General features: G+C 45.4%; 3 protein-coding genes across 5 annotated transcripts; all 3 read left to right on the forward strand.

Annotated features, from left to right (window-relative positions):
- Window positions 1-11,056: 11,056 nt before the first annotated feature.
- Window positions 11,057-47,442, forward strand: mvp (major vault protein). 2 transcript variants are annotated; one of them, XM_056287442.1, is made up of 17 exons: window positions 11,057-11,199; window positions 14,306-14,472; window positions 17,106-17,301; window positions 17,709-17,832; window positions 19,114-19,245; window positions 19,338-19,432; window positions 22,976-23,212; window positions 24,845-24,970; window positions 26,255-26,476; window positions 31,800-32,035; window positions 33,439-33,636; window positions 33,856-34,000; window positions 34,368-34,579; window positions 39,702-39,818; window positions 41,475-41,601; window positions 44,489-44,677; window positions 44,840-47,442. In XM_056287442.1, the coding sequence occupies exons 2-17, from the start codon at window positions 14,306-14,308 to the stop codon at window positions 44,957-44,959; spliced, it is 2,643 nt and encodes an 880-aa protein (XP_056143417.1). In that variant the 5' UTR covers window positions 11,057-11,199; the 3' UTR covers window positions 44,960-47,442. The 2 variants fall into 2 exon arrangements, with proteins under 2 accessions (XP_056143417.1, XP_056143418.1); XM_056287443.1 differs by having other exon boundaries at window positions 26,258-26,476.
- Window positions 47,443-62,236: 14,794 nt separating this feature from the next.
- Window positions 62,237-84,577, forward strand: LOC130119749 (trafficking regulator of GLUT4 1). Its single transcript, XM_056288353.1, has 4 exons — window positions 62,237-62,468; window positions 65,758-66,050; window positions 69,568-69,700; window positions 84,444-84,577. The coding sequence occupies exons 1-4, from the start codon at window positions 62,237-62,239 to the stop codon at window positions 84,575-84,577; spliced, it is 792 nt and encodes a 263-aa protein (XP_056144328.1).
- An 8,378-nt stretch (window positions 84,578-92,955) lies between these two features.
- Window positions 92,956-120,649, forward strand: LOC130119594 (zinc finger protein 263-like). 2 transcript variants are annotated; one of them, XM_056288141.1, is made up of 3 exons: window positions 92,956-93,185; window positions 116,090-117,226; window positions 117,337-120,649. In XM_056288141.1, exons 1-2 carry the CDS (start codon window positions 92,999-93,001, stop codon window positions 117,187-117,189), a joined length of 1,287 nt encoding a protein of 428 aa, XP_056144116.1. In that variant the 5' UTR covers window positions 92,956-92,998; the 3' UTR covers window positions 117,190-117,226; window positions 117,337-120,649. The 2 variants fall into 2 exon arrangements, with proteins under 2 accessions (XP_056144116.1, XP_056144115.1); XM_056288140.1 differs by having other exon boundaries at window positions 116,090-120,649.
- The last annotated feature ends 1,247 nt before the right edge of the window (window positions 120,650-121,896 follow it).

Genomic DNA, 121,896 nt, shown 5'->3' on the forward strand with positions numbered 1-121,896 from the left:
GGAGTTAGAAAACAACGAGACACGAGACGTGAGAGTAGACGTAGTCGAGGTAGTTTACTAGCTCCAACTTTGCATGTCATACGTTCGACAACGACACTGAACTGTGAACCGGAAGCGGAAGTGCATTATCTGACCCCTCGCCTCTTCCCTTAAAGGTACACCGTCCTCTTAGGTGAATGTCTCTCGATATATAGATGTGGGTCACCACACAGGCCCCCCCAGAATTCACCTACACAAAACAATGCAAAACAGCAAAAGTGCAAGTCATGAACATAAAAATAGACTCTACAACAGAACAGTCAATGACATAGTGCAAAGTCACGGGGAAAACAGGTGACAAGTCGGGGGGCGGACCCTGCGGCCATAACGGCTGCGCTTCACAGGAGGGGAAACAGATGGGGCCGAAACCCGGGCCATAGGCGGGGCCGAAGCAGGAACAGAGGCAGGTGCCGGGGCCGAACTAGGAGGGCGCCCCCGCCGCGGGGGTAGGGCAAATTGCATTGGCTCCCCAATGTCCAAGTGAGCGGGCTTGAGACGGTCTATAGCGACCCGCTCCGGCCTGCCCCCGATGTCCACCACAAAGTTCTTATCCCCCGCCTCCAGGACGCGGAAGGGCCCGTCGTATGGGGGCTGCAGCGGGGACCGATGGCTGTCGTGCCTAATGAAGACGTACCTCGCCGATGGCAGATCCCTGGGGACGTAGGACCGGGGGAGGCAGTGTTGAGACATCGGAACGGGAGCGAAGGCACCGGCAGCGCTCCGGGACACACTGAGGTGAGAGGCGGCCGACCAGGGAGCCGTAGCATCCGGAAGAAACTCCCCCAGAACCCGCAGGGGCTGGCCATACACCAGCTCAGCGGAGGAGGTCTGGAGGTCTTCCTTCGGGGCCGAACGCAGGCCGAGCATGACCCATGGGAGCCGGTCCATCCAGTCGCAGCCAGTGAGGCTTGCCCGCAGAGCGGCTTTCATGTCCCGATGGAACCGCTCACAAAGTCCGTTGCTCTGCGGGTTGTATGCCGCAGTGCGGTGGATCTTCACCCCCAGGTGCTCAGCGACCGCCGTCCAGAGCTCCGAGGTAAACTGGGAGCCCCGGTCGCTCGTGATGTCACCAGGCGTGCTGAAACGGGCCACCCAGCAGCCGATGAACGCCCGTGCTACCTCTGCTGCCGTCGTGGAGGACAAGGGAATACCCTCTGGCCACCTGGTGGCCCTGTCCACAATAGTGAGGAGGAACGTATAACCACGGGAGGGGGGCAGGGGACCCACCAGGTCAACATTGACGTGGTCAAACCGCCTCTCTGGAACCACAAACGGCGCCAAAGGGGCCTTGGTATGGCGGTACACCTTGGCGCGTTGGCACGCCACACACGAGCCGGCCCAGGCTCTAACATCCTTACGGAGCCCAGGCCAAACGAACTTGACGCTCACCAGCTTGGTCGAGGCCTTCACTCCCGGGTGGGAAAGGCCGTGGACGGTGTCGAAAACTCGGCGCCGCCAGGAAGTAGGCACCAGGGGGCGCGGTTGACCGGTGGAGATGTCACAGAGGAGGGTGGTGTTGGCCGCGTCGAACGTCACGTCCTCCAGCCGTAGCGCCGTAGGGGTCGACCGGTAGTCTTGAACGGTCGCGTCCTTGGCTTGGTCCGCTGCCATAGCGGCGTAGTCGAGTCCCAAGTGAACGGCGTTAACAACCGCCCGTGAAAGGCAGTCGGCGACGAAGTTATCCTTGCCCGACACGTGTTGTATGTCCGTGGTAAACTCGGAAACCGCCGCGAGATGGCGCTGCTGACGCCCAGACCACGGTTCTGAGGTTTTGGGCATACAGAACGTCAGCGGTTTGTGGTCCACGAAAGCGGTGAACTGTCGGCCCTCCAATAGGAACCTAAAGTGTCTGGTTGCGAGGAAGAGACCCAGTAGTTCCCTATCAAAGGTGCTGTATTTGCGCTCGCTCTCACGGAGTTGTTTACTGAAGAACGCCAACGGCTGCCAGCCCCCCCCCCCCCACCCACTGCTCACACGACGTAGTCGGAGGCATCCGTTGTAAGGGCTATGGGGGCGGCAGGCGACGGGTGAGCTAGCAGCGCAGCGTTGGCCAGCGCGGTCTTGGCGGCCACAAAAGCCTCGTCCATCCCCGAAGACCAGTCCAGCTCGTCCTTAGACTTCTTACCCCGCAGGGCCTCATACAGGGGACGCATGATGTGGGCGGCACGGGGCAGGAAACGGTTATAAAAGTTCACCATGCCCAGGAATTCCTGCAGCGACTGTACAGTGCGGGGGCGGGGGAACATGGTGACAGCCTCAACCCTGGCAGGGAGGGGAACGGCCCCCTGTGGAGTGATGTGGTGCCCGAGGAAGGTGATGGACGACTCCCCGAACTGACACTTAGCTGGGTTGATGATGAGGCCGTGTTCGCTGAGCCTGTCGAACAGCTGTCTGAGGTGCGCCATGTGTTCCTCCGCCGACGCGCTGGCCACGAGGATGTCGTCTAAGTACACAAACAAAAATGGCATGTCGCGGAGCACAGAATCCATAAGGCACTGAAATGTCTGCGCCGCCCCTTTAAGGCCGAAAGGCATACGTAAAAACTCAAAGAGCCCAAAGGGTGTGATGACAGCCGTTTTTGGGACATCCAGTGGGTGGACCGGCACTTGGTGATACCCCCGCACTAAGTCGATTTTGGAATAGATGGCAGCGCCCGCCAGGTGGGTAGAGAAATCTTGTATGTGCGGTATGGGGTACCGGTCGGGGGTCGTGGCATTGTTTAGGCGACGGTAGTCCCCGCACGGGCGCCAACCCCTGTCGGCCTTAGTAACCATGTGAAGAGGGGAAGCCCATGGGCTGTCAGAACGGCGGACAATGCCGAGGCGCTCCATAGTCGAAAACTCCTCCCTGGCTATTGCGAGCTTGGCCGAGTCGAGGCGTCGGGCCCGGGCGTAAACTGGGGGGCCCACTGTGGTGATATGATGTTCCACGCCGTGCTTGGCCACCGCCGAGGAGAAGGTGGGTGTGGTGAGCTCGGGGAAATTTGCGAGCAGGCGTTGGTATGGATCCCCGGTGGAGAGTGTGTTAGCGAGGCACAGCGCTCCAGCCCCCCCAAGCGTGCAGGGGTATGACGCAAAAGAGACGGCATCAATCACACGACAGTTTTTAACATCCACCAGCAGGTTGAAAGCACAGAGGAAATCCGCACCTAGGAGCGGGGTGGATACAGCAGCCATCACAAAGTACCAGCCGAAACGTCGGCCGCCAAAACACACGTCCACATGTCTGATACCGTATGTCCGAATGGACGTGCCGTTGGCGGCGTCCATCTGGGGGCCGTGACTGTCGGTCATCGTGTCCACAGCTTGTGCTGGTAGTGTGCTGCGTTGAGCGCCAGAGTCAACCAGCAGCCGTCGGCCCGACAAGGAGTCTCTGATGAACAACAGCTTGCAGTCACGGCCGGCGCCCATAGCCGTTAACGAGCGCCGGCCTTGGCGTTTCCCTGAACCCTGTAACTGCAGGGTTTGCGACACTGTTTTGCTTTTGCCCCAAACCTGGCATGGTAATAACAGAGCCCGTCGTCAGGTTGGCGGCGGGCTGTCACCGCAGCCGCGGTGTCCATATAGTCGTACACAGGTGGTGGTGTGGCGGTCATGTGGGGATAGCAGGGCATGCACAAACTGTTGCCGGTTGGCCAGGAAAACCCTGTCTGCTTCAGCAGCCAGAGAACGGTAGTCCTTGGAGGCGGCGAGAGGAGAACTGGCCAGTGCTGTGCGTACAGGTGCGGGGAGCTGCCTCAGAAAAATGTGTGTGAAAAGAAAGGCCGGATCAGCCGATCCCAGCACAGACAGCATTTTTTCCATTAACTCAGACGGTTTGCCGTGGCCATTCAGGGACAGTAAACGGTCTGCCTTCTCCAGCTCCACAGTTCAAATAGCTTCAGGAGGAATGTCTTTATAGCATCGTACTTGCCAGCAGCTGGCGGAGCTTCCAACAGTGTCATTGCTCGCGCCGTTGTCGATGCGTCTAACGCCGCCACTACGTGGAAGTACTGCGTTGCATCCCTCGTTATCCCTCTCAGCTGGAACTGGGCTTCCACATGTTGAAACCACGGCCTAGGATTATGCAGCCAAAAGTCGGGTAGCTTCACAGTAGCGGCGTAAATGCTAGCGTTAGCAATAGCCATGTTGTTAGCACCGGCGTCGTCGTTGTCAGACATACTCGTATTAGTAGTTCGATCACGTCGGGGTCACCAATGTGGAGTTAGAAAACAACGAGACACGAGACGTGAGAGTAGACGTAGTCGAGGTAGTTTACTAGTTCCAACTTTGCATGTCATACGTTCGACAACGACACTGAACTGTGAACCGGAAGCGGAAGTGCATTATCTGACCCCTCGCCTCTTCCCTTAAAGGTACACCGTCCTCTTAGGTGAATGTCTCTCGATATATAGATGTGGGTCACCACTTCAAATATTAAGACATTATGAATGTGTTATAATGTACAGTAATTAGAGCTGATTTTGCCTTTAGTTTCCTCAAAAACTACAGTAAAAGTACATGAAACTTGTCATGGACACAGCCAGGGTCGTCCTGTATATGAATCCACTGAAAATTATTTGTCAACTATTAAGGAATTTGTTTTATTACAGTTCAGATATGTGGAAATTATCAATGTATTATAATATAAGTCAAGCTTATTTTAGCTTTAATTTTCCCAAAACCATACAGTGAAATTACATGAAACGTATCATTAACACAGCCAGGGTCATCCTGTACATGAATCCGTTGAAAATTCTGTGTCAATTATTAAGGAATATGTTTTATTACAGTTCAAATGTGACAAGATTATTAATGTATTATAATGTAATTTGAGCTTAATTTAGCTAGAATATTCTCAAAAACTGTACAGTAAAATTATATGAAACCTGTCATGGACATAGCCCGGGTCATCCACTACATGAATCCATTGAAAGTTCTGTGTCAACTATTAAGATTTTTTTAATCACAATTCAAATATGTGGATATTATGTAAATCCAGCTTTGTCTTTTCTTTTTTTAGGTTTTTCTCAAAAACTGTACAGTAAAATTACTATTAATTAATATTACTATTAATTACTATTAAGGAATTTGTTTTATTACAGTTCAAATATGTGGACATTATTAATGTATTATAGTGTAAATCAAGCTTAATTTAGCTTTAATATTCTGAAAAACTGTCCTAAAAAATTACAAGAAACTTGTCATGGACATAGCCAGGGTCTTCTACTACATGAATCCATTGAAAATTCTGTGTCAACTTTTAAGGTTTTTTTTTCAATGACAGTTCATATATTAGGACATTATGATGTTATAACATACAGTAATTAGAGCTGATTTTGCCTTTAATTAGCTCAAAAACTGTACAGTAAAAGTACACGAAACCTGTCATGGATACAGCCAGGGTCGTCCACTAGATAAATCCATTGAAAGTTCTGGGTCAACTATTAAGGTATTTGTTTAATTACAGTTCAAATATGTAGACATTATTAATGCATTATAATGTAAATCAAGCTTATTTTGCCTTTAATTTTCTCAAAAACTGTATAGTACAATTACATTATGTAATAAATCACAGAATGTTCAGTCAAACGGAGCAGGTTAAGTGCCTACTTTATTCAGCTAACAGGTCAGCTCACATGTATGCAACACAACTTTCGCGCATATAGTCTACTGTCGTAAAAACCCCTTTCACGTACAGCCACGTCTCACAGTTTCCGTCACTGTCGTGCACATTGCCGTATTAACTGTAATACTATGACATCTCCCCCTTTTTGTTTTTCTTTCACCTCTTAAAGTAAACAAATATAACATTATGTTAAACATTATGTAAACAGTGCTTTTCTTCTGTAGCATCAATAAAACTCTTACCCCACGGAGAGCAACAATAAGGCTTCAACATTCAGTTCAACATTTCACAACCTATTAAACTCTGGAACTCTTTTGACATTTCCAAATAACTCCTTAGTTATACAGTTTACCATCTGGAACTCTTTTTTTGTCTTTGTTCACCCTTTTCTTCCCCCCTATTTTCATAAATGTATGTCCCCCCAAAGGCCATGAGATGTGAGAACACAGTCACTCACAAGTCCAGTCAAACAACTGGTTTAATGACCCATCCAGACCTGGTCTGTGACAGTTTCTCTATACCAGCATGTATGCTGACACTGGGGGTGTGTGGACCAGTCCCGTGTCCAACTGTGTCGTAGGGCTCTTGACTGGCATTCTTGCGAACAGGTGAGACAGGCACTATGCTCCCAGCTGGCTCTGGAGCAGGCATGGCCTGGAGATGGTGACTGTTACGCCGGAATGTTCCACCCTGATGTGTCTCGATGAGGTAAGAGCATAGTGTGACACTCTCGCTGGTCACCACTGCAGGAGTTGTCCAGGATTTCTGGTGGTCCAGCTTGGTGAGAACATGACCACCTGGCTGCAGTGGATGTAGGGGATCTCAGCCCGTGACGTTGGTTATAGTAGAAGGCTTGCTTCTTCTTTTTGGCCTTGTCCTTCTGCTTGAGCCATTGCAAATTCGGCCATCTAGGTTGCAGGTTTCTCTCGAGGGTAGGAAGCATCGTCTTGAAACTTGGCGCTCGAGAACTGTGGCCCATTGTTGTCACTCACGACCACATCCGGTATGCCGTACTGGGCACATGTTGCTTTTAGCTTCAGAGTGACTTGAGCACCGGTTGTTGTTGTCATGTGTAGAATCTCTATGTATCTAGAGTAGTAGTCTGAGATAACTAAATCGTTCTGTTTGTTGTACTCACACAGGTCTAGAGCTATACGCTTCCATGGCCGGCCAGGGAGCAGAGTAGAGATCAATGGCTCCTTTTGCTGTGCTTTTCTTGACTCACAGCAAAACTGACACGACAATACCTTGTGTTTTATCTGTGAGGAAATTCCCAGCCACCAGACAGAGGCATTTGCCCTCTCCTGACATTTTGTGAGGCCCTGATGTCCATCATGAATCCTATCAAGAATGTCTGTCCTCAATGTCTCAGGTATCACTATTCGGCATCCCCTAGTAACTATTCCTTTATACTCTGGAAGTTCACTTTTCATTGGAAAATACACTCTTACGTTACCTGGGACTTTACTCACATGTTCGGGCCACCCTGACCTGATGTGTCTGATCACCGTCTGTAGCGTCTCATCTGCTGCTGTGGCTGCTCTGATGCTGGCCAGCTTCTGTGGAGTAGCAGGCATGTTCTCAATGACAGCTGTGATGTAGCACTCCACATCTGAGTGTGTGTCCCTCTCGTCCTCCGTGTGGCGCACAGGGCTCCTTTACAGTGTGTCTGCCACAACGAGTGTCTTTCCAGGTGCATACTCCACTACGGGTTTAAACCTCATGAGCCGCATAAGAAGTCTCTGGCACCATAGTGGAACATTGTCTAAGTCCTTGCTGTTCATTAGTGGGACCAAGGGCTTGTGGTCTGTCACTAATTTGAAACTCTCGAGGCCATAGAGGTATTTTTCAAACCGCTCGCAGGCCCAGACACATGTCAAACACTCTTTCTCGATCTGCTCGTATGTGGTTTCCGCATCAGTCAATCTCCTGGAGAAGTATGCTACTGGCTTCCAGTCTTCCCCATGGAGCTGCAGTAGCACGCCACCGATCCCATAGCTACTTGCATCAGCTGAGACTGTGGTGGGTTTGTTGATGTCGTAGAATGTCAACACAGGTAATGTCATCAGGAGCTCTTTAAGCCTCTCAAATGCTGTCTGTTGTGCTGGCCCCCAGGTCCATGCTGTCTTGGACCTTAGCAGCTCATACAGTGGCTGGCTGACTGTGGATAGGTTTGGCATGTATTTACCAAGATAGTTCACCATGCCAAGGACTCGTTTCAGGTCATGCACATTCTCTGGTGTGGTAAGCTCTCAGATAGCCTCCACTTTGGCTGGATCTGGTCACATGCCAGCGGCATCAATCACATGCCCCAGGAAGTGATGCTGTTTCTGCCTCAGCACACACTTTTCCTTGTTGAGCTTAAGTCCAGCGGACTCGACTCTCTCCAGGACTTTCTGAAGCCGAAGGTCGTGTTCTTCCATGTGCCTTCCATACACGACTATGTTGTCCATGTACACAGCTGCCCCATGTAGGCCATGTAGTGTCTCTGTCATTTTTTTTTGAAATATCTCTGGTGCGCTCGTTATTCCAAATGGTAAGCATCGGAAACAGTACCCAGCGAATGGAGTGATGAACGTCGTTAGCCTGGCACTGTCGCTGTGCAAAGGGATCTGGAAAAATCCTGAGGCTGCATTGAGGCTTGAGAACACCATTGCTCCGCTCAGCTTGGCTATGATCTCCTCCGGTGTTTGTAAGATGAATCTCTCTCTTGACCTGTTCATTCAGTTTCTTTAGATCAACGCATATTCACACTTTTCCAGACCTTTTCAGGACGGGCACCATAGGGGCACACCAAGCTGTCAGCTCTGTTACCTCCTCTATAATGCCGTTCTCCTCCATCCGGCGCAGCTCCTCTCTAACCTTGTGCATTAGCGGTATTGGGACCCTGTGCGCTGTGTGCACTGCATATGGTGTGGCATTGTCCTTTTACTGTATTTTTACAGGCTCTGTCTTGAGAGTGCCATGCTCTCCAAATGCATTATGGACCTCCTTGACTCGTTTCACAAGGCCCATCTCTACTGCAGTGGAACAGCTGAGTAAGTTATTGACACTCTGCCCTCTGATAACATACACTGGGAATGAGTATGACTTGCCCTTGTACATGGTGCATGCTTGAAATTGTCCTTGACAATTCAATTGACCCCCTGGACTGCATAGTGAAATGCTGGTCTGCTTTAGTTCTCTCTCTGGAATTAGCATATTGAAAGTCTCTTCACACATAACACTAGCGTCTGCTCCAGTATCAATCTTAAACTCCACTGGTGTTGCACCAATGAGAAGCTGCACTGTCCATTTTTCATCACTCAAGTTTGCATTCACTGATCCCAAAAAGTATATATTCTGCTCATCAGTCTTTCTAACTTCACTCACCGATTTGCTCTTACACGTTCTCTCCCAATGTCCATTTTTGTTGCACTTGTTGCATGCTGATTTGAACGCTGGGCATCTTTCCTGGTTTTTCTGTTGTATTTTCCACATCTGCTGCACTTTCCTCCGCACTCCGTGTTTCTGGAGTCTTTGCCTCCTTTCTGTTTAGCGTTACGTTGCCATTTTGGGGTTTTCTTCCATTACATTTAATGACTACATCCTATAGGATAAAGTCTACCATTGTCTTCGTTTGTGTGGGTACAACCCATTTCACATAACACAGAGTTAAAACGCCGTGAAATACAGTTGTATTTTTTTGTCAGGGTCACGTGGTGTGTAAAAATATATGTATATAATCCAGTGATTCAAGTAATTCTTTAATGGACAGGTTGGGAAAGTACTCAACAAATAAGGAGCAAAATAATCTTAAAGTAATTCTTTAATGGACTGTCCATTAAAGAATTACTTGAATCACTGGATTATTTAGGTCCTTGTTAGTTGAGCACTTTCCCTACCATTGAGTATGTCATCTAAAGAAGTTATATGGTCTACTGACATCAATAAGGCAACACATGTTGAGCATGCAGACTACCCGATGACTCGCATTTGAATTTGGCCAACCTATACGATCCTTTCAGTTTGCTTGTTGACATTTTATTTTACCCAGGCGGCGTCACACGGCGGGTAGGACTGCTAAATAGTTGGTGGGCTCTCTGTATTCTTCTGTTGATGATCTCAAAGTTTTCACTGGCCAGAGCTTGATGGGGGAAAAAATTCTATAAATTCTTTGAAATAACCCAAACATCTGTGATACAAGGTAGACTTCGATGTCCTGTAAAGCATTTTCAACCACAGTTTGGGTTGACAACTCTGGGTGTAGTGACAAAGTCTGTTAGTGAGCCTAGCCAATAGTAAATTAGTCCAAAAAAGTAAGATTATATTCCAAACTTTTAACATGCTTCTCTCATCTGTGGTTTCCATGACGGTTTTTTCATCTGGGATTTTACATGCCATGCAAATAGCTCCCATATCATATCTCACCAGTATGACCTGTCTACCTGTAGTGCAGACAGTATTGCCAGACTGGGTTGACAATTTCTTGACCAGTCATGGCTAACACCAGCCCAAATCCCGTTGTTACAACATAAACAGAATAAACATATACATTTATTCATTGTAACTCACACAAATCCACAACAAAGACAAACTACTCCATGTCCCCGAGGCTTTTGGTCCAACTCGCAGCCACAATAAAGTAGCAAATTGTCCCAAAAAGCAGAACCATTGCTCATAGCTGGCTGACTGTGAATTCTCTCTCGCTTTCACACACACACACACACACACACACACACACACACACACACACACACACACACACACACACACACACACACACTGATACACTTCAACATTTCTCTTCAAGCCACCTTTAATATTAACAAAGACATAGCCTTTAAAACCAGTGACAGCAAGCTGCTTATTGACACAGATGATCGAGTTCTTAATTTAAAGTTAATAGCAGCAACTTCTCACAGCGGCTCTGGTTTAGGACTCCATTGACATGGTTTAAGACTCCATGTCAAATCTTTTTGTAATACACGTGTGAATAAGTTAATCGTTGTAAATCACATTTCGGTGGCCTTATTCATACGAAATAGGTAGCGATTGTACAGAAAACGGCTTGTAACAGGTGTCTGAAATTCAGATTTGACCAGAAATGTAAAGTGGCTGTTGCATCTAGAAAAGCGCTATATAAGATGCCTTGAGGTCCCACCACTGGGCCTGTTCTTGGAAGGCCCGTTTAGTAACCCATCTGTGGGTCAAATATGTCTCACGAGCATACATCATCATTTCATTATTGGTTTAATTTGATCAGCATCCGCCAAGTTATTACACGACCAGCCCCCTTTTTTAAATTGTCGCGATTTTTCTACCTCAACAGCCCAACAGGGCGGACTATCTGCCCAATCTGGCAACCCCAGAAAAAAACAAAAAACCCCTGATAGATCACGTTACTATCCTGTTTCCGGGATCCCGACACCTACGCACGCCCAGTCATCGACTCCTGCGGACCGACGGAAGAAGTCTTATGTCAAATAAAAACCAGTCCGAATCAAAACGCGTCTGACCGCGGACGAGTCTACGACTCCACCGAGCTGCGTACTATCCCCAATAAAAGACAAGGTAGGAGAAATGAACGGTGTCTGGGCACAGTGCAAATACCAAGACATTTTTTTTAATTATTTTTTTTCATGAGCTGTACGCCAGTCTGCTTATAAAACCAGAAATTAAGTTTTTCAGGAAGTGCCGTGTTGTGGAAAAAACATCTGCCTATTCTTTTTTGACCAAGTAAACATACGTGGTGTGTCACAAGGCTGGGCAGAGATGACTCACTTTGCCCTCCCTGACTTTGTTTTATTTTTTTTGGAGCAGTCTTTATTTATAGTTTAAGTAATCTTTTACATCATCAATACTTTAGTTTATACAATCGAAACAGTAGGGTTACAGCTTATGATATAATTACATATATAGAGAGGCATTAATAAGGTATAGAAATTATATTCACATTTAACAGTTTCTTCATTGTCAGTCACTCGTGGCATCACCTGTTGATAGACAGGTCGACATGTTAACATACATCATATATGGAGCTTATCTATCTATTTCAGCAGAGGCAAGGGTGGTGGTCATACTCATGTACAGCACATATTTTCCACACAGTCTTGGGAGTTTGGATATGACAGGGGCCTATTTAACGTAAAATGTATCTGTTTTTAGTTGTAATTTTGCAGTTATGCTTCCCATAAAATATAATTATTTTACTTTCACCTGACTATGGTTTAAACAGACACATATCATTCTCTCAACACTATATACTGTATATATTACACGCCCTGCTGACTTTTAACGCTTTAAAAAAATTTTTTTTTATCGTGCTTCTACCTGGAGTCATCTCTTCTACTTTTGTTTATCAGCTCTTTAGTTTGCTGTTGATAAACTATGGGTTCTGTCTTTCCTGGTTGAGTCAGCCTCATTTGGATGATGCCATTCTGTTATATATATATATTTTCAGTTTTTTAGTTATTTATTCGGCCTCTTTTCTTTATGTTATCATTCCCTCTCCCTTTTTATCGTAGCATTTCCACTGAATGTAAAATGCATTGCATTGCATTTTAATGTATGAAATATGCTGTATGTAGTTTGATTGATTAATTGATACAGGTAGTCATTGCGAAATTTTTAGAGGTCTGTTTAGAGAAAGTAGTTGCACCTAAACACACAACAAGACTCCTAATGGTGCTTGGTTTACCACACCCGCTCTGCAGCCTCTTAAGTGTGATTTCAAAAGGTCCCTTATCATTTTGGATTAGGATTCCCATCTTGAACTGACTTCTGAACCATTAAATCATTAACTGATGCCATCTATGCTGCTTTATTTGGCTCATCTGAAGTTGTGAAGTCCATCACTTTTGCAAACCTTTGGCATATCATAAAGAATAAACATCTTTCATTTGCATTGAAATGTCATGACATATATAAAGGGCAGCCATTTCATGTGCTAAATCTGTATTTTAAGGCGTGAACAAAGATAATGACTCAAGCCCCTGCCCTTCATTTTTCAAGCCTCCACCTTATCAGGAACAGTTGAGCAATTGTGCCAGAGGTTTTATTGCGCTGCATGTAGGGATTAAAAGTCCAATATGTTTTACAAATGAACTCCAATACTTTACCAATTCATGGGTTTTAGCAACTTTATTTTATTAAAGGTCCCAACCCAGCCGTGAATAACAAAAACATATTTAAGTTCGCCCATTAGTCTTAACACCTTTATATAAAGTACCATGATCACTAGGAATGTAAAAAATATAGATACACTTGAGTATCGTGCTACTATTTTTCACAATGTTGTATCAATTTTCAAAACCATTGTATTGATTCCTAAGATTGTACAGGAAGAATCGTCACAGCAGTGCTACGTCATTGTATTGTTCACATCTCTGACCACGAGATGGCAGGTGTACCATTGTAACAGGGCTGGACAGAACCAAAACAGCAGGCGATGCCAGTGCCACTCTAGCTATGGCTCCGATTCCTCTGATTTTAGTGTTTGACCATTGTAGTTTCCATTAAAATGAGCCTAGTTGACTGTCAGAGGATTTTTGGGTGTGGTAGAAGGTAAGAGAAGCCTGACAGATTGAGACTGATAGACCAGAAAATTTATCATGTAGACATTGTACTGTGTCTGTATAATCCTCAGTTTTGTGTTGGTGTGTTTGTTTTTGTGCATGCCTGATGGGAGTGTCTAAGTTTTCCCTCAGTAAAGGAATGTTGTAAACTAAACAAAGACTTTTTTTGTGGCCAGCACCCTTTATTTGGGTGAAAACTCTACTTTAATCCTTCTGCCTTTGAAACTACAGATCATAGCATTCAAAACTGATGGAGTGAATTCCTTGGTTAGCAAAGTGACATCCTAACCAGCGATGGGGATCTTTCACAACTGTCGTTATCTGTGGGGTTCCTCAAGGTCTGACTTTAGGGCCAGTTTGTTTTTTTCTTTAATTCTTTTCTAACAAACTTCATTTCCCGTTTACTCATTTAGCAGATGCTTTTATCCAAGGCAACTTTCAGAGAGTCTTTTTTTTTCTACTCACGTTCTTCTTTTTGGGTGGCATGATGGATCTTTTGCCTGACAATAGTAGTTGTGCCAATGCCTGCTGCAATAGCCCCCAGATTTTGAATAAGTCAGAATCATCTTTATTGGCCATGTAGGTTTGCACATACATGGAATTTGACTCTGGTTTCGTGGCTCTCTCAATGTATTTAACATAGAGTAACAACAATACAACACAACAATCTTCAGATATACAGTGCATCCGCAAGTATTCACACCCCTTCACTTTCCCCACATTTTGTTATGTTACAGCCTTATTCCAAAATGGATTAAATTCCTTTTTTTTGCATCAATCTACATACAATACCCCATAATGACAACGTGAAAAAGGTTTTGTAGAAATTTTTGCAAATTTATTAAAAATAAAAAACTGAAATATTGCATGTACATAAGTATTCACACCCTTTACTCAAATATGTTTTCCAGACATGATTTTTGACAATTTGTTTTCACCAATTCATTTTCATCTAGGCAAATGTTCTACCACCACAAAATCGATACATATGTGCAATTTTGAGCCTTTATATGATTATCATATGTTCATATTTTTCAAGGTTTGGTAATATCATTTTTATCATTGGTAGATTAAGCTTCTCCTCTATGTGCTCTTACTTCTAGATGATGTCCATGAAGGGAGGAAACAAGGGGCAGGAGATTGAGGTGCCAATGGACACATCAATCATCCGTATCCCGCCTCACCATTACATCCATGTTCTGGACCTAAACATCAACATTGCCCGTGTGGAGATTGGACCACTCACTTACATACGCCAGGACAATGAAAGGTCAGAAGTCAGATGAAGGAAATTATGGCTCAAAAATCTTAAGTTGTAGAGTACATTAACATTCATTGCAAAGTAAAGTTCAAATGGTGTTAAGTGGCCATTTGCTGACATATTCAAATTAATATGTTTTGGGGCGTCCGGGTAGTGTAGCGGTCTATTCTGTTGCCTACCAACACAGGGATTGCAAGTTCGAATCCCTGTGTTACCCCCTGCTTGGTCGGGCGCCCCTACAGACACAATTGGCCATGTCTGTGAGTGGGAGGCTGGATGTGGGTATGTGTCCTGGTCGCAGCACTAGCGCCTCCTCTGGTCGGTTGGGGCGCCTGTTCAGGAGGGAGGGGGAACTGGGGGGAGTAGCGTGATCCTCCCACATGCTACGTCCCCCTGGCGAAACTCCTCACTGTCAGGTGAAAAGAAGTGGCTGGCGACTCCACATGTATCGGAGGAGGCATGTGGTAGTCTGCAGCCCTCCCCTAATCAGCAGAGGGGGTGGAGCAACGACCGGGACAGCTCGGAAGAGTGAGGTAATTGGCTGGGTACAATTGGGGAGAAAAAGGAGGGGGAAAAATGGTAATATGTTTTTTTACTGCAGTATGACCTGTTATAAGTGATGGGCAAAAGAAAAGGGTTGACGCCATAAGGCTAAGGTATCCTTTTATAATCTAGCTAAAGCTGCAATAAGTTTCACCTCATCAGGTTAGTCAGATTTGGTCATATTTCCTTTGTCTCAGCATGATTCTTAACAGTTATAAAGGCAGAAAGGCCCTTTATGTACTAGAAGTGTTAAGTAGTACCTCAAAGTGGCTTTAGTTGGATGTTTTTTATTTCTGTGGACATTATCGGAGACAATATGGCTGGTTTTGTGGCGTCTAGAATCCACACTATGCAAAAACAGTTCTTTTTTTTCGGATTTCCCCCCCCTTTTTTTCTCCCCAATTGTATTTGGCCAACCACCCCACTCCTCCGAGCCATCCCATTCGCTGCTCCACCCCCTCTGCCGATCTGTCAAGGGCTGCAGACTACCATATGCCTCCTCTGATACGTGTGGAGTTGCCAGTCACTTCTTTTCACCTGACAGGGGGGAGTTTCGCCAGAGGGACGTAGCAAATGGGAGGATCATGCTATTCTCCCCAGTTCCCCGTCCGCCTTGAACGGGCGCCCCGACTGACTAGAGGAGGGACTAGCGCAGTGACCAGGACATATACCCACATCCGCTTCCCACCCGCAGACACAGCCAATTGTGTCTGTAGGGACGCCCAACCAAGCCGGAGGTAACACGGGGATTCACACTGCCGATCCCTGTGTTGGTACGCAATGGAATAGACCCACTGGCGTAACATATTTATTATGGGCCCTGGTGCAAGCAACCCTTGTAGACCCAACCCCCCCCCCCCCCGTCTCTCTCTCACTCACTCACACACACACACCACCACCACTATAGGTGGGTTTAGTAAGTAATTTTAGTAATTTATTTGTATAGCACCTTTCACAGATATACAATCACAAAGTGCTTCACAGCATAAAATATAACAAATAAAATAGAAATATCAAAGTCACAGACAAATTTTACACAGATTAGTTATTGTAAAGGTCAGTACATCAAAGATTGGCTACACTTCAGAACCACGGAGAGCGGACGCACCACGAACAGAGTTCGGAAACCTAAACAGACGGTCTCTTAATCAAATCAGTCGACAAGGCAATGAAACAAGTCAGCAAAGCCACTAGGCTGTAATATAGCTAATAGCCTTGTCATTCGACAGTAACAGTGGAGCACACATCAGACTCAAAACCTGGTAGATTGCATGGTTTGGCACGCATGCAGCACACATTGCAGCTTTCCTTTTTTTCCTTGCTCTCCTTCCTCTTTTTACATCCACTTTTATGTGTGTAACACATGCTTGCTTGCTTGATTTTATTTTTCTAATGTTACTTAGGTAGGCTAGATAGGTAAATGATATTGCGTGCACTAAACAAGCTATCATCACATGCTCAAAACAGACACGTAACATTGGACTAGGACAATGCATGCAGAAATATTGAGGGCCCCCCCTAGCGACGGGCCCTGGTGCCACTGCACCGGCTGCACCACCTATATTTACGCCAGTGAATAGACCGCTACACTACCCGGATGCCCCTGGTAAAGCTAATTGTTTCCAAACTCAGCATGTCACTGGCAATTAGAATACAGACAAAAACAGATAAAAGCAGGTCAACTTGTTTTTACACCGAGATTGTGCAATAACGGCATAATGAAGACTCATCTTTTCGCCGGCGTTGTTTTTTTTAACACTGAACCAAACAAAGGTGGCATAATCGTGCCCCGGTGTGTGATTTCACATAACTTGCCAGTATTCTGGAAACAGAGGCACCATGACGTGTAACACAACAGCGTCGGTTGTCCCGTGTCCCTTGTACACAGACGTCGATTCGGCTTTGTGACTACCTCCACTGCCAGCTCAATGCCTGAACAACACTGACAACAATGAAATATATTATGGGATTGTAAAACATGATTTTCATTGGACTGAATCTTTGGATAGAGTTAGATAAAGCTAAATTAGACAAACATGGTCACCACCTGATTTCTCTCGGGTGTTTTAATTTGAATCTTCGCTACTTTTAATTCCCAGAGTGCTTTTCCGTCCTGCACGTATGACCATGGTGCCGCCACGCCACTTCTGTGTGATCATCAACCCTGTTGCCCGTGATGACAACGGTCAGGTGCTCTTCGACCAGTCCGGTCAGGCCAAACTTCGCCATGCTGACCTGGAGATTCGGCTGACCCAGGATCCCTTCCCCCTTTACCCCGGAGAGGAGATCCAACAGGTCTGTGGCACAGCTGTTGGCTGCGGTCATCTCAGGTTGTGTGACAGAAAGTTAAAGGATGATTCCGTTTTTTTACAATCTGACCTTATTTTCGTAGTTTTTAAATGTTGATTAAACTTGAGCCAAAATTACAGTAAAACCGGAAGGATCCTTTAGTGTTATGGAAGGTCCTTGCCTACAATTTGGGCAAAGAAAGTTAAGAAGTGCTCACTATACCTGCTTAAGTACAACTTAAAATGTGCTCTTGAGCAAATCTTGATGACAGGATATTTTTCTGATTCTCCTCCTTTTTGTCTCTTTCTCTCTCTCTTTCTCTCTCTCTCTCCTTCTGTGTGTGTGTGTGTGTGTGTGCGCGTGTGCATTGCTTTCTGTAATGTGATCCATCGATGCCTGTCTCTGTCTCGCAGGATGTGACGCCTCTGCAGATAGTGTCTGCAGACACTGCACTGCGTCTTCAAGCTTTGCTGGACTTTGAGGAGGAAAACGGGGAGAAGAGGGTGGCCGGAGATGAGTGGCTCTTCGAAGGGCCCGGTGTGTGGCCGCTCTTTGAGGCGATTTTAATCTAGCTGCACTGAAATATTTTGTTTCAGCTGTCCTGCAAAACAAACATGGATTCAGATACACAAAACACAAAATACAATCACACAAACAAACACGCATTAGTAAGTTCACTGGTAAATGGTTTAATTTCATGTAATTCATAAACATTGATGAGAAGGTTTCTCTAAAATGTCCCCAGCCTTTTGCCACTTGGACACAATTTTTTTTTCTTTTGTTCTTTTTTCTGATTTGAAGCGTTTTGTTTGAGTTTAGTTCCTTCCTTGGTTTCGGTCACTGATTGTGAGTTCAACTTTCATGGCAACTATTTGTGAGATCATCATTCATGAATTAATCTCTTCATGGTGATGGGGGGGGGAGGCTCTGGTTATCTCCCCCCTAGATTATTAAAAAGCCTTTATTTACCATGTGGAGGCCCCACTTAGCAGTCCTCAGGGTACAGGGGACAATGCAGGTAGCTGCATACGTAGTTGCATAGAGATAAGGTTGTTAGGGGTGTCCGGGTGGCGTGGCACGGAGATCAACGGTTCGAATCCCCGTGTTACCTCCAGCTTGGTCAGTGGTCCCTACAGACACAATTGGCCGTGTCTGCAGGTGGGAAACCAGATGTGGGTATGTGTCCTGGTCACTGCACTAGCGCCTCCTCTGGTCGGTCAGGAGCCTGTTCGGGGAAGAGGGGGAACCGGAGGGAATAGTGTGAGCCTCCCATGCACTACGTCCCCCTGGCGAAACGCCTCACTATCAGGTGAAAAGAAGCGGCTGGTGACTCCACATATATCGGAGGAGGCATGTGGTAGGCTGCACCCCTCCCCAGATCGACAGGGGGGGTGGAGCAGCGACCGCGACAGCTTGGAAGAGTGGGGTAATTGGCCAAGTACAATTGGGGAGAAAAGGGGAAAAAATCCAAAAAAAGAAAAGAGACATGGTTGTGTTTGATTAATGGCTGCCATCTTGTCTAACCTTCTTGTCTGAATGGACATATAGAATATCACATATGAAAATAATGCATAGAAAAAGACTAGAACAATATAATACAAATATACAAAACTTTGACGATATGAAATTTTAACCCCCTTCCGACCCCCCCCCCCCACACACACACAAAATAAATCACAAATTATTAAGCTAAAGACCCAACACATTAATGAGAGAGGACTTTTGTCTAAATCTTCATTTAGTCACCAGGAATAAAACCAAAAAGGCTCCTTTTGTGATAGACTCTTCATGGTGACCTTTGAACTCTGACCCTGACAGGGACCTACATCCCTAGGAAGGAGGTGGTGGTGGTGGAGACCATTAAAGCCACAGTGATCAGAGAGAACCAAGCCATCCTCCTTAGGGCCCGCAAGGAGGGCATGGACAGAGGAGGGGTCCGCAGAGTCACAGGTGAGATGGAAAAGAGTAGAATTTTACTGTCTAAACTGAGCTTAAAGAATTATTTCTTAATTATTTATCTGTCCACCTATGTGTTGTCTCAGGCGAAGTGTGGCAAGTGAGCAAGGTGGGGCCGTATCTGCCTGGAGCCCATGAAGAAGTTCTTGACATCGTCAACGCATTCATTCTAACTGACAAGGTGACTGCAACCTTTACACCTCCCTCTCTCTCTCTCTCTTTCTCTCTCTCTCATAGTCATTGTTCTTTATTGGCATGACAAACTTGACCTTTGTATTGCTACATACACAATTAACTTATTTCCTTCAGTGGTAAAACAGAATGCTAGAGGATTTGACAGCATTTTTTAAAAGATTAATTTACTTGTTTAAAGTCAATTCAAATAGCATGTCACAATTTGATCCCATCAACCATAAAAACTTGGGAGACATTATACAACATCTGAAATCCTCCTCCTTCTGCCTTGATATTTTGCCAACAGGCTTTTTCAAAAATGTTTCTAATTGCATGTCCTCAGATCTTCTACAAATTGTCAACACGTCTCTTCCCTCAGGTCTTTTCCCACAGGCCCTGAAAACTGTAGTCATCAAGCCACTCTTAAAAAAGAATAATCTAGAAACTTCACTAATGAACAGTTATAGGCTGATTTCGAACCTCACATTTTTAAGCAAAATCACTGAAAAGGCTGTTTTCCTGTAGCTCAACAACTTTTTGGCACTAAACAATTGTTTCTATGTCTTCTGGTCTGGATTTCCACCACACTACAGCACAGAGACTGCTCTTGTTAAGGTCTTTAATGACATCTGCTTAAATGCAGACAGTGGCAGAATCTCAGTCCTGGTATTATTGGATCTCAGTGCTGCATTTGACACAGTTGATTACAACATATTACTAGACCAAATTGGAAAACTGGGTGGAACTTTCTGGCACAGCACTAAACTGGTTTGAATCCTACTTAAAGGACAGGGACTACTTTGTGTCTATAGGTAATTACAAATCTGAGTGTACAAAAATGACATGTGGAGTTCCCCAAGGCTCCATTCTGGGACCACTTCTGTTTCACTTCTATATGCTCCCACTCATCCAGATTATGGAAAACAACAAAATCTTACCATAATTATGCAGATGACACGCAGATTTACATAACCATATCACCAGGGGACTATAATCCCATACAAGCACTGAGTAAGTGATTTGAACAAATTAATGATTGGATGTCTCAGAATGTTCTTCAATTAAACAAAGATAAAACTGAAGTATTTGTCTTTGGAGCAAGGGAAGAACGATTAAGAGTCAGCATTCATCTACAATCGGTAATTTTAAAAACCACGAACTAAGCCAGAAATCTTGGTATGGTCATGGAGTCAGACCTGCATTTAGATAACCACATGAAGACATTTATAAAGTCAGCCTACTATCACCTGAAGAATATATCAAGAACTAAAGGATTTATGTCTCAGCAGGATTTGGAAAAATTTGTCCATGCATTTATCTTCAGTCGACTCTACTACTGTAATGGTGTCTTTGCAGGTCTTTCTAAAAAAGCGATGAAACAGCTGCAGTTGCTTCAGAATGCTGCTGTTCGAGTCCTTACTACAGTGGTGCCCAACCCTGCTCCTGGAGAGCTACCATCCTGCCGTTTTTCACTCCAACTCTAATTTAACACACCCGATTCTACTAATTACCTACTGACCAAGATCTTGTTTAATTGAATCAGATGTGTTAAAATCAGGGTTAAACCGGCAGGGGGTTAGCTCTCCAGGAGCAGAGTTGGGCACCACTGCCTTACTACAACCAAAAGAGTGGCTCACATCAATCCAGTCATGAGGTCGCTACACTGGCTTCCTGTCTATCAAAGAACTGATTTTCAAACTCTGCTGTTGGTTTATAAAGCACTGAGTTGTTTAGGGCCAAAATACATTTCTGATCTACAGCTACACTATGAACCTTCCAGACCGCTCAGATCGTCTAGGGACAGGTCTGTTTCTGTCCCCAGAGTCAAACCTAAACATGGAGAGGTAGCTTTCAGTTTTTATGCACCATGTACACTACCGTTCAAAAGTTTGGGATCACCCAAACAATTTTGTGTTTTCCATGAAAAGTCACACTTATTCACCACCATATGTTGTGAAATGAATAGAAAATAGAGTCAAGACATTGACAAGGTTAGAAATAATGATTTGTATTTGAAATAAGATTTTTTTTACATCAAACTTTGCTTTCGTCAAAGAATCCTCCATTTGCAGCAATTACAGCATTGCAGACCTTTGGCATTCTAGCTGTTAATTTGTTGAGGTAATCTGGAGAAATTGCACCCCACGCTTCCAGAAGCAGCTCCCACAAGTTGGATTGGTTGGATGGGCACTTCTTTGAGCAGATTGAGTTTCTGGAGCATCACATTTGTGGGGTCAATTAAACGCTCAAAATGGCCAGAAAAAGAGAACTTTCATCTGAAACTCGACAGTCTATTCTTGTTCTTAGAAATGAAGGCTATTCCATGCGAGAAATTGCTAAGAAATTGAAGATTTCCTACACCGGTGTGTACTACTCCCTTCAGAGGACAGCACAAACAGGCTCTAACCAGAGTAGAAAAAGAAGTGGGAGGCCGCGTTGCACAACTGAGCAAGAAGATAAGTACATTAGAGTCTCTAGTTTGAGAAACAGACGCCTCACAGGTCCCCAACTGGCATCTTCATTAAATAGTACCTGTTAGAGCCTGTTTGTGCTGTCCTCTGAAGGGAGTAGTACACACCGGTGTAGGAAATCTTCAATTTCTTAGCAATTTCTCGCATGGAATAGCCTTCATTTCTAAGAACAAGAATAGACTGTCGAGTTTCAGATGAAAGTTCTCTTTTTCTGGCCATTTTGAGCGTTTAATTGACCCCACAAATGTGATGCTCCAGAAACTCAATCTGCTCAAAGAAGTGCCCATCCAACCAATCCAACTTGTGGGAGCTGCTTCTGGAAGCGTGGGGTGCAATTTCTCCAGATTACCTCAACAAATTAACAGCTAGAATGCCAAAGGTCTGCAATGCTGTAATTGCTGCAAATGGAGGATTCTTTGACGAAAGCAAAGTTTGATGTAAAAAAAATCTTATTTCAAATACAAATCATTATTTCTAACCTTGTCAATGTCTTGACTCTATTTTCTATTCATTTCACAACATATGGTGGTGAATAAGTGTGACTTTTCATGGAAAACACGAAATTGTTTGGGTGAACCCAAACTTTTGAACGGTAGTGTATCTGGAACAAACTCCCAGAAAACTGCAAGTCTGCTGTAACTCAGTTTTTTAAAAATCAAGACTGAAGACTTTTCTCTTTACCGCTTCCTTTTATTAAATAAAAGTTGAAGCTTTTGATTCTCATCTTACACTTCACTGTAACTTTTACTCTTTTTATTTGTTTTAAATATCTTTTTACTGCCTTATGTTGCTTCTCTTAATGCCTTTTATGTTTTATGTAAAGCACTTTGAATTGCCTTGATGCTGAAATGTGCTATATAAATAAATTTGCCTTGCCTTGTTTATATCAAATGCTCAATTATAGGCTCAATTATTTATACAACACACACACACTCACACACATTTGTGAATTCTCTCTCTTTGTCCATCTCTCTCTTGTCTGACTGATGTGTTCACACATTGTAATAAAGATTGTACAATAGAATATATCACCATGCAACCTTTCACTGAAAATAACTCTCTGTCTCTCTCTCTCTCAGAAAGCTCTACACGTGCGTGCTCTGCTACCCTTCAGGGATGCGGGTGGGCGTGATCGGCGTACAGGGGAGGAGTGGCTCGTCACTATAGCTGACAGGGAGGCGCACATCCCCTCGGTGGCAGAGGAGGTGGTGGGCGTGGTGAATGTAACCACGCTAAGCAGCCGGCAATACTGCGTGATCCTGGACCCCGTGGGGCCTGACGGGAAACCCCAGCTGGGTCAGAAGAGGGTGGTTAAGGTATGGGCTAACTCTCACTCTGGTTTTTCACAGACATTCACTGAACTATTTTTTTCTCTCACTTCCTTTGTGGTGAAAAGTGCAGTCTCAACCTGTTCTTCTTGTTAAAGAAAAAGTAGGTCATTCATGTCCTTAAAACCAAAGCTGCAGTGGCTGCTACCATCAGTAAGCAGCACTCAGGGCTGTATTTTAACAATGTAAGCACACAGTCTAAAGCGCATGGTGCAAGTACATTTAGAGCATATCCAAATCCACTTTTGCTAGTTTAATGGCGGATAATCTGAGCGCAAAGTAAGGCGCATGGTTCAAAGGGGTTGTATTTAGTCTCCAAAGTTTAATCATAGGTGTGTTATTGTGTGTGACAATAGATGTTGGGAGGAAGGAATTACAAATAACCATCATACTTTGCTACTGCCTGGGCTAAAAAAAATTACACACCATGGGTGTGTAAGAACAAATTTGCCCATAGTAATGATTGATACATGAGGCCCCAGGTTTTTGTTGGTCCATTGTGCAATCACTTTCCGCTGCCTAGAGATAGCAATGCCCCAACAATGCACCTGACCACACCTCATTGTAAGATCAACATGCCCTTGAGGGCTCAGATGGGCGCAAGTACATTTGCTATTTAAACAACATGGTTGCTGGACAGGAAAATGACAGCTGCGTCAGTCTGAAACTAGCAAAGACGCTTGTGTTGCGTTTGGTGCCGCTTTGCACCAGGTGTAAGATAGAGCCCTCAGCTACAGCTCTCATATGCTTAAGAGAAACTCACACCACACAGCTGTTGCACATTGACAGTTTGTTTGGTAATGGCTGCCATCAAATTTTATTCCATTTCTACTTCTGCATGTAAATGTTGTGATACATGGTACAAAGCCACACCTTGTGGTCAGTGTGTGTGATACTCTAAAATGTTGAACTGAAACCTTTGGGAAGGTGAACTTAGCTAGACACTGTTTTTACCAAAGCATTTGTTTACATTTTGCATTTTCCATATAGACAATCCAATATGTACCTTTTAATTAAAGAGCGTGCTGACCACTTCTATTTTTCAAAAAGCTGAATATTGTGAACATATTCTAACTGGGGTTGTTCACAGGAAATGCTCATGTATTGCTAACCAGATTATGTAACAAAGTACACTCACAATAAATACGTTGATTTATATCAGGCTGTGTAACACATAGTATATAAGTTGATATGCTAACCTTTCCAAATTTAGTGCTAAGGAATTTTCCTAATTGCAAAAAAATATATTAAGCATGTTCAAAAAGGACTCTTCAAATATAGTAACTACATTTCTACAACAACCCTCTCTTAGCTTTATTTTAATGCATTAATCAGTTTCGCATAAAATTGGACATCTCCATTCCCATACAATAAAACCCTAAAAAAGAACCGCTTTTAAGACAACTTTAAATGAAAAGGGACTTTTTGTTAGCTTATTAGCATATTTCCCCTTTCATATGATGCACCCATTTAACAGCTTATGCCAAAAAAAAATCACATTAACTCAGTTTTTACTTAATTTACATCAATGATACATAACGTGTAAACATGCTGTTTTTCAGATCTAGTTAATTGACTTTGTATTGAACTTTTTTATTTCTCTCTCTCTCTCTCTATCAGGGTGAGCGCTCATTCTTCCTGCAGCCGGGGGAGTCATTGGAGCAGGGCATCCAGGATGTGTACGTGCTGTCAGAGGAGGAGGGCTTGGTGCTGAGGGCTGTGGAGGCCTTCAACGACACAGAGCTGGTGAGAAGAAATGAACTTGCCATTTTATGCCAGAACACTACACCCACGTCAGTGTATTGTATTAATTTAATCTACATGTTTGTTGAACTCTGGGTGTCATAGCATGTGTATGCATCATTCTGTGATGTATGAGGAGAGGGGTGTGTCGGGATAAGAAATGGTTGTTGGGGCAAGTGAAAATGGCCCTTAGAAAATAATGTGTACTTTGCACTGGTTTGGACAGATAGTCTGGTGTAACCGGTTGGTGACAGGAGAAGAATTCTCCTGAAGAATTCATATTATACACACACACACACACACACACACACACACACACACACACACACACAAGCACTACATCCAGTCTTGAGGACCTTCCACTGTGGTTCTGACCCTGAAATATATCTATCCTCATCATTTCTAACCTTAACCTATCACAATCTCAACCTAACTCACATTATAATTAAGAAAAAAAAAACATAAACAAAATGTCCTCATCTCTTCTCGTCACATGTCCACCTCTGTCTGATCCCAGTCTCGGGGACAACAGCCAATATTTCGGGGCTTCTGGTGTAGCTGCTGGCTGCCCACTTCTGTTTCCTATGAGGACTTCCTCTTCCGTGTGCCCATCATTGTTTACAGTCGGATTAGCATTTGGATTCCCCCCCCACCCCCCTTTTTCTCCCCAGTTGTACTTGGCCAATTACCCTGTTTTCCGAGCCATCCTGGTCACTGCTCCACCCCCTCTGCCAATCCGGGGAGGGCCCTAGACTACCACATGCCTCCTCCGATACGTGTGGAGTCACCAGCTGCTTCTTTTCACCTGACAGTGAGGAGTTTCGCCAAGGGGACATAGTGCATGGGAGTATCACGCTATTCCCCCCAGTTCCCCCTTCTCCTCGAACAGGCGCCCCGACTGACCAGAGGGGGCGCTAGTGCAGCAAACAGGACACATACCCACATCCGGCTTCCCACCCACAGACACGGCCAATTTTGTCTGTAGGAACACCTGGCCAAGCCGAAGATAACACGGGGATTCGAACCAGCGATCCCTGTGTCTCTCCTTTGGTCTACTCATTCCTCCATGGTCCAATTTCTCTTAAAATCCCCCATCCCTCCATCCATCTCCCCATTCTTCCATTTCTCCTTCATTCTCCCCATTGTATTTCTCTCCTCCTCAGCTCCTCACTCAAGCCCCCTTGCCCCCGTACTCTTGACCCCCATCATCCCTCCTCGCTCCAGTGCATCGCCACACTAACCCTTATCTCCTTCCTCCTCATCTCTCTCTCCCGCTCTGTCTGCCAGCAGCAAACCATAGACGAGGAATCAGATGAGGAAGAGCTGGGCCAGGAGAGGGCCAAGCGTTCGCGGAGGAGCGGGATCCTCCGTCGGCCGGGAGACCGCTGGATGCTGCGCGGCCCCATAGAGTATGTGCCCCCCACCGCTGTGGAGGTTCTGGTGAAACGCCATGCTATTCCGTTGGATGAGAATGAAGGGATCTATGTCAGGGACATCAAGACGGGGAAGGTGAGCGTCTGGGCCTGGGTTGCTGTTTGTTTGTTTCTTTCTTTCTTTCTTTCTTTCTTTATTCATTCACTCATTTGTGAGTATCTTATTTTCAGGTTTTTGATTTCACTAGACAGTACACACATGTGCGTGCATCTGCGCACACACACACACACACACACACACACACTCATTCACTCCCTCATATGTACAATGATGAGCCAAAACATTATGACTGCTTGCAGGTAAACCAAATAACGTTAATCATCTCCAAACAAGAGCACATGTCAAGGTCTGGGTTGATTAGATGGTAAGCAAACAATCAGTTCTTGTAGTCAATGTGCTGGATGCAGGAGAAATGGGGAGGAATAAAGACCTGAGCGACTTTGATGAGGGCCAAATTGTTATGGCCAGATGACTGGGTCAGAGCTTGTTTGAAACAACAAGGCTTGTGGGGTGCTCCCAGTCAGCAGTGGTGAGTACCTACCAGTAGTGGTCCGAGGAGGGACAAACCACACACAGGTGACAGGGTGTTTGGTGCCCAAGGCTCATCGATGTCCAAGGGTAATGACGGCTATCCCATCTGGTCCGAACCAACAGAAGGTCTACTGTGGCACAGAAAATTTAAGTGATGGTTACGGTTGGAGTGTGTCATAACACACAGTGCATCACAGCCTGCTGCATATGGGGCTGCGTAGCTGCAGACTGGTCAGAGGGTCCATGATGACCTCTGTCCACCGTCGAAAGTGCCTACAATGTGCAAACAAGCATCAGAACTGGACCTTGGAGCAGTGAAAGAAGGTCACCTGGTTTGATGAGTCCCGTTTTCTTTTAGATCATGTGGATGGCTGTGTACATGTGCGCCATTTACCTGGGGATGTGATTGCACCAGGATGTACTGTGGGAAGACGACAAGCTAGTGGCGGGAGTGTGATGCTCTGGACAATGTTCTGCTGGGAAACCCTGGGAAACCATGTGGACATCAATTTGACATGTGCCACCTACCCAAACAATGTTGCAGAACAGGTATACCCCTTCATTGCCATGGTATTCCCTGATGGCAGTGGCCTCTTTCAGCAGGATAATGCACCCTGCCACACTACACACATTGTTCGGGAATGGTTTGAGGAACATGACGAAGTGTTCAAGGTGTTGTCCCGGCCTCCAAATTCTCCAGATCTCCATCCGAGCATCTGTGGGATGTGCTGTACCTATAAGTGCGATCCATAGCGGCTCCACCTTGCAACTTACAGGAATTGAAGGATCTGCTGTTAATGTTTTGGTGCCAGATACCACAGGACACCTTCAGGGATCTTATAGAGTCCATGCCTCAGCGGGTCAGCGCTGTTTTGGTGGCACATGGATGACCAACAGCGTACCAGGCAGGTGGTCATAATGTTTTGGCTCATTAGTGTGCATACTTATCTTCCGCTTCTGGTGTGGGACGGTGGCGGCGTGAACTTACATTTGCGGCAGCCTCACCCACTACTGTCCATGCAGTGTCTTTGTCCATGTCTAAGTTTGTGTCTTTGTTGGATGGCTGGGAGGGCTTGGTCTGCTGCATCCTGTGAGCGCAGGGACCACGGTTCTGCTTGGATCTGTGGTCTGACATGACATGAAAGCAGGGCAGGCTAAACTAACTGCTAGCCCATGCAGACCGGCGGTTCCAATAATACCGAGGGCGGTCTGGCGGCAGCCTTGCCTAGTGTTGACTGTGTTTTTGGTGAAATCGTGTGGAGTGTGGGGAGGTGTGTGGAAGGTGTCTGGCTGGGAGAGCTGGCGCTGGATCGGCTGGGGGAGCCTGGTCTGCTGTGTCCGGTGGGCGCAGGGACCATGGCCCTGCCTGGAGCTGTGCCCCAGGAGGAAACACCGAGGAAGGTCTGACAGGATGTGGAAGCAGAGCAGGCTAAGCTAACCGCTAGCCCATGCAAACTGCCAGTTCCGACAGTCATTCTGGCATTCACTCTCTTGGACAGTGAATTTTTTTTTTTGATATGTTGGATATGTGTTTTTGTAGTTTTTTTGTAGTTTGGATCTATGTCTCCTTGTAGTCTGAATATGTGTTGAATATGTGTAGCTGCCAAACAATTACTATTGCTTGTCAGGGTATTTAATAGCTAAGCACGTTGTTCAGAGCTGTAACGAATCAGTATATTTATTCATCTTTTATCCATCTTGGGGAGCATTTGGGGCAAAAAGCCGAAGGGAGGATTGGTGAGTCACACTACTGTGTAGTCATGAGCTCTGACCTCTCTGAAAACCACGTGTCATGGAAATTGTTTTTTGTTATAAAGAGAAATGAGGGAAGTATTTCTTTCTTTCTTTCTTTCTTTCTTTCTTTATCACTTTCTTTCTCTCTTTTTTTCTCACTTTCTTTTGTTCTTTCTTTGTCTTTTTCTTTCTTTCCATCTTTCTTCATTCTTTCTTATCACTTCTTTCTTTCTTTCTTTCTTTCTTTCTTTCTTCCTTTTCTTTTCTTTCCTTTCTTCTTTTGCATTCTTTCTTGCTTTCCGTCTTTCTTTCTTTTTATCGCTTTCTTTCTCTTTCTGTCTTTCTTTGGGACATGACACCAGTAACCCCTGGCTCCATCCAGGGGGTCAGTGTGGACACTGTGGAATACTACAAGTACCTGGGGGTGTATATAGACAATAAACTGGACTGAACTAAGAACACTGGTGCCCTCTACAAGAAGGGCCAGAGCCGTTTATACTTTTTGAGGAGGCTGAGGTCCTTCAAAATCTGTCAGACAATGCTCAGGATGTGGTATGAGTCTGTGGTGGCCAGTGCTCTCCTGTTTGCTGTTGTGTGTTAGGGCAATAGATTTAGGGTAGCGGATGCAAACAGGCTCAATAAACTGATCCGCAAGGCCGGTGATGTTGTGGAAGTGGATTCTCTAAGAGGAGGATGTTGTTGAAATTATGTGCCATCATAGACAGTGTCTCCCACCCACTTCATGGCATGCTGGTTGGGCACAGGAGTACTTTTAGTAATAGACTCATTCTGCCGAAATGCACTACAGAGCACCACAGGAGGTCATTCCTGCCTGTGGCCATCAAACTTTACAACTCCTCCCTCAGAGTCAGACACTTGGCGTTAATGGTCATTGGACTGGCCCTTTGACTTGTTTTACCCCGTTGGGTTTTGTTTGTGCTGTTTGATTTGTGCTGCGGTAGTGCAGTATAGATAGGGTGTTACAGAGGTGCCAACATTGAAAAGTTGAAAACCAGAACAGCAAGGGTGAAAAACCAGAATTTGCCCATAACAACCAGAACATGGTCATCGGTGGTGAAGTGAACTCGAAAAAAGTACCCCAGACCATTCTAAATGAATTGTTGTTTTTTTATTGTTATCGTTATTCATTTCACATGTGTATCTGAAAGGGTCAAACAACAGTCGGTGAATTAGCCTAAAGCTACTACATCAAGTACTGTACGTTAAATTACTGTATATTTGCGCCACTATAAGACTTTGAAAAGCACAAGACTGTTCCTTTAAATTGGATGCCATTAGACAATTTTTCAAGGTAAGAGAAAAGCTAACTTTTTTTTCTTTTTTTTTTTTGGGTGGGTTAACCATTACTTTAACATAGGGAATTCCCCATAGACTATTAGACCAGTATTTACACAGATCAGCTACAACATTAAAAACCACCTGCTTAAACCATTTTTTTCATGATTAAAAATGCTTTAAACTGTATAAACGTGTCTATAAACACTTAATATTTTGTTATATGATATGTGTACTTATACAAGCAGATAATCATAAGTGAATTGCATTGTAAAGTTAATTTTTTAGATGAAAATGGAAATCTTGTAAGCTCATTGGGAAGTGGTGGGGGGTGCATTGTTTTGTTATTTAAATATCTTGGTACGTACTGGTGTTCATGATAATGTCTATCTTAACAGGTGCCCCAGGACCTGTAGAATTTTTCATATTTAAAAAAAAAATAAAGGCCACTTGCCGTATTTAAAAATGCATGGCATCTAATCCTACATCAGTTTCACCCTTCTTCCCTCCATTGGAATTACATGGTACTGCATGTGGTGAAACGTATGTAGGAATAGACCCCATGCATTTTGAAATATCCCCATTATGTTGTGAAAAAGACATGACAGGCGAAGCTCTACTCGGCGCGTACTCCATTTAATCAACAACACAACTAACTACCTTCACTCACGTGACTCAGGTAAAAATGTTTAACGGGATTGTTGACTGGATCTCTTCACATGCAGGTAATGCAAGAAGTTGAGTCACAACCCTACCTGCTTCTTCATTAAAATAGCGTACAACAACTGGATATAGTTGTGTGTCTTTATCATTGCTGCCGTCAGTCGCAAGTGAGAAAAATTTGACTTTAACACAGCGGCCAGGTAGACGTAGCTGCCAAGGTTTCTGTAATAGCAGTTATCTTGGTTCTTGCACGCGCATACTTTGAGGTGATTTTGCTGTCCGGAAACGCAGCTTTAACGAGGTGGCCTATGTGATCTGAAACGGCAATAGGTAAACTGTGCTCCATTATAAAATTGGTAAATAACCTATCTGCGTTGATAATTCCACACTCACTTCGATCAGTGACAAATCCGTCAATTGATTTGTTATCTCTGACGACCTTCGCATATCTGCCATGTTTGATGGTTTTATTGTGCTCTTTTAAATCGTTCAACCCAACACGTTTGGGAATGTCGCATCTGCAGTACTCACAATATGCATAAAAATCAGAGTTTACTTGGCTTGATAAACAAAAATAGTTTAGAATACTCATCTCTAAACTTTTGGTGGCAGGTCCTAACTTTCTTTGGGGTAGACGCCGTCGCCATTGGCACTGCATTTAATTTTCTCGCTAAACTCGCGCAGTTTCTTCTTGCTACAGAGAAAAAGAGCGGTTAGCAGCTATTGAACTCTCGTGGTCGTGATTAGTCCCGCCTATTTCGGCTTCTCATTGGATGCCCAAGTTAAACTCTGCCATCGGACTGGTAGCTAACTGGTGGTCGTGGCAGAGGGTCAAATCTGTAGCTACTACAGGTAAACCGGAACAGTTGGCACCACTGGTGTTCTGTGCACCATGCTTGTTTATATATTTTGCTCTTATTTCTATTTATTTTATCTTTTATTTCTATTTGCTTCTGTTTTTCATGTTTCTATTTGTTTTTATGTTCTTAGGCTACAGGCTAGCAATCCCCATCTGGAATGTGAACCCACAGGATCCATGAACACTGCAACACTATTCCCCTCCATTTTTACCCAGATGAAACACGTTCATGGGTGTTGGGCCGGGGATTATCTTGGATTTGCATTTGAAATTCACCTGTGTCTCGGTGTCGTCCGTTGTGTCTCCGGCTCACAGGTGCGCGCAGTCATTGGCCAGACATACATGCTGACCCAGGATGAGGAGCTGTGGGACAAGGAGCTGCCCAAGAACGTGGAGGTCCTCCTGACCTGCGGCAATGACCCCCTTGCTGACCGCTCCCACCGGCTGGATGTCAGCGAGGGCAGGGAGAGAGATAAGACCAGGGTGGTTTCCTACAGAGTCCCCCACAATGCTGCTGTCCAAGTCTACGACTACAGGGAGAAAAAAGCCAGGTAGGACGGGGATGTATGTTTAGATGAAGGGATGGATATATGAATGAATGGATGGTTGTACCAGGGCTGTCATTAAAGACAGTGTATATGAAGGCACCAATCAAAAACTCTGCCAATGATAAACATGGACGTTGTGTTGTTGTGGGTAGCTAGTTCAGCTTCAAAATGCTTGTAGACCACACAGAATTTTCTTAATTTATTTTTAGTTGAAAATGGTCTTGAACTTTGGACATTATCTGTGATTTGACTCCTGCGTCTTGTTTTTTTTCATCTTTGCTTTCCTCTCAACTCAAATGAATGAATAAAGAGATGAAATGGATGTTTAAGGCAGTATATTGTAATTGAGGATTTTTGTAATCAAGTTAATCGAGTCACTTTATTACTCATAACAGCCCCACTATGTATACATGTACAGATGGGAGACAAATGAAAGGAAAAACCTGAATGCTGGACCCCTCTGTTATGCTGTGGGGGGGCATTTTCCTGGCATGGTTTGGGTCCACTTGTCCACTTAGAGGACGGGTCACTGCAAATCAATACAAAGTTATTCTGAGTGATCACCTTTATCCTATGATGAAACATGTCTATCCTGATGGGAGTGGTCTCTTTTAGGATGACAATGCCCCCATCCTCAGGGCACGAGGGGTCACTGAATGGTTTGATGAGTATGAAAATGATGCAACTCGTATGCTATGGCCTTCACAGTCACTAGATCTCAACCCAGTTGAACTCCTATGGGAGATTTTGGACCGATGTGTTAGATGGAGCTCTCCACCACCATCATCAGAACACCAAATTTCCTTTAATTTGTCACCCGTCTGTATGTATCTATGTATGTATGTATGTATGTATGCATGAAGGGCTGGGGAGGTGCAGCAGTTGGTGGCATCTTCAAAGTAGGAGTCAACAGCACAGGCTATCGAAATGTTGGATTTAAACATTTGTTTCACCCCGGCTAAAAATTTTACGCAAACCTTCAAAAATGCCATAGCTGATTGAAAACTTGCAAAAAACAGCTTTGATTATTCTTAACAGCCCCCCTATAGCAAGCTTATATGGCTGAATGTCAGCGTAAAAGAAGGTTACAAAGAGCTCAGGTCACATATGGGGCTAGGTGGCAGTCAGACAGATGGATGAATAGATAGATGGATGTGACGACAGAATATTTTTGAGTTGAGACTATTCAGTGGATACCAGGGGTGGATGGTACCTGTTGGGACAATGCCATGGAACAGATGGACAGTTGTTTTCTTTTATTCTCATTTTAATTGGATGGTACCTTTTCCAAGGCCGTTACTGAAAGGTGGAATGTAAATGAAGATGAACTTACAGATGAAAGACGACTGACCTGTTACACTATGGCAGAAACTCTCAGGGTGATTGTTTCTGTGCCCCGGGGACAGGGTGGTGTTTGGACCTGAGCTGGTAATGCTGGGGCCAGATGAGCAGTTCACGGTTCTTTCGCTGTCTGGAGACAAACCCAAGAGGGCCAATGTCATCAAGGCCGTGTGTCTGCTGTTGGGGCCAGACTTCTGTACTGACATCATCACTATCGAGACGGCCGACCACGCCCGCTTGCAACTGCAGCTGTCCTATAACTGGTAAGGCAAGGTTGAATGAACAAGTGTGTGTGCATGCGTGCACATAGGAGGATTGAAAGTTCAAAAGCATATTAACCAGGTTCATTAATTTTATTCATCAGCAAAATTACACAGAAACATATCGCTTCCTGCTTGCCAGTCTTTGTTTAGCCTGCGCGTGTCAAAAAATACGACCCCTTCCTTTCATTCTCCCCATCTTTAATCCCTTGCTCCTCTCAGGCACTTCGACATCAAGAATCGGGATGATCCTGCTGAAGCGGCGGCCCTTTTTTCTGTCCCCGACTTTGTGGGAGACGCTTGTAAGGCCATTGCCTCCCGCATCAGAGGAGCTGTCGCCTCCGTGCAGTTTGACGACTTCCATAAGGTTTGCCCTCCACTGTGTTTTATTGCAGGTTTAATAGCCGTGGGTTGATGGGGGAATTTACACACAGGGTTTTTCTTTTGCATCCTTTCAAGCCCCCTGTTTCAATGTGGCTGCATCCCATCAGCTATTTGATGCTACAGAAATCATACAAATGATGATTATTATGAGACTGAATCAAATTTGTTCACCTAGCACCTTGAGATACACACACAACCTTAGCTACGGGATTTTTGTTTCACAATTTATTTCATAGTTCAGCTTCATTGTTTTTCTTTTTATCTAACGAATAAAGCACAAAGTGAGTATCAACATTTTAAAAACAGAAATGGCTAAGGAGGTTTTCATATCTTTGCTGTTCTCTGACCAGAACTCCAACCGTATCATCTGTTCAGCGGTGTTTGGTTTCGATGAGAAGCTGGCAGTGAGGCCCAAACTGTGTTTCAGCCAAAACAACCTGAATGTCAGCAGTGTGGACATCCAGTCTGTGGAACCGGTGGACCAGAGGACACGTGATGCCCTGCAGAAGAGCGTCCAACTGGCCATCGAGATCACCACCAACTCCCAGGAAGCCGCTGCACGGTTTGCTTCACACACACACACACACACACACACACACACACACACACACACACACACACACACACACACACACACACACACACACACACACACACACACACACACATCCCTGCTTTTGCTAGTTGTCCATCGTATCCGATGATGACCATCTTCTCCTATTTGTGAGTCCTTTGGTGGCTGAATAGTCTGATCCTGGATGCACAGTTGCAGTTGCAGACCGGGCATGTAAAAGTGGTGCGGGGGGGGTAGCTTTGCGAGCATGCCTCTTTGCATGCTTTGCTACACGGTGTTGTGTGTGCTGGTTTTCCATATACTTCTCTCTCTGTGAGACGTGAGAGCACCAGATGATGTGGCAGGAGGCAAGTTCCTCTAAAGAAGAGGGGTTGATCTGGCATCTTTTCAGTGTGGTCTTCATTTGGTCTTTGAACCACTTCTTCTGCCCACCAGCACTGCGTTGACCGAGGTGAAGTTGGCTGTAGAGGGCTTCACGTGAGAGTTGTTGGCTGGGCATGCGAATGACATGCCCAAGCCACCTGAGTTGATGGTGGTTTAGGGTAGACTCCACGCTGCAACTGCCTGCCCGTTTCAACACCTCTATGTGTGTCACTCTGTCCTTCCAAGTAATGCCGAGGATTCTATGGGGACATCTCACATGGAAGGCCTCCAGGCTTCTGAGATGGTGGCTGTAGATGGTCCATGCCTCACATCTATATAGTAATGTGGAGATGCATACTGCTGTGTAAACAAGCACTTTGGTGTGGAGATTGAGGTTGCTGTTCTCGAAAACCTCTCTTTATACGACCAAAAGATGTTGAGACTTGTTTGAGGCGGTGTTGGATCTCATCATACATTGTGCAGGTGTCAGATAGTATGCTTCCCAGATATTTGAAGGCAGGAACAGTGGCCAGCTGTTGCCCTTCTGCTGTCAAGGTTGTTGGGTGGCTTGGGAGGCCGGCACTCATCTGACAGATTACCTCTGTCTTTTGGGTGTTGATGATCAGTCCCATTCTACTGTATGCAGTTACAACTGCCGACAGTGTGTTTTGTAGGGCTTCTGGTGTGTGGGCTACCGGGGCACAATCGTCGGCATACTGTAGCTCAATGATATTCTCAGAGGTCAACTTGGTGGTTGCCTGAAACCTCCTGATGTTGAATAGGTTATCACTGAGCCTGAAGTCAATGGTGACTCCAGCCTGCTTCTCCATCCTCCTTCGTAACAGTGTTGTAACACAGACTAAGAAGATATTGAACAGGACTGGGGCTAGCACACAGTTTGGTGTGCAGCCTGACTCCAGTCTGCAAACCAAAGGGCTCAGAACTGTGACTACCTACTACTACTCAAGCCATCATTCCTGAGTGAAACTGTCCAAGCATGGTGAGAAACTTGGGTGGACATCCAAAGTTCTTCAGGACTTGCCACAGTAGGTCCCTGTTGACTGTATCAAATGCCTTTGAGAGGTCTATGCATGCTATGAATAAGTCCTTGTGCTGTTCTTGTCATTTCTCCTGGAGCTGGGGTGTGACAAAGATCATGTCAACTGTCATTCTATCCTGTCGGAAGCCGCATTGTGACTCTGGTATGACCCGGTTGGCTATTGTTAGTGTTAGTCTGTGGAGCATGATCTTGGTTAGGACCTTTCCGGCAATGGCCAGTAATGAAATATCCCTACTGTTGGAGCAGATGGATTTGTCTCCTTTGTTTTTATAAATGGTCACAATGTTGGCATCTTTCCACTGTTGGAGGACACACTCGTGACTCAACATCTCAAGGATGTAGAGACACAGTGTCCTCATACAGAGGTAGCCTCCTTCCTTGAGGATGTCAGCTGGAATGTTATCAGGTCCAAGGGTTTTATTGTTTTTCAGGGTCTTGACCACATGTAGGATTTCTTTGAAGGTTGATGGGAGGTCTAGATCTTGCAAGGTAGGCTGTTCAGGGAGCTCTGCCAGTACAGCTGAGTGCACTGGGGTGGGCTGGTTGAGCAGGGTGTTAAAATGCTCGGCCCACCACTCCATTAACAGGGCCTGGTCCTTAATAAGAGTTGTTCCATTAGCAGATCTAACGGGTGCCAGGGAGCAGTTTCTGGGGCTATAGATGGTCTTAACTGCATCACAGAAGCTATGAATTTCGTTCCTGTCTGCATGAGCCTGGATTTCGTTGGCTTTCAAAATCCATCACTCATTTTGCAGGTTCCGCAGAGTTGCTTGGGCCTCAGAGCGGAGGTCTTGCCATTGTTTCTTGAGAGGTTGGGATAGTGGGTTGCTGAGGGTGGCTCTGTGTGCCTTATACATGTGGTCCAGGAGGGTGGAGAACTTTCCGGCATCGTCATCAAGGCAGTCTTGATGTTTTTTGGTTTTGAAGCCAATGGATTAGGCTGCACTGTCAAAGAGGGTGTTGCTCAGAGAGGTCCACTTCTCATCCATCCCAGACTCTGAGTTGATCAGCTGTTCAACGTCTACTAACTTGTTGGCTAGAGAATGACGGAAGGTGTTTGGGGTGTCGCTGTTGGAAAGTCTCGGGCAGTGGAGCGGTTTCTTCTTTGGCCCACATTGGCGTCTCAAAGTTCAAACATGCACTCGACTTTTGTCAGGATCATGCAGTGGTCTGTCATCCAGCAGTCTGTTCCTCGCATAGCTCTTGTAAGGATCACGTCTTTAAAATCAGCCCACCTCACGATAGCATAAGGTGTCAGTGTTTGATCTGGGATGCATCCAGGATGCCTTGTATTTATTCTTTTGTTGGAAAATGGTGTTTGTGATGGTGAGGTCATGTTCTGAGCACAGACTAAGAAGTCTTACGCCATTGGAGTCAACTTTTCCAGTGCCATGGGTGCCAATCACTCCATTCCAGTTTTGCATGTTCTTCCCAACTCATGCATTAAAATCCCCAAGCAGAATGACTTTGTCACTCCTTGGGATGTTGTTGAGTATACCATCGAGTGCCTGGTAGAAGCGAGCTTTCTCTTCATCATGGGATGGTAAGGTTGGTGCGTAGGCACTTATCAAGGTAATGTATCGGCATTTTGTGAGGGGTATGTGGAGAGTCATCAGCCATTTGCTGATGCCCACTGGTGTTTCTTCGAGACTGGGTAAGAGACTGTTCTTAATTGCAAAACCAACTCCATGAATGCGTTGACCTCCTAGGGGGTATCCTTTCCAAAAGAGTGTGTAGCCCTCTCCCATTTCATTGAGTGAGCCTTCCTCAAGGAGCCTGGTCTCACTGAGTGCCACCACATCCACACAATAGCGCTTCAGCTTGCTGTACCATGGCTGATGTCCAGGAGTGTTGTTATGTTCCACGCTGCAATTCTTAATGGTATAGTGTGTTTTCTTCGACGGCATAGTAGAATGGCCTGGCAGGTGTGGTTTCCTGCCCAGGCATAGTGTTGAGTGGGCAATTTTTGGGCCACCTTTTCTAGGCCGTTCCCCAAATGGGGTGAGCAGTGTGGTCCCTAAATAGGGCTGCTCAGACGCACAGGGGTCTGCCAGAAACAGATGCCATGCAATCCCAGGTGCTAACGACCGTTGCCCTGTGCCACTGGCGTGCAGAGTTCCAGCTAAGCGCTCCCAGCTCATTCAGACCTGCTCCTGTCACTGGATACTCCATCGCTCCCAGCTCATTCAGACCTGCTCCTGTCACTGGATACTCCATCGCCGTCAGACTTTGTGAGCTCGTGGACTCAGGTAGCAGGAGAAGACACCTGTGCAGAGATGGTTGTTAAAGTGGCATGGGGGGGGTGCGCTTCTCCCAATTCCACTGACTTGATTTTAGGGGAGATGGTTCCGATGGCAAGGGGGACCCCTAGACAACCGGCACCTCCTCACAACTGCAGGAGGCTGCTGGAAATCCAGTTTTTTGGAAACCACCTCGAAGCATGCTGCCACAGCTTGCTTTTCTGTTGGGGTGTGCTCCCTTAGCCTATTGTCTTCCCAGACTCACCCACAAGACAGTGGGGCAGTGGTTGATAGGTGCCAGGGCATGTCCACCAGGGTGGGCCTGCACACCGTATCTCTGTGGCCCACTGCTGCTCCGAGATCCCCTGCCAAGTTAGCCAGGGGCCGCAAGACCCCAGTTACCATGTGTGGCCGCGGGGAGGCCTGGCAGGAGTCTTGGTGAAGGGGAGGCTATGTACTGGCTAGGGAAGGCTTACACACTAGGATGCTTACCTGTTCGCCACAAGGGCTAGCCAGTGGCAGTGAGCTAAAGCAGGAGGGTTGCAAGCAGGTCGGAAGACCACATGCACCTTTCCTCCAAATATACACTGCTGCATTAGATGCATCACAACACCCTGTGGGCAGCCACACACACACAGACACACACGCCTTTAATAGTTTGTAATCGGTTAATACAGTTGATATATAGTTCTGATTTTTTACTCAGTGCTTAGCCCTGTTTGTAGCCTGTTGCACGCATAGAAAGGGGAAAATTTTGCACGCAAATGGGTGTTTCCACAATTGTGGGTCATATTTTTTTTGATCTTTTTTCATGTTCGTTTGCCAACCCCCTTGACTTTTAATGAGTCACTCAATCCGCATTTGCAAATTTCGTCCACATCATACCAGATCAGCACATCATAGATTGCATCAAATTTGGTTATGGGGCATCCAGGTAGTGTAGCGGTCTATTCCGCTGCCTGCCCAACACAGGGATCGCTGGTTCAAATCTCCAGCTTGGCCGGTCATCCCTATAGACACAATTGGCCATGTCTGTGGGTGGGAAGCCGAATGTGGGTATGTGTCCTTGTCGCTGCACTAGCGCCTCCTCTGATCAGTTGGGGTGCCTGTTCGGGGGGGAGGGGGAATAGTGTGATCCTCCCATGCACTGCATTCCCCTGGCGAAACTCCTCATTGTCAGGTGAAAGGAAGTGGCTGGCAACTCCACATGTTTCGCAGGAGGCATGTGGTAGTCTGCAGTCCTCCCCGGATCAGCAGAAGGGGTGGAACAGCGACCGGGATGGCTCAGAAGAGTGGGGTAATTGGCCAAGTACAATTGGGGAGAAAAAGGGGGACAAAACAAAACGTGAATTTGGTTATGGGAAGGGTAAACAGATATTTCCAGTAATAAAAAGGCATAATTAAGTTTACCTTTGTGTCATTCAGTCTTGTCTTTCCATTTGTGCAGCCATGAGGCAGAGCGTCTAGAGCAGGAGGCCCGGGGAAAGCTGGAAAGACAGCGGATCACCGACCAGGCAGAGGCAGAGAAAGCCAGGAAGGAACTGCTGGAGCTGGAGGCTCTCAGGTGAACCACAGACACCCTCTTGTTTGAAGTTCAGCTTCCAGTTTTTTTTTAATTTGTTTCATACTTGGGTAGAGTCGGACACACTCATGGATATCGTTTTTATCTGTGTGCATTTTGAAGGTACGTTGAATGGCAAGTTTATTGCTGAATGTTGTACCAGGATCGTTAGCAGCTCTTCTCAAAGAATTCAATTCAATTCAATTTTATTGTCATTAAAAACAATGTGCAGGCACATGTTAAAAATGAAATGAGGGCTGTGGCTTCACCAAACAGTGCAAGACAGACACAGACAAACACAGCAAACACAGTATAAGATATACACACATGAAGACCAAAAGCTAAAAATAAGTTAAAAGAGAGCTGGAGTACAAAATATTTAAAAATATCTACAGACATTCAGTGGGTAGCCAGGTTCAGGTGGGCAACAGCTTGTGGAAAGAAGCTGTTTTTGAGCCTGGAAGTGCGGGCTCTGAGGCTCCTGTAGCGCCTCCCAGAGCGCAGGGGGGAGAACAGTCCATGGTTGGGGTGGGTGGGATCTCTGCTGATGCTCAGACCCCTTCGAAGGTAGCGTTTGTGATAAATGTCTTTTATGGCTGGGAGCTGGGTACCGGTGATATGCTGGGCCGCCTTGACGATCCGCTGCAGAGCTTTCTGGTCTACTGAGATGCAGTTGCCGTACCACACTGAGATGCAGATGGTCAGGATGCTCTCTATGGTGCAGTGGTAGAAGTTGGTGAGAATTTTGGGGGGTAGACGGGCGCTCCTCAGCCTCCTCAAGAAAGAGAAATCTCAGAAGCCATATCGTTTTACTGGGGCGGCACGATGGCGCAGTGGTTAGCACGGTTGCCTCACAGCAAGAAGGGTCTGGGTTTGAGCCCTGGGTAGTCCAACCTTGAGGGGGGGTCATCCCAGGTTGTCCTCTGTGTGGAGTTTTCATGTTCTCCTGTGTCTGCATGGGTTTCCTCCGGGTGCTCCGGTTTCCTCCCACTCTCCAAAGACATGTAGGTCAGCTGAATCGGCCATACTAAATTGCCCCTAGGTATGAATGTGTGTGTGTGTGTGTGTATGTCGGCCCTGTGTGATGGTCTGGCAGCCTGTCCAGGGTGTCTCCCCGCCTGCCGCCCAATGATTGCTGGGATAGGCCTCAGCATCCCCGCGACCTTGAGAGCAGGATAAACGGTTCAGATGATGGATGGATGGATATCATTTTACTTCTTACTTGTTAGCTTAGCTTTAACAAATTTTTCTTAACCAGCATTTTCACAAGTACATGGAAAATCCTAAAAATTAGAATATAGTTTTGAACTATTTTTACTTAATATACGTAGCCGTCATCTTCCACCATAGAAGACTATGGATACACATGGTGAGTGGTCACATCAGTCATTTGAGGGAAGATAAAGGTGATTAATTGCTGCAATTCTTAGATACCAAAGTCACTGTGATAAAGACTAACATTATTCTAAACTTGTTGAAACCATAGTTTATATGGACCATAGATGAAAATAACTAACTGAAGTACATGAACGATTTTACACTGCATACTCTGTGGATTTTGGAGGCAAACTTAACCTCAAGTAACTGAAAATATTGTGGAGGAAGTCATTTCCAGGCCTGATTCTTAGTGTGTGTGTGTGTGTGTGTGTGTGTCCATAGTGCGGCAGTGGAGAGCACCGGTGCTGCCAAGGCTGAGGCCCTGTCCAGAGCTGAGGCAGCCCGCATCCAAGGGGAGGCGGCCGTCAACGAAGCCAAACTCAAGACAGAGGCCCGGAGGATTGAGGCTGTACGTACTGAGCACAGGGCCTGATTTTGTCGCTCTATTTATGGGTTGGTGTGTGTGGATGCATTTCTGTGTTTGTTTTGATGTTATTCGACTTTGAAAGCGGGGTCACTGCAGTGTTTCCAGTGTAGTCAGTCAGCTGTAAAATGTCTAAAACGTACCCCAGTGAAGAGTGCCAACTGTCGGTACAATATACAGACCTTAAAATAAAAGTGAAGTTTTGTCCAGTTTTACGTTAAACCTCAAAGACATTTGGGTAAATGCTGTCCTTGGCAAAGGGATAGTTTGGTTTGTGTCCTGCTTACATAGACTCAGACAAACTCACGGATGCCCTTTTTTATGCCTGTGTGTGCAGTTTGAAGGTGTGTTGAACGGTGTGTTTAGCCTAGCTTAGCTCAATTGCTGGATGTGTACCATGATCATTAGCAGCTCCTCTCAAAAGAAGGGAAATGCACCTTATGCGAAGCCCATCGATGATACGATACGTTTTACTTGTTAGCTTAGTGTTAGCAGTTTTTCGGGAGTGTACCTATGTTCCCACGGCCCTATTTTCCCACAGCCCTATGTTCCCACATTTCTAAGATTTTTTAAAAAAAAATTAAGCCCTACGTTCCCACATTTCTACCCCTAACCCTAACCCTTAGGGCTGTGGGACCATTGGGTTGACCCCCAGTTTTTCATAACCAATGATTTCACGAGTACACGCGAAATCCTAAAAATCAGATTATAGTTTTGAACTATTTTTCTGTAATACATGTATGCATCATTTTCTGGCATTGACGAAGATAGATCTCCTCCCTTTCTCACCATGGTAGAAGAGTTTGAACCCACCTCCGATGCTCCTAGCCTTCCTCCCCTTCCACCTGGTCTCTTGCACACAAAGTATGCCTACCTTTCTTCTTTCCATCATATCAGCCAGCTCGCTCCCTTTACCGGGCATAGTGCCAACATTCAAAGTTCTCACTCTCACACTCCTACCCTTCCTCCTCTCTCGCTGCCTCTGGACATGCATTCCCCCTCTCCTTCGTCCAACAGTAGCATAGTTTCCACCGGCACCCTGCTGGCTGACAGTACCGTTGGCAGTCATTGGTAACCCGGGGCTCGACCAACCCGGTATGGAAATCTTATTTATGATCCGAATATTTGATTTGGCAAAGATTTTACACCGGATGCCCTTCCTGATGCAACCCTCCCCATTTATCAGGGCTTGGGACCAGCACTAAGAATGCACTGGCTTATGCATCCTCAGTGGCTGGGTTGTTGAAGAACACAGATATGCTTTATATATAAATATATTAAATCATCTAAAAGTTTTCAGCAGTACAGATCGCATTTGGACAATATTTAGATCCTGCTTCATGAGCGTACAACAGTGACAAGTCACAGCGAAGGAGTTCATGTCGGCTCGATGTCTTGATGCATGCTCAATAATCCAGGTAAGACATTCAAAGGAGGTTGAATCAGTCCATCTGGACACTTGACAGATACGTTTCATCACTCAGCTAAGTGACCTCTTCAGTCTAAACTGACTGCAGGTATCCCCACCCTTATAAACAATACAGTTGCGTAACGACTGAAATCAATGACCAGTTTTACATGCAAATAAGGGCATGACCATTAACTAGAGTTTCAAAGGCCACGTGTACTATTCACAGTGGATTAGGGAATGTTGCAATCACAGCAATTTAAGATGGTGACGGACAGGGATGGTCATTCCTTCTTAATTTAACTGTTGATGTTTACTGTAAACCTACACATACTGATCACTACTTAAGGTTTGACTCTCATCATCCACTGGAGCACAAACTAGGAGTCATCAGGACGCTGCACCACAGAGTTGACAACATCCCCACCCACACAGCAGGCGGGGAAGAGCAGAAATCCCACATTAAACAGGCCCTGGTTAAGTGTGGTTATCCTAACTGGGCGTTTGTCAAAGCCAGGAAGACGCCCAAACAGTGCACCAGCCAGTCGAAGAGAGGAGAAGGACAACAGCTGCCTAAGCGTAAACCAGTGGTGATTCTGTATGTGGTGGGAGTGTCGGAAAAGCTGAAATGCATATTTTACAAACACTGCGTCTCAGTTGCTTTCAAACCCCAAAACACGCTGCACCAGAAATTGGTCCGCCCCAAGGATCGGGTCCCCCGGCACAAACAGCGCAATTTAATGCACACTGTTAAGTGCCAGGAGGATTGCCGTGACTTGTACATTGGGGAAAGAAAGCAGACGCTGGCCAAGAGGATGGCACAACACAGGAGAGCTAACACATCAGGCCAGGACTCAGCAGTCTACACCATCTACAGGCCAGTGGCCACTCTTTCAAAGATGAGGATGTGCACATCCTTGATAGGGAGGAAGGCTGGTTTGAACAGGGAGTCAAAGAGGCCATCTATGTGAAGAGGGAACTACCATTCCTGAACTGAGGGAGGGGGGGGGGCTAAGAGTACATCTGTCACCATCTTACAATAATGTGATTGCAAACATTCCCTAATCCTCTGTGAATAGTACACATGACCATTGTAACTCTAGTTAATGGTCACGCCCATATTTGCATATGAAACTGATCGTTCGTTTCAGTCGTTCTGCAACTGTAGTGTTTATAAGGGTGGGGATTCCTGCAGTCAGTTTAGACTGAAGATGTCACTTAGTTGAGTGATGAAATGTATCTGTCAATAAACGTTTTATCCAGATGAACTGATTTAACCGTCTTTGACATGTCGGCTAGACTAATGGCTCCGTTACTTAATGTTTTTTCGTTTGTGTACGTGTGTCTGTCCGTGTATGCATGTCAAATCAACATGTGCATAAAATGTAGGTTAGACCGAAGACGTTCATCATTCTAGTGTGTGTGTATGTGTATGTGTATGTGTGTGTGTGTACCATCATGCAGGAGGCAGAGCTGCTACGTCTCGCCAAGGCTCGGGAACAGGAGTTGACCTATAAGAAGGAAATGGATCGTCTGGAGATGGAGAAGCAAGAGAAACTGGCTCATATCGAGAGTAACCGCTTCATCAAGATGGTGCAGAGTCTGGGGACTGACACCCTCAAAGAGATGGCCAGAGCTGGACCGGAGATGCAGGTACAGTACAGGCTCCTGTTGTGTTCAGAGTCAGAATGAAAAAAGAAAAAAACTTTTGAGGTTAATTTTACTATGGGGATTCATTCATGGTACTTTTCTCTTCCCTTTGCTCTCCCTCTGTCTTTGACAATTTCGCGCTTTGTCTGTCTGTCTGTCTCTCAGGTCAAATTGCTTCAGTCTTTGGGGCTGAAGTCTACGCTCATAACAGACGGCTCCTCGCCAATCAACCTCTTCACTACAGCCAACGGCCTCCTGGGGGCGCTGCCGGGCCAGGCCCAGTAAGGGGATGAAGATAAATGTGAAACAAAGTGAAGAGTAACTGAGGTGGAACCATCCGGAAACAAACCCTATCCATTTTTTATTCACTGTTAAAATGACCGGCGTATACAGTTTACAATTGGGTAAGGCTGTGATAATGTATGGCAGGGGTCCCCAGCTTTTTTTGCACCGCAGACGGGTTTAATATTGACAATAATCTGGCGGACCGGGGGAGGGGCAGGGGTGGGTTGATAATGACCAGAATATAGGTTAGGCTTATAAATCAATAGTATCATAACATTTAAAATAACGTTTGGATATTAAACACACAGCGCATATTTCCTCACATTAAGATAACATACATATAACAAAATTACAACTCACCAATTTCATCAATTCTCTGTGAAACCGTGGTAACTGAAAGAGGAACCTTTGCCAACTTGTTAGCTGCAGCTTCCCCTAACAGTTCACAGCACATGTCCTTGGCAGCAAGCAGAATCAATTCTTCATTGATAGTGAAAGGCTTCTTAGCCTTAGCAATACGACTAGCCACTAAGTAGCCTCAGCATTACAACTAGCCACTAAGTACGACGCTCTCAGAGCAGCAGCGTGTGTGGAGGTGGTGGCTCTCAGCACGTGCTTCTGTCCCGCTTACTCATGTTGTTTTCGCTCATAGAACTCCACGGGTTTGTCTTTAAGTGCAGGGTGCTTGGACTCAAAGTGCGGAAGCAGTTTTTGAGGGCTTCATTGCTTCATTAATAATAAATAAATCAAATTTATATAGCACTTTTCTAACACTCAAAGTCGCTTTACAATAAACTTTGGTGAAACAAGACAACAGATAAACATAACACCAACATACAACGGTGGATGGGGAGCTTGTCTCCACATATCACACACAGGGGGCTCGGAGCATGCCAGTCATCGGTCACAATAAAGCCGTATTTTAGGTATGACTCGTATTTCCTATTGACGGAAGCTTTCTTTTTTTGCTGTCTCGGCCTCTGCTGTCTCTGCGTTATCATTGTCATTAGACCTTTTATCTCCCCTACCTCTTTCGAAGAAACTCTCAAGCGACGTTTATTTTTTACCGGTGCTCGTGGTAGCTAACTAGCTGCTACTAGCAAGCTGACTGAGAGTGTCTCTGAGTTATGAAGTTAGTTACCATTGGTCTGCCACATGCCACGTGAATGAGTGATAAAATTACATCATTGTACACACTTGAAGTATCCGTTTCAAATTAAAAGCCCTTTGGCATTACACCGTCCAGATGGCTGGACCAGGCTTTTACTTGAACATTGTATATCATTGTTTCCTTGCAGCCCGGTAGCAAATGCTTTGCGGCCTGTTGCCGGTCCGTGGCCTGGTGGTTGGGGACCCCTGATCTACGGGAATCATCAAGGGTCATTTGTAAGATGGGAGAATTGCCTTCAAATATGCACACTGGGTCTTTGGTGTTTGTCCAGGTGAAGGGGCCTAATGTTACCATTTCTGTCTGCTTTATAGATGTTTGTCTACATCCTGTTAAGTCGATTTGGCCAACTTTGAAAGAGGAAAGGAATTTCAGGGGTTTACTTTTGGAAAAACGCCGTTCCAACAGGAGTTTAGAATATTGCAGAAAGAATGAACTGTCATTAAAAAAAAAAAGAAACTGTTCCTAAAAGATATTTTCCTTTTTTTTTTTAAATTTGCCCCTTTTTCTCCACAATTGCATCCGGCCAATTACCCCGCCAATTACTCCACTCTTCCGAGCCGTCCCGGTCGCTGCTCCTCTGCTGATCAGGGGAGGGCTGCAGACTACCATATGCCTCCTCCGATACACGTAGAGTCGCCACGCCACCCGGACACCCTGATGTTTTCCTTTTTATTCCTGTACTGTCAGTTTTTCCTGTAAATGTTTACACTAGGGCGTCTGGGTATTGAGTCAGGGATTGCTGGTTCGAATCCCCGTGTTGCCTCTGGCTTAGTCAGGCGTCCCTACAGACACAGTTGGCCGTGTCTGTGGGTGGGAAGCCAGGTGTGGGTATGTGTCCTGGTCACTGCACTAGCGCCTGCTCTGGTTGGTCAGTGCGCCTGTTCAGGGGGAACTGGGGGGAATAGCGTGATCCTCCCACGCACAATGTCCCCCTGGTGACTCCACATGTATCGGAGGATGCATCTGGTAGTCTGCAGCCCTCCTGGATCGGTGTAGGGGTGGTGGAGCAGTGACTGAGACAGCTTAGAAAATAGGGTAATTGACCAAGTACAATTAGGAGAAAAAGGGAGAGTTTCCAAAAAAAATTTTTTTTTATACTATCCAAAGAACTCTCTTGCTGCTTTGCACTCTTTATATAAATATAACTGATGGGGTACTTCAAGCTGGACCCTACGAATGTCAAATAGTTGATCTTAGAAGTTCTGTTTCTGTGCAATACTGACACAATTAAAAAGGAGATTTCACAATTCCTGTATTTCCAAAGTGCTCCTCCCACACGTTGTGCCTCTGAAAGCGCAATAAAGTGCTTCTGCCTGGGTCTCTGGTCTTGAAAAGTTTATGAACGTGTCAACATCAAACCCTGCCAGATTTACACATCATAAACTCACTGTCATGTTTTCCCATGTTTAAGTTAGAAGCTGACTTTGAGATTTTAAATAATGAAAAGGATGCCCATTTAAGAAATGAACCATCTTAGAAACATTTTCTCGTTAATATTCATTAATCTTTCACTGATATATTGCCGCAAGTGCCACGTCAGTATCACCTCAAGGCACCGAGTCAAACTTTATTCGGCGTCCATTTATACATTTTCAACACGTTCGTGATGTTTAAAACATTGACGATGAGGTGAATGTCCGCAAAGAACTGAAGTTATTGCTGGGGCTGGTTTGGTTATTAGAGTAGGCAGGAGTGTATACAGTCACGTTATCTATCATGTAAAGGCAGGTTCTGTTCCCTCCCATCTCTACACAAACTTGTTTCACTATTTACCATACCGTCAACCAGTAGTTATAATAGTGAAAGTAGCGTGGATAGTGTAGGATTGGAGATAGGAAGCCTGCATGCACATGGTTAAATACTACACAACATTTACATTTCGGTGATCGCCGTCAGGTTTTTAGGCTGTAGTGACATCTTTGTCCACTAGATGTCATTTCTCGGTCTTTGACTCGAGTGGGTTGCGGGTCGCTGAGGTTTGGCTGTGCGGTGCGCGGGCGTGTGTGTGTGTGTGTGGCAGACAGCCGGTGTGATGTGGACCTCACGTCAAGTCAGACGGTAGATGCTACGGACTTTTACCTCTCAAACATCTGTGTAATGGAAAACGCCCTCGTTTAGTCGTCGTGTTGTGAGAGGTGAGTGGATCAAAGCGGCGTCTGTGACATTTGGGGGAACGCTTGCCGGGAAAACAATGCTGGTGGGGGGGGGGCGGGGAGAGAGCCGGGTACTGGGTCCATGGCTGGCGCATTGGGATTGTGCCCTGTCAGCAGAAACTGCCTGAGAAGGGTGCTGGAGGAGTGTGTGTGTGTGTTTGGGGGGAGGGGGGAATCTACTGCGGGTGCTGCTTCCCCCAGCACGACCCCCTCCTCCTCCATCTCTTCCACCCGCCTCTATTAGTTTGACTACTTCCCTCTCAGCATCCTTCCAACATTCACCCCCCCCCCACCCCACCGTTCTTGCAGGGCAATACAGACAGAGAGCGAGAGAGAGAGATGAGGCAGTGAGCACAGGAGTGCAGTTTTCTAGATAAGACACCAAAAACAAAAAAAGGACCATCAGAAAACTGGTTTCTCTCTTTGAATACAAAAAGGTGTCACCAAAAACAGTGTGTGTTGCTGTCAAAACAGATGGTAGTGGCAGGACATCCTCTCCCTTGTTAGGGTTGTTCCATTCCCCCCCCCCTTTTTTTAAATGGTGGACTGTATTTCTCTGGAGGAGAAATGAATATTACCGTGCCACGTTGCTGTCATTAGGACCAGGTAAGTGCAAATCTATTCTTTGATTTGTATTCGTCAGTGTTCTGTCGTTCTGGTTACGGGGGGGTCGGTGATGTGCCTGCTATAAAACATGTGCTGCCTGCCAAACCAGTGGGTGTGTCATCCTCTCTATGCCCCATCTAGGTGAGATTCGGAAACTGCATTTATCGAGAAATCCCACCCCTTGTGTTCTCTAAGATCTTGTGTTACATGTATGTGTGAGTGTGTGTCTCTGTGAGTTCATGTGCAAAAAAAAGATGTCATCATGTCCCATTTGTTGATAACACGCATGGTTCCGCATGTGTTAATTATGCATAAAATGTAGGCTATACTGGAGACGCGCTCATGTTACATTCATGGAGTCATAACCTATATTTCTAGACTCTGCTGCAGGAGCGGCATCCTTGCGCTGTTACCTTGCCAGTGTGTTATGGCAATGTCAGTATTATTAAACGGGATGTGGAAAGGTTCCTGCCCCCCCCCCATACATTCCTTTATCTGCATTTGCCTCTTTCTCCAACAAACACCGTGTTGATGCAGCTTTGCAAAGATCCCTGCCCTTTTCTGTGATCACCCCCATCCTGCAGACTCCTCGGTGTGCCAGCTTAGAGGTTGAATTCATGTTCGTCTTACATCAAGCAGGGCATACACGGTTACATCTGCTGTCAAGGGGCATGAAAGTGTCACTTTCTGTACTGTTGGGGAAAGTAATGGGTTTCATGCGATGGTGCAAAAGTAATGAAATATGGATGCCTGGAAAAATCCAGTGACCACTTTTTTTTTGGTTTTGGGTTAGGCCTGTGGTTTTTTTGAAGGCAAGATTGTGATATTGTGATATTCAGCTTGTGACATTATGGTCCGCAGCATGTGCGAGAAAGATTTGTTTGACCAAAGACTCAGCAGATGGTGACGGTCAAAAATGTGACTGGCAGTACTCCAACTACATTGTGAAACTCGGGCATCGCTACACATTTTGCTTTTGATTACAAGACTGGCAGACTGGCGTTGCCATGTGTGGCCGGCTGAAGGTTTTGACAGACTGGCACTTGTGAGACTAAAACTATCATTAATGTACAATCTGTCAGTATTCAATTGTGCAGGTGTTCAAACGGGATCGCTACCGATAGTCACGGTGAATATAAAACCAAATATATAAATGCTGTGCAGTATCTTAGCTGTTCCTCGGACCGCACTCTTCAGGACAGAGACCTCAGATTTTGTTCCTGGAATCCGCTGGAGCCACTCTCCCAGTTTGGGGGTCACAGCCCCTAGTGCTCCTATTACCACTGGGACTACTGTGGATTTCAGCTTTCACATCCAATCTAGTTCTTCCCTCAGCCTTTGCAGGGATGGGCAACATGATCCAGAAAGGGCTGGTGTGGGTGCAGGTCTTTGTTCCAACCAAGCAGTTACACACCTGAGTCTATTAGTCAACCAATAGTCTTTGCTAAGGATCTTGTTTTGTAGACTCAAGTGTGTAACTGCTTGATTGGAACAAAGACCTGCACCCACTCCGGGCCTTTCTGGACCATGTTGCCCATGCCAGTAGCTTCTCATGCTCTTTCTTCCTGATGTTGCCGTCGCTCAGGATCGCTACATCGATCACTACTACTGTCTTCTGTTCCTTGTCGACCACCACAATGTCTGGTTGGTTAGCCAGCACCTGCTTGTCAGTCTGGAAGTTTTAAGTCCCACAGGATCTTAGCTCTGTCATTCTCAACCACCTTTGGCGGTGTCTCCAATTTGGACTTGGGGACTTCCAGTCTGTATTCAGTACAGATATTCCTGTACACTATCCCAGCCACTTGGTTATGCCTTTCAGTGTACACTTTCCCAGCAAGCATTTTACACCCTGCAACCAAGTGCTGGACTCTCATCTTTGCACAGCCTGCATCTTGGGTTGGGTCTCGACTGGTGTGGTTTAAATGTATATATATAATAGACAGCTGAAGATTGCTTATGGCATGAAACAGGCTGCTTGCACTGTCTCAGAAAGAATTTACTTAACTCACTGGATTGTTTTGCTCCTGCTTTGTTGAGCACTTTCCCTACCATTGAGTGTTTCGTTTAACAAAGTTTTATGTATATACATATATATATTATCCAAACCACTTATCCTGCTCAGGGTCGTGGGTATGCTAGAGCCTATCCCAGCAGTCATTGGGCAACAGGCGGGGAGACACACACATACACCTAGGGACAATTTAGTATGGCTGATTCACCTGACCTACATGTCTTTGGACGGTGGGAGGAAACTGGAGCACCCAGAGGAAACCCACGCAGACACGGGGAGAATATGCAAACTCCACACAAAGGACAACCTGGGATGACCCCCAAGGTTGGACTACACCAGGGCTCGAACCCAGGATCTTTTGCCGTGAGGCGACCATGCTAAACACTGCGCCACCATGCCGCCCAATTAATACATAAAAAAACTATATATATATATATATATATATATATATATATATATACATACACCAGTGAGTCAAGTAAAACATTTTGTGAGATAGTACAAGCCTGTTTCATGCCACATGCAATCATCAGCTGTCTGTATATATGTGTGTCAATATATATATATACGTATATATATATAGTATGTCTATGTACACCTTGAGTTTGAAATGAAAGGCTGCAGATGGACTCCAGTCAGATGCTCTTGACTGGGCGAGCTGAGTCGATGCATGTTGGAGGAATCCCCCGTTTAGCCATGTTTTAATTTCCATAAAGAAATAGAGAGAATGATTTATAAGACTTGTGGGCCGCAGAGAGGCAGGGGGGAAACCGCAGACACACTCTGGAGCTGTAAACCGTTCTATAATCTGTTTGAAACTAGACAGAGCCGGTGGGATCCCGGCTGCAAGAAACACACCAATCTCATATATCTTCCTGCAACTATCAACTGACCCGCCTCGGATCTTGTAGTTAGCTTCTCTATGCACCCATTTTGCATTTCAGCATATTTTAAATGAGGATTCAGCTGCAATGCACAAATCTGTCATCGAGCCTGCAGAGAGAACATGGAAAACATCAGAGACGCTTTGAATCCCTCCACTTACACAATACAAAAAAATAAATAAATAACCAAGCAAAAAACATGCAATGTATTCACCTACTATGAATTTGTGGACGAGGAGGACAAAGGCAGACGGCAGGTTAATTGCTGTGGGAGTCAGATGTTTGGACCCTGCCGTTCCCCTCCTCTTTCATGATTAAATTAAAGACTTTCATTTATTTTTGGAAACTGAATTTACTTCCCACATCCACGTTGGGTGGTTCCGACAGTTGGCGGTGGCAAGTCGCCGAGTCATCTTTACAAGACTGATCGCCCAACACTTTCTCCTAGTTGGTTTGTATTATTTCTGGTGAACCAAGGTTAAGCACAGGACATAAATACACATTTGTGCCCTGGACTGCCATGGTCATTTGTAGAGAGAGTGTGTGTGTGTGTGTGTGTGTGTGTGTGTGTGTGTGTGTGTGTGTGTGTGTGTGTGTGTGATGAAATATGTGTTGTATCTGTGGTGGAGGATAAATCTGCCCACCTTCACCCTGTTATCTTTCATATGGAGAGAAACAATGCAGCAACACACACATGAAGACGCCCAGAACACTTAACAAGTCATCATTCAGCTTGGCAGATATAATGATGATAATCACAATTATCATTATAAATGCTTTAATGGTCGTTATTTTAACAGCATACATGCAAATATTTAGTGCACAAACAGCATATAGCAGTTGCAGTAAGGTTTCATAATGCAGTCTGAGCCTGAGCGGTGTGTGTCCATGAGGACGGGTCTGCAGAGCTGGTTGGTTATTGGTAATAGGTCACAACATTTTCCAAATGCATGATTGGTGCATCACGGCTCTTTTGCAGACATCCTATTTAAGAGGCCATCACTCGTCCCGGGTGTCAAACCCACGGAGACATACTGTCAGATTAACACCTCTGGGCGACAATGTGGACCATAACTTAAAAGCGGAGCCATGAGGCTGTAGTGGAAAGCAAACGCACCTAAACCCCCTACCCCACCCCACTGCTGTTTTAACAGCGACATGAATCTTTACAACACTTAGATTGTAGAACTGATGGAAGCTTTAAAGCATAAATTGACGCTTCTTAGAAAATGGTTTCTTTAGTTCAATCGCGGGTTAACTTATGACTTAAACCACTTTTCATTATACATCTACACCCCCCCTTTTTTTTTTCAGTTGTATCTGGCCAATTACCCCACTCTTCCAAGCCGTCCCGGTTGCTGCTTCACCTCTGCTGATCCGGGGAGGGCTGCAGGCTACCACATGCCGCCTCCGATACATGTGGAGTCCCCAGCTGCTTCTTTTCATCTGACAGTGAGTTTCACCAGGGGGACGTAGTGTGTGGGAGGATCACCCTATTCCTCCCAGTCCCCGTCCCCCCCCAAACAGGTGCCCCGACTGACCAGAGGAGGCACTAGTGCAGCGACCAGGACACATACCCACAACTGGCTTCCCACCCGCAGACACGGCCAATTGTGTCTGTAGGGACGCCCGACCAAGCCGGCGGTAACACGGGGATTGGAACCAGCGATCCCAGTGTTGGTAGACAACGGAACAGACCACCACACCACCCGGACACCTGCAGCTACATCCCTGAGTGGGGTTTTGGACCATGGCAAGACTATGTTTGTCCACGTCCACGCTGCTGGAAGTCAGTAATAGTCCCATCCAACAGGAGGCCACAATGAGGATGATCTAAGGCAGCAGGATATGGCTGGATGGGAGTGCAGCGGTGAAATTAATAACACCCCATCGGCCCATTTACATTTGTATTCCTCCTATCAGTTTTTCCACATGAGACGTTCTTTCCTCACATTGTAACAGACAGTTAATCTGATATGAAGCCAGTATTGGTTGAACACATCCTGTCGACAGCGGTAGAAAAAATGCTGAAAATGAAGTTATACTTTAAAAAGCAGGGGTTTTCCCTATCACCTTTCACTTCAACTCAAATTTAACACACCTGATTCAGTTAAACAATGTCTCGGGGAGCAGGTTTAGTAAAACTATATGTTTTTAGTTTGGGTCAGACATGGTAGCTCTCAGGAGCAGGTTGGGGACTGACAAGGGTCAACAAGCAGAGGCAATGGTGTCCTACATCGGCATTTGATATGCTGACCTTTGGCTAACCCTGACCCTAACCCTAACCTTTACCCCGTTTCCAAAATGAATCTGATTAGATGAATGATGTGACAGCTCACAACATGTCAAATGCTGATGCTAGCACATCCCTCCAGTATGGGGGGCACTCAGCCAAAAGCCGAGTAGAGGGGTGCAAATAATGGCCATTATAGTTTTGCTACAATATTTTCCACATTTATCCATTATATCATGACATATAGTGTGATGGGTTAGACAGCTAAATGTGTGGCATGCCCTCTGCTATCCTCCAAAGTGAGCATTTTACACAGACGCCAAAATCAAACGACAAGCTAATGTTTTAACCCATGTTCTGACCTTATATTCAAACCAATTGCTAATTATCATTATGATATTATGGGGCGGCATGGTGGCACAGCGGTTAGCAAAGTCACCTCACAGCAAGAAGGTCCTGGGTTTGAGCCCTGCGGTAGTCCAATCTTGGGGGTCATCCCGGGTCATCCTCTGAGTGGCGTTTGCATGTTCTCCCCATGTCTGCGTGGGTTTCCTCCGGGTGCTCTGCTCTCCTCCCAGTCCAAAGACATGTAGGTCAGGTGAATCAGACATACTAAATTGTCCCTAGGTGTGAATGTGTCGACCCTGTAATGGACTGGTGGCCTACCCGGGGTGTCTCCCCGCCTGCCGCCCAGTGACTGCTGGGATAGGTGCATCCCTGAGACCCGAATTCGGATAAATGGCTTCGATAATGGATGGATGCTAATTATCATAGAGGGCAACCGGGCTGCCATGCCATCATGGATCTGCTGGCCCATCACATAGACAACATTATTTATCCGACTACAAGCTGGGTTCAACATAATCACAGGCATGTCATAAAGATCATAGCGAGGGTTGTTTCCTTCACCGATATTTCACAGAGTCATTATAGAATTGTTTAAAGCTACAATCCTGAAGTTTTGGTATTTTAACCTACTGACACTCATGGTGATACTGGTAACTGGATTGGTGTTTGACCACTTCAGATCTCAGATAGCCATCAGAAAATGAAACGAGTCCACAGGGCTGTTGTGTGTCAGCCCATTCCCCTCCGCAGCACAATTTTTTTTTAAAAAAATGGTTGAACCTGAGATTTAGTTATTGATGTTGTAATATACAGTGCTGCTTGAAAGTTTGTGAACCCTCCAGACATGGTCAATGTTTTTGTAAAAAACATTAAGATAAGCTTATTACACATACATCCAAATCCCAATTTGTAAAGCACACCTTCCAAATAATGGACACACACAAAAAAAGATATATTTTCATTATTTAATTCAACAAAGGTGGTTTATTTCACAAAAACTGAAAATGTAACATGTGCAAAAGTATGTGAACCCTTGTATTAGTAGCTTGTGGCTCTTCCTTTTGCAGCCATTACTTCAACCAAACGTCTTCTGTAACCACTAACCAGTCTCTCGCATCTGCTTATGGGGATTTTTGCCCACTCCTCCTTGCAGAACTCAGCCAGTTGAGAGAGGTTGGAGGGACATCTGGTATGTGCCAACTTCTTCAGGTCTTGCCACAACATTTCAATTGGATTAAGGTCCGGACTTTGACTGGGCCAATCCAGAGTACGAATCCTCTTTCTCTGAAGCCATTCCTTTGTAGTTTTGCTGGAATGCTTTGGGTAATTGTCTTGTTGCATAATCCATTTTCGTCCCAGCTTCAACTCCCTGACTGATGGCAGGAGATTCTGGTCAAGAATTTGTTGATATGCTGGAGAATTCATGGTTCCTTGGATAATATGGAGTCGTCCAGGTCCAGAAGCAGAAAAGCAGCCCCAGACCTTCACATTTCCACCACCATGCTTCACTGTTGGGAGGAGGTTCTTTTCTTCATATGCAGTGTTGGCTTTTCTCCAAACATGTTGGTTTTGATTGTGACCAAATAATTCTATTTTGGACTCGTCTGTCCAGAGAATGGACTTCCAGAAGGCCTCTGGTTTGTCCAAGTGCTCTCTGGCAAAGTTGAAATGGGCAGCTTTGTTCTTTTTTGAGAGCAGGGGCTTCCTTCTAGTAACCCTCCCATGAATGTCATGGCTATTCAATTTTCGTCTGATTGTAGACGCATGCACATTTGTCCCAGATGCTACCAGAGAGGTCTGCAACTCTCTAGAGGTGATGTGTGGGTTGGCCTTTACCTGATTTATTATTTTTCTGGTGCTTCTGGGTGATAGTTTTGATGGGGGTCCACTTCTAGGCAGAGTTGCTGTCATGTTGAAGGCCCTCCATTTGTAAATTATTTGTCTTACAGTGGATGGATGGAGCTGGAATCTTTTGGAGATGGTCTTATAGCCCTCCCCAGACTGATGGGCTGTCACTACCCTCTTCTTCATGTCCTTGGATATCACCTTTGCTCTCAGCATTGTTGATTTGTATGGGACCACAGTGGTTTGGTTGATTTCCTCTCTCTTTTAATTAGTGCAGGCCAAACCCTTTCCCAAGGATGTCTCATTTCATTGGTCTGCTTAAATGATTAATTAAGCACCCAAATGTGTTTCACCCGAGTCTGTTACCTGCTTGACTTAACCAATGCAGCTGGGGGTTCACTTACTTTTGCACATACACTAATTCCATGTTTCATGTAGTTTTTGGGCAACTTAAACAAGTCCCACTAAACAAGTACATGAAATTGATAAACATATATCTGACATTTCATACATAAAAACTGGTGATGATAGAATAAGAAAATCATGGTAAAACAACAGAAACATCTAAACTGCTCAAGGGGTTCACATACTTTCAAGCAGCACTGTATGTCGATAAAGTTCTTCTTTGAGCTTAGTCGTCTGCATTTGCTTGTTTGCAACATCGCTTTGTCTTTAAACTTGCTGCTAGCTGTCTTATTCCTCACATTTGACTTCTACGGTTAAGACGGAAACATGATGTGTCATATAATTTTTCTAGGGAAAGTTGTACTCAGCAGTAACCAGCAAATACAGAAGTGTAATGGTGACAAATGAAAGGAAAAACCTCAATGCTTAACCCCTACAGTGAGGGGGTCTGGGAGCTCTGTTATGCTGTGGGGGGCATTTTCCTGGCATGGTTTGGGTCCACTTGTTCCCTTACAGGGAAGGGTCACCGCAAATCAATACAAAATTATTCTGAGTGATTACCTTTATCCTATGATGAAATATTTCTATCCTGATGGGAGTGGTCTCTTCCAGGATGACAACTGAATGGGTTGATGAGGATGAAAATGATGTAAATCATATGCTATGCCCTTCACAGTCACCAGATCTCAACCCAGTTGAACACCAATGGGAGATTTTGGACCGACGTGTTAGACAGCGCTCTCCATCAGCACCATCAAAACACCAAATGAGGGAATATCATTTGGAACAATGGTGTTCCACACCTCCAGTAGAATTCAGAGACTTGTAGAATCCATGACAAGGAGCACTGAAGCTGTTCTGGAGGCTCAGGGTGGCCCATGACACTTTATGGTGGTGTTTAATTTGTCCCCCGTCTGTATGTACACTACCGTTCAAAAGTTTGGGATCACCCAAACAATTTCGTGTTTTCCATGAAAAGTCACACTTATTCACCACCATATGTTGTGAAATGAATAGAAAATAGAGTCAAGACATTGACAAGGTTAGAAATAATGATTTGTATTTGAAATAAGATTTTTTTTACATCAAACTTTGCTTTCGTCAAAGAATCCTCCATTTGCAGCGATTACAGCATTGCAGACCTTTGGCATTCTAGCTGTTAATTTGTTGAGGTAATCTGGAGAAATTGCACCCCACGCTTCCAGAAGCAGCTCCCACAAGTTGGATTGGTTGGATGGGCACTTCTTTGAGCAGATTGAGTTTCTGGAGCATCACATTTGTGGGGTCAATTAAACGCTCAAAATGGCCAGAAAAAGAGAACTTTCATCTGAAACTCGACAGTCTATTCTTGTTCTTAGAAATGAAGGCTATTCCATGCGAGAAATTGCTAAGAAATTGAAGATTTCCTACACCGGTGTGTACTACTCCCTTCAGAGGACAGCACAAACAGGCTCTAACAGGTACTATTTAATGAAGATGCCAGTTGGGGACCTGTGAGGCGTCTGTTTCTCAAACTAGAGACTCTAATGTACTTATCTTCTTGCTCAGTTGTGCAACGCGGCCTCCCACTTCTTTTTCTACTCTGGTTAGAGCCTGTTTGTGCTGTCCTCTGAAGGGAGTAGTACACACCGGTGTAGGAAATCTTCAATTTCTTAGCAATTTCTCGCATGGAATAGCCTTCATTTCTAAGAACAAGAATAGACTGTCGAGTTTCAGATGAAAGTTCTCTTTTTCTGGCCATTTTGAGCGTTTAATTGACCCCACAAATGTGATGCTCCAGAAACTCAATCTGCTCAAAGAAGTGCCCATCCAACCAATCCAACTTGTGGGAGCTGCTTCTGGAAGCGTGGGGTGCAATTTCTCCAGATTACCTCAACAAATTAACAGATAGAATGCCAAAGGTCTGCAATGCTGTAATTGCTGCAAATGGAGGATTCTTTGACGAAAGCAAAGTTTGATGTAAAAAAAATCTTATTTCAAATACAAATCATTATTTCTAACCTTGTCAATGTCTTGACTCTATTTTCTATTCATTTCACAACATATGGTGGTGAATAAGTGTGACTTTTCATGGAAAACACGAAATTGTTTGGGTGATCCCAAACTTTTGAACGGTAGTGTATGTATTGTATATATTGTGGAGGATGAAAGAAAGGAGAGGAGACCACTTCCCCTTTTGACCACACAGCCGTGGGGTCGTTTATTTCCTCCAACTCAAACTAAGTCAGTAGTTCATTCTGCTAAACCTCAGCCTAGTGTCTACCCACAATACTGACATGCCACACAGGCGCCCGCCCAGTCCTTTACGTCCTTCCTGAGGCCATGCCACCAACTTCGTTGACGCCTTCATGCCTGGGTGTGAAAGGCCATGGATGACATCAAAAACCCTTCACCGCCAGCTTGTAGGCACCATGGGCCGGGGCTGACCCTTGGAGACGTCACAGAGAAGCGTGGCCCCGGCGTCATTGAACACCACATCCTTCAACTGCAGCCTGGTGTCAGCAGTCCGGTAGGCCTGCACTTCTGTGTCAGCACCCTAGTCTGCAGCCATGGCTGCATAGTCGAGTCCCAAGTGGACAGCCCCCAACATCGCCCGGGAGAGGCAGTCGGCGACAAAGTTGTCCTTGCCGGCGATGTACCGGAATGTCAGTGGTGAACTCGGAGATGTAAGAGAGCTGGTGCTGTTGGCGCCCAGACCACAGCTCGGTGGCTTTGGCCATGGTGAATGTCAGCAGCTTGTGGTCCACAAACACAGAACAGGTGGCCTTCCAGCAGGAACCGGAAGCAGCGGATGGCGAGAAACAGGCCAAGAAGCTCCCAGTCAAAGGTACTGTATTTCCTCTCACTGCTGCACAGCTGGCGGCTGAAAAAAGCAAGCAGCTGCCAGGCTCCGCCCACCCACTGCCCCCACGGCGTAATCTGAGGCATCCGTGGTGAGTGCTACTAGGGCAGTTGGTGATGGGTGCGCCAACAAGGCGGCGTCAGCCAGCGCAGCCTTAGCGTCCTCAAACACCTGTTCTCTCTTCCGACCAGTCCACTGGGCCCTTGGGGTCCTTACCCTTCAGAGCCTCATACAGGGGGCGCATGAGATGCGCTGCCCAGGGAATGAACCGGTTGTAAAAGTTCACCATGCCCAGGAACTCCTGCAGGGACTTCACCGTGTTCGGGCGTGGGAACCTGGCGACGGCGTCCACCTTGTCGGGGAGGGGGGTTGCTCCGTCCTTTGTAACCCGGTGCCCGAGGAAATCAATAGTTGGCAGGCCCAACTGGCACTTTGCCAGGTTGACGATGAGCCCATGCTGGCTGAGCCGGAGGTGGACCAGGTGCTCCGTTGCGGACATACTGGCCACGAGAATGTCGTCCATGTAAACAAACAGGGACGGCATATCTCGCAGCACAGAGTCCATGAGCCGCTGAAAGGTCTGTGCAGCCTCCTTGAGCCCAAACGGCATCCTCAGGAACTCGAACAGGCCGAACGGCGCGATTGCTGCCGTCTTCGTCACATCCTGTGGGCGGACCGGCATCTGGTGGTATCCGCGCATGAGGTCCACCTTGGAGAAGATGACTGCTCCCGCCGAGTGCATGGAGAAGTCCTGGATGTGCGGGACGGAGTAGCGGTCTGGCATCATGGCGTTGTTGAGGCGGCGGTAATCACCACATGGGCGCCAGCCGGCGTTAGCCTTCATGACCATATGCAGGGGGGAGGCCCATGGACTGTCGGAGCGGCGCACGATGCCGAGGTGCTCCATGTTGGCAAACTCCTCCTTGGCGATGGCGAGCTTGGCTGGGTCGAGGTGCCGTGCACAGGCGTAGACTGGGGGGCCCATGGTGGTGTAGTGTTCCACTCCATGCTTGGCGACTGCTGATGAGAAGATGGGCATTCTGAGGTCCGGAAACTCAGCGAGCAGACGCTGAAATTCATCCCCGGTGGCAATCATGTTAGACATGCCGATGGGACCCGCCTCCCCCAGCGTACATGGGTAGGAGCAGAAGGAGACGGTGTCAATCAAGCGGCGGTTTTTAACGTCTACCAAGGGCCTGTCTGTGAATGTTCTCATTCATCCAGGTCATGGTTATCACTACCAACAGCCCATAAGCGTGCAGGAAATTCACACCCAGGAGGGCAATGGACACCATCGCCATTACAAAGCCCCAGCCGAACCGCCGACCTCCAAAAAACCACCTCCACATACCTCGTGCCATAGGTGCGTACGGGGGTGCCGTTAGCAGCATCCATAGCGGGGCCGAATCCGCCGGCCATCGCGTCCACTGGTGTCACAGGCAGGATGCTCCACTGCGCGCCCGAATCAACCAGCAACCGCCGGCCGGAGATAGTGTCCTGAATAAATAGCAGCCTTCCTTCCCAGCCAATGCTCAGGGCTACTACTGAGCGCTGGCCCTGGCTTTTCCCGCCCTGCTGAAAGTGCACGGTGCACGGCATTGCTTGGCTTTGGTTCCAAACCTAGCATGGTAGAAGCACAGTCCTCCTGAGTCCTGCTGCCAATGAGAAACTGCTGCCATGGCGACACCCGCAGCCTCAACTGGCGGTGGTGGAAGAGCATGGGCAGGCAGCAGAGCGGCCGCAAACTGCTGTCAGCTGGCGAGAAAAATCCCGTGAGCCTCCGCGGCCAACTCCCGAAAGTTGCTGTTGGTGGACAACTTGGAGCTAGGCAAAGCAGCACGGACGTGCAAGGGGAACTGACGGAGGAACAGCTGGCCGAAAAGGAAGGCGGGGTCGCACGAACCCAGCATACTCAGCATCTTGTCCATTAGCTCCGATGGCTTGCCGTCTCCTAAGCCTTGCAGCGAAAACAACCAGTCTGCCTACTCCACCTCTGCTAGCTCAAAAGCCTGCAGCAAGTGTCTTTTAATTGTACCGTACTTATCCACGGGCGGCGGGGCTTGCAGCAGGCCCAATGTCCGTGACGCCGTAGATGTTCCGAGTGCCACCACGACGTAGTAGTACTTGCTCTCATCCACGGTGATGTTCCTAATAGTGAACTGGGCTTCGATGTGAGTGAACCATGCTGCCGCAGCTGTTTCCCAGAAGTCGGGCAGTTTGAGCGTGACGGCATTAGTCACTGCTGCTGCACTGGTAGCTTCGTTCTCCATGGCATTACGTCGGGGTCACCAATGTGGAGGATGAAAGAAAGGAGACGAGACCACTTCTCCTTTTGACCATACAGCCGTGGGGTCGTTTATGTCCTCCAACTCAAACTAAGTCAGCAGCTCATTCTGCTAAACCTCAGCCTCGTGTCTACCCACAATACCCTTTGCTAACCCCCGCCCACTGTCTTAAAGGGACCTTCTCTGGCCCGCATGGTGAATACGTAACCTGAAAGTAGGTCACTACAATATATTATTTTTACCTATACAGCATTTGCTTTTTTTGCCTATAGTGGCACCTAACAAACACCGGGGGGTTGGGGGGGGGCACTCCATTTACAAATTGTAGCCACCAGGGAGAGCACTGCAAAAACCCATGTACAAGTGGCTTCATCTATATCATCTCAGTGAACCGCTTTCAATAAAATTAACTATCTCTTTTTCATCCCTTTTAGAGAGAGTCCCCCTGCCTTCTCTTCAACAGCTAGACGGTACAGCTTTCTCTGGGTTTCACAATGGCCACCAGTCCAAGTACCACCCAGCCCCCTAGTGGAATGGAGGAGGCACAGCAGCTGAACCAACCAACCCCACAGCCAAACAGTGAAGCAGATCCCGCCCCGGTGATGTCCCAACCGGCCAATGCAGATCAACAAACTGCCGCCCAGACAGAAACCATCGAAGCCAACCATGTGGAGGAGAGCAACACTAAGGACCATCTGACGGTGATCAGTGAGCAGATGGAGACCAGTAAATAAAGTTTATAAAACAGTTTTCTGTCTGCTTCCCCATTCCACTGCATTAAATATTGTCCTCTACTCTGTGATCTCACGGTGCTATCATTTTCAAATACTGGGTGCTGTGTGTGCATAATATAAACAGGCAATTGTTAAAGCTACAATCCTGAAGGTTGTTATTTTTTTTATTTAATTTATTTTTTATAATTACTGACACCAATGGAAATCTTGTTGATTGCAGCAGTTTTTGAGCCAGCTGGATTCTAGAGATTGATTTGAGATGAAGAGTCGTTGGTGGTATTACATCAGCACCTTCTCTACTGCCAAGTAAAAAAACAAACAAAACACGGTTGAACCAGGGTTTTATTTTTTGATGTTGTAGTATCTGTTGCACAGGTCTTCTATATGCTAGTCCTGTCATATCTTTTTGTTAGCCATGACAGTTTTGCCTCTTTCTTATTAAAGCTTGACCCTACTGGCCTTCTCCTGATGCATTTTGCCGCTATGTTGAAGATGTAAAATGCTAACGTAATCTTTTTCCCTCCAATGTCTGACCCAACAATAACCATTAAAATGACCAACGACTAACACAGTCAAGATTTGGATAGTGGTGGAATTGCTATTGTCTTAAATACGTCAGTGATCCATCCATCCATCATCCAAGCTGCTTATCCCAACCGGGGTCATGGGATGCTGGAGCCTATCCCAGCAGTCATTGGGCAGGCAGGGAGACACCCTGGACAGGCTGCCAGACCATCACAGGGCTGACACATTCACACCTAGGGACAATGTAGTATGGCCGATTCACCTGACCTACATGTCTTTGGACTGTGGGAGGAAACCCATGCAGACATGGGGAGAACATGCAGACTACACACAGAGGATGACCCAGGGCGGCCCCCAAGGTTGACTACCCAGGGGATCGAACCCAGGACCTTCTTGCTGTGAGGCAACCACGCTAATCACTGTGCCACCGTGCCACCTACGTCAGTGATAGGATGTATAAAAAAAAAAGTTTGTTTTCATGTAAATCTTCAGGATTGTACCTTTAAAGATGCACTTCCTGTTTTCCGTTTGGCCTAGTCACACCCTTTATTCTTCAAAATAGTCCATTTCACTTACTCATGATGTCCTTCCACATAACATTTTCCTCCCTTGTTTTCTTATCTGATGGTGATGTAACATACAAATACTTATGGCAACTGCAGCAGTGCATTTTTTTTTCTTAATGTTTTGCTTTTATTACTTTTTTTTATTACTTTTGGTCCCGAAAATCCCAAGACTATAGATTTATCTGTATTGTTTTTACCCACTGTTCTTCTCCTCTACCTCGGCTCATGGCTGTAAAGAACGATTGCCATACTTACTGTCATATTCTGGTTCTTTGAATCTGACACAATAAGAGTCAGGAGAAACCGGAAAGTTGGGGGCGCTTCTTTGATAATAACCTACACACCTTTTCTGGTCATTGTTAGTGATGGGCAGTACAAGTCTTTTTCTCTAAATTTATTTCTGATTTTTCCCTTTTTTCTCCCAATTTAGTGGCCCATCGATCCCTATTCTAGTTCAAACACCCACGCTCGTACTGCATGCGTTCACCAACTGCATCTCTCCGGCCGGTAGTCTCGAAGGAGATGCCTCGCCACTTTTGTGACAAGGCGAATCCAGGCCGAACCACTGCTTCATACAAGTCTTTTTACTGTATTTGTATTTTCGAGTTAGTTCATTTAAATGAATTGAATTTTTCAAGATTTTCATTTCTTTTAAAAAATTCCTTTAACCTCTAGTGAGTCATCAGTCGTGCATGTAGGCAGGAGCAGCCTTTAGCTTTCACCCCAAATGAGTGACTCATGAGAATTCAATACATTTGTTTAGCTTTCTTGGTATACTGAAAAGATTTGTTCAGAAAGATTAGTTCGTTCATTTTTGCCCAACATAACTGACTGAATGAGTGAAAGTCATGGAGAGTACACAATGGTGATGTTGTACTCTTCTTGGCCAATAAAGGCTCATACAAACTATGTGATTTTAGCCAATTTAGGGCTGTCCCAGGCAAATTTTTCAAGTCATGGACAACATTGTTCATTGTGAACAAGATTCACTTGTATTGGGTGGTTCATTGTGACAGGGTTAAGCACAGCCAACAGAGAGCTGATCAACAGCTTTGAACAAGATGGCCAAAATTAGTGTACGGCGGCCCTAACTTTAAAGCAATGTTTCTTAATCTGGTTGTTAGGTATCACCAGTAATGCTGATTTTCCATTCTGCCAAGTACTTAATTACATTCACTTGGTGTGTCAAGTATTTCAGCTATTTAATCTATTTAATCTGTTCAATCAGGTTTTTTTTTAGACCTGGAACAGGTGAATGTACATAGTGTTGGACAGCATGGTGGCCCAGTGGTTAGCGCTATCACCTCACAGCAAGAATGTCCTGGGTTCGAACCCTGGGATTGTCCAATCTTGGGGGTCGTCCCAGGTCGTCCTCTGTGTGGAGTTTGCAAGTTCTCCCCCTGTCTGCCGTGAGGTTTCTCCGGGTGCTCCAGTTTCCCCCACCATCAAAAAGACATGCATGTTAGGGTTAATACTCCTGCCTACACCCCTCTGACCAAGGCATGGCAAGACAAACTGAAGTTGGTCCCCGGGCGCTGCACAGCGGCTGGTCACTGCTCCTAGCTACACAGCTAGGATGGGTTAAATGCAGAAAGGAATTTCCCCACGGGGATCAATATAGTATATATAGATATATAGGACAGGAACAGTAACATATAGGACAGGAACAGTTTTGATAGGGGAAAAAAATTAGGAGCTGATAAGGGCGAGATGCACGAAACAGGCCTATACTGCAATGTATTGAACTTTTTTTTCCCTGTATCAGTATTGATATATATATATATATATATATATATATATATATATATGAAATGTGTAACCCTTTCTTAGGCACTATTTATAGTGTATTTAGTGGAGCTATACTACAAATGTAGTGACCTACCTGGCAGAATAGAAATCTAGCCTTACTGGTGGTACCCGAGGAGCAGGATTTAGAAACACTGCCATAAAACAATGGTTTGGGCTAATTTGGTTTAAATTTAAATATGCAACAGTTGCCCATTTATTCCTTTAAGACCAGCACAGCAAAAGTAGTGGCTAAAATTTGCAGCTGTTTACGTGTCAGCTGTTCCAGTTCTTCTGGTTTCTGGACCACAGGCCTGCTAAAGAACCACAGGGTTTTCAGATGACAATGAAAAATCAAAGCGAAAAGTTAACCTTTTATTCAATCCTCTCCTCTCATCTTCCCAGGTAATGGACTCGGTCCTGTGTCCGTCCAATCTTCGCCCACCCTCTCCTCCGTGTCACCCAAACAGCAGCACGCCAAGCCAGGCGGGCACTACCCCAATGGCCGGGCCCGGTTAGGCAGCCGATCCGGCTCCATATCGGCGAGCTCACCCAGGCCTTCGCTCACCCGTCAGCCCAGCGCCGCCATAGAGACTGTGGATGGATCCAAGCCCCGGGACTACCTGATTCTCGCTATCCTGTCCTGCTTCTGCCCACTTTGGCCAATCAACATAGTAGCCCTCACCTTCTCTGTGATGGTACTTGTTCACCTTTTATACTTGTTTAGAAATGGGGGGGTTAGTTTTGGGGATCGGACCATTTAAGCATCCGTTTGTAGCAGTGGCAGCTGCTGACCAAAATTTTTGGTGAAGCAACTGCCCCCCCCCCCAAAAAAAAGAAAAAAAAAGGCGGCCGCAGCAATCTCACTTTTTATCTCCTCCTGGACAGTAGCAGCAATGGCTTTAATCAGATCACTTTGTATGGTCTTAGACATCCCAGACATCCCAGAAAACACAGTGGACAATTTCAAATGAGCAGCCAGAACATCATGATAGTGGGAAAACACTTCTACCGTCCCTCTGTAGTTTCCTTTATTATCGGACTTTTCACTCTCATCATGTCCCCTAAATGCCTGCTCCTGACGACCCAATAATGACACCGAATCAATCAACCTTTTCAGAATGTCACGGTTTTTCCAGACCATGACATTATGCTTTGCCAACTGGAGACGCTTGCCTTCATCAATCAGAGTTTCAATATTCACATTTCCCAACAGACTTAATTGCATGGCTGCACTGACAAGCTCCTTTAATTTTTCATGAAGCTTAACGTCTGTTAAGCTTCATGCAAATTGTCATTGAGCTGTCAAGCTGTCAAAATTTCATAGATCCTCAAATCCATCTCTTGCAAACTTTGAAGAACACCCATCTTCTGCACACTTAAACATCACGCGAGGCCAGCAATACAAGCGGTTTGTTGGCACACTCCCCGTTAGCCACTCCACCTTGTCATACTTAGAAAACTTAAAACTCCGACTTACCGAGTCCACTCTCTGCACCAGCTTGATGGGGGGCTTTGGTCTCCCCTGTGCCTTTACTTCTAGTTTTTCTTCATAGGAGAAAGTGTGGAAAGATTCCCGTAGGGTCTTGTCCACGATGTTTGCATCCATCATAATTCTTCTTTGCAAAAATTGCGAAAGACAGGACAGAAGCTAGCTAAGCTAGCAGCTAGCTAGCTAAGCTAGTTAGAACAACTAACGTTAGCCTACAGTACGGGGCTACTACACGAGGTTAACACCAAAAATGCAAATATAAAGATGAACAATAAAGTTGAACAATAAAGATCTGAACAGATTAATTATCATAATATTTACAAGAACCACCAAAAACTACTGTAGTAATCACTATTTTATCTTAGGCTAATCTCTTTTTCTTAGCTTTCTCATCTTTCACTGCGCCTCGAATACCAAAAGGTATGATCAAGGATCGGAAAGGCTGAACTGGTGTTCTCTGATTGGTTAGACGGGTGTCAATCATTTTCAGGTCGAGGAAAGACTGGGTCACTGGGTGGGCATTAAAACGCGTCATAAACCATAACTGTCCAATCAACAAAGTGTAAGGTACTTCTTCAATTTACATTCACTTACATTGGATTAGTTAAACGGAACGTTCCCCTGTGTCACCTGAAGAGGACGCTGTGTTGCACAAACCCCACGACACTTTTTTAACAGTGACACTGATTCACAGAGGAAACAGTCATTCTAATGAAATGTTGGCATCTAAAAAATGTTTTATGTGATATGTGTGTTATGTTTTTTGTTTATTTATTGGTGCAGCACTGCTTCACCTGTTAGCTTATAGAAACCTCATCTGGTTTGTAGGTGTGTGTGTTGTGTGTGTTTATTTGTGGTGCTGCAAAGTTCTGCTGCTTGGCTTAAAGGAAAATTCTGTGTTTTTTACAACTTCGGTCTTACTTTCATAGTTTTTAGCCATTGTGCACATCGGTTATGATCATTTTACTCAACGGCTTCGTTGTGAAGATTTTGGATACGGGACCACGATTGGACAGAGCTTTACATGTGCCTCTTACGGGGCAAACGAACACAACGGCCAGACATGTCTCAGAAAGTTCTGTTTAATCCGAAACGATCTAAACCCCACATCTGGAAGTAAAAACAAAAAGTGAAATATAAAAGTTAGTTATGACTCAAAATGTCCAATATTACCAACGGTCTGATTGCTGAGCTACTTCCTGGTTCAGCTTGCGGGAATAACCTGTACTAACCACGGATATATACATACATCCGTTGATAGACCACATGGCCAGCGCAATTGACCCTTCGCTAAGCCCCCCCCCCCCCTTAGTTACTGTTGTTACTACCTTAACTACTGACCGTCAAGCTTTACCATTATTTTACGGTTAATAAAAGCAATTACTTACCTTGGAGCAGACAAAGCTGTGCTGGTTGATCTTTGAGGGGTTCAACCGGATTTGAGGACGTCCACGTAGCTTATCCACAGCCTACACTTCTCAGGGTTTAATTTTGGTTTTGGAAAGGGAAAAACGTATATTGTGGCGGACACTGGGGGTTGTGCCTCTCACCCACAATATCTCCTTCCAACCTCTTCAGGTAACGAGTGTCACTGTTACAAGTGCCCCAGGCACAACGTTTAACCACCTATCTAGCTAAAAGTCCACAAAACCAGCTCGAAAATGAAGAAAGTCTGAAACTTTTGTATCGGAATCAACGGAGCGCCGCCATGGAAGTGTCGGACCTCTGTAGGCGCCTGTCCTATGCTGCGCTGTGACTGGCCAGTCTGCGTTTCGGGGGCATGGCTTATCGAAGGGGTTTCCGCCTTTATTAGCTAGCGAAGGCAGGGGAGAGAGGGGATGACATGCGGCAAAGGGCCGGATTCGAACCAGGCCGCTGCGGTAAGGACTCAGCCTTATGTGGTACGTGCTTTTTTTCCCTCATTTTTTTTATTGTTTAACATTTTTATGGGGTACATGCTCTACCAAATGAGCCACCAGGGCACCCCCCTATTGAGAAGATTGAAGGACTGTGACCATAGCAGACTCCACTGTAAAGCTGTGTCCAGTGGTGATCATGTCCAAAATCTTCAAAATGAAGCTGGTAAAATGGCATCATAATTTATGTGCACAATGGCAAAAAAAAAAACAAAAAAAAACTTTTAAGACTGACAGAAAAAAGTTTGTAATGACCAGAGCGTCATCTTCCTCTCACTTTGGCTGAAGATCAATCTAACACCACATAATCATTTTGGTCAGGACTTCATTCATTCATTTTCATTTAATGTCCTGTCTTCATCTTTATCCTCAGCCTTGCTAGTCTTTAATCCAAATGAACTCATTAAGACTTAAGTAACACTGCGCAAAGACTCATTGCCTTCCAGTGACACTGATAGAGGATGGACCCTCGCTGACCTCTTCATAAACCTCAAGCCGAATGAAGAAAAATGTTTGAAGGCTTTTATAGTTTAGAGGTACATTTATGAGATGGAGCACATGATGAATGAGCTCACGGTAAATTATCAAGCACATCTTTAAATGTTGCATTCGGCCTTATGAGGTTACCGTGTTGCTGTGGCAATGTGTACACACGGCATGGGTGTCACTGAACTCCACAGAAGTGAAAGTGCCAAAAACTAGGCGGCCTTGTGTGTACACCAGTTCAGCGCCACAGAAGAAGAGTGGTTGCATCATTTTCTTCATCCTGTTTACTGTTTTTCTTCTTCTACTTCTTCTTCTTTGCAGTCACGGAACAGTTTGCAGCAAGGCAACATCGACGGAGCACGGCGTTTAGGCCGCAACGCCATGTTGCTGTCAGTCGTCTCGCTAGTGGGCGGGATTGCCATCATCGCCGCAGCCATCGCCCTCAACTGGGGATGTGAGTACACCCCTTCACACACTTCTCCCGTTGTGTGTTTTTCTGTCACGCCTGTGAAAATACTCCTTATTTGCGGTGTTGAGACAAAATCACAACGGGTGAGATTTTACCGAGGATAAGAATTAGCTTTAAGGGGGCGTCCGGGTAGCGTAGCGGTCTATTCCGTTGCCTACCAACGCGAGGATCGCTGGTTTGAATCCCCGTGTTACCTCCGGCTTGGTCGGGCATCTCTACAGACACAGTTGGCCGTGTCTGCAGGTGGGAAGCCGGAAGTGGGTTTGTATCCTGGTCGCTGCACTAGTGCCTCCTCTGGTCGGTCGGGGCACCTGTTCTGGGGGGGCGGGGGACAGCGTGATTCTCCCACAAGCTACTCCCCCTGGGGAGGCTCCTCACTGTCAGGTGAAAAAATGCGGCTGTCGACTCCTCATGTATCGGAGGAGGCATGTGGTAGTCTGCAGTCCTCCCCAGATCGGCAGAGGGGGTGGAGCAGAGACCGGTATGGCTCAGAAAATAGGGTAATTGGCCAAGTTCAATTGGGGAGAAAAAGGGGGAAGGATAAAAAAAGAAGAAAAAAGTTAAAATGGTGGATGGGGTGGATGTATAGAAAGCATGAGAAGTGGCTGAATTAAATCTTAGAGGTGACGTTTTGATGTTTGGATTTGAGAGGAGATCTGAGGGAAAGAGACTCCATGAGGAGGATATGTTTCTACCAGACAAGACAAGACAGGGTCTGGGGTGGGTTGGGGGTAGCTGGGTGGGGTCTGACTTCAAACAGACTGGTGATGGGTTAGGCAGGAATGAATAAATCAGTCACTTAAAGCTGCAGTCTGCGACATTTCTCCATCAAACCTCTCAATGGGCCGTTATCTAATCCATTTGGAACATGATGATGATGTTGTGGTGATCAGTTGGCCCCACAATCAGTTTTCCGGTGGAACAGTGTTGTCATGTGGTTGGATGTAGGAAACAGAGAAACAGACCTGATAACAGACTACAAACAAAGTGTAGCAGCAATTATCGCTGGTGTGTGGTCAGCTAAGCAGAAAACAGTTCCCACCCTTATAAAAATGGATCCCCGGGGGCGTCCGGGTAGCGTAGCGGTCTATTCCGTTGCCTACCAACACGGGGATCATTGGTTCGAATCCCCGTGTTACCTCTGGCTTGGTCAAGCGTCCCTACAGACATAGTTGCCCGTGTCTGTGGGTGGGAAGCCGGATGTGCGTATGTGTCCTGGATGCTGCACTAGCACCTCCTCTGGTCAGTCAGTCAGTCAGTCAGTCAGTCAGTCAGTCAGTCAGTCAGTCAGTCAGTCAGTCAGGGCGCCTGTTGGGGGGGGGGGGACTGAGGGGAATAGCGTGATCCTCCCACATGCTACATCCCCCTGGTGAAACTCCTCACTGTCCGGTGAAAAGAAGTGGCTGGCGGCTCCACGTGTATTGGCATGTGGTAGTCTGCAGCCCTCCCCGGATCGGCAGAGGGGGTAGAGCAGCGACCGGGACGGCTTGGAAGAGTGGGGTAATTGGCCATATGCAATTTGGGAGAATAAAAAAAAAGGGGGGGGGAGGATCCCTGGGGTGTCCGGGTAGCATAGCGGTCTATTCTGTTGTCTACCAACACGGGGATCCCGGTTCGAATCTCTGTGTTGCCTCCGGCTTGTTCGGGCGTCCCTACAGACACAATTGGCCGTGTCTGCGGGTGGGAAGCCGGATGTGGGTATGTATACTGGTCGCTGCAATAGCGCCTCCTCTGGTCGGTCGGAGCGCCTGTTCAGGGGGGAGGGGGAATAGCGTGATCCTCCCATGCACTACATTCCTCTGGCGAAACTCCTCACTGTCAGGTGAAAAGAAGCAGCTGGCGACTCCACGTGTATCGAAGGAGGCATGTGGTAGTCTGCAGCCCTCCCCGGATCAGCAGAGTGGGTGGAGCAGAGACCGGGATGGATCGGAAGAGCGGGGTAATTGGCCAAGTACAATTGGGGAGGAAAAGGGGGGAGAAAAAAAAAGAAAAGCAAAAGCATCTCCAGCTGAGTTGGTGACCTCCATTTTGCGAGTACAGCACCATAGCGCTGGCCTTGTGCCCTTTGGGAAGGGTATGCATCAGTACAAGACATTTTTTTTCTGTTTTCTTGTATTGTTGTTCTCATAATACCCCCCCCCTCTGTAAACTGATTTTAAATAAAAGGAACACACACTTCTCCCTGAACATCTTTTTTTCCCCCCTCTCCTAGTGATATTAAAATCCTGATAGGTTGCCGTGGCAACCAGGATTTGGGATGGCAAGACCGACTTCACGACATCTGACCACCAAGACATTGTGACGCTCCTCATGTAATCACGGCTGTCCTCCATCCAAGCACCTACAACCAAGGGGGGAAATAGAAGAAAAAGGAAAGAAATTGTTCCTATTTTTGCTGTTGTTTCTTGCTGCACGAGCATTGTCGGCTTGACCCCCCCCCCTCCCTCACATCACCAACACACACACACACACACACACACACAGATTGCAAGGCACATGCAAGCTGTCTACCTCCCAACACAAGCTTACTACAACCCTAACTGTTTGGATACTGCAGAAGAAAAGGACAAGACGCGTGATTGGCAACACGTAATCCCAAAAGAACTGTTCTCCCCCCCCCCCCATTCCCCTTGCAGCCTCCCACAAGTTGTTTCTCCTCCCCGCGCTCCTCCTTCAGTGCTGTTCATCGATGCTCTGCCCTGCGTGGCTGCTCGTCGCCCAACATCGGGTGTGCTCATCTGTTTGTTGAGGAAAAGAGACACCCGCCTCTCTTTTTCTGATGGGATTCTGCCGAGTCTCCACAACCGGAGGGACTGGAGGGACCGTTTCACTTTTAACGCCAAAAAAAGAAAAGAATAAATGAATGAATAAATGAAAAAAAGATAATTGACTTGAACTTTGCTCAACTTGGTTGTGTGGGATGGGATGGCGGCAGTGAGTCATCACCGGACTACAAGACAGATGGACGAGAACATGGTGGACTTGTTGGATTGGACTGTCTGATTCTTCTCTCTTCTTCTGACTGTGTGGGCGAGAGATGGCACAAAACAAACCAGAAAAGAAAAAAAGACTATAGACTGTACTTGGAAAAAGTGGTGGGCTGTTCATTATGACATTGTTCCTGTCCATGCTCACTGCTCAGAGACCAACCAAGATGCAAAGATACACACACACACACACACACACACACACACACACACACACGTGTACTTCTTGTACTACAATCTTTGTGAGGACCCCTCATTGACTACATTCATTTCCTAGCCCTTAAACTAATCCCTATTCTGACCCTAACCCACAATCCCAAGTCTTTACCCTAAAATTGACCCGTAAAGAAGTGAGGACTGGCCAAAATGTCCCCCCTTTGCAAAAACGCAAACACACAGACACACCATGACACCATCATAGAGAAAGCTGGGTTGTACATCAGTGATGTTTTCTGTCTGACAAATAGAAAGAAAGATTTTGATCAAGAAAGAGAGAGAGAGGGAGTACATTAGAGAGGGTGTGTGTGTGTGTGTGTGCGTGCGTGCGTGCGCCGGTGTGTGGTGGGTTTGGAAGTGCTGGGTTGCAGTCGTTGTTTTTGCACACACTTGCGGGTGTCTGAAAGGGGTTGGTGTACTGATCTCTACTACGACCCTCAGATTCAGAGTCCCCTCCCGTGTTTACGGCACTTTTCACTCAAAAACATGCAGCCTTTGACAGTTAAACAGGGAGGTTTACCCCGTAACACTGAAAATACATTGTGGTCAAAGTGATTTTTCTGGTGTAAAAATATACACCATATGTTATAACCAGCACCCAGCAAGCAACTTAAATGAGCAGTTAAAGAGGATTTTACTTAAACATCAGCGTTGTTTTTTTTGGTGGGATGAATATTTTATTTTTCAACAGCAGATCTCTACCGCTGGATAAAACTGCTATGATATAAAGTGCATGCATATTTTGCAGTTAAAGTCAGAAGGTATTTCCATGTCTACAATGAAAAATGGTGACCAGTTTTCGACTGTTTTGATGGAGGTATCCCTGACGCATTTAGGCAGTGGCAGTTCTAGCTTGTATGATGCCCTGGGCGAACCCCCCCCCCATTCAGCCCCCCGCCAACAAAAATTGTGTCTACCCCCCCCCACAATGCCAACAAAAAAAGCACCGTTCTGAAATAACTGTAATTCTTATTCAGACATTTGCGGCAACACAAATAAATAATCATAACATTTAAACTATATAAATATAAAAACATAAGGCTCATAGATATCAAAAGGAAGAATCAAAGACAAATATAAACAAATTGTCCCAAATACTAATAAAGGAGAATTGAATTATTACACTATTAACCCTATTGTTAACAAAAAACACAAATAAAACGAAATTGTACAAATCATATATCACACAAATACACAAACAGTATAACACACTTATAAAGAAGAGAACCTAATTATTACACTATTGCACTTCAAACAAGAAACACACAAACTGCACAATCTAAACCCTGACCTTTCTTGCCTCGCTTGATGGAAAGTCATCACTTCCGTCATCATAAGTCAAGTCAAGTCAGTTTTATTTGTATAGCACAATATCACAAATTACAAATTTGCCTCACAGCAACACAACATCCTGCCCTTAGACCCTCGCATTAGATAAGGAACACAACAAAAACAAACTTTAACAGGGAGAAAAATAGGAAGAAACCTCAGGGAGAGCAACAGAGGAGGGATCGCTCTCCCAAGACGGACAACGTGCAGTGGATGTTGTGTTTACACAATTTACAGAAATCTGCCCAGCAATTGCATGGTCAATACTGATGACAGGAGGGCCACTAAAGCGTTCCTGTGACCTGGTGGACCTCAGACTGGATTCGATCAGCTTCACCTTTGAAAAGCTCGTCTCTGCTTCCGGTCACTGGAAAAGAGTAAGACACATTTTGAGAGCAGTCAGCAAATTTGGATAAATTTCTGAGAGCTCCCTTTTCTGTATAAATATCAGCACCTCAAGCAGGGTCATAGTCACGAACAGCACCGGCGCATGCACTTTTTCCGCTCTAGGCGAAAAAACAATTATGCCGCCCCCCTATTGCACCGTACCATAGCAACAACAACATCCAAAGGCCAATATGCCAGACACATAAAGCAAAAACCAGAAACAACACATCACGCAAATAGTCTAGTGCAACGCTACTGTAGCCAAAGTGTCAACACTATGCATGATGCAATATGTAGGCATTTTGCAGATCCATATGCTAATAGTGCACCAAACAGATCTGCATAACTCCAGTAACCTGGTTCCAAACCATTTAAAGCAGAGTCACGTACAGGCACGTGCAGCTATTTTCCAAATAATCCACTTTCAGCTCCTCAAACTAAATAATACCAGTAAAAATCTCTCCTTTACACCACGTCCTCATGTGCATCAAACACACACATTTAAAACAACAATTAGATGGTGAATAAGGCTTACCTTCAGAAGTGTACACGGCGGGTTTATTTTTCTCTCTCGAAGACAATTGAATTTGGTGTCAGTAGGCCCGGCTACCATTGGCTCGTGAGCAATGGGGGCGGGAGGCCGGGTAGGGAGGCAGCTGCAGGTGCAGCGTGATTGACACATCCCCCAGCAACTTTAACTGTGTGTATAGAATGCATAGCCGAGCCGAGTGAGCCTGCAGTTACTGCTGTTGGCCACTCCGCGATTTTGCTCATGAATAGTTGGCCCACATTTTGCTGCCCTTGCTGATTGCCTAGTTTGCCTATTGGGACGCACTGGCAGTGGTTGCGAAACCGATCATGCAAATGTCACCATTCTGAATTTTTGTGTGTGGGCGCCCTGTGCCACCCCCGGCAAGATGCAGCCCAGGGCGGCTGCCCATACCAACCATACCTAAATCTGCCACTGCACTTAGGCCTATCAGCTGAGCGCTGGATCCTGTCTAGTTTGTATTCTCTCGGCATTTTAGTGTCATTGTGTGTGTGCCAGAGACTGGACCGTTTGCCAAGTTGCATAAGAAGGTTACTCTCTTTCGACCTGTCTCCCCATCTAACCCGGTAAAGGCATAGTGTGTGTGTGTGTGTGTGTGTGTGTGTGTGTGTGTGTGTGTGTGTGTGTGTGTGTGTGTGTGTGTGTGTGGTGTGTGTGTGTTTCTGTGTCTACTCATGACAGTGTGTACACGCAAACCGAAGACTTTTGAGGCCACCGTAACAGAACTGAATAAATACTTCATTTCTTACGCCTAACCCATGCATGTTTACAGAAGTTATCAAAGAATGCGTTTACATATTATTGTAGCCTCAGTTAGCAGGAAAGCTAACTGAGTAGCACTCTGTAAATAATGGTATGAGATATTGTAATATACTCCCCCTTGAATATCCCCTAAATATTCTCTTCCCATCTTCACTGAAACAGAACTAATCCACCATCAGCTTGGTGCCAAATAAGCATGCTGAGATGAACCATAATGTCAGAAGATGTTCTTGCTTTGAACCTTTGGGTTTAGTTGTCCCATTGGGTATGATGAGTGACAGTACGGTGCACCAATCAGAGTGCGTCGGTGGGTGTAGGCGTGAGGTGACATAAGGCCGGGAGGAGGAAGAGTCCCAAGCACCGCCTTCCATTTTGCACCCTCACCGACTATGTAGCATGCCTGTTTACTAATCACATTATGCAGAAATGGCTCTCGGCTCAGTGTCAATGCAAGTGCTAGCTTTCATGACTTTTGCTATTGTCGTACGTGTACACTATTTTATATGGTATCTGCTTGCGCTACCTCTCGAAGTTGCCTCAACCTATGAGTGTTTGATAGAATAATGCCGCACATTAGTTTCACATCGACTTAGCTGATTTTTGACAGACTGTTAAATCTCTTGTGATATTGTTTTTATTTTGTTCTGCTGTGACACTACTGCTACTGATACTACTGGAGTTACTGGGTCTCCACCATTTCTTTAGTTGATATGGTGTAATTTTGATATAACTGCAGTTTTTTTATTGTACAAACTTAAAGAGTTACTGCATAGCACCAATATATGGCTTCTGTTCAATGAAAGGTATCAGTCCTGGTGGAAATCTCAGCACTCTGTGCGAATATGGTAATATCCTCATAGCAAATCTTCCAACAGTGCGCCCCTGCTGGTTGAAATCTGCCACAGGCATGCAGTCCCTAACGCTTATGTGTCCAAGTATTTGAAGAATAACAATCTACTGTATATGCTGCGTAGGTATTGCATTTTGTGAGGTCAAGTTCACGTGATCTAGACAAGAAGTTCAGTAGTGCTAGCTGGAGAAACACCGTTCTCTCTCATCAAATTTATTTGTGGTTACTCAGGTTTTCCTTCACTTTTTATTTTCAATCTTTTATAAAAGCACCTAAATATCCACTCTTGTATTTTTGTATCTCAAGTCTCATTGTGTGGATCTCCTTTCTATCTATGATACTCTTCTGTTTGTAATGCTCGATAATAACCTGCCTCCTCTTCCTTGTCTCGAGATGAGGAGGAGGATGCTGTTAGCATGAACAACCACAGACCACAGCCAGTTTCATTGTGTTGTCCTCTACTTATATTGATTGCTGCCATTTTGAATCCGAACTTTTTTTTTGGTGCCTGTGCATGCCTTAAAATGACCCTTTTGGAACAAATATGGGTGTTCACAACATGTTTATCAAAAGCACTGTTGATCTTGCCTACTGATATTGAATATTCTGATTGTGTTTGAAGGGAATAAACCCCAATTGAATACTATCAGGGTTGTACTAGTCAAGTCAAGTCAATTTTATTTGTATAGCCCAATATCACAAATTACAAATTTGCCTCAGTGGGCTTAACAGCAACACAACAACCTGTCCTTAGACCCTCTCGTCGGATAAGGAACTCCCTGTAAAAAAAACCCTTTAACAGGGAGAAAAAATAGGAAGAAACCTGAGGGAGAACAGCAGAGGAGGGATCTCTCTCCCAAGACGGACAACGTGCAATGGATGTGTTTACACAACTTACACAATACAACATTAAAAGAGGATAACAGAATTATAATGGACTTATACATTTTATGAAGAATATGATGCGCAGGATGCCAAGCAGAGTCCAGTCACCACTGGAACAGTCCAGGACCCAAGCCACGCGACCAGCATCATTATGTAAATAAATAAATATATATATATGGATTTATAAGGTATATAAAATGTGATGAGGGGAATGCCAGGCAGCATCCAAGTGGCGACCACCATCACCACAGAGACCTGGGAGGAGCCCTGACAGCACGTGCACACAAGGGAGACTGACATCACACCATTCACACACAGAAAAAGAGAAAGGAGAAGACATCATTCAGAGAGAGAGAAAAGACATGTGAGAGAAGAGAACAGTTTGCATTAGTCATAATCAATTAAGTCATCAATTAGTCATAATCTATACGCTATAATCTCGTCGGCAGAACAGTGGTTGGTAAATTCATTGAGACAGAAACAGAACCGCCATGCAGTACAGGTTGTGAAGCACTCAACTTAAAGGCAACTAATTGTAAGGTAAGGCAAAAAGATGAGTTTTAAGTTTGGATTTAAAGGACTTAACAGACTCTGATTGTCTGATGGCAGCAGGCAGGTTATTCCACAAGAAAGGGGCCTGACAGGAAAAGGCCCTCAGAAAAAGCCGACTTCTTTTTAACTTTGGGTACACACAGGAGCCCGGTATTTTAAGAGGGAAGAGCTCGAGATGGACTGTACGGTTTAAGATCAGATATGTAAGATGGGGCAAGCCCATTTAGGATTTTATAAGTCAGCAGAAGTACCTTGAAGTCTGATCTAACATGGATAGGAAGCCAATGGAGGGAGGCAAGAATTGGTGTAATATGGTCAGATTTCCTAGATTTAGTTAGGATTCTAGCTGCAGCATTCTGAACCATCTTAGTACCAGCATGTGGCAGACCTGAAAACAACATTACAGTAATCAAGTCTGGATGAAACAAATGCATGTGTTAGAGTCTCTGCGTCAGCCATGGACAGGAAAGACTGAATTTTAGCTCTGTTACGTAAGGGAAAAAAGGCAGTCTTGTTGATTACTTTAATGTGCTTATCAAAGGAAAGGCTGGGATCAAATGTAACACCAAGATTGTTGGCTGCCACATTTTGTGAAACCACAGGGTTGTCGATTGTTATCGTTACTTGATCAAATTGGTGTCTGTGTCTAGCAGGGCCAATGACCAGCATCTCAGATTTACCTGAATTTAAAAGCAGCAGTTTTTCACAGTAGCCAAGCAGGCCTCTAGCCAGTGAATACATACTGTGCATGTAAAGTTGGACGTCGTTGCAATGGACCGATGCCCGTAATGATTACACTGACATTCTGTTGAATTTAGCAAGTATTTTTTCAGTATATCTGTTTAACAGAAGCACATTATACAATGAAGGTAGTAGCCCCTGTGTAATGTTTATACCCCCCCCCTTTTGTATACACTGTACCCAGTTGTTTGAAAAATACCCATCGGCTTTCATCGCAAGAATCCGACACTTTCAAGCATCTCAAATTCTTAAAATAACACAAAATGTAGGATTTCATAAGTTAACGTTGGTCACAAAAATTGTTTTGTGCAAACGGGAAATGTGTTTTTGCTTTGGCTCCACATGCACGCCTCTTGCAGGAAATGTCACACCATGATGTTTGCCATCATAAGGCTGGGCTTTACAAGCAGATGTCTAAGCACGCACGCACGCACGCACGCGCACGCACACACACACACACACACACACACATACACAGACAGTCTTGTTTTGTAGACATATTTGTGTGAGATGAAAGAGGGAGAGCAGTGGAGAGGAAGATGCAGAGAGTAGGCTTCATGTTTTTTTTTTGCACCGTTTTCAGGACATTCAGGTTGTCAGGGCAACGGTTGGCAGGGAGGGAGACCAACTGGAGAAACTGGGATAGGGAGAGAGAGAGAGAGAGAGAGAGAGATGGAGAGAGGGGGTCTGGCTCCTCACAGTTAATAAAAAAAACCCTCTCTCATTTGAATTTTAAATTCAGATAAATTATTAAGAGACTCTCCCACTGTGGCTCGACGAGCGCAGGGCGAGCGAGAGACAGAGAGCGGGACATCAAAAGGAAGAGGAAAAGCAGGGGAGCTCAAGGAAGGAGGAGGACGGGTAGAGTCTATAGGAAGAGGAACGACAAAAAGCCTAAACAATGGCAGAAAAGAAAAGGACGTTTCCAAGACTGAACAGCAGCGTGTGTGTCGCGCTGCGTGTGTGGAGGGGGCAGATGTACCGTTGGTCATTGACAAAATGGAAGCAAACAAAAGGAGAACACACCACCGGCGTTCAGCACAGTGTCACGAAAAGACTGGACACCAAAGCACCAAGTGAGCCGCACACACCCCGTACAGGACAGAGCGGTGCCGTGACCAACAGGACATATACACACAGATAGGAGGCAAAGAAAAATACAGACAGACAGGTGGACAAACAGGCAGACAGGCAGGCAGACAGGTGGACCAGCAAGAGAGAAACCCAAAGAGGGAGAGAAACAGAAAAAGAGGAAGACATGAAGACAGAGATGTAGATAAAGGATGTGTGGGGGGGGCAGTGTGTCATAATGCAGTTGAGCGTGGTTAGAGAGGAGAAGCGAGGAGGGGGGGGTCACACTGTAAAATGTTAGGTAGGCAATGAGGGGAGAGAGAGAGAGAGAGAGAGAGAGAGAGAGAGAGAGAGAGAGAGAGAGAGAGAGAGAGAGAGAGAGAGAGAGAGAGAGAGAGAGAGAGAGAGAGAGAGAGATAGATAGATAGACCAAATGACTGTATCAAAGCCTCACACAGATGGAGAAATGTGTTCACCATGCTTCTCTGTGTGGAACTGGGCGTGACTGCATCGGATGTATTTGGAAAGTCGTTGGTTTGATGTTCCTGGCAAGTTCATTTAAGGATATAAAGCCATATTTTAATATATTTTCACGCCAATTCCTCTTCCCTCGCTGTTCTCTGGTGTGTGTGTGTGTGTGTCTGTGTGTCTGTGTGTGTGTGTATGCCAGGTTTTCCTGTCAAATGCCTCCATTAGGATAGAAAAACCTGAAACTACCTACCCTGTGGGCACATTTTATGGGTCCCCATGAAGAAAATGGCCCCATTTTAGGGTTAGATTAGAATTAGGATTGGGTTAAGGTTAGGGCTAAGGGCTAGGAAATGAATGTAGTCAATGAGGGGTCCCCACAAGTACAGGGTGACATGGTGTGTGTGTGTGTGTGTGTGTGTGTGTGTGTGTGTGTGTGTGTGTGTGTGTGTGTGTGTGTGTGTGTGTGTGTGTGTGTGTGTGTGTGTGTGTGTGTGTGTGTGTGTGCAAGGCCAACCAGCCCCTCCATCCATCTGATGGGAGGTAAACACTCCACATTGTGGCGTTTCTCTGGGAGAGCATAATCGGCTGGTTGGTTGGTTGGTTGCTTGGCTTGTTGTGTGGGGGGGGGGTAAGAGGGGAGGGGGCTTGAGGCAGAGAAGGGCTCTCCGGAGAAAAGGCGTTTCAGAGAAAGTGATGCACACAGCCACTTTGCGGTGAAAAAATGCTCTGTAATGACATAGCCACATAGCACCGCTCAGGAAAAGCTTCTCTCTGTGTGTGCAAGGGTTACTTGATGCAACACGCAGGAAAGATGATGAGAAGTTTTTGTTGTTGTATTTTTTTAATCTTAATTAAACCAGATAAACATCTGTGCTTTTTTCCCCCCAGCACTCCCCGGTGTCACATTTGCATTGCTGCATCCCCCCCCCCCCCCCGGCCGGAGACCTGCCCAGTAGTAAATGCCTTTTAAAGTGACTTTCTGTTGCTTCTGCTTGTGTTAAACAGCTTCTTTCCAAAGGCGCTGTATGAATAAAGTTTATTTTCATTATTATATTATTATTAAAACCACAACCTCCTGCTGCCGGGCGGCCTCAGCAGATCCGAGGAGGGCTGGGTGCCTTGCTCATGGGTGTCTCAGTGGGATTTGTACCATGAGCATGAAGTGATATGAAAGATATCGTGTGCGTATGTAAAACGCCCCGAACTTTTAATGATTTCCCCTTTTATTTCTGTTATTTATCCACATATTATGCAGCAGAAACGACACGACTATTTTCCTCTGCCTTTTTTTTTTACATGTATTTTTCTTACTTCTTCCATTCTACTGCCCCCCCCCCCAAGCTGGCGGCAGACTTACTACAGAATATAACATCCCTCCACCTCTTGTGGAGTATAACCATTAAGTCAAGTCAACTTTATTTGTATAGCCCAATATCTCAAATTACATTTTTGCCTCAGTGGGCTTTACAGCAACACAACATCTTGTCCTTAGACCCTCTCATCGGATAAGGACAAAGTAAAGACATGTCATTGCTTTGACATAAACTCCCGTGAACACTCACAGATGAGTAAATATGGGTCTAACCAAATAACATCATGTTCACTGAAAGAACAACATAAAAGCAGCTAACTCAAGAGTGGGAGTAGACTGCCCCAGCTCTGACCTGACCTATCCCGTAATCTCTCGAGAGGTCATTGGGGCACTGCTGTTGAATCCGCAACCAGTCCTAGCCATCTCTGTCTGTCCTCAACTGCCTCTGTAAGCTGGCAAAGTCAAAGCCTGTCCACTCTCTGATGTTACATAGCCATTGCTTCTGCTGTCTTCCTTGTCTTCGCCCGCCCCTCACTGTGCCCTGCAGGATGGTCTTGGTAAGGCCAGAACTTCTCGAGATGTGACCATACCATTTCAGTTTTCTCTTCTGGACGATTGTCAACAAGTCTTCATGTGCTCCAATAGCTTGTGTAATGCTTCTTCTCACATCTTCATTCGTAATATGGTTTCTATATGAGATGCCTAGAATCTTTCTGTAGCACCTCATCTCCATTGCGCTTATTCTTCTTCGGAGATCTGCTGTGTGTCCAAGTTTCACAAGTGTATAAAAAGATGGAGATGACTAGTGAGTGCATCACTAGCTCTGGTGGACTCAAAACTTAAAACACTCATGGGTCACGGCACCAAAGATGTAACCCTGTCTTTCAGGCGGTGAGCCCCAGAAGGTCCCTGCGTTGTGTTAGGTGATGTGTACCAGGGCCGGGAAGACAGACAGGGAACAGGACTCCATGTGGCAGTTGGGGCAGAACAGATTGCTCTCATTTATTTTCTTAAAAACGCAGAAAAAAACTTATCAGTTTAAACATAATATAAAATAAACTTCAGCTGCCTCTATCAAGACGTTAGTGATTAGCCAGCCACAACACACTTTTGGCTTTTTTAGCGATGCCAAGATAAGCTAGCTCACCCATACCACACAATTAGCGATTAGCACAAACATCTTTTCAACATAAAATTTACAAAAAATGGTTCCATCCTGCACATAATAACACTTGGAGCAGGTGTGCTGCATAAGGTTATAACATATACAGGGATCTTAACGGTTTAAACTTTAGTGTTTTCAGTCGTACAGCGCTCAGAAAACCTCCTTACCTTAAACACAATGAACAAAACTAATCTACGGTGGCTGTGGAGGACCAAAAAAACTCAAGACTATGGCAGAGCATAACAGAAACATATAGAAAAACACACGAACGTGGACTCAAAACAGGGATTACTGTGCCCCAACAAGTTCTGGCCACTCTAACTACAAATCAAGTTTTTTTTGGGGGGGGGGTTTCCTTGACCTACAGGAAAGGCAAGGGCCCTCGTACCCTATTTCCTCCTCCCTAATGTCAGGCTCAGTATTGGATGGCTGAGGTGGCTGCTCAGCTCCCCCCCCCCGACAGCTTGTGGTCATTGTGCCTGGTCCTCAGGCTCTGTATATGGTGGCTGAGTTGATTGTTCAGCTCTGTAGCCATCAGCGTCCCAGTTGGCCTTGGGGTTTTGCCGCTGGTCTTCACTCAGCGGGTGGTGCCTGTCTGGCTCTCTTCTTAGTAATAGGTGGTCCACATGATGTCTAAGCACCTGGCTTTCCACCTTCACTCTGTAGGTGAGAGGACATGTGCTGGTGACCCAAATGTGACCCAAATGTACCCATTTCTTATGGCTTGTGAAATCTCTTACCCATACTTCTGCACCTGATGCCAGTGTTCTGGTTGGCCTGGTGCTGTTTTTTCTACAGATCATGCGCTCTTGGTTCTGGAATACTTTAGCATGAGCATGCAGTCTTAGCAGGTCAAACCTGGTTCTGACAGGACGGCTGAATAAAATCTCTGCTGGTGAGCTGTCTGTTGCTGCATGTGGTGTTGATCTGTATACCGCCAAGAACCTTGATATGCGCATCTTTAGTGATCCTCCTGATCCCACGGTTTTCTTCAGGGCCCTCCTAACTGTTTGAACAGCTCTTTCAACTAACCCATTTGTGGAAGGCTTGTAGGGGGCAGATGTTATGTGTTTTATGCCATTGGATGTCAAAAATCCCTTAAACTCAGCACTCGTGAAAATTGCTGCATTGTCTGACACGACAGTATGGGGAAAGCCATGAGTGCTGAACATCTCCCTTAGGTGCTCAACTGTTGCTGCTGACATGGTTACTCGGACAGGGCAAACTTCAAGCCATTTCGAATGTGCGTCTACTGCTATCAGGAACATCTGCCCCAGAAATAGACCTGCATAGTCTATGTGAATGCGCGTCCATGGTTTACCAGGCCATTCCCAAGGTGAGACTGTTGTATACCTATTGACACGTGGTACAGGCTTGCACTTTCAATTCTATTTCATTATCCAATCCAGGCCACCACATATGAGCTCTGGCTGTTGCCTTCATTCTCGAGATTCCTGGCTGTGGTTCATGAAGCTTCTCCAGCAGTATTTCACGAGCATGTGGTGGCACCACAACACAGAGTCCCCAGAGCAGAATGGCATCTTCTACACAGAGCTCAGCCTGCCTTCTGAAGAATGGACGTAAAACCTCAGCTGGGAAGGTGGCAGGCCATCCCTCTTTGACAAAGCGACACACTTTAGCAAGCAAAGGATCCCTACAAGTCCACTGCTTCAGCTGATGACTAGTAATAGGAGCAGTCTGAAGCTGTTTCAATAAGTATGTCAACTTGGTTGGCCTGTGTGTGTCCATGGGCATTTCTGGGAGGGGAAGCTTGCTCAGGCAATCAGCGTTTGCAATGGAGGGTCCTAGCCTGTATCTGAGGACATACTGATATTGAGCAAGTAGTAGTGCCCAGCACTGAAGGCACGGTGATGCAGCTGGCTGAATGTTTTTAAGCTCACCTAGTAGACCCAGTAGGGGCTTGTGGTCAGTTTGGATGGCGCAGTTACAGTCATAAACACATTGGTGGAACTTCTTCACAGCAAAAATTCCGCCTACACTCGAGTGATGTACCTTTGCCTTTGCGTCGCTCACGTAGTTCACAATATGGTAAGTTATTTCTTACTGTTGCTTTTACCTCGTCGCTAATGTTATTCATCCACATACTATTATACAGCAGAAATGACACAACTGTTCAGTAACCGTCCACATCAGCTGTTTATTTTCCTGTCTTTTTTACGTCTTTTTCTGACTTCGCCCTTCTACTGCCCCCCAGTGGGCCGCAGACTAACTACAGGATATAACAATTTCATTGAAGGTACAACATACGTCCTATTTTGACAGAATTCAACTTAAGACTTGGGTTAAGAATGATAAAAAAGGACAAAGCTCAAGGCCAAAGACGAGCTTTCTGTTTAAATTATAGCCATACCCGTACTAATTTACTTCACTACATGACATGCTAAGGCAGGAATAGATTGATTAATAAGTCTGGTAAGATAATAATTACTTTCTTTTGCGGGGGCATCTGGGTAGGGTAGCGGTCTATTCTGTTGCCTACCAACACAGGGATCGGTGGTTAGAATCCCCGTGTTACCTGGTCAGGCGTTCCCACAGACACAATCGGCTCTGTGCATAACTGTAGTCCACTGACTTCCGGTTTCTACTGCAGCGGTCATACCAGTTTCCTGTTTGTTGCCGTGTGCTATTGACAATGGCATATTTTTCGCGATGCCTGCAAGATTTACCATGGATAAATGTCAACGACATGCACAGAACCAGGAAATGGGTGAAAAGTTTCAAGTTGTATCAAGTTATGACCGGACAGACAGACGGACATAAAAGTTTGTCGACAATTCTGTGCATGTCGTTGACATTTATCCATGGTAAATCTTGCAAGCATCGCGAAAAATATGCCATTGTCAATAGCACACGGCAACAAACAGGAAACTGGTATGACCGCTGCAGTAGAAACCGGAAGTCAGTGGACTACAGTTATGCACAGAGTGGATTGCCTGTGTCTGCGGGTGGGAACCCGGATGTGGGTATGTGTCCTGGTCGCTGCACTAGCGCCACCTCTGGTCGGTCGGGGCGCCTGTTCAGGGGGGAGGGGGAACTGGGGGAAATAGCGTGATCCTCCCAAGCGCTACGTCCCCCTGGTGAAAGTCCTCACTGTTAGGTGAAAAGAAGCGGCTGGAGACTCCACATATATGGAGGAGGCATGTGGTCGTCTGCAGCCCTCCCAGGATCAGCTGAGGGGTGGAGCAGCGACCGGGACGGAGAAAGAGGTAATTGCAGCCTCGGCTCCAAGGCAAGCAATTTTGTTAGAGGGGCATTGTGAATAATGAGGGGGAGGGGAATATTAACATGGAAAATTACCAATCTGACCACTGTCAAAGGCACCCAAACACACACACACACACACACACACACACACACACACACACACACACACACATATATATATATATATAGTAGACAAATAAAGGCTTGCAATCTAATTGGCACAAAACATAGCAACTTGTTCCCAGCTTATGCATCTTAGTACAACCACTTCCCATACAGAAAAGGTAGGGCCTATAGCCATCAGTCCACATCCACTAGGGCGAGTGGCAATAATATCTCTCATGCGCATTCTCGCTTAACCCACTCACAAATAGGGTGGGTCTTGGCAGCCAGTCACACAACTTTAAATGGCACAACAGATACCTTCCACAATAATTTTGCTAAATAGAACAGAATATTGAACTCACCGATTAGTAGAGTTGAAGGCGGTGATTCCGCTGCGAGTTGACTCTCCGCATGACATCATCTTTCCACTTGCATCTGCACATCAGCAGTCTCTGCACTGGCTATGGTCAACAGCCGTTCCCTCACCTCATAATTATCTGCTACAAATCGCAGAACAATGGAAATATTCTCAACCCGTTGGGTCCCGTGTGCCGTCCGCTTTAATAGCACACCAGGACTCGCCAATTTCATCAACAATTTTCTCTGTCAGTATATCACTCATTATGCTAATCAACTCGTTTTATCTGGTGTGTGAAGTATATCGTGCATTTTCGGGTATCATCATCAATATTTTCTGTAATACTTGATCTTTCCTTAGAGTGTATTCAAATAAAGAGAGAAACAGGCCACAACTGTCCCCCTTTTGTGACTGAAACCAATGATAGCAGAGAGATAATAATGATTTCTCGCTAACTGCTCTGTGTTGACCATTGTCAATACCTCTTTGCCAGTGTTTGCTCGTTTTATCCCTCTATTTCCATATTCACCATGTTGTGGGAGTGCAGGAAAACAACACCGATACAGCACAATCTCTCGTGGCAACAAGCTAACGGCTAGGCTGTTAAAAACATGGTTCCGCTTTCTGGGAAACTCTAAACCGTGGCTCCGTCATAACTCTGAACGTCTTCTTTAAAGGAGCAGCAGCCCCTGGTGAATCTATCCTCCATTGTGTATCACCACACAGCCCCCCCCCACTCCCCCAGAATTCACCATCACGAAAAAATGCAAAACAGTAATGTAACACAACAGTACTCAATGAAACACAAACAGCCAACAGACGAACAGTCCCCAGTGAAACAGTCAACGTCTCGGGGGGCGGACCAGGCGGCCAAAATGGCTGTGCTGAAAGGGTATGGGGGCAGGGGCGGGGGCAAGGGCAGGGGGAGGGGACAGAGCTGGAGCCCTGGTAGGGGCCGAGGCTGGGCCGGTGGCCCGAGATGGGGGCAACACCGCCATGGGGGCAGGGCTAGTTCGACTGGCCCACCCAGGTCCAAATGGCCAGGCTTGAGATGGTCTACCGAGACCCGCTCCGGCTTGCCCCCCATGTCCACCACAAAGTTCTGAGGCCCCGCTTTCAGGACGCGGGGCCCTGCAGCCCCCCTATGATGGGGGGCTGCAGGGTTGTACAGTGGCTGTCATGGCGGATGAAGACCTACCTGGCTGACAGCAGATTCTTGGTCACACAGGACTGAGGGACGCAGTGGTGAGATGTAGGGATCAGAGCGAAAGCGTTGGCACTGTCCCAGGCCACAGCCCGATGAGAAGCTGCAGAACAGGGGGCCACAGTGTCCGGGAAAAACTACCCCGAGACACGCAGCGGCTGGCCGTAAACCAGCTTGGCAGATGAGGACTGGAAGTCTTCCTTGGAGGTGGAGCGAAGGCCGAGCATGACCAACGAGAGGCGGTCAATCCGTGAGGCTGGCACGAAGAGCGGCCTTCATAGACTGATGAAACTGCTCACAAAGTCCGTTGCCCTGTGGGTTTTACGCCATGGTAGAGTGGAGCTTCACCCCCAGCCCCGTCGCGACTGCAGTCCAGAGCTCGGACATGATCTGTGGGTCCCTGTCGGAGTGGAGGTCAGCTGGCATGCCAAAACGGGCCACCCAGGACCCAATGAACGCCCGGGCCACTTCAGTAGACATGTTCGATGACAGGGGAACAGCTTCCGGCCACCTGGTGGTCCTATCCACCATGGTGAGAAGGTGAGTGAACTCGTGGGAGGGGGACAGGGGGCCCACCAGGTCCACATTCATATGGTCAAAACGCCTCTCGGGCACAAGGAACGGTGCCAAGGGGGCTTTGGTATGACAGTGTACCTTGGAACGCTGGCACGCCACGCAGAAGTCAGCCCAGGTCTTGACGTCCTTGCTGAGGCCGGGCCAGGCAAACTTGGCCCCCATCAGCTTAGTGAATGCCTTCACACCCGGGTGGGATAGGCCATGGATACCATCAAAAACACAGCGTTGCCAGCCGGTGGGCACCATGGGGCAGGGCTGGTCCATGGAAACGTCGCAGAGGAGCGTGGCATTGGCGCTGTCAAACACCATATCCTCCAACCGCAGTCCGTAGCAGCCATCCGATTGGCCTGGATGTCCGCATCAGTGGCTTGGTCTGCAGCCATGGCAGCGTAATCGAGTCCCAAGTGAACGGACCCTGCCACCCCCCGGGAGAGGCAGTTGGTGACCAAGTTGTCCTTGCCAGCCACGTGCCGGTTGTCCGTGGTAAACTCCGAGATGGCAGAAAGCTGACGCTGTTGGCACCCAGACCACGGCTCGGAGGACTTGGCCATGGCAAATGTCAGTGGGTTGTAGTCGACGAAGGCAGTGAAACGGCAGCCTTCCAACAGGAAACTGAAGTGTCGGGTGGCGAGGAAGAGACCCAGGAGCTCCCGGTCGAAAGTGCTGTACTTCCTCTCGTTCTCTTTGAGCTGTTTGCTAAAGAAGGCAAGGGGCTACCAGGCACCGCCCACCCACTGCTCGCACACCGCCCCGACCGCATAGTCAGAGGCATCGGTCATGAGGGCAATCAGGTCGGTGGGGGATGGGATGCGCCAGCTCAGCGTTGGCCAGCGCAGCCTTGGCATCATCGAAAGCTTCATCCATCCCTGAGGACCAGTCTACCTCGCCCTTGGTTTCCTTGCCCCGCAGGGCCTCGAACAAGGGCCGCATGCGGTGAGCTGCGCGGGGAATGAACCTATTATAAAAGTTCACCATGCCCAGGAACTCCTGCAGGGACTTCACGGTGCGAGGGCGTGGGAAACTGGCAACGGCGTCCACTATAGCGGGAAGCAGAACGACTCCTTACTGGGAGATGCTGTGGCCGAGGAAGTCAATGGACAACAGGCCGAACTGGCACTTGGCTGGGTTGACTGTGAGTCCATGCGTACTGAGCCGCTCAAACTGCCGGAGGTGCATCAGGTGCTCCTCCGCAGACGCGCTGGCCACGAGAATATCGTCCAAGTAAACAAACAAGAACGGCATATCCCGTAGCACAGAGTCCATAAGCCGCTGGAACGTCTGCGCTGCCCCCGTGAGGCCAAAGGTTATCTGCAGGAACTCGAAGAGTCCAAACGGTATGATGACTGCTGTCTTGGGCACGTCCCAAGGGTGGACCAGTACCTGGTGGTAGCCCCGCACCAAATCCACTTTGGAAAAGATGTTGGCCCCTGCCAGGTGAGCGGAGAAGTCCTGTATGTGTGGGACAGGGTACCGGTCGGGGTTGTGGCGTTGTTTAGGTGATGAAAATCGCCACAGGGACGCCAACCGCCGTCAGCCTTAGAAACCATATGCAGGGGGGAGGCCCAAGGGCTGTCTGAGCGGCGCAGAATGCCGAGGCGTTCCATGATGGCAAACTCCTCTCTGGCAATCGCGAGCTTAGCAGAGTCGAAGCGCCGAGCACGTGCGTAGACCGGGGGGCCATCGGTGGCAATATGGTGCTCCACGCCGTGCTTGGCCACCGCTGATGAGAATGTAGGTGTGGTGAGGTCAGGGAACTCTGCGAGCAGTCGTTGATACGTATCTCCGGCAGCGAGCATGTTTGACAGGCCGAGTGTTCCTGCACCTCCCAGTGTGCATGGGTATGTACCGAAAGAGACAGCATCGATCAAGTGACAGTTCGTAACATCCACCAGCAGAGTGAAGGCACACAGGAAATCTGCGCCCAGGAGGGGAACCGACACCGCGACCATAACAAAGTCCCAACCGAAACGCCACCCGCCGAAACACACCTCCATATACTTGGTACCGTAGGTATGTATGGGCGTGCCAGTGGGTGCAATGCTGGGTTGGAATGAAAACCTGCATACACATGGCTGAATACAGCTGATGATACTTTTTGGGCTTCAAACTGGTTTTGGTTTGCTTTAAGGTGCTCTCATTATTTTAACACAGTGATACTCAATCATGTGCCATGGATGGCCAGGGCCATGTGTATGCAGAATGTCATTCCAACCATAATGTCAGATTATAGTCTAGAAATGGTTTTCTAGGTCACGGAGAGCCATGTGTACACAGGGTTTTTCTCCAGCCAAACGTGACACCAGCTGATTTCACTAACTGCCATACTATTGATCAGACAGCGAAGGACTGACAAGAGAAGTCAGATGGTGTAAACGCTGGATTGGAAAGGAAACCTACACACATATGGCTCTTCATAGCACATGATTAAATACCAGTTTTCGAAACCATTTCTAGACCAGTAGTTCTCAAACAGGTCCTTGGGTTGGTCCATCCATCCATCCATTATCCGAACCGCTTATCCTGCTCTCAGGGTCACGGGGATGCTGGCGCCTATCCCAGCAGTAATTGGGCGGCAGGTGGGGAGACATCCTGGACTGGCCGCCAGGCCATCACAAGGCCGACACACATGCGTACAAACATTCACGCCTAGGGACAATTCATTACGGCCGAGTCACCTGACCTGCATGTCTTTGGACTGTAGGAGGAAACCAGAGCACCCAGAGGAAACCCACGCAGACAAGGGGAGAACATGCAAACTCCACACACCGGGCAAGCCCAAGGCTGGACTACCCCGGGGCTCGAACCCAGGACCTTCTTGCTGTGAGGCAACCGCGCTAACCACTGCGCCACCATGCCGCCCCAGTACCAAAGGTTTTCTACTTAATTACATTCACCATGTTGTTCCAGGTCTAACAGCTCCCTGATGGGGGCTGGACCAACTGGAATAACATGGTGAATGTAATGAATGAACTACCTGATGGAACAGAAAACCAGCAGTACTGGTGGTACCTGAGGACCTGATTGAGAACCACTGATCCAGACCAGCCTTACACTCCAGGTCCACTTCTGTACTATCTTCATACATTTCAAACCTTAAATGCATGCTAACGCATTAAGAGGCACTCTTTGAAAACTGGCAGCACATTCAAGAAAAGCCCACTGTGAAATAAAAAAAGATGCAGTTATCGCATACTCCATATAAGCAACCTTAAAATGCTGGCAAATTTTCTCTAAAAATAAAGCCACTACTTTCTAAAATGGGACTAATTTGTCATTGTGACCGGGGCAGTTATCACAGCCATTTATCTCACGCTATCTACGTCAGGACTCCATTGGGGGTACACATATCGTCAATTGACTTTGGCCAAGCAGATGCAGATCATGAAAGGAGAGGCGGCTCCTCCTTTAATTCAATTTATTGATTAGATAATTCAGTCAAAAAGGGTTAATGAAATCCCCCATGGTTGGCTGTAATTCTCTCCAGCTGTCTCCTTCAATGCAGTTCTGTGTCCATCTTTTATAATCTCTCTTGCTCTCTTTCCGTCTGTTTTTTCTATCTGTCACTCATCGCTCTCTCTCTCTCTGTCCATCCCCCTTTTGTCTCTCTCGTAAATGTCCATTTAGATCATATGGGGTTTTGTTTTTTGCCCTCTCCAGAAGTAATTGATCCAAATCTAATTTTAAAATTGTTGCTTGACAAGCAATCCATAAGATAAAAATAAATAAATCATGGTGTGAAAATAATCTTAACTGGAAGGACATTATGAGATTGCGCCAAGAAAGCAAGTAATTTTGTAAAAAAAAAAAAGTCTCCCTTTATCTCCCCAGTTGTATCCAGCCACACCTGTGTGTGTGTGTGTGTGTGTGTGTGTGTGTGTGTGTGTGTGTGTGTGTGTGTGTGTGGGCCTGGCGGCCTGTCCAGGGTGTCACCCCGCCTGCCGCTCAATGATTGCTGGGATAGGCTCCAAGTTGGACCGGCGGGTGTATTACATGCTTTGGCGTGATACCGGGCTGGGAGAGGACTAATCATAAAATCAGCAAGTGTTGTGTTGTGTTGGAATCCCAATTCTAACCTTCAACTCCAAACCCAAGTACTAACCGTATAATAGACCGTTGAAGAAGTTAGGACTGACCAAAATGTCTCTCTGTTGGTCCTCTCAAAAATCTTCTTTAGTGTTGTTTTGCGGCGGTTGGAAAAGTCATATCGAACACACCTCGCTGTTCAACACACACACACACACACACACACACACACACACACACACACACACACACACACACACACACACACACACACACACACACACACACACACACGTTTGGTAATTATGTTTGTGGCTACTACCACCTTGTGGCAGGCAGTTTCTCTTAGAGAAAGCTGTCGCCATCCAGCAGATGGCGACACTTCTTCTTTTGCGTCTTCTGCTTCTTCTTCTGCGTTTTCTGTTTCTTGTTCTGCTTCTGCATCATTTTCCATATATGTGTTGCGCGTCCTCTTTCCCTGTGATAGCTACTGTACCATTTATGGTTTCTCAGAATGACAAAACTACAGCTGTTGAACGCTTATTTAACGGAGCGTTTGGCGGAGGTGGTGAGGGAGATCCTGGACGTGGTGGGAGACACGGTGACGGAGTACCAGGAGGAGGCGGCCCGGACTCAGCGGGAGAACGAGAGCTTGAGGAAACAACTCCGGGATCTTCTCCTGCTGGGGGACGAGACAGACTGTGAGTAAAAACACAGCTAGCGTTAGCATAGCTGGCTAACCAACGCTAACTTTCAAAATACCAACAATAAAGTCAGGCAATCAATGTTTAGGAAAATTCTTCATGAACTCTAATCAACTAGAGATTAATGCTGAAATCCGCTGTCCCACCATCTGGCAGCAATAGCTACAAACAAGTTTTTTCTTTTTCCTTTATTTAATTTTCCAAAGACGTAAACATACTGTACAAACATTTAAAACCCTGAGAGCAGGATAAGCGGTTTGGTTAACGGATGGGTGGAAACTTATAAAAAAACAAAACACAATTGCCAATCCAAATACGAATCTTAAGTATCGAGTACCGATCTGATCTTTTAGTTTTCCTGAACAGTCCAGACATAGACGTTAGTTTGGGGTCGATAGGCAAAATAATTGAGATAAAGTCAGTGCCTTTATGCATGCTTAATAATCTAGGTAAGAAAATCACAGAAAGGTGAATCAGTTCATTTGGACACAACGTTTAGTGGGAGAAACGTTTCTTCACTTACTCAAGTGACCTCGCACGTCTCAACTGACTGCAGGTATCCCCGCCCTGATAAACAATACAGTTGCGTAACGGCCGAAACCGATGATTGGTTTCGTATGCAAATAGGCGTGACCACCAACTAGAGTTTCAATGGCCATGTGTACTACTCACGGAGGACTGGGGAATGGTTGCGACTAGAAAATGCATTTCCTGCAGAAAATGGGTCTGAATGCTGATAGCTGAAGGAAATTGCCGAAGCAATGCTGAAATTTGCTGTAAAAACAGCTGAATTGTAAAAGTAAAACGAGGAAGCTGAAAGCTGAAGGAAATTGCTGAAGCAATGCTAAAAAATTGCTGAGTGTTATCAACTGAAAAATCACAGTTGAAAAAATGTAGGTGAAACAGCTGACAGGAAAAATTATATACTGCCTAGCTGGGAGTAGAATTGAAATACATTGAAACTTTTTAAAAGGAAATTATGTGTATTAATATCAGACGTATGAAGTGTACCATGAAAAAGATGAAGGTTTGAATTTTTTAACATTTGAAATGGAAAGATTAAGTCTCAGTTGTGTGTGTGTGTGTGTTTGTGTAAGTGTTTGGTGTGGGTGTGTAAGTGTAGAATCGGCTAGAAGAAACCGAAAGTAACTGCCAAATGTCTCCTGACTAAATCTGTACAAAGACATATTTTCTGTGAAATCTGTTGAAATGTGTGTAAATCCACGTGGCTTGTATGTCATGTGGAAACACTGTAGCAGGACTTTGACAAGAAATGTCAGTCAAGTGTTTGATCCAAACCAGACATCAGAGAAGTCATTTAATCAGCTGTGTGCCACACTGCACTCAGAGGTTGCCATGGCAATTGTCAGTGCTTAGTTTCTCCTGAGTGAGACAGAGACAAAAGTGAGAAGTTGCTCAGTGGACCCCCTCAAAAGTCTTCCCTCAAGTAAAAAACCATAACTCGTGTCAGCAAAGTTACGAGACCAACAAAACCACAAGAGTTTCCTGCATGTCTTTTTCAAGATTGGTGTTCCTGGTGTCAAAAATGCGGCCGCATGAACGAGTTGAAGACGGGGGAGTTTTCAGTTTTTCCCTGAAAATGCGCTCCTCAATTTGTGTTACAGTCTATGGAGCAGCTGAGGCTCCTCTTGTTGCTTAAAGCGCCAGTTTTCAAAAACCGTAAGTCATACAGTTTTAGGAGTCACACTGTGTGACACAGCACTTATTTGTCTATATTTCTACTTAAAATTGAGTGTTAGAAGTGAAAGATGTAGAAGCAGGAAGAGCAGAAGCAAAAACATTTTAAGGGAGGCAGAACAGCTGAAGACCTCTCAAATACACACCCATTATTAACTCAAAAACTGTCAGAAAAAGCATAAAACTTAAACTGAGATAAATGAAAAACTATAAACGATATCAAAAATCTCAATGTAAGCTTCATAGCAGAAAGTCGTGACCTGTTTAAATGACGTTACTAGGTGAAAGTATGCCAACGTAGTTACATTTCAAAGAGCAGAAGGTTTTTGAGGATTTGAACATTCTCTCCATTCATTTGAATGAGAAAAAAATTCATAAAAAGCTTAATGTTTTGAACGTATACACTACCGTTCAAAAGTTTGGGATCACCCAAACAATTTTGTGTTTTCCATGAAAAGTCACACTTATTCACCACCATATGTTGTGAAATGAATAGAAAATAGAGTCAAGACATTGACAAGGTTAGAAATAATGATTTGTATTTGAAATAAGATTTTTTTTACATCAAACTTTGCTTTCGTCAAAGAATCCTCCATTTGCAGCAATTACAGCATTGCAGACCTTTGGCATTCTAGCTGTTAATTTGTTGAGGTAATCTGGAGAAATTGCACCCCACGCTTCCAGAAGCAGCTCCCACAAGTTGGATTGGTTGGATGGGCACTTCTTTGAGCAGATTGAGTTTCTGGAGCATCACATTTGTGGGGTCAATTAAACGCTCAAAATGGCCAGAAAAAGAGAACTTTCATCTGAAACTCGACAGTCTATTCTTGTTCTTAGAAATGAAGGCTATTCCATGCGAGAAATTGCTAAGAAATTGAAGATTTCCTACACCGGTGTGTACTACTCCCTTCAGAGGACAGCACAAACAGGCTCTAACCAGAGTAGAAAAAGAAGTGGGAGGCCGCGTTGCACAACTGAGCAAGAAGATAAGTACATTAGAGTCTCTAGTTTGAGAAACCGACGCCTCACAGGTCCCCAACTGGCATCTTCATTAAATAGTACCTGTTAGAGCCTGTTTGTGCTGTCCTCTGAAGGGAGTAGTACACACCGGTGTAGGAAATCTTCAATTTCTTAGCAATTTCTCGCATGGAATAGCCTTCATTTCTAAGAACAAGAATAGACTGTCGAGTTTCAGATGAAAGTTCTCTTTTTCTGGCCATTTTGAGCGTTTAATTGACCCCACAAATGTGATGCTCCAGAAACTCAATCTGCTCAAAGAAGTGCCCATCCAACCAATCCAACTTGTGGGAGCTGCTTCTGGAAGCGTGGGGTGCAATTTCTCCAGATTACCTCAACAAATTAACAGCTAGAATGCCAAAGGTCTGCAATGCTGTAATTGCTGCAAATGGAGGATTCTTTGACGAAAGCAAAGTTTGATGTAAAAAAAATCTTATTTCAAATACAAATCATTATTTCTAACCTTGTCAATGTCTTGACTCTATTTTCTATTCATTTCACAACATATGGTGGTGAATAAGTGTGACTTTTCATGGAAAACACGAAATTGTTTGGGTGATCCCAAACTTTTGAACGGTAGTGTATATATTAGAAAAAAAGTTGAATGGAAGCAGAAATGTCCTTAAAAAGCGGAACATTTGATAGTTGAATGGTTTCTGTAGCACAAAGTATGCAGAAGTAGTTAGACGCCGAAAAACGTACGGAAGAAGAATAAGAAATAGAACAATAGTGTGAATGCTGAATCAGCACTGCTTTTATTTGATATGTTACACATGGCTTTGGGTAGCAGATTTTAGTCTTTGGTAAAATCTCTGATACCTATACTCCATTTTAGCCTGGTATCGACCAACTATCCAATAACAGTGTAGGTATCAGTGCATTCCTAAAAAAACCCCACTGAACTTCGGGATTTTACAGACGTTACACAAGTAAGGAAACAAGGTAGAGCTGGGTAATATTGACATGAAATATGAGATTAGATATGGTCTGGGATTTTTATCATTAATAACATGATTTAACTTAAATGTTGTCATTCCCTGGTCTTTGCTGGACGGGTTTGGAGACAAAGCAAGTGAGGCAAGATTGAGATGGTTTGGATATGTGCAGAGGAGAGATATTGGGTATATTGGAAGAAGGATGCTGAATATGGAACTGCCAGGGAAGAGGAAAAGAGGAAGGCCAAAGAGGAGGTTTATGGATGTGGTGAGAGAGGACATGCAGATGGTTGGTGTTACAACCCTGGCTCAAGGGATGTAACAAAAGAGAGACAAGACGAGGGTTGCAATAGCAATCAAAATATTTAATAATACGGAAAAAAAAGATGAATAAAGTTCAAAAAACAATGTGCTGGTCGGAGAGAGGAAGCGGTGGGATCCGGAAGTCTCAGGAAGTGCGCAGATCCCCTGGAAGCCTCCCCAGAGCGCGGGAACAACAAAGTGCAAAACATGCCCACCTGGAACTGAAACAGAGACAAAGCCAGCAGGCAGGAAGAGGAGGCCGTAACCCCCCCCTCCCAAAAAAAAAATCGGGGACCTTAAAGGACCCGAAACTAACAGGCACAACAACAAAACAAGCAAGACACAAACAAATCAAACCAAATAATTTTTTTTTAAAAAAACCAAAATACTAGCCTGACCTGGGACAACCTCCGCCTCCTCCGGTCACCTCCCCTAACGGACCCCCACCCCTCAGCAACCAAGGGCCCTAGGAAGCAAATGTAAGAGAGGCGAGAGAGCCAGAATGACGGAGACAGAGGAGGTACGGAGACAGAGACAGAAGGACAGTACAAACACCACACGGAACACAAATACTAGCCGTACCCTAACCCAACTCAGGGAGCAGGGGCACGGGAAAGAGCATCTGCCACAAAATTGTCTAGCCCCCTAATGTGACGCATGTCCAAGTGGTATGCCTGCAAAAACAGGCACCACTGCATGACCCTCTAATTTGGGCACAGCATGGACCTCAGGAACACAAGAGGGTTATGGTTTGTATAAACCACTAACGGAACGACCCCTGACCCCACATAAATCTAAAAGTGGATCAGCGCCCAGATCAACACAAGCGCCTCCTTCTCGATCACCGAGTAGTTTAGCCTGGTTGGTGCTGAGCTTTTTAGAGAAAAAACTAATGGGTCGATCCACCCCCGAACCATCTGCCTGCAGCAGCACAGCACCAGCCCCAACGTTGCTGGCGTCTACCTGGAGTGAAAACAGAACATCGAATCTAGGTGCAGCTAGAACTAGACCCGAGGTCAAAAGTTGTTTAACATTCTCAAATGCCAGCTGACATGATCGATCCCACTCAAATTTGGCCTTAAACTTAAGCAAACTAGTCAGGGGAGCCACAACCATGGAAAAGTTCCGACAAAACCCACGGTAGTAACCCACCAACCCTACAAAGCATTGAAACTCTTTGTTGGTCGATGGGACAGGGTACAATTCAATTCAAAACTTTATTGCAGACTCAGGGTCCAAGACAGACAAAGACAAATAGATAAAAGACAAACCCTGGACAATACACAGAGTAAACACACTAAAATCACATAAATGGAACAAGTCAGTGTGTTATAAGAAGGCAGCTATACCAGTGATCCCACTGCCGGGATTGGTAGCGTGTGGCACTGAATCTTATATTAGTTAAACTCTTGATGATTACATTATTAGAGTCACTGAGCCGGTAAATACATTTATACATGAGCTTTCAAATCAAATCAAATCAATTTTATTTGTATAGCCCAATATCACAAATTACAAATTTGCCTCAGTGGGCTTAACAGCAACACAACATCCTGTCCTTAGACCCTCTCATCGGATAAGGAAAAACTCCCTAAAAAACCCCTTTAACAGGGAGAAAAAATAGGAAGAAACCTCAGGGAGAGCAACAGAGGAGGGATCTCTCTCCCAAGACGGACAGCGTGTAATGGGTTTCTTAGAAGAGCCTGAAAGGTATTGAAACATTTCACTTGCACTACACCATCTAGTAGGTCTTTTTAGTAGTATTCTCATAGCATCATTATAAGCTACTCAAAGCCTCTGTAAGCTTGCTTTTTTATAGTTTGACCACAGGTGTGCAGTGTAGAGTGTTGTACAATATGCTCTGAACAGAGCACATCTTCACACTAACTGAACACATACGAAGCTTGCGTGACAGAGTGTTTGCGTGTGCATACATCATGCGGCATTGCCTATAAATATCATCATCGTCTGTCATTTGTTTAGTAATATAGTGCCCAAGATATTTCACCTTATTACATACCACAAGATTATTATCAGAGAATTTAAAATCAGGAAATTTTAGATGATAGATCTCTTTGGTTCTGCAGATCATGACAACGCTCTTACTAGCATTGTATTTGATATCATGCTCCATGCCATACATAGAACATACACTCACTGGCCACTTTATTAGGTACACGTTGCTAGTACTGGGTTGGACCCCCTTTTGCCTTCAGAACTGCCTTAATCCTTCGTGGCATAGGTTCAACAAGGTACTGGAAACATTCCTCAGAGAGTTTGGTCCATATTGACATGATAGCATCACGCAGTTGCTGCAGATTTGTCGGCTGCACATCAATGATGTGAATCTCCCGGTCCACCACATCCCAAAGGTGCTCTATTGGATTGAGATCTGGTGACTGTGGAGGCCATTTGAGTACAGTGAACTCATTGTCATGTTCAAGAAACCAGTCTGAAATGATTCGAGCTTTATGACATGGCGCGTTATCCTGCTGGAAGTAGCCATCCGAAGATGGGAACACTGTGGTCATAAAGGGATGGACATGGTCAGCAACAATACTCAGGTAGGCTGTGGCGTTGATACGATGCTCAATTGGTACTAAGGGGCCCAAAGTGTGCCAAGAAAATATCCCCCACACCATTACACCACCACCACCAGCCTGAACCGTTGATACAAGGCAGGATGGATCCATGCTTTCATGTTGTTGACGCCAAATTCTGACCCTACCATCCGAATGTCGCAGCAGAAATCGAGACTCATCAGACCAGGCAATGTTTTTCCAATCTTCTATTGTCCAATTTTGGTGAGCCTGTGCGAATTGTAGCCTCAGCTTCCTGTTCTAAGCTGACAGGAGTGGCACCCGGTGTGGTCTTCTGTTGCTGTAGCCCATCTGCCTCAAGGTTCGACGTGTTGTGCGTTCAGAGATGCTCTTCTGCATACCTCGGTTGTAATGAGTGGTTATTTGAGTTACTGTTGCCTTTCTATCAGCTCGAACCAGTCTGGCCATTCTTCTCTGACCTCTGGCATCAACAAGGCATTTTCGCCCACAGAACTGCCGCTCACTGGATATTTTCTCTTTTTCGGACCATTCTCTGTAAACCCTAGAGATGGTTGTGCGTGAAAATCCCAGCAGATCAGCAGTTTCTGAAATACTCAGACCAGCCCGTCTGGCACCAACAACCATGCCACATTCAAAGTCACTTAAATCACCTTTCTTCCCCATTCTGATGCTCGGTTTGAACTGCAGCAGATCGTCTTGACCATGTCTACATGCCTAAATGCATTGAGTTGCTGCCATGTGATTGGCTGATTAGAAATTTGCGTTAACGAGCAGTTGGACAGGTGTGCCTAATAAAGTGGCCGGTGAGTGTATATCAAGGAGCAGCTGGAGACCAGCGCTACAGGGACTAAGAATGACAAGGTCATCTGCATACATAATAGGGTTCACCAAGGTATTGCTAGTCATGCACCCAGTGTTGCAGGCTTTCAGCTGCTTGGACAAATCATCAATGTATAAATTGTGGAGAACTGGAGACAGAATTCCCCCTTGTCTGACACCATTGCTAACCCCAAATTGGGCTGAAACACCATTATCCAATTTCACTTGCATAGTCTGGTGGGCATACCAATAAGCCAGAATTCTCACAATGTATTTAGGCTCCCCTCTTTGACTCAATTTAACAAACAACTTTCTATGATTAACACGATCAAAAGCTTTAGAAGCATCAATAAAACACATAAGAACTGATTAGTTTTGGCCTCTGTATTTGTTTACAATTTCCTTTAAGGCATATATACCTAAGTCAGTGCCATGTTTACCTTTAAAACCAAACTGGTTATCTGTGGAGTTGATAAATTCATGCACTCTATCCAGCAGTATTCTTTCTAGGACTTTTGACAGTATGCTGGCTAGAGCTATAGGCCTGTAGTTATCTAGGCTGCATACTTTCCAGCTTTGTCCTTAATGACTGGCACTAACAGTACAGACAACACTGAGTCTGGTAACAAGCCGTGGATCATAAAGCCAGTAAAACAGATAGCAAGGAGAGGAGCTATCCTCGGACTGGCATATTTAAGGTGTTCAGCAGTAATATGATCTAAGCCACTTGCCTTGTTGACAGACGGCTTGTGTATAGCTTGGTACACCTCGTGTGACATGATGACCATTGAATCATCACTCTCAATATTGCCCACCTTATACAGATCACTGTGGACACAATTGAATAAGGTACTATAATCCTGTCGTCATAACTCAGCAATATTGTGTGTACCGGAGATACCACCAACAGTGCATAGTAGAGATGTTTTACAGTTGTTGAGAACTCCCACTGCTTTCCAAAAATTAGCAAACTTGTTTCCTAGCAGCTTCTTAGCCATAGAATCTGCCCTCATGGCTTGCTCATTTTTACAAATGAAGCGAATGGCATACTTGTAGCTTGCATTAGTGAGCTTCTTGTGTTCAAGCTCAGGCCCTTGTCTGGGTCTGCCTGCCATAGCACATGATTTAAAGGCTTCACCTGGTTCTTCATGATACCCAGCTACATACTTGTTCCAACCAGGCCTGAGGTTATGCGTCTTATTTTTATACTTATAGTAAGGCTTACTACCTTCATACAGACCACTAACAATATCACCATACATGCAGCAGAGATCTCTCCTATCCCTTACAATTAATGTCTCTGCACATAACTGCATCTCTAAGCAGATTTATATTACCCAAGGTTTCATCTGTACGGGCATGATAGGCTAAGATGTCCTCCTTTGTAAGAGTTGACCAGTCCAACCTTCCTGCATTATCACTATCTCCATTACTAAACAGCACAGGCAGATGTTCAACATTTATAGCCATAGCAAGAGGTACGTGATCAATCGTTGCTGCCCCATACATAATACCCATACTCCCCAACAAGGCATGTGCATCAGCAGTGCAAATACAGTGGCCCAGCCATGACGTAGTGTGCCAGGCCTCACTTATGTATGTAAAAGTATTTGTAGGCAACAAGACTTTGCTTGACAATATAAGATTATTATCTTGACAGTGTGGGAATGCAGGAATGAGGAGATGGAGAGATCGAGTCGAGTCAATTCCGTTTACTCTCCACACAAAACGACATCGATACAGCACAATCTCTCGTGGCAACCAGCTAACCGCTAGGCTGCTGCAAACATGGCTCCACCCCGGAAACTCTAAGCAGTGCCTATGTCAGCACTCCGAACGTCTGCCTTAAAGGAGCAGCAGCCCCTGGTGAATCTACCCTCAACGCTGTATCACCACAACAGAACTGAACCATGTGATTAGCAAATAACGAATTCCTGTCTGAGATATCAGCATTCAAATCCCCAATGACATACACACTGGAAGAAGTATTATCTTGAATAAAGGAATTGATGAATGCAAGCCTATTTAAATATTCATCCTCATTCTGCTGGTATTCATAGGGTGTATACACATTTAGGATAAAGAATTCCCTGTCATTGTGAGTAAATTGTATTGCAATGCACCAGTCAACACCAAGCCTAACCACATTTATCAATGAGTCGAGCTTCTTATTCTATAGAATAGCCACACCCCCTGGTATCCTGCCTCTGACTATTCCCACGCCAAGGTCAGTTGTAGACTGCCCAGCCCCATGAAAGTTCTCATTGAAGGAGTTTAGTTTTTCCAGCTCTTGCTTTGCTAAAAATGTCTCTTGCATACATAGTATGTCACAGTTCTCCAAAAGGTTTTCAACACTATGCGGCGAGCTTTATCCCCTGTGCTCTGGCCCAGACGCAGGCCATGACAGTTGTATGACAAAACTCGAATGTTCATTTAGCAAGACTAGTGAGTGATCATATCACCAGCAGGCATACTAATCCACCCCGCAAAAAAAGCAGTGTTTGACCCGATAACTCCACCTGGCTCATAATAGCACTGGACAAGTGCCCCTTCAGGCCAGAGCTCCGGATTGTACATTTCTCCAACCTCACTGCATTTGGCAGATATTTTCAATGAGCTGAATCTACTGTGTACAGAGCCAATCTTTTGACAGATAACATCACGGCCAAGTTTATCTTTAAGATACCCAGACAGAGTGTCAGCGTCTAGGTCTGGTGTGAACTTGGTGGCAAAAACACTCACCAGCTTCGTCTTTACCACCTTGATATTACTCCCAGCTCCGGTACCAATAACATTGCTGGATTTCTATTTCTGCCCAGGGTTAACAGTACGTGAGCTTGAGTGAATAGCAACTTTCACGGGGCGATGTTTCACGACTTGACTCCACATTGAGGTGCCTGGCAGAGACGTTAATCCACCAGGACCCTCTACTACCTCAGCCTTCTCCACTTCCAGAGTGGAGACCACTGCTGAAGCTCCTTCCTTTGCTTCCAGGCCCGGGGCTTCCACCGGTGCAGCCCCAGATACCGTGCCAACCAGGCCGGTGGCTCCATCTATCGTGCTCATGACAGTGGCCCCAACCACCGCCACCGACGTATCTGGAACATTGCCCCCAGTCAGGTCAGCAGAGCACTCCAGTGCACACACTCGGTGATCGATCTTCTCAGTGATAAACCGAAGATCTTTGCTCACATTAGCATGTATCTGCATTGCATGTTTCATAGAGCTGACCTCCACGTACAGCTGCTCCATTCTCCCAAGCAGGCTTGAGACATCCATGTTGGAGAATGTCACCGGTGGCAGAGCATCCAAGTAATGAGAGACAAATCTGGGACAGATTGATAGTGGCCACTTTTGCACGCACTGGATGCATCTGACCCTGTCCAACCACCTTACCGAGGTACGTCACAGTGGCCTGTGCAAACTCACTTTGCGAGGTTAACAGTGAGACGTGCCTCAGTCAGACGATCAAACAGCTCCCCCACCCGGGAGAGATGCTGCTCCCAAGTGTCACTAAAGACAACCACATCATCCAGGTAAACAGCGCAACCCTCCAACAATTCGATTCATCAAGCGCTGAAAGGTGGCTGGGGCGTTCCTCAATCCAAAACTCATTACTGAGTACAAATACAGCCCCGACGGCGTGATAAAGACGGCTATCTCTCTAGCACGTGCTGACAGTGGAACCTGCCAGTATCCCTTCAAGAGATCAAATATGCTGACAAACGCAGCAGATTCGACCTGATCAACACAATCCTCCATACGAGGAAGGGGATAGGAGTCAGGCTTTGTGACACTGTTGACATTTTGGTAGTCGGTACAAAACCTAAATGTACCATCAGGTTTATTCACCAAAAGACATGGAGAAGCCCAGCTAGAGGAGGACGGCTGCGCAATACCATTCTCTAACATATATCTAATCTCGCCATCCAGATGGCTACAGTTCTCCACTGACACCCGATAGAACCGCTGCCAGATCGGCTCCGCACCCCCCAACGTCGATGTTGTGTTCAATCAAATGCGTACAGGAGGGGGTGTTGCCAAACAGCAAGAGATACCTGCGGATCAAAGCAACCAACTCTGAATGTCTACTCACAGATAGGTGAGCCAACAATGCCTCCAGGTTCAAGAGGGACTCAGAGTTCTTTAACTGGTCTAGTAGCACACAATCATCAGGCCCAGCTACACCATCCTCACCCGGCGCTGCCACCACCGGGCCAGGAGGTGAGTTGGGCACCTCTGCACCACCCACCAGCAACACTGGCTTAACGACACCATCAGCGCGGTCTACCTCACCTGCAGAGAGAACCTGGTCAAACAAGTCTGCCAATTTAGGGTCAGCTTTCTGTTCTCTCACGAGGTTATCTCGAGTAACTGAACCAGGAAGTTTAGACAGGTGATCACTGGAGGTATCAACCATTGGACAAGGGACCACCAGAGGACCCACAGCAGCCATGCGACTCATTGAGCGTGTTACAGCACAAGCTGGAAAAACCCCAGGGAAACACTTCTCACTCTCATCAGTGCAGACAGGGACAGACGAAACAACCAGAGGTGGGGAAACGTCACGCCAAACGCGCCCACCAGCTAGATTATTCCCCAAAATAGGCAGGCAACGAAGGCTGCACCCCCATAACAACCTTTCCCTCTACCAGCTCAGAGGTAAATATGAGCCTATGTAAGGGAACCAAGGTGTTAAGTCCTATACCCCAGATCAGGACACTGTCACCTGTATCCGTCACCCAAGAAAATGGCAGCACAGATTGCGAAACAAAAGAGTCTGACGCGCCAGTGTAACGCAATATTCCTACTGGCACTTTTTCCTCACTGCCAACAATAGACACAAAGCCATTCGTAATGAACGGTGCTTAATCTGAACCAGCCGGGCTTTTCTCGACTGGCTGCAGGTCAGGAGATAACACAGGAATAGACCAGTTGTCAGCTGAAACCGCAAGTACAGCAGGTTTCACCGTGGTGCTAGGCGGCGACTTAGAGGCCTTAGCCTTCAGGACAGGACACTCATCCTTCCAGTGACCCCTACCCTGACAGAAGTTACAGACTCTTTGAAAGTCACCCTTTCCTCGGGAACCATCAGATATAACAGACGGATACTCGTTCCCAGCACCATGTGTAGTGTGGCGAGCCCCAAATGAACTCTCCTTCTCATTACGTCCCCAGTCACGAGCACGGGTTTCCCCCAAATGGCCCTTGTGCATTAACACAAATTCATCGGCCAAAACAGCAGCCTCTGCAGCTGTATCTACTTTGAGCTCATTAAGACAGACTGCGAGACGCTCCGGGACAGAATCTTTAAATTTCATGGACAAAGTCAACATGAGATTGTTTATCCTTTCGTTTTAAGCCTCTAAACCGCTGGCGATAAGCCTTGGGGATGAGCTCATAGGCCCTCAAAATCGCAGTTTTAACTGTCGTGTAATCCTTGCTCTCAGTAGCGCTCAAAGCAGAGTAGGCTTCTTGAGCTCTACCCATTAACACACTTTGTAGAAGCAAGGTCCGAATCAGACCAACCTCTAGTCTCAGCGACTCGCTCAAATAATACAAAGAACGTATCTTGGTCATCCTCATTAAACTTAGGCACAAGCCGCAGATTTGCAGTCACATCACTGCCCCTGGGGGATTCTAGAGTAGGAGAGCCCTCCACTATTTTACCTTCCCTAATCAACACCAAACATTCCCATTGGAATTCTTGTCTTAACTTTTCGAGCACATTCTTGGCTTCCTCCGCCTCTCTGTCTTTCTGTCGCTCAGCTCTGTCAAACTCAAGTTGCATCAATAACATTTTCTCCTGCGTCTTCTCTTGCTGCAATAACAACTCCCTTTGTTGTTCAAACGTCAAATTACTACTCATAGGCAGAACAGCAGGTGACTTAGCTGACATATGCGGAGGTGGACTAGCCTCACTCTTAATGACACTGGTCTCCTTACGCTTGTCAGACAGAAAAGACCTAAGACTGTCTTTGTTTCGGGAACCAGTTATCTTAATCTCCAAGGCCTCCGCAATTTGTAAAGCTGGTCTCTCGTACATTTACCCAGCAAGTCATCGGACTCGTCCACTAGATTAGCCATAACCTAAATCGTGCGTATCGAGTAGCTATGACAACAATATGTCTCACTCCTCCACCTGCTGAAACACACCAAACCAAAACGGAGGCAACCGTGCTAATCGCGCCAAGTGCAGGGACAAAGATATCAAAGGGGAGTTTCCCCAAGCCCTAGATAACGCACCCTAGTCTTCGTGCGGCTTCGTGGCAGGTATTTACGCACTGTATACCGCTGGCTCGCTCAGAATAACCAGCGCGCTAGCGACTCTTAGAACCACGGCCGTGCTCCCGAGACAAGATGCTCTGACCACTAGCACCACACAAAAACAACAAACTAAAATAACAAAACACCCAAACAAACACCCAATGTACCCCAACAAAGGGAATACGCCACTTATGCCTACGTGGGGATAATAGAAGGCAACAGCTCCGGGTAGCAACAAACCACTCCAAATCTCTAACCACTGCACCAACACTCACCCCTAGGTCTGATGTCCCAACAGGTAGCACAGCAAAGCGTCCCCAGCCTGGGCGAAAGGCTGGAGACGAACCGTGGTCCTCTCTCCAACGCAGCACAAAAAACGAACAGGCGCAACAACTACACCTGCAAAATACCCAAATGGACTTATCTCCCACCAGCACGCAGCAAATGATATCACTAACAATATCATAACCACTGCCAAGCAGTGAAACGAAGAAAACGCGCTCGCAAAAAGCAATAAGCTACTACGGGCAGTAGGCTATTACGATGGCCTGGTTCAAACCCAGATCCGGACGAGCTCCCACTTGTTACAACCCCGGCTCAAGGGACGTAACAAAATAAAAGGGAGACAAGTCAAGCGTTGTGATAACAATCAAAATATTTAATAATACAAGACAAGAAAAAAAAGAAGAATAAAGTTCAAAAAACAATGTGCTGGTTGGAGATCCGGAAGTTTCAGGAAGCGCGCAGATCCCCCGAAAGCCTCCCTGGAGCACGGGAACAACAAAGCGCGAAACCCGCCCACCTGAAACTGAAATAGAGACAAAGCCAGCAGGCAGGAAGAGGAGGCCGTAACATTGGGGTGACAGAGGAAGATGCAGAGGACAGGAAGATGGAAACTGATGATCCGCTGTGGCCACCCCTAACGGGAGCAGCCAAAACTACTAGTAGTAGTAGTAGTAGTTGTCATTACCTGATCTTAAAGACTGCATTATAGTTAAGTGATACAATTTTCTACAAACTTACACAACTGTTTTAGTTGAGTGAAATGAACAATGAATGCCTTTACCTGCTTGGTCATCATATCTGCATTACTGATGATAATTTCTCCTCATTTTCTGTGTTTATATCTTTTAAAGTGTCAATAGTCATGTCCACACTTTAAAAAATATTGTGGTAGTTGGTCTTGTCTTTTTCACCCAGCCCTACAACAAGGTAAAAGGGGTGAAAAAAATCACATTTCAACACAGTTTTGTAATGATTTAAAGGCTTTTCACATGTCTCTTAAACTCGCCTGCAGTTTTACTGGCAGTAAAATTAAGTGGAATTTAAAGCTATCTTAGGCGGCCCTTAAAAAATGTGTTTTAAAGTTGATTTATCAAAGTGCAACATTGAGCTTTAAAGGATGAATGAAGCAAAATCACACACCAGTGTTTGATGGGGTTGCGGGCAGGGCTCTGTGCAGGCCAGTCAAGTTCTTCTAGACAAAACTGGGCAAACCATGTCTTTACCCCTTTGTGCACAAGGGTATTGTCATGCTGAAACAGGGTAGGGCCTTCCCCAAACTGTTGCCACAATGTTGAAAGCGCCCACAATTTTCTAGAATGACATTGTCTGCTGTAGCGTTAAGGGGAACTAAGGGGCTGAGCCCAAACCATGAAAAACAGCTCCAGACCATTATTCCTCCTCCACCAAACTTTACAGTTGGTACTATATATTCAGGCAGGTAGCGTTCTCCTGGCATCCATCAAACCCAGATTGGTTTTACAGACTGCTAGATAGTGAAGTGTGATTCATTACTCCAGAGAACACGTTTCCACTGCTTCAGAGTCCAATGGCAGTGTGCTTTAAACCATTCTAGCTGATGTTTGGCATTGCGCATGGTGATCTTAGGCTTGTGTGCGACTGCTTGGCCATGGAAACCCAATTCATGAAGCTCCCGACTTTGAAGGAAATTAATGGAGAACTGGCCAACTTGCAACTAAAGAAGGTTCAGGAGACATGGATGTCTTCGGCAGGAACATTTATTGAAGCTTGATCGAGGAAAATAGAGATCAGCAGTATAAGTATGCACATTGTGTAATGCCACCCAATTCTTAAGGTTGCTTCCTGACAGGGAGTATTTAAACCCTTGCCTAGACCCACGGTTAACTTACGTTAACCAAAGTCACGTCTGCATTCTGGTCACCTGCAAGAGGAGTCATCCTGACCGTCCCTGACCGTCTGGAACAGAGCGTCACATCCTCCGCAACCTTGGTCTCCATAGGCAACAGCTCAGTCTTATCAAGATCACCGCCTTGCCGAGTCAACAGATATGAACCGCTCAGAGACAGGCCTTGACTCACCGCTCCCATGTTAGAAGTAGAGTAGTGTTCCTGGGGACACTGTGTCATATTTATGTTTTTTTTTACTACTTTTATTAATCCCCCGTGGGGCAATTCTTTTTCTGCATTTAACCCATCCTAGCTGCATAGCTAGGAGCATTGGGCAGCCGCTAGTGCAGCGTCCGGGGACCAACTCCAGTTCGTCTTGCCATGCCTCAGTCAGGGGCACAGACAGGAGTATTAACCCCTAACATGTATGTATTTTTGATAGTGGGGGAAACAAGAGCACCCAGAGAAAACCCACCGCAGACACAGGGAGAACATGCAAACTCCACACATGACCTGGGATGACCCAAAGGTTGGACAACCCCGGGGTTCAAACCCAGGACCTTCTTGCTGTGAGGTGACAGCACTAACCGCTGGGCCACCATGCTTAAAGAGGAAAATTCAGCCACACCGAAGCGCTTCTGTGCTTAAGTTGTTTCCAGAGGCAGTTTGTAACTCTGCAGTGAGTGTTGAACAGTAGACAGATGATTTTTATGCACTAACCTTCAGCACTTTGTGGTTGTATTCTGTGAGCTTGTGTGGCCTCCCACTTCTCGGCTGAGCTGCTGTTGCTCCGAGACTTTTCCATGTTACAATAAGAGACTTACAGTTGACCGGGGGAGATCTATCTAGCAGGGAAGAAATTTGATGAACTGACTTGCTGGAAAGGTGGCATCCTATGAAGGTGCCATGTTGAAAGTCACCAAGTTCTTCAGTACGACCCATTCTACTGCCAGTGTTTGTCTATGGAGATTGCATGGCTGTATGCTTGATTTCATGCATCTACTAACAATAGATGTGGTTGAGATAGCCAAAATCTACTCATTAGAAATGGTGTCCACATACTTTTGGCCATCTGATCAGTTTGTCCAGAAAATGCATTTCTTTATTATTACTGTTCACTCAAATCTGTGCAAGAATCTTTTTTTAATTTGTGAGCTTTCAGTCATAGACCTTCTTCAAGGCATGAACTGATAGCAAGTGAATGCAGCCATATAAAGGGCTGAGAGAACATCACTCAATTAGCCTTAATGCAGGACACTTGTGTCAATCAGTTGGATTTGTGACTAAACACCAAAGGAATTGTAGTCCTAGATATAGTGGACTACAAATTAAAGACAGCATCTAGAGATGGTCAAGAAACACTAAGCACATTGAATTTACATAATTTACAATATTCACAATAACAATAGCGATAATCCATCCAGCTACCTATCCATTAGCCAAACCGCTTATCCTGCTCTCAGGGTCATGGGGATGCTGGAGCCTATCCCAGCAGTCACTGGGCGGCAGGTGGGGAAACACCCTGGACAGGCCACCAGTCACAATAGAAATAAATTCTATGTAAACATCATGCTTTAGCCATCATAAAATATATAGTATCAATTATGATTTAGTCATAGCGAGACACTTCTGTCAAAATCCTCATTCAGACCCAGTGCGATTACTCCAATCTCTGTATGGGTTTCTTTGAGGACTAATTTGTTTTCAACCCTGATAACCATAATTTTTGTCCAAAAAATCCTCAAATGGTACAGATATTTGGATGAAGTATTTTGCCTATTTCAGGGAAAAAGTGAACTGTTGGAATTTGTCATTTCTCAATGGTGCTAATCCTGAATCCTGATTTAAAATTCTCTTGAGCATGACCTGCAACGAGTTTCCTTTCTTGATATGTGGATTGAGTTAAATAATGGGGCCCTTATTACCACATTGAGCAGAAGAAAAAAAAACAGATCGTAACACTTTTCCTTTAATTAGCAGGGCCCACTAACTCCAAAAAATCCTCAAATGGTACAGATATTTGGATGAAGTATTTTGCCTATTTCAGGGAAAAAGTGAACTGTTGGAATTTGTCATTTCTCAATGGTGCTAATCCTGAATCCTGATTTAAAATTCTCTTGAGCATGACCTGCAACGAGTTTCCTTTCTTGATATGTGGATTGAGTTAAATAATGGGACCCTTATTACCACATTGAACAGAAGAAAAAAAAACAGATTGTAACACTTTTCCTTTAATTAGCAGGGCCCACCCTAGAGCTCTAAAATATGGTTTACCTAAAAGTCAATTTTACAGATTAATTTGCCATTCTGATGAAGACAATAGAGAAGGCCCTGGAGATGAAACAGTGCTTCCTGGAAAGGGTTTATTCTATTCAATGTATAGACGAGGCTTATGATATTGCTCCACCCAAGCCTTAGTCTGACCTATTGGGGAAAAAGTTTAAAAAAGAAAAACGTTAGAAAAACTCAGTGTCTTGTATTATTATTTACTATCCTCAGGCTCACATTGTTAAGAACACCATCCATTGGTATATCTTGGCTAGAGTTGGGTCCAATCCAATATCGATTTCGGATGCTGATACTGACGTAACTCACTCATTGCCTATCAGACTGACAATACCAAGGCACGGCAGATCCAGATTCCATAGTCTGCTGTTTTTATGAATTATAAATATGTAATGTAATTTTAAGCCCATAGCCAAAGTGGTATATCTAAATTCAGGTAGTATGACGTGTTTTGAGTGTGGGGACATGGGACACAAGTGAAAACCCACAAAAAGTAAACCTGGAGTCTCCTAAACTCCATAGTAATTCGGAGAAAGATAAAATGGCCTTCGATGACGTAGTAACTGTATCAGAGGGACCCATGGTTTGTGGAGTTAGTGGCGCTGCTGCAACCTGTCACCAGGAGGCAGCAGGAGGATGACGATGAAATTGAGTATGATTCTGATTCAGATGGTCCGGTAACAGATTCCCAGCGACCAACAAGTGAACTGTACACTTTGGAGGAAATCAATATCTTTTTTGGGTGAAACTTGGCAAATCTGTCACAGTAATTATTTCCAGACAACTAAATTTCTCAAAACTGTCACAGCACTGCAAAAGCTTGTGGGGTTTGATTTATTAGATACAAAAAAAAAAAAGCATTTAAGAAAGCATGTCACCACCTTAAGAAAAAAATCACCTGTTCACAAGAAAGGGAAGGAAACTAAAAGACGACGAAACTAAAAGATGTTATTATTGGCTGGGCCGCAACAGCGGGGCTAGCCGTACTCATGCTGTTGTCCGTGAGTGAGCAACTGAGAGATGGAGTTTCACCATTGGTCGACAGCCGAGTTGGAGTTTCCCCGGTGGCTCTTTCAAAATGAGTCGACGTGAACAGTTTTCTATTGCATCGTCAGCAATAGAACACTGCAACCACGTGGTCTGAATGAGGATTTTGAAATTAGGCTTTTGCTATGAATAAATTATGAAAGATTCTATATGTTCTATGTCAGTCATCCCCAGAGACTGGATCGCCACCCACAGGGTTGCTGGAGATTTTATTTGGGTCGTCAAATAAAATCTCACACGATGAGTTTTCAAATTTGCAGAATTTCTTTGCAAGTCTTTTATTCTAGATTTATATCTGCAGTACACCTTTGAGCCACATGAGGGAGCTTGTTGGTATTTCTACAGCTCATGGTTTCTGTATGGTGGCCCTGATCCGTAGTATGGTGGCCCTGAGGGTCAAAACACTACAACATTTCAGAAAACACTACATTTCAGAAAACGCAACGACATTTCAGATTACGGAAAGGGTAGGACCATAAACTGTGGGTAGGACAACACTTCTCGTTTGTGATTGGACAGAACCCAAGCCCCTCAATGACACAAATTTTGAATGTAGTTTGCAAGTATGGAAGAGGAGATTGAATTTATACAGGATTATTTTAAGAAAGGACACTCATATGATGTAATTCTGGATATGCTTTCAACATATTGTAACGTGCATGGATAAATGGACTCACTAGCCCTTGGCTAACGGGTCGGACTCTTTAGTTGACTGGTTAACGTAGTCGCCCGTGGTGCAGGAGACCTGGGTTCGCGCCCTGGCTGCGGCGGTTCCTGGACTGCCCCCTGAATTCGCTATAATATCATGGCATTAAAATGTCCCGGTCAACCCTGAAATCACGTTTGAAAGAATTCGTACTGAGGAGATGGGGGGGGGGGCTACTCTTCAACAGGTGACATCAGAAGGGCCATCTTATCAGAGCTGTGCGGACCTGGACAGCTGTTTGGATACAGCTGTTTTTGATGAGATGAAGGTAGTAACCCTAGCTCCACTACACATCCCTGATATTATCCTGATATGATCCCCGACGTTCACATACAATGTAAGCATGCATAATGATGAATAAAAATCAATAAATACCAATAACTGCTCACTGTAAATAAGCAAGTTTGATCAGCAGTGCAAAAAATACAAGGCAACAAACTGCATTCAAGAAAACAATCGTAATATGTTACAGCCTGGCTGGTGAGCCTGCAAAATAAAAGGGAGGCTGACACAAGCTTAGGTTTCCAATAAATAGAAGAATTTATTTAATGGTGTGGCAGTGTAAACATGACAAGGCAAAAGTGAGTGTGAGTACGGTAAGGGTAGGTCTCCATGTACTGGGCACACCATACCAGGTGTGACTAACTAACAACTCCTCCCTGTTACCACCATAGCCTAAAGAATAAGAGAGGGATACTGTGGGGAAATGAAACAATGAAACTGTAAAAACAAAAACAAAACCAATAAATATTACGAGTAAATAACCCTGCTCTCACAAAAAATGTCAACTGAATAATACACAATGACCATGGCAACCTCTCTCAACATATGCAATGTTCACCACAAATTAATTACGAAAAAGATGGTAATGAAATGTATTCCGGAAAGAACACATTCTCGGTTTACCTCTTACCTTGTCATATGGTGTGTTTACCTTGTTCACCAGCTGAACGCCCTACCGATATTAAAGACCTTGAAAGGGGAAATTTACTGAGAGCGCAGAGTTCACGAGTTCTGTACACGACTGGGCATGTCCTGATCATGAGCTCACGAGTTCCATTTCAAGGCAACTCAAAACTACGCTAGCAAGCTAACAAATTAATAACAGGTTAGCCAAATATAGTAACATTAATTTCATTCAAGTGTAACGATATATGGTAGCAGTACAGCAAACTGCACAGACCTGTTGATAACCAGTACACCGTAATATATAATGTTCCCCAATGGAAATAACTGAATTAAATATGTTATATATAGTGTAGGATTTTCCTCATAGTTTGTCTAAAACTAGCGAGCTAACTAGCAAGTCCTACTTGTCCATACATTTTATTCATACAATAATTTCATTCAGGTGTATTAACAACCTGTAATCATTAACAACCTGTAATCATAAACCTACATTCCTACTTAACGTTAACCTTCATTCCTTGATGTATTAAAAACTGATTTGAACGAAATTCATCAAACATACTAGCCCGGTAGCTGACCTAGTTCGGTCATTACGTTAACAATAATTAAGTTAAAATATTGAACAGCTAATGTTTAGCACACATACAAATAACAGTACTTACTATACTAATGACAGGTAATACAGTAAATGGAGTGAATTATCAAAAATCTTACCTCCTACCTTATCAACTTATCGCTGAAATGGCTCGATACATAATAGAAAGCAATGCTGTGAATATCAATGTTTGGAACTATTCATGGTCCCCATAACCTGGGAGTGTTGCCACTCTGTTTTTCAACCGCTCTGGTCCTACCCTTTCCGTAATCTGAAATGTTGTGTTTTCTGAAATTTTGTGTTTTGTGAAATGTCGTTGTGTTTTGTGAAAAGTCGGTGCCCGACTCTCACTTTAGCAAGTTGTAAGTAAAATTAATATGCAAAATTGGACGTTTGGTGTAGGCCTAAAAAAATAATATTCAGAATAAGTGAATAGCACATGATGGGCCTAATGGGATTTGACATGGAGTAGACCTGATGTGGTTAACGAATCGATTGTTGACTGTTTGATAACAACAGCTGCACGTAAACATGAGCCTTTTTGTTCTGATGATAGGCATGAGCATTTCAAAAAACTTTCAACAAGAAGCATGTTTTTGATGATAGTGAATGTTTGTATTGTTCTGGTAATTGTATGTATAACATTGAACCTAATATGAAAGGCTAGTATACATTCTGTTTGTTTTCTGATGAGAGGGAAAAAAACGAACCTGTTCACACCGCCTTTCATTTATAAAACGTTTAAAATGTATATATTGTTTTACTGATGAGAGGAAATAAAAACAACGAGAGCCTGTTAACTCCACCAATAATGTATTTATTTGGTCTCATTTATAAAGTATTTAACATTTGTATAAGTTTTCAGTAGCACATATAAAAGTTGTGATTTATCAACGTATATTTCTCTGAAATGGCTGGTTTACCTATTCAAGATAATATAAGGTGATGTGGAAATGGCAGGAAAAATGCTCAGGAATTTGTGTTATGCACAAATTCGTTCTTACGATTTATAGATAAGGCCTGTTGTGAATTGTGTCGCGATGGTTTGTCATTTTTAAAAAGTGGGTCCTCAGAAATAAAGTTTGGGGAAATATTCTGTTATATGACGGCTATAGGCCTGATGTTTACATAACATTTATCTCTATTGTTATTTTGTTGTGAATATTGTAAATAATGTAAATTCAATATGCTTAGTGTTTCTTGGCCGCCTTTAAACGCTGTCTTTAATTTATAGTCCACTATATCTAGGAGTACGATTCCCTTGGTGTTTAGTCACACAAATCCAACTGATTGGCACAAGTGTTCTGCATTAAGGCCAAGGCTAATCAAGTGACGTTCTCTCAGCCCTTTATACTGCTGCATTCACTTGCTATCTGTTCATGCCTTGAAGGACTCTGACCGAAAGCTCGCAAATAAGACTCTTACACTAATATGAATTTGCAGATTCTCTTTTTATTCAGTTAGATTTAAAAAAAATTTTTTTTTAGCTCCAGCAACCTAGGCTAAGTCAGTTACTCATGAGCAGTGTATTTTTCTCTATTTATTATTAATGTTAAAATGATGTTAAATCAGTGCGTCCTGTTAAAATTGTTGTTATTGTTATTACAGGGGCTACCAGGTCCACTATCCTTTTGGAGGCTCCTGAACAGCAGCAGTCCAGTAAACAAGAGGTGAGGTCTTCTTTAGCGGAGCCAGACTCGACTCTGAGCCAGCTCAATGAGGCACCGGGAAGGGCAGTTTGTCATTCTCATGAACAGGTAATGACTGTTAAACCGCTTCCAACGGAGAGCGAGACACCATCTGCACAGCTCCCCCTGGACCCCGAAGATAGACAGGAGCAAAATGACCAGCCACAACCGAAGCCTAAACCTGAGCCTCAGCAGCAGGCTTTTGGAAATGTCCCATCTTGCTCCTATCAGACCTCTGTAAATACTGTCTCTGCCTCCGACCCTGACATACACACTGACCCTCAACAGTGCATGGTTCAAACTCCACCTTTTCCCATAGTTCAAACACAGATAAAAGCAGAACCAGAGGAGTATGAGGTGTTGGCAACTAATGCTGAAAGTCACACAGACTCTGTATTCTCAGGCTCTTTGCCAAATCCTGGTCCCACACACAACCTCTTGGAGGTTTCTGGTTTTGGAAATGTACTGGATGCAGACAGAGAGGGGGCTGCCTGTGTAGAACGTGAAGTTCATCAAACCACGAAGAAGAGCACTTCGGATAGATTGCCTTTGAACACTGCTGTTGACAGTGACGTAGTAGCTGGTCAGAGGTGCGAAGCCAGTCATTCCTGTCCCCGCTGCAAGGAGACATTCGGCCTCGCTTCTAGCCTCCGACTGCACTTGGAGCAGAAGCGTTACGCCTGCGACTGGTGCTGCAAATCCTTTGCCCAGGTGACTGACCTACGGCGCCACCTGCGCACCCACACTGGGGAGAGACCCCATCGCTGTACCTTCTGCTATAAGAGCTTTAGCCAGAGAGGCAATCTGAAGAGACACCTGCGCATCCACACAGGGGAGAGACCGTACAGTTGTCCTTACTGCTATCGGACTTTCAGTGATGGGGACACCATGAAGAAGCACAAACGCACTCATTTTGGAGAGAGGCCCTACCGCTGCTTGCATTGCTCAAAGACATACGCTAGTGCCAGTGGATTGCAGGTTCATATAAAGAAAGATATGTGCTTCGTGTCCAACACGTGATGAGCCGATTCAGGACAGGGCAGCAAATTCAAGCAAGGTGGGACAATAGTTGTGTTACAGAGCAAATATGCGTCACAGCTCCAGCTGTATCCATGTCTCTAAATGTATTTATTTTTTCTATATTTCCTGTGTGTTTTGAATTCAGAGAAAAGGGAACCTATAAGACTGTGATGTTCAGCGGCAACATTTGAAACCAGACCTACCCATGTTAAGAGACTGAGGACCGTTAGGTCCATCATAGTCCGGGTATAACATATACGCAGGCGTATGTCCACTGTCTCTGCAGATAAAAATGTACAAGGCATAAAAGTGGACCACTGTAGCCATCCGCATATGTGCACCACACAAATTTTCTGTCTGCACATGTACATAACATTTGGGTTTTTCTTAGAAGTGCATTATGTCACACACCCCCAATATGGCTTACAGTGTCTTGATGCATGGTGAATAATCCAGGTAAGGTAATCCAAGAAAGTTGAATCAGTTCATCTGGACACATTCATTCATTATCCAAACCGCTTATCCAACTCAGGATTGTGGGGATGCTGGAGCCTATCCCAGCAGTCATTGGGCGGCAGGCGGGGAGACACCCTGGACAGGCCACCAGTCCATCACTTGGCCGACACACACACACATTCACACCTAGGGACAATTTAGTACAGCGATTCACATGACCTACATGTCTTTGGACTGTGGGAGGAAACCGGATCATCCGGAGGAAACCCACGCAAACATGAGGAGAACATGCAAACTCCACACAGGACGACCCGGGACGACCTCCAAGGTTGGACTACCCCAGGGCTCGAACCCAGGACCTTCTCGCTGTGAGGCGACTGCGCCAACCACTGCTCCACCGTACCGCCATCCGGACACAACGTTGGGGAAATGTTTCACCGTTCATCTAAGGGACTTCGTCAGTCTAAGCTGACTGCAGATATTCCCAGCCTTATAAAGAGCACAGTTGCATAACTGCCGAAAACCAGTGCAGTTGCGTCATAACCCAAACCAGTGAACAGTTTCATATGCAGATTACCGTAACCATTAATTAGTGTTAAAATGAACCCTGTGTACTAGTCACAGAGGATTGGGGAATAGTTGCAATCACAGCATTGTAAGATAGTGACAGATGTACTCTCAGCCCCCCTCCCTCGATTCAGGGATGGTCGTTAGTCAGGCTTCATTCTTGAAAAGTGGCCACTGGCCTGTAGATGGGTGTAGACTGTGGAGTCCTGGCCTGATGTGTTAGCTCTCCTGTGTTGGAGAGGTGTAAAAACCAGGTCCAGAAAGTAAAAGTCCAAACCATGTATTTGCTCTATTCATGCACTACACCAGCAGATTCTAGTCAACACCACTCCTCAACTAGGTAGGGAAAACTAGCTAATGAAATGAGCTGGTTTAGTAACATGATTGGAGCAAATACAATTTGGACTATTACTTTCTGGACCTGGTTTTTACACCTCTGCTGTGTTGTGCCATCCTCTTGGCCAGCGTCTGTTTAGTTTCCCCGATGGACAAGTCATGGCAATCCTCCCGGTACTTAATAGCAGACACTATATTGCTCTGCTTGTGCCGGGGGACCCGGTCCTTGGGGTGGACACATTTCGGGTGCAACGTGTTTTGGGGTTTGAAAGCAACTGAGATGCGGTGCTTGGAAAATACGCGTCTCAGCTTTTCTGACGCTCCTGCCACATACGGAATCACCACTGGTTTATGTTTAGACAGCTGTTGTCCTTCTCCTCTTTCCAATTGGCTGGTGCACTGTTTGGGTGTCTTCCTGGCTTTGACAAACGCCCAGCTAGGATAACCACACTTAACCAAGGCCGGTTTAATGTGGGATTTTCCCCCTTCCCTGGCCGCTGTGTCCGTGGAGGCGTTGTCAGGTCCAGTCCTCTGCACATAGTATAAGTGGCCATTTAAACTGTAATTAATGGTCATGGAAATTTGTATATTTGCATATGAAACCGATCAATGGTTTGGTTGTGACCTAACTGTGCTGGTTTCGGTCATCATGCAACTGTGCTGTTTATGAGGTTGGGGACACCTGCAGTCAGCTGAGACTCACAGACACTTAGACGAGTGATGAAACGTTTCTTCCACTAAACATTGTGTCCAGATGAACTGATTCAACTTTCTGGGATGGCTTACAAAGATTGTGGGAAATGTAGGCTTTAAGTACCTGTGGTATGCTATGAATTTGAAAGGACTGCAGACTGTATCCACAAACGTGTGTTTACACTGTACTTTGTGAGTATGTGAGCACCTTTGGGGATACTGTGACAAGTTGCATTTTGTTTTTTTGTCTTCACATTAGAAACATAGTGAGGAATAGAGTTTCTGTATTTGCGCTTAAGCCCATCAATAAGTGGCTCCAAACATTCCTTATTCACATCAAGTAGTACTATAAGTTCAAACGAACTAGCTATACTCCTTTTCTTCAGTAGTGAATACTAAATTTGCCAAGAGGCCATTTTCTTTAGCTCAGCTAAAAAAAATGTAGGCATGCATCGCTAATTCGTGTCATGTATTGGGTGCAGAAAAATGTTGAATGTCAACTAATCCCTCTAGCTTTTGCAAAACCAACTGTACCATATGACGAAAATGGCATATTTTCACCGAAATTGTCTCTAATGCAAGCACACTTGCCTCTTGATGCCGTGCTGTGATAGAGTAGTTGTTCTCAATCTGGAGGTCGGGGGGACCCCCCGGTGGGTCCGAAGATGATGTCAGTGAGTCATAAGAGGATTTGTGGGCTAAGCAAAACAATATTTCTAATACAGGAACACGGGACCATGTCTCATGTCTTATGTCATGAAATGACGTTGTTTCTTGCTCAAAGCATGAAATTGTGAGAGGGGATTTTTTTTTTGTTTTTTTGTTTTTGGTGTCACAGTTCACCCTTCCATGCCTGCATGCCTGAGTCAGGAGGCTGCCAGCCAGTTCAGCCAGTTACTGTGTTGATGGGGATCATAAGCCTGAAAGGTTGAGAAACACTGCTGGACAACGTTGGTATGGACCATCAGACTAAGCAACAGGTGTGTTGCACATACAGTTTACTTTGTGCTTTGTACTGTATAAATACCCAAAATCCTTATGGGTAAATATTCACTAAACTGTCTTCAAAAAAGTTATCTTAAAGTAATATATGAAATTATTTATGACTCAACCCTTGAATTGAGAAAAAACATGTTTAAGATTTCATTCACTTCTTTAAAAACAGGAGTTTGAAGTCTTACCCTTTTTCCTGGGACCAAAGTGCAAGTTACTGTTTGAATATAAACTACTATGGTTGTGTGTTTTGTTTTTTGCTCTGATATCCATTAGGTAAAATATTAAATTTAGTGTAATTGTGGGTATCTGGCACTCAGCAAATCTTTTCCGGTGTGGCAAGCAGAAATTAATCCATGTGTTGGATATTATTCTGATTAGTCCTGTTTTGTTTACTTTGGTTTGAATTAATAAAAGCCAAAACAAATCACTTGACTTTTTTTTTTTGCTGACAATTTTGTTTAAATGTGGCTAAATTGGTTGAGTGAATGCAAATTAAAAGTGAAATGTGTTGAAGGTGAGACGGCATGAGCAAGCTGGCTTCAGGGATGCATCAGCCAGGTGCAATAAACTCATTCACTTCTTCAAAGAAGGTTGAATCGGTTCATCTGGACACAGCATTTATTGACAGATACGTTTCATCACCCAACCAAGTGACATCTTCAGTCTAAACTGACTGCAGGTATCCCCACCCTTATAAGCAATACAGTTGCATAACGACCAAACCGACCAGCCTCATGCAAATATGGATGTGACCATTAACTAGAGTTACAGTGTGTACTATTAACAGAGGATTAGGGAATATTTGTAATCACAACACTGTAAGATGGTGACAGATGTACTCTTAGCGCCCCCCGGTTCAGGTGTGGTCGTTCCCTCTTCACATAGGTGGCCTCTTAGACTCCCTGTTCAAACCAGCGTTCCTCCCTATCATGGGTCATCCTCATCCTTGAGAGTGGCCACTGGCCTGTAGATTCTTTGTTTTTGTTAGCTGGATTATTGAGTGTGCATAAAGACACGTCACTCAGTTAAACTCGGATGTGTTTTTTTAAAAGCCTGGATGACGTGAATTCAGATGAATCCCTGACCTCATTTGTTCTGAAAGCTTTATTATCCACTTTCTATTATTCCCCATCTGACATTCCAATGCAAAAAAAAAAAAGCATAGTAGGCTCTGCAAGGCTATGAAAACCTCCTTATTAAGGGTTAAGGGTTACGTGAGCAAAGGAGGCAGGTATCAGGAATCAGGAACATTTATTTGTCATTTCATTTAATGCGCTTGCACACATGAAATGAAACGAAATATGGTTTCCCCCAGCCCACAGCAGTGCAACACAAACACAAAAACACATCCAAAAACTACAAGAACACACACATATATATACAAACTACAAAAACACATATCCAACTTATAAAAAAAGCAGTGGTGATGCATTATTTTCCCAATAAGTTCCCAAAAAGTAACTGTATGCTGGAATAAACATCATAAGTTCCTAAAAAGTAACTGTATGCTGGAATAAACATACACATGGGAGTTAAATTTAATTTGTAGTGATGCTAATTGATAATTAAAACCAGCTTGTTGATATCACACTTCCAAATAGACTGCTTTGCTCTGTAGAGCTGAAAAAGATCTTACCCCTTGCAAATTTTTTTTTGTAA

Source organism: Lampris incognitus, chromosome 10 (genome assembly GCF_029633865.1).
Source record: "Lampris incognitus isolate fLamInc1 chromosome 10, fLamInc1.hap2, whole genome shotgun sequence".
Classification (NCBI taxonomy): Eukaryota; Metazoa; Chordata; class Actinopteri; order Lampriformes; family Lampridae; genus Lampris; species Lampris incognitus.

Excerpts from the sequence above, each read along its gene's own strand:
- mvp (XM_056287442.1), top strand. The coding sequence starts at position 14,306 with ATGATGTCCATGAAGGGAGGAAACAAGGGGCAGGAGATTGAGGTGCCA. Across the intron at positions 17,833-19,113 it reads GTGGCTCTTCGAAGGGCCCG|GGACCTACATCCCTAGGAAG; the intron begins GTGTGTGGCCGC and ends TGACCCTGACAG. Across the intron at positions 39,819-41,474 it reads CTGGAGCTGGAGGCTCTCAG|TGCGGCAGTGGAGAGCACCG; the intron begins GTGAACCACAGA and ends GTGTGTCCATAG.
- LOC130119749 (XM_056288353.1), top strand. The coding sequence starts at position 62,237 with ATGGCCACCAGTCCAAGTACCACCCAGCCCCCTAGTGGAATGGAGGAG. Across the intron at positions 62,469-65,757 it reads CAGTGAGCAGATGGAGACCA|GTAATGGACTCGGTCCTGTG; the intron begins GTAAATAAAGTT and ends TCATCTTCCCAG. Across the intron at positions 69,701-84,443 it reads CATCGCCCTCAACTGGGGAT|ATTCCTGGCTGTGGTTCATG; the intron begins GTGAGTACACCC and ends TTCATTCTCGAG.
- LOC130119594 (XM_056288140.1), top strand. The coding sequence starts at position 92,999 with ATGACAAAACTACAGCTGTTGAACGCTTATTTAACGGAGCGTTTGGCG. Across the intron at positions 93,186-116,089 it reads GCTGGGGGACGAGACAGACT|GGGCTACCAGGTCCACTATC; the intron begins GTGAGTAAAAAC and ends TTGTTATTACAG.